We start from the raw sequence: 144,179 nt of genomic DNA, 5'->3' as shown, positions 1-144,179 counted from the left end.
GTTACGCAGCACACGTTCATAGTTTCCCTGAGCGTCTGAATTACCGTCTCCTTTCCCCACCCATGGCAGGCCATCTCCCCCATCGGCGGCCCAGTTCAGGGCTAACGATTGCGGTTTGCATGTGATCCCTTCTCTCCGAACTGGAGTCCTTCCCTTTACGACCTCTACTTGTGGTCCATTCATGTACGCCTCCATGGTGTACACCTCAGCTGCAGCTTCGTCTGAACCTTTTGCATGGCCTTAATGACTCTGTTAACCCCACCGCCCTCCGCTGTCACTTCCTCTTGATTCTTGACATGTTCCGGGGCTGTGAAGTGGTTTACACCAACGGCTCAACGGCTGATGGTCATGTAGGCTTCGCATATGTTCATGGAGGACGTATTGAGCAGCACTCCTTGCCAGTTGGGTGCAGTGTTTTCACTGCCGAGCTGGTGGCCATATCTCGTGTTCTTGAATACATCCGCTCATGCCCTGGCGAGTCATTTCTCCTGTATACTGACTCATTGAGCAGCCTACAAGGTTTTGACCAGTGCTACCCTCGCCACCCTCTGGTAGCGTCCATTCAGGAGTCCATCTATGCTCTGTAACAGTCCCGCCGTTCCGTGGTGTTTGTGTGGACCCCGGAAACAAACTTGCCAACAGGCTGGCCAAACACGCTACACGGAAACCGCTTCTGGAGATAGGCATCTCTGAAGCTGACCTGCGTTCTGTCTGATACCGCAGGGTTTCCCGACTTTGGGAGATGGAATGACATAACAGCATGCACAACAAACTGCATGTCACTAAGGAGACTATGAATGTTTGGAAGTCTTCCATGCAGGCCTCTCACAGGCAATCAGTTGTCCTTTGCCAGCTCTGCATTGGCTATATGTGGCTAATGCATGGTTACCTACTCTGCCGTGAGGACCCATCTCAGTGTTGCTGGGGCTCCCAAATGACAGTCATCCAATCTTCGGCAGACTTTTAACTTTCCCAGCACCCTGCCTTCAGTGTTGGGCGACAATGCCTGCACAGCAGCTTTAGTTTTATACTTCTACGTAGTTTTTAGCGCACGTCCTTTGTCCCTCTGTGTCCCCCACCCTAGTGCTTTTAGGGTGGAGGTGTTAATGTGTTGCAGAGTGGCTGGCTTTCCGTTTTTATTCCTGTGGTTGGCCAGCCACTGTAGTCTGCTTTCATGTTTTACTCTCTTCTGTTTCTAGCGTCTTTCTGTTGTTTTCTTGTCCCCTTTTGTTCCTTTTAGTGTTCGTTTCCTTCCCTTCGTTCTTGTGGCTTTTCTTTTCTTTCCATTTTGTGTTATATGTTCCGTCCGTTTTATTCTCAACATTTGTGGCATTGTTTTATTAGGAACAAGGGACCGATGACCTCATAGTTTGGTCCCTTCTCCCGCCTTTAAACCAACCTACCAACCAACTACATCAAAGCCTTCCCTGTGAAGGCGCGGCGCAGTCGGGGGCGTGAGGCCGACACCAGATGCTGCGTGGGATGCTGAGCTGTCGAGACCGCCAACCACGTCCTCCAGGCTTGCTACCAGATGCACAGGTGAAGCGTTATGACGCATTCGTCAAGTATGTCGCCCGTGGACTTGTGCAGAGGGCTTCACCATCACTGTGGAGCCCCACCTCCACACACCTGATGGACTGCGCAAGCCTGACATGGTGGTGGGAAAGACGGCATCGCTCACATGGTCGACGCCCAGGTAGTCGGCGACCATCTCTGGCTTGACTGGTGTCACACCCAGAAGGTGACCTACTACAACACGCTGTCCATCCATCATGCTGTCTCCAACCTGCAATGAGATGTCCTCGAGGTGATGATGTCCACAGCCACAGTTAACTGACAGGGAGCCTGGTCTCCCGCATCGGCACGGGACCTCCTTGACTTGGCGTTCTGACCTTGAGAGCTGGCGATCTTGAGTGCCAAAGTCCTGTTGAGCTGCTGTTCTATGTACAAGATATTCAAACACATGATAGTGAGATGGCCGATGCAAAGATTCGCTGTCGGGTGACGTGTGCTGGACTTGCTTTCCCCTGATTCCTGGGGATGCCGCAAAAAGGAGCAGGACATTTATTGGTCATGTTTGTTTCTAAAGTGCAGCACCTGTTTGGCCATATGTAGTAGAGTCTTTGATTAAACTCTGTAATTATTTATGATCAATAAAATTGTTTACATACACACACTGCGTGTATGGTGGAATGGAATCGGTAGCATAGGTGATTGGTAGTCTAGTGCAGTTTATTGATTGCTGGTTCATGTCCCCCCTTTCTCTCTCTCTCTCTCTGTCTCTCTCTCTCGCTCTCTGTCTCTCTCTCTCTCTCTCTCTCTCTCTCTCCATTCAATTTGAAATTCGTACATCTCGTAATTACAAAATTCATCATCATTTTTTATGAATAATGCACAGTTTGTTGTTTGTAATTACATATTGCACGGGAAATTCTGTTTCCATTTCAAATATAAATTCTTAATTATCTATATTTTATGAAAGATTGTTGATGATAGTTGCTAAAATAAAGAAAACATAACAATTTGATTTTTAGGACAAAAATGAAAAACCAAATACTCTTTATTTGGACTATGTTCATTGTTTTAGACAGCAGATGTGGTCTCACATGAACCAGAGTGATAAGTGTCGTAGAAACATGAAAAACATTCATTTTCGCAGCATTGAGCAAACCATACAAATAATGCATTTCTACATTTTCCGCTGTACCACTACAATATGAACCCAACAGAAACATATCTGGACTCAAGTTAGGGGATTTGTCACGAGAAATAACAAGACTGTTACGCTGCCGGGTGGACTGGAACTAACACAGCCAGCTTTTTCACATGGCACTACCGAACGCTGGTGGGATGTGGAACGCCATGTCCTAAAAGAAGAGGAGAAAATGCAGCGCCTGGTGGCTTTGTGGTACTGTTTTTGATCGACTCGTTATCATCCTAGCAGATGAGAGTTACAGAACTGAGCAGATGACAATTCCAGAACTGAAATATATTTCTCGAATTTTGGTAAGAAGGAGCTGAGAGTTTACCAGACAGCTGACTGAAATTAATACCTCCAGTGGTTTCAGTATGTGACAATACGGTTAAATCCCTGCAGTATGCTATTGCATCACACATAAGTTTGCTCAGCAAAATTACCCATGTTTAAGTTAAGAATTTTCATAACTCTTGTTTGTAATTAGAAAACTATGTTAGATGAGAACGAGAGCATTTTAAGCTTCCCTTCTGGTCACGTAATCATGCAGTAGTGCTGGAGATTTGCCGAATATTATTTAATTCTATTTAAAAATTAGAAGACATTCGGAGCTACATTGTTTCTCTACTCGTTCCTTTTTACTTCTGAACTGCAACTGCTCACATCATTGCAGGTTAGGCAGTGCTGATAGCTGGCCACTGCTATCCGAGTTAAATGTGCTGGTAAAGCTGTTGTCCCACATAGTCAGTCTAAGTGCGTGTAACACAGCAAAGGGTGAGAATTATTTAGCTATGTGAAAAAAACGTAAATTAGTTAAAAACTTCGGCAAGTACACACGTTATTCAACATGTAAATATCACTATAGATATTCGGATTTAGGTTATAACATGTTCTACATACCTGCCATCATTGGCGATGATGCGGCGCAGACAAATAGCGAAATTCTGCATGACCCACTGAAGTGTCGGAACATCCATGCTGTCTCTGACCTCCTGAATGGCTGTTTTCAATTCAGCAGTGGTTTTGGGGCTATTGCTGTACACTTTGTCTTTAATATGGTCACACAAAAAGAAGTTGCGTTTGTTCAGGTCTGGAGAATTTGGCGGCCAATCAAGGCCTAGGCCAGTGGCCTCTGGGTACCCCAGACCCAAAATGCGGTCCCCAAAGTGCCCCTCCAGAACATCAAACATTCTCCTGCTTCGATGGAGTCGAGCTCCGTTTTGCCTGAACAACATCTTGTCAAAATCAAGATAACTTTGGACAATCGGAATAAAATCATCTTCCAAAACCTTCATGTACCGTTCAGTAGTCACCATGCCATCAAGGAATATCGCACCGATTATTCCGTGACTGGTCACTGCACAGCACACAGTCACCCGTTGAAGGTTAAGAGGCTTCTCGATTGTGAAATGCGGATTCTCATTTCCCCAAATGCGCCAGTTTTGCCTATTGATGAACCCATCCAAATGAAAGTGGGCTTCGTTGCTAAAGCAAATCATATTCGCATCAACGTCTTGTTTGTCAATTCTGTGTACAATCGAGTTGACGAAACACAATTGCTGGTCCACGACCCTGCGGTGTAATGGCTCAGGGGTTTCAATTTTGTATGGGAAGAGATGCAGATCTTCAACAACAATTTGTCACAGTGTCTCCCAGTTGATTCCCACCTGTTGAGCAGCTCATCTGATCGATTTCCTGTGGCTGGTTTGAAACACAGCACGTGTCTTCTCGATGTTTCAGGGATTTTCACCTTTTTTGGACGACCAACATTGCCAACACTGTCTTCACGAATACTACCCGTTCTTTCAAACTTCCGAATCAAATTGTTAGCACACTTGGAACTGTTGTCTTCAGCTTGCACTCTGTCGCAAACTTACTTTGAGCCGAAGTTGGGCTGTTATTATTCACATAGTAGGCCTTCACAAGCACTATACACCCAGGCACACTGTACTGTGACATTTTTCATGTGCAAATGGCCAACAACAGCTGCTGCCAACCATCCAGTTTGAATGTCCTTTCGTAAACCAGTCAGAAGTTAGTACGATTCTATTTCACATGGTTCAGTAATTATCATTCTCTACTTGATTGTGCTGGACACAGCTTGGTTTCCACTCCATGCGAAGCAGAACAGAATCCAATGAGATTCAAGCAAATGGGGAAGAATGCATGGTGTAATTTTATAATGTGTGTCCTTTGTCCCTCTGTGTCCCCCACCCTAGTGCTTTTAGGGTGGAGGTGTTAATGTGTTGCAGAGTGGCTGGCTTTCCGTTTTTATTCCTGTGGTTGGCCAGCCACTGTAGTCTGCTTTCATGTTTTACTCTCTTCTGTTTCTAGCGTCTTTCTGTTGTTTTCTTGTCCCCTTTTGTTCCTTTTAGTGTTCGTTTCCTTCCCTTCGTTCTTGTGGCTTTTCTTTTCTTTCCATTTTGTGTTATATGTTCCGTCCGTTTTATTCTCAACATTTGTGGCATTGTTTTATTAGGAACAAGGGACCGATGACCTCATAGTTTGGTCCCTTCTCCCGCCTTTAAACCAACCTACCAACCAACTACATCAAAGCCTTCCCTGTGAAGGCGCGGCGCAGTCGGGGGCGTGAGGCCGACACCAGATGCTGCGTGGGATGCTGAGCTGTCGAGACCGCCAACCACGTCCTCCAGGCTTGCTACCAGATGCACAGGTGAAGCGTTATGACGCATTCGTCAAGTATGTCGCCCGTGGACTTGTGCAGAGGGCTTCACCATCACTGTGGAGCCCCACCTCCACACACCTGATGGACTGCGCAAGCCTGACATGGTGGTGGGAAAGACGGCATCGCTCACATGGTCGACGCCCAGGTAGTCGGCGACCATCTCTGGCTTGACTGGTGTCACACCCAGAAGGTGACCTACTACAACACGCTGTCCATCCATCATGCTGTCTCCAACCTGCAATGAGATGTCCTCGAGGTGATGATGTCCACAGCCACAGTTAACTGACAGGGAGCCTGGTCTCCCGCATCGGCACGGGACCTCCTTGACTTGGCGTTCTGACCTTGAGAGCTGGCGATCTTGAGTGCCAAAGTCCTGTTGAGCTGCTGTTCTATGTACAAGATATTCAAACACATGATAGTGAGATGGCCGATGCAAAGATTCGCTGTCGGGTGACGTGTGCTGGACTTGCTTTCCCCTGATTCCTGGGGATGCCGCAAAAAGGAGCAGGACATTTATTGGTCATGTTTGTTTCTAAAGTGCAGCACCTGTTTGGCCATATGTAGTAGAGTCTTTGATTAAACTCTGTAATTATTTATGATCAATAAAATTGTTTACATACACACACTGCGTGTATGGTGGAATGGAATCGGTAGCATAGGTGATTGGTAGTCTAGTGCAGTTTATTGATTGCTGGTTCATGTCCCCCCTTTCTCTCTCTCTCTCTCTGTCTCTCTCTCTCGCTCTCTGTCTCTCTCTCTCTCTCTCTCTCTCTCTCTCCATTCAATTTGAAATTCGTACATCTCGTAATTACAAAATTCATCATCATTTTTTATGAATAATGCACAGTTTGTTGTTTGTAATTACATATTGCACGGGAAATTCTGTTTCCATTTCAAATATAAATTCTTAATTATCTATATTTTATGAAAGATTGTTGATGATAGTTGCTAAAATAAAGAAAACATAACAATTTGATTTTTAGGACAAAAATGAAAAACCAAATACTCTTTATTTGGACTATGTTCATTGTTTTAGACAGCAGATGTGGTCTCACATGAACCAGAGTGATAAGTGTCGTAGAAACATGAAAAACATTCATTTTCGCAGCATTGAGCAAACCATACAAATAATGCATTTCTACATTTTCCGCTGTACCACTACAATATGAACCCAACAGAAACATATCTGGACTCAAGTTAGGGGATTTGTCACGAGAAATAACAAGACTGTTACGCTGCCGGGTGGACTGGAACTAACACAGCCAGCTTTTTCACATGGCACTACCGAACGCTGGTGGGATGTGGAACGCCATGTCCTAAAAGAAGAGGAGAAAATGCAGCGCCTGGTGGCTTTGTGGTACTGTTTTTGATCGACTCGTTATCATCCTAGCAGATGAGAGTTACAGAACTGAGCAGATGACAATTCCAGAACTGAAATATATTTCTCGAATTTTGGTAAGAAGGAGCTGAGAGTTTACCAGACAGCTGACTGAAATTAATACCTCCAGTGGTTTCAGTATGTGACAATACGGTTAAATCCCTGCAGTATGCTATTGCATCACACATAAGTTTGCTCAGCAAAATTACCCATGTTTAAGTTAAGAATTTTCATAACTCTTGTTTGTAATTAGAAAACTATGTTAGATGAGAACGAGAGCATTTTAAGCTTCCCTTCTGGTCACGTAATCATGCAGTAGTGCTGGAGATTTGCCGAATATTATTTAATTCTATTTAAAAATTAGAAGACATTCGGAGCTACATTGTTTCTCTACTCGTTCCTTTTTACTTCTGAACTGCAACTGCTCACATCATTGCAGGTTAGGCAGTGCTGATAGCTGGCCACTGCTATCCGAGTTAAATGTGCTGGTAAAGCTGTTGTCCCACATAGTCAGTCTAAGTGCGTGTAACACAGCAAAGGTTGAGAATTATTTAGCTATGTGAAAAAAACGTAAATTAGTTAAAAACTTCGGCAAGTACACACGTTATTCAACATGTAAATATCACTATAGATATTCGGATTTAGGTTATAACATGTTCTACATACCTGCCATCATTGGCGATGATGCGGCGCAGACAAATAGCGAAATTCTGCATGACCCACTGAAGTGTCGGAACATCCATGCTGTCTCTGACCTCCTGAATGGCTGTTTTCAATTCAGCAGTGGTTTTGGGGCTATTGCTGTACACTTTGTCTTTAATATGGTCACACAAAAAGAAGTTGCGTTTGTTCAGGTCTGGAGAATTTGGCGGCCAATCAAGGCCTAGGCCAGTGGCCTCTGGGTACCCCAGACCCAAAATGCGGTCCCCAAAGTGCCCCTCCAGAACATCAAACATTCTCCTGCTTCGATGGAGTCGAGCTCCGTTTTGCCTGAACAACATCTTGTCAAAATCAAGATAACTTTGGACAATCGGAATAAAATCATCTTCCAAAACCTTCATGTACCGTTCAGTAGTCACCATGCCATCAAGGAATATCGCACCGATTATTCCGTGACTGGTCACTGCACAGCACACAGTCACCCGTTGAAGGTTAAGAGGCTTCTCGATTGTGAAATGCGGATTCTCATTTCCCCAAATGCGCCAGTTTTGCCTATTGATGAACCCATCCAAATGAAAGTGGGCTTCGTTGCTAAAGCAAATCATATTCGCATCAACGTCTTGTTTGTCAATTCTGTGTACAATCGAGTTGACGAAACACAATTGCTGGTCCACGACCCTGCGGTGTAATGGCTCAGGGGTTTCAATTTTGTATGGGAAGAGATGCAGATCTTCAACAACAATTTGTCACAGTGTCTCCCAGTTGATTCCCACCTGTTGAGCAGCTCATCTGATCGATTTCCTGTGGCTGGTTTGAAACACAGCACGTGTCTTCTCGATGTTTCAGGGATTTTCACCTTTTTTGGACGACCAACATTGCCAACACTGTCTTCACGAATACTACCCGTTCTTTCAAACTTCCGAATCAAATTGTTAGCACACTTGGAACTGTTGTCTTCAGCTTGCACTCTGTCGCAAACTTACTTTGAGCCGAAGTTGGGCTGTTATTATTCACATAGTAGGCCTTCACAAGCACTATACACCCAGGCACACTGTACTGTGACATTTTTCATGTGCAAATGGCCAACAACAGCTGCTGCCAACCATCCAGTTTGAATGTCCTTTCGTAAACCAGTCAGAAGTTAGTACGATTCTATTTCACATGGTTCAGTAATTATCATTCTCTACTTGATTGTGCTGGACACAGCTTGGTTTCCACTCCATGCGAAGCAGAACAGAATCCAATGAGATTCAAGCAAATGGGGAAGAATGCATGGTGTAATTTTATAATGTTTACATCAGGTTTATTCTTACGGTGAACTCTGTATAAAAGTATCAGCATTGTTAGGTGCCATTTTTAGGCAAAACTCATCTAGGCTTAGTGTGCAGTACTATAAGTAAACTATCTAATAAGACAAATGTGTCATTTAAACATTTTTCATTTTCAGATAAAAATCATTCTTCTCAGAGAATGGGTTTTTCTGTTAACATATACGAGTTTGCTTGTTATTGTTAAAGGATATTTCGACAAAAAAAGCAGCACTGTAAAGAAGTTCAAAAATAATCTACCTGGTGAAGATTGGGTCATTTCATTTCTGATGAGGTGCAAAGAGCAGCTTAGCTCAAGAGTGATCCAAAATATTAAAAGGGCCACAGTGGCATGTCTGCGCAAACAATAAATGATTATTTTGACACGTCTGAAGAAGCACTTAGTGCTGTAGAGCCTTGTAGTATTGTAAACTACTATGAAACAGAATGAGATTTTCACTCTGCATCGGAGTGTGCGAAGATATGAAACTTCCTGGCAGATTAAAACTGTGTACCGGACCGAGACTCGAACTTGGGACCTTTGCCTTTTGCAGGCAAGTGCTCTACCGACTGAGCTACCCAAGCACGACTCACACCTCGACCTCACAACTTCAATTCTGCCAGTACCTTGTCTCCTACCTTCCAACCTTTACAGGAGTGCTAGTTCTGCAGGTTCACAGAAGAGCTTCTGTAAAGTTTGGAAGGTAGGAGACGAGGTACTGTCAGAATTGAAGCTGTGAGGACAGGGTGTGAGTCGTGCTTGGGTAGCTCAGTTGGTAGAGCGCTTGCCCGCGAAAAGTAAAGGTCCCGAGTTCGAGTCTCGGCCCGGCACACAGTATTAATCTGCCAGGAAGTTACTATGAAACAAATTTTGACAGACAATCCTGCAAATAAGAAAAAAATTTTGTGAAAGTATCAAAAACAGCGTGAAAAATAAATTACTTTGTGAAATGAGTAACGAACTTGATGTTTGCTGACAGTGGTATGGAAAATTGTTACTGATTTATGTTTCATACAAAGCTGAAAATTTGTATTACCCATAGCAAAGCGGAGGGCCTAAAGGCACACCTTATGGGTGTATAAAGAGACTTGTTGGACCAAAAACATTTGGAGGACTGTTATTTTACAACAGCTTCACCGTACCTGCAGAAACAGCAGCAACCAACAGTTCCCAGCGATGAAAAAAGTCATTAAAGAACTGATTGAAAGCTGTACAGTCAACGTTGGGAGTATGTGATCTGAGGCTATCCTGGCGAATGTGCTGTATCCCAGGTTCTCAGGTATCCAGCTGGACACCCGAGAACCTTGGATACAACATTGGGAGTGGTTTCAGAAAAACAGACATTGTTCTGTTAGGTTCCTAAGATCTACACTCCTGGAAATTGAAATAAGAACACTGTGAATTCATTGTACCAGGAAGGGGAAACTTTATTGACACATTCCTGGGGTCAGATACATCACATGATCAAACTGACAGAACCACAGGCACATAGACACAGGCAACAGAGCATGCACAATGTCGGCACTAGTACAGTATATATCCACCTTTCGCAGCAATGCAGGCTGCTATTCTCCCATGGAGACGATCGTAGAGATGCTGGATGTAGTCCTGTGGAACGGCTTGCCATGCCATTTCCACCTGGCGCCTCAGTAGGACCAGCGTTCGTGCTGGACGTGCAGACCGCGTGAGACGACGCTTCATCCAGTCCCAAACATGCTCAATGGGGGACAGATCCGGAGATCTTGCTGGCCAGGGTAGTTGACTTTCACCTTCTAGAGCACGTTGGGTGGCACGGGATACATGCGGACGAGCATTGTCCTGTTGGAACAGCAAGTTCCCTTGCCGGTCTAGGAATGGTAGAACGATGGGTTCGATGACGGTTTGGATGTACCGTGCACTATTCAGTGTCCCCTCGACGATCACCAGTGGTGTACGGCCAGTGTAGGAGATCGCTCCCCACACCATGATGCCGGGTGTTGGCCCTGTGTGCCTCGGTCGTATGCAGTCCTGATTGTGGCGCTCACCTGCACGGCGCCAAACACGCATACGACCATCATTGGCACCAAGGCAGAAGCGACTCTCATCGCTGAAGACGACACGTCTCCATTCGTCTCTCCATTCACGCCTGTCGCGACACCACTGGAGGCGGGCTGCACGATGTTGGGGCGTGAGCGGAAGACGGCCTAACGGTGTGCGGGACCGTAGCCCAGCTTCATGGAGACGGTTGCGAATGGTCCTCGCCGATACCCCAGGAGCAACAGTGTCCCTAATTTGCTGGGAAGTGGCGGTGCGGTCCCCTACGGCACTGCGTAGGATCCTACGGTCTTGGCGTGCATCCGTGCGTCTCTGCGGTCCGGTCCCAGGTCGACGGGCACGTGCACCTTCCGCCGACCACTGGCGACAACATCGATGTACTGTGGAGACCTCACGCCCCACGTGTTGAGCAATTCGGCGGTACGTCCACCCGGCCTCCCGCATGCCCACTATACGCCCTCGCTCAAAGTCCGTCAACTGCACATATGGTTCACGTCCACGCTGTCGCGGCATGCTACCAGTGTTAAAGACTGCGATGGAGCTCCGTATGCCACGGCAAACTGGCTGACACGGACGGCGGCGGTGCACAAATGCTGCGCAGCTAGCGCCATTCGACGGCCAACACCGCGGTTCCTGGTGTGTCCGCTGTGCCGTGCGTGTGATCATTGCTTGTACAGCCCTCTCGCAGTGTCCGGAGCAAGTATGGTGGGTCTGACACACCGGTGTCAATGTGTTCTATTTTCCATTTCCAGGAGTGTACTAAATCTGCTACCCAACAAAAGAGTTGATGTAAATTTTGTTGGATTCGAAGAAAACACATATGAATCTTTAAAAGATCCCCCAAAAGCAGAGGCAAAGAACCATGTGGAAGGACAAACTCCAAAATCAGAAGTAACTTGGGAAATGTCCCATGACAGCAATGAAGAAAGTGGAGAATACTGTATGAATGACCCAGAACAAAGTGAGAAAGAAACTGATATAACTGAGCCAACCTCAGAGTTGATTGCATGATAACGTAGGAAACTTTTTAGTTGTAAACGTAAAGGATCAAATAACAAAAGGGCAAGTTGTATTGTTCGCATGTCTCACGTGCGTTGGAAATCAGCAGTGTGCGTAATAAGATCATAGCAGTAAGTTCTCTAAAACAGTGCCTTATTTCCCTGACGTTTAATGCCTCTCTCCACGAGAAAAACATCCGGTTCTGAGCTTTTCTGCATCTCCTCAGTGTAGAAGGAGCGTGCATTTTCTTCACCTTTACTATCCTTCAATATATAAGTTTTAGGATTCGTTCGTTGCACTTTTGAAACTTTAAATATCTCAGTTGGCCAGTTCGATAGGTATGATTTCTCAAATGCCATTTTGTGTTTTGAGATACGCACCATATCACCTACATTAAGTTTCTGTTTACGTGGGACAAGCATCTTAATGCGATAGTACACCGTATCCATGAGTCCATTATCACGAACATCGATTGGTCTCATTTTTATTGTGCTATGTTTGGTTCTATTATGCTGAGCAATTATTTATGGGAGGATATCTGTCCATTTGTATGAGCCGCGAAGGTTAAAACGCATCCACATTCGACCTTTTATTGTTCTGTTCAGGCGCTCCACGATACTTGCCTTCAGGTGAGTGAATGTCGAGTAGTGATGTATCCCGTACCGCTGCATCACTGTCTCGAAATATCTATTGTAGAACTCCCCACCGTGATCGGTTTGGAGGTTGTCTGGGCGTTGATTCGTTCCTGTCTACAGCAAACACTCAAAAACATCAGCGACATTTCGACCACTTTTTGTTTTGACCGGTAGTGCCCAGGCAAATTTGGAGTATGTATCAATAACCATTAAAATTTATTTGAACCCGTTATTCTCATGTAAATATTGCCTCATATCTACAAGATCAGCTTGCCACAAGTCATCCAACCCTTTAATCATAAAATGCCTGTGAGAGTCTGTTTTGTGTGCTGGCTTGTGCAGTTCTCGAACTACCGTCTCCATACTTAATCGATGATACCTCTCTCTCTAAGCTCTAAGATTATCGAAACAACCTCATTCGAATAAGCTGTATTACCTGCAGCAGCTGATGACATGAGCAACTGTAGTCGATCTATTAGTTCGTTGGGATCGTCATAATATATATACTGAGGGATTCGATTGTTCACTGCTTTATGGTCAATGTCAATACAATCACCACTGCTGCCGCCGTTGTTGTTTTCACTTTCAGTATTGGTATTATAATGGTTTTATATTTCTTGTTGCTCAGGCTTTTCGTGATCTTGTGTACACCAGGCATGTGCAGTATTTCACGGTACGTTTCCCTGTCATTAACTGAATAATTTATGGTTTTTTTGGTAGGTCTTAGGAAAATAAGATTCATTAAGCCGGGTGTTCAGTCGAACCGTCTATCACCAATGTGTATTGTGTCTTCAGTTACAGTTATAGGATGCACACCCAACATGTACGGTCTTCCCCTGCTAATGCAGAATGTTCTATCTGCCTTGGCATGTGACGAATAATGAATTCATCAATGACAACATCCTCGTTATCATTTGTTTTTGTTTTTGCTGAGAGCTGTCGGAGAGATTCAGTAACTGGCTTAAAGGTCTCTCTTAGTGTTTGCTGTCGATCCATATGCCCTAACGAGCAGCCGTAATTTCTTACGAACTGCTTTACGCACCTGAATCACTTTCTGCTTCATCGACATCTCCATGGCGTCAGGCTTTATATATCTGGTCATCTTCTTCCTCCTCTTACTATGATCCTGATCACCCTTCTCAATAACAAGGAAGTCTACATCTACACTCCTGGAAATGGAAAAAAGAACACATTGACACCGGTGTGTCAGATCCACCATACTTGCTCCGGACACTGCGAGAGGGCTGTACAAGCAATGATCACACGCACGGCACAGCGGACACACCAGGAACCGCGGTATTGGCCGTCGAATGGCGCTAGCTGCGCAGCATTTGTGCACCGCCGCCGTCAGTGTCAGCCAGTTTGCCGTGGCATACGGAGCTCTATCGCAGTCTTTAACACTGGTAGCATGCCGCGACAGCGTGGACGTGAACCGTATGTGCAGTTGACGGACTTTGAGCGAGGGCGTATAGTGGGCATGCGGGAGGCCGGGTGGACGTACCGCCGAATTGCTCAACACGTGGGGCGTGAGGTCTCCACAGTACATCGATGTTGTCGCCAGTGGTCGGCGGAAGGTGCACGTGCCCGTCGACCTGGGACCGGACCGCAGCGACGCACGGATGCACGCCAAGACCGTAGGATCCTACGCAGTGCCGTAGGGGACCGCACCGCCACTTCCCAGCAAATTAGGGACATTGTTGCTCCTGGGGTATCGGCGAGGACCATTCGCAACCGTCTCCATGAAGCTGGGCTACGGTCCCGCACACCGTTAGGCCGTCTTCCGCTCACGCCCCAACATCGTGCAGCCCGCCTCCAGTGGTGTCGCGACAGGCGTCAATAGAGGGACGAATGGAGACGTGTCGTCTTCAGCGATGAGAGTCGCTTCTGCCTTGGTGCCAATGATGGTCGTATGCGTGTTTGGCGCCGTGCAGGTGAGCGCCACAATCAGGACTGCATACGACCGAGGCACACAGGGCCAACACCCGGCATCATGGTGTGGGGAGCGATCTCCTACACTGGCCGTACACCACTGGTGATCGTCGAGGGGATACTGAATAGTGCACGGTACATCCAAACCGTCATCGAACCCATCGTTCTACCATTCCTAGACCGGCAAGGGAACTTGCTGTTCCAACAGGACAATGCACGTCCGCATGTATCCCGTGCCACCCAACGTGCTCTAGAAGGTGTAAGTCAACTACCCTGGCCAGCAAGATCTCCGAATCTGTCCCCCATTGAGCATGTTTGGGACTGGATGAAGCGTCGTCTCACGCGATCTGCACGTCCAGCACGAACGCTGGTCCAACTGAGGCGCCAGGTGGAAATGGCATGGCAAGCCGTTCCACAGGACTACATCCAGCATCTCTACGATCGTCTCCATGGGAGAATAGCAGCCTGCATTGCTGCGAAAGGTGGATATACACTGTACTAGTGCCGACATTGTGCATGCTCTGTTGCCTGTGTCTATGTGCCTGTGGTTCTGTCAGTGTGATCATGTGATGTATCTGACCCCAGGAATGTGTCAATAAAGTTTCCCCTTCCTGGGACAATGAATTCACAGTGTTCTTATTTCAATTTCCAGGAGTGTATTTTCCCCTGAATAGCATCGACCTTTTCCGTTAATTCGGTTATTTTCTTACTGACTTGATTAACTAGCTCATTTAACGCATTCACCATTCTCAGAGGAGTCTGGCGATATGTCTCTAGTTACGTGCGCATACCTGCAACTTTATGCGCCACAGCCTGAATTTTCGCATCCAAGTACAGGCAAATGTTCTGTCTGTGTACACCCATCCTCTTGGGTTGAGATGTGGACATACGGTGTAGCGTAGACTGATGTACTAAACCCCCTTACTGTGCTATATATGCAAAAACTGCACCTACTATCACTTAGTTTTCTTTGCAAAGTACCCACTATTGCTTCAGTTTTACACTGTGCGCAACGGATTTATTTGCAGGACCTTTGCATAAATGCCCTAACTTGAAAGCTATGTCAATTCTGCTTGGTCCAATGATTGACATTCATACATTTAGTAAGATTATTAAATGAAATTTTTTTTTTACTGATGATAAAACAAAATAATGAAAGGTTTGTCTATTCTTACAGAAAGAATGTTCCGACTCAAATTTGGATTTAGAACGAATTGGTTTATTGATTAAGCATTTCAGATTATTATAAGTACAAAAAACTCACTTCTTTAAACAAATATTAAGGGACTGATCTTTACACAGTATGAAATTTGCACCAGATTCCACGATGTAATTGACATGGATCTGACTTTCATATTAACAGTGTAAAATTTAACGCATCTGACTTTGTATCTTTATTTATCGTTAACGCATCTGACTTTTTACTAAAACTATGGTCTCCTTCAGACTGCTATCTCTTATTACCACAAGTGCCCTCTTTTGGATCGGAAGGATATTCCGTAACTGTATCCATTAATCCACATGCACCCACAATTACTGCATCAACATATGCACAGGAGAAATGTAAGGATCGAGCCGTTAGCAGTTCCGATATTCACCGTACAGTAACTATCTCTACTAAAAATTGTTCTACCAAAATCCCAAATTATTACATATAAATTCCGCTCCTACTTGATCATACACTTTAATAGCCACTATTGTACTGCTGTCTACTCCTGACACAAATTCACCCACTGAAATATGAAAACCCTTCCAAAATTACATATACAGAATACATACACTCAAGATGAACTACTTACTTTGTTGCAACCTAAATTCATGGCTACGTTATCAGTTTTATAATCTCTTTCTCTGCTTTGCAATTTTAATTATTCAGAAATTCTCCCCACGTGACTCTACATTCCAATAAACATGAACAAGCAATCATTATCTTCACTTGATTTGCTAAAATTCGACACACGCTTTCACATAGGATACCACGTGTCCTTAACAAAGGATCCACCTTACTAAATCTTTCAAGATTGCACAGATACGTAAGAAAATTGAAAATTTATAACAGTACTTAATTTCACACACATATTTCATGTAATAGCACACTTCCTACTTACATGCTATAGGTCCCTAGCACTTGTGCATCCACTAGTTATAAAATTCTTGATCAGCCCCATGTGGTGAGTGCCAGGCGTAAAACTAAATAAATTGCCGCACGAACTTAAATATTTCATTTTCTAATGAACTTGCTTGCTCAAACATATCAGATTAAATTATTCACCTCGAAATTGTTATTAAACCTCAAAGTTGCAAATTAATATCACAAAGGAAAGTAACAATTTTACATCACCTACTACTGCACATTACCTACCTAAGTCAATTTCGTTCACCCAAAATATTAATATTACTTTACGTTTAGCTGCAAAAAATGGTTGTTTACCTAATGTGAGACTATTAATCATAAATATAGCACATTTCCCACACTTAAATCGAGCATGGCTCGATCCATCCAAAAAACCATCCTTTCTTGTCCAAGTCTTCAGCAGCAGTCCACGACTCAGACCCACGCTACCGTTCTGCTCGCATGACCGCTCATGGTGGGGGTGGCTCCCAACCAATCATCAGCTTAGAATTTCCACAGTTTAAATATGCCGGTCAAACCTCCCTTCTACACAGTGAGAAAGATCCCGCGCTTTTCCTATCAAAGACTGAAATGTAAGTTTTGCAGACTATCCAACCTTCCTACACCTCGCTACAGCCAAAGGCTGAAGTTTCAGAGCGTCTATAATCGCTGCTTATCGACTAGTTGTTCCCTATCATACACCTACAATCGCTAAATATCGTTCGATCCTTATTCTCTCCCCAAACATTCTTCCTTCAATTATTTTCATACATTCATTTCTTTCTCCCTCCTGCTGTGAACTCAATAGGATAAGGAAATTTAGGAAACACTGAGCATTCTTAACTTATTCAATCAATAAAAACAGTTTCATTCCTCTGGTCATTCTTTTATAACTTGGTGTTGGTTTGCAGACACCAACAGTTAGTCTGTGCTAAGTAAATTAAATGATATTATTACAATCAGAAAATGATATTATTACGATCAAACTCGTGTTCTCAGAAGAATATGATGATCAATTTCATTAATATTGTTACATTATGAGAAATATAAGTGAGAGTTGGCATTGCCAAAGACAATGGCCAGCTCTCATCTTGTTTTATCAATAACGAGAAACACATACTGTGAATGATTGCAGCAATCTGCACCTATCTTTCCAAAGTCATTGAACGACATGTCTGTTCCGACATGTGCCTGGTAAATGTGTTTTAAATTTAGGGTTTCTTGTTTGAAGGCTATAATGAGGTTTTCGTTATCCATAACCAACTGTTTGAAGATTCTGGTATATGTTTGACTTAGATAAAATACATCAGCACCTATATGACGACCGAAACAGAAATATTTTCGAATTTGGTACTGGTTTTCCATGGCAACATCGTCAAATATGAAGCCTGTGTTTGGCTTTGCTTTTTCAGGTGGAGGTATATCACCTCTTTCACTGAATGTCGTGTATGTAACACCCTCTACACTGCGCAGTATCTCTTGCAATAGCTGATACTTGGGTTGAAATAGTGTTTTTGAGAATACACAAACATGTTCAAATCGGACCCCATCTATATGTGTTTGCAGAGTCATGAGCATGTTAGTCTTCTCACAATTGGATGGGTCTACAATAATTACTCGTATATTATCAGGAAGGAGAATTCTGTTCTTCTTGTTTTTCTTCTTCAGGTCTTCATTTGCGTCTTCACAGGACCAGTCGCCAACAACAAAGTTCTTATGGCGAGCGTGCTTCACCCAGTCCACTATGATACTAAATGCGCCGGGTACAAACATTTAGTTGACTTATATATATATATATATATATATATATATATATATACACACACACACACTTGAAAGGATAATAATAGTACGTGTAGGCACTATAGTTCGATCACTTAACCAACTGCGCTATATTGACTACATAGAGAAAACAGCTATATGTTTTACCCATGAAGAGTAACATGATAATCTCAGTTAACTCGTATACCATTGAAAAAAATAACTGTAATACTTTGATTATAATGCGAGAATGAGAGAGAGAGAGGCATGAAATAAAACACAAACACTGTTTGAGATTACACATAAATTATTTATTTAACAATCATACATGGGGTGTAGTATTTCAGGGCTATCATTACAATCTGCATGTATATTCTTCTTCTTTGTACCTGTACAGTATTTACCAAATAAAGCTTTTTGGCAAGCAGTAAATTCAGCATGTATCTTACTTAAGCCAACAGATGACTCACAGTACTAAGGTTTTTTCACACATTCATTTCATCTGTTTGTCTTTAGGTTTGGGCTCCATATGTGAACAAAGGTGTTGCTTAAGATCATCAACATGTATACTATGCACACATAGGGAGTTTATAACATCATTCTATGCAGAGTCTATGCTAGCCAACCAACGATTCAGTCTGTCCACTGCAAGACGTATGGCAGAGTCCAGATCATATAACTTCATAACTGAGGGATGTCTTAGATAAACACAGTTGTCACCCAATTTCACACATAATGCATAGTCATTATACACTGTTGTAATAGAAAGTGTCACACCAATAAGGCAAATATCTCGGAGAGAATGAGATGGATAACATTCCGTAGTCATCTGCTGATTGATGAAGCGCTCTGTACCACATATTTCATCCGAGTCGACCTCGGAAATTGGCACTTTAACACATTTGGATACATTTTCAATCTCCATTCTAACATGCAACCCCCAGACATGGTGTGCTTCTATAGCAATGTTCACACTTTCAATCCACTGGGAATTAAATTGTATGTGGAGGTGAAATGCGTCGGTGCACTCAACGCCTTCTTCTTATCTACAGTATCTGTACTCTGTGGGTGCGCTATGGCAGGGATCTTCTGCTGGGATGGGTCATATGTTGGCACCCAGTACTGACCTCTATCTTGTTGTTGTTTAACACCACCAGCGACAGCATTCGATGTGTCATGTGCAGGTCATGTGTTCAAAATGGTTCAAATGGCTCTGAGCACTATGGGACTTAACATTTATGGTCATCAGTCCCCTAGAACTTAGAACTAGTTAAACCTAACTAACCTAAGGACATCACACAACACGCAGTCATCACGAGGCAGAGAAAATCCCTGACCCCGCCGGGAATCTACCCCGGGAACCCGGGCGTGGGAAGCGAGAACGCTACTGCACGACTACGAGCTGTGGAGAGGTCATGTGTACTCGTCACATAAATTGATGAGTGGGATGGAGAGCAGCAAATCCTTGTCCTGATCTAGCAAGTGGGCTATGTGCGCTACAGGATCCCATGTGGCCGCTAATGGTTCAGACACACTGGAGGCTGTTGTTGTAGGCCTCGACGAGATAACAGGAGAGGTTGCTGCAGGTCCGGACATGTCAGCAGAGCTAGGTATGTTGGCGCTCGCCCCTGTTGAACAAATATGTGGATGCATTAGATATGGACCAATATGTGAAAACTTTGAATAATAATAATAGTAATAACGCTAACCAGAGAGAATAATGTGATATGGGATACTTACTTTTCCATGCTGGCGAGCGACTGCTGTTGATGCTTCATGGTTCTTCTTCTTCTTCCTGTGCTGACTGACTGAACAAGACTGAGGCTCCAGAGTTGCTGAGCTACACCTATATCTCCTACAATGATGTCACTAGATACCTCCATCCTACTGGCTGAAGTCGAACACATGACTGGATTATGGGCTCCTATTGGTACCCACCATTTGCCCCACCCCAGAACGTCATCACATGACGTCATGGTAGCGCCCTTTGGTGGCGGCGATATGAACTAGACCACGTGGCGAACAAAATGTATGCACCCATCTTGAATAACGGTACTTGCATCATCACCTGACGTCACGGTAGCGCCCTCTGTCGGCGACGAAATGTACTAAGTCAGTTGGGCTCTGGCCCTCGTGGTGACCACACTGGGTGCCGCCATCTCGGATTACGTTACAGATGAGAGCACCCTCTTGTGGTATCGATGTGCACTATGCCAGTTGGGCTGTGGACCTTGCGGAGAACACTTCTGCATGAAATTGTTTAAATAATAAAGACTTATCTCCAAGTCCTTTTTCCCATGAATCCTTAGGAGGAGGTGGCGGTTGGGCGACTGAGGTTAGTACAAGGGTCCTTTCTTTCGCGCCATTTTCTTAGATTAGCAGCAAAACCCCAAGTGAACTTTGTTTACCACCAAAATTCAAACTTGGCGCCAGTTCATAGGAGGAAGTGGCAGTCAGGTGACTTACATTAGTGGAGGTAGCCCAAGTGACCTGTCTTCCCACTATTTTCTTTGCTTTGTAAAGATAACCGGGGTGTGATGCATTATCCTATTGGAATTTTCACTCCTCTCATTTTTTCTGAGGGAGGGGAGTGTGGCACTTTCCCACGAAAATTCAAACTTCCCGCTAAAATTCACCATCTTGAATGAAGACATAACCGCCATCTTGGATGGCGTCATGCGATGTTGCCAAGTCTACATGACGCCATCTTGGATGATGTCATCACTGCCGTCTTGGATACATCTGGCAACAATGCAGAGGGGGCTCATATCACTCTTGTCCCAATACTTGTGTAAGTGCTAGATGTTAGTATTCATGGTGGTCAAGTGATTAGTGTTCAAGCTTCAAAAAGATTCGACTCCCGCTTAAATATTTTTTTTATCACTTCTTATATTTTTTAATTTATACAACATTTGAGAGGTAATATAATGCAAAACACGTATATGTGCATGAACTTTCAATTTATGTTTTCCATTTCTGTGTGACAAATAACATCCTGCAACATGTGATGTCGAGCACATATCCGACAAGTAATGGTACATTATTCTTGTGATCTGGCACACTGTGACTTACTATATTACTGATTGTGAGTAACGTAATTCGCATCAGGATTTGTTGGGATTTGACATGGGCTTTCCAAGCCTGTCCCTCGTCCTTGAAAATTTATTTGCGAATAATAAATCGCCAAATAACATGAAATTCTCTACAACTTCATGAAAATGGGCGTGGTTTTTCAGATTACCTCTCAAATGTCATATAAATTAATATAACCAGTGATGAAAAAATATAGATTAAAAAATAAATGTTGGTGGGATTCGAACCATCGCCTCATCCACACTCTTCCAACACTAACGCAAATCACCTGAGCACAGCGACATCTTAGAGACAGCACTTTCACATGGATTTGTCACGTACATAACAGATGCGTAAATTTCTCTTGCGATTTTCGCGGAATTGCCAGAGTAGTGCACCTTACTACTTTCACATTACGTTGTTTTAATGGCCCTAAAGGTGTACAAAGTTTGAAGTAGATCGTGATCCCAATGTCGTGACCTCTGCTTGTGAGATTATAACAGCAAAGAGTTACAGAGATAAGAAAATACAATAAAAACATTTATAATCATCGTCATCATCATTTATTGCATTTACAGGTCTTTAAGACTTACAGCAGAATAAAAAGGTTACAAACTACAATATAAAAGGACTACAACAACAAACTGCACATTAATGCAAAGGTGTACATTGCAAAAAAAAAAAAAAAAACAGCAGTCAGTCCCAATCTCACTGCAGGAAACATCTATCGCAGATTGTGGTCAATCGCTGTTGGTCCGCATCTTCATCTTCTACCGCTGTCGGATCCACTTGTTTAAGTATGACCAGTACCTGATGCTTCCATCGCGTCCTCGGTCGTCCCTTTGGGCGTATCTCAGCAAGTTGGGAATGAAGAACACAGTTAGGGAGTGATCCACCAGTGCAAAAACGGTTCAAATGGCTTTAAGCACTATGGGACTTAACATCTGAGGTCATCAGTCCCCTAGACTTAGAACTGCTTAAGCCTAACTAACCTAAGGACATTACACACATCCATGCCCGAGGCAGGATTCGAACCTGCGGCCGTAGCAGCCGCGTAGTTCCGGACTGAAGCGCCTAGAACCACTTGACCACAGCGGCGGGATCCACCGGCTCGGAACATGTGGCCAAACCACTGTAGCCTCTTTTGCCCCAATATCCAGCAGATGTGTGACTTTCCATATTGATGGTAAAGGGCTTCTTTTGTTCTTCGTTCCCATTTACCTTCCACGGTATTGAAGATGGGTCCATATATCTTTCAAACTACCTTCCTCTTGAACGCACAAATTGCCTCTTCAGTTGTTGCTGAAGTTGCCCATGTATGACAACCATATAAAAGTAGCGGCCATACTAAGTCATTTGCAGCCAAAAATTGTTTTTTAAATTGTTTAGGCTGAAGAAAACGCGATTAGTGTTTGTCATTCGTTACTGCACCTCTTTCGTCACTTCACTTTTGTTGGTCAGTATGGATCCCAGGTATCTGAATTCTCTTAGTGGTTTGAAGGCGTGTCCGTCAACAATAATGGAGGGGAGATGAGCTTGAGGTCGCGAGACAACGAGATATTTGGGTTTACTCTCATTCACTACCAGCCATATTTGTTTCGCGTTGCGGAGGAATCGTGAAGTGTCAGCACTTACTTGCTCCTTGGTGTTGCCAAGGATCACAACATCGTCAGTCCACCCCCAGTAGCTGAGTGGTCAGCGTGGTGGAATGTCAATCCTAAGGGCCCGGGTTCGATTCCCGGCTGGGTCGGAGACTTTCTCCGCTCAGAGACTGGGTGTTGTGTTGTCCTAATCATCATTATCTCATCCCCATCGACGCGCAAGTCGCCGAAGTGTCATGAAATCGAAAGACTTGCACGAGGCGATCGGTCTACCCGGCGGGAGGCCCTCGTCACACGTCATTTCTTTATTTTTACAACATCGTCAGAAAATGCCACGATTGTGTCTGTTCCCACCATCTCCATTTCTCTGTTTAGACCAGTGTCGCGACTTACTTTTTCCAAGGCCAAGTTGAGTAGTATTGGTGCCAATGGATCTCCTTGTCGCAATCAATTTTGAATACAGAATGTTGATGATAGTTGGCTGCCAAACCTTACTTGGCAAGTTGATTGGGAGTAGCAAGCTGCTATTAGTCGGATGTATTTAGGTGGAAAGGCTAGTTCTTCTAATTTTCCATATTATGGAGCAGTCAATGCTGTCGTACACTTGCCTAAAATCAATGAAGATGAGGTGTAGTTCCTGACCAAACCCGTAGAATTTTTCTGTTATCTGCCCCAAGTTAAATAGTTGATCAAGAGTCGCCTGTCTAGAGATGAAGCCACATTTATAAGGGCCCATACTTTCTTCAGCCAATGGCTTCAATTGGTTTAGGAGCAGCACTGTAAATACTTTGTACCCAATCTCAAGTAGTGAAATCCCGCGGTAGTTGGATACTTGGGTGGCATCTCCCTTCTTCAAGATGGTGAGAGGCACCCACATGCCTTGCTCATACTGTGGCATCAAGCAGTCTGGCCTGCAAGATGAGTGGTCTGCCAAGCGAGTGGATTTATTCCTATTTCTAGCAAAAACATCAATGACTGATTATGAGCTCTAGTACCCACAGTGAAGCTACAAATTATTCTCCTGTTCGAATAATACGCAACGGAAACGGATAACGCACATCTGACTATTAGTAATTTACACAACTCTGATTGTTCACTACGCACTGGCAATACCACATTTTCTTTCTTACCCAACGGCTTTGATCAACAATTGGCCATCGCACTGAATATGAATGGCGCACACATTATAAATTCTGGATATCATGACTACACACTATTCGAAGAACAAGGCCATCAATTTTTTTCTTTTCACTATCTTTTTTATTCTGATAAATTCGTTTATGATTCAAAGATAACCTAAACACACCATTAAATTTTATACAACAATTACAAATGAGAAACTCCGCCCAGTGGGCATGTCTTTACATTGGTGATTCTCTATCTTATGGTCTCGTAATTATCTAACGCTACAGTGCATTTTCTGGATAGGATGGTGGATCTTTTGCTATATCTCACACTTCGACTCTCACACCCATCATCACGAAAATTTCCTCCAGACCGAGCAGTACAAAAAGGAACATGCATAACCCACTGCTTCTGTATCTATCTTGCTACTCTCCCATGCAAACCACACATACTTAAATTACATGAAATACATCACACTGGCAACATAGAATACGTCACAAAGAATAGTCACAACGTTAGAATCACTTCACTTTCAGCTTTCCCACTTCAATTAGTATTCATCCCAGTTTCACACGACACTGCCCCGCTTCGTAACTTTTCTTTCCTACTACGAACTCTCGAGGATATACGCACGTCTTCCTGTGCAATGCAAGCCAAGTGGCGTTGCTGGATAGATGGCTGACTCACCTTGCTCCTCTCTCAGAGTATTAGAGTTTGAATCTAGTGTCACACGGAAACGTAACACGCAAAGTAATATTAAGATCATATTCGTCACACACGCGAGTCCTCAACTGATACCTTGGACGAGTACTTCTCTTTATCCTTTGTTTCATACACAGGTTGAGACTCACGCAGTACTCACCACGTGGAAGTGCTCGTCTCTAATTTCAAGTCCTGCCCACGCCATTTCTTAAATATTTCCAACTTATAGTACACACGCCAGTAATTCAGCTTAACTTTAGCACTCGGAAGTATTTCAACTTAGTACTAGCACTTGCAAGTATTTCAACTTATTGCTACACATGGTTTCATTGCGACCGTTGGTCACTTCTGAAGAGTACTACAATCCCCTTAATATTACCTGCTTGTCATTTAATTCTCCCCCCAAAAGTTCCTGAAATAGAGAAATAATTATTCCAAACTACTCTTAAGTATTCGGCATGCACACCATTCTCTCCACTCTTTTGTCTTTACGGAGCACACCTAAGACAAGTCTTACCAACACAAGATCCAGCGCCAGAGTGTTGAAACATGGCCGTTCTTCAGGTCATCTCGCACCTCCGCTGAGGTGGGGGAGCACCATGCTACCGTATTGGTCAGCCACATTTCAGGCACTCAAAGCTCAGGTAAATTTCATCTCTTTGGTTCCACCAAAGATGACCAAAGGACCATCTCAAAGATGATCATAAATTGCACATTCACTATCTGCGGTTAGCAGACGACCATACATTCATTCATTTCACAGATCTCACCAAATTGGATGCAGGGATTTATTTTGTGGGAGTGCACATGTGATCAATTAAATAAATAAATTGTCCTTCTTTCCTACACTGGTAACCGGCTTCGGTGTGTTAAGTGAAATTGAGGTATTATTACAAAAAATATGTTGTTCTGACAAGAATAATGAAGAACGTTGTACCTATTTTCAATGTCGGGCGGTACTGTACCCTTTCAATGGGACGTATGATTGTGCCCTTCTATTCTTCAGGAATTTTTTCCTCTGTGCAGATGGTAAATATTAACCGTTTCATCGTCTCTATCAATACTTCACCCCCAGGCGTAGCATCTCAGCTGTGATACCACTACCACCTGGAGCCTTGTTGTTTTTGAGGGCCTTTAGTGTAACACGGATTTCTTTCTCTGATGGTTCAGGGATTTCCTCTCTATCAAATTGGACCTGTACCTGATTTGTCAACACTGTTAGGCTGTCATGGTTCAATAAACTCTCAAAATGTTTTTTAAATAGGTTTGCTGCTCTAGTGGTGGTACCACTTCACCAGTATCACTCGTTAAAACCAATGTATCTTGCCGGTAGACACCTCTGGCAAACCTTGAGGCCAGGAAAAAGGAACATGATGACTTTGACTCTTCGACGGTTATCAACAGATTCTTTTGTTGTTCCCATTTCTTCCTCCTTATGAGCCGGCCGGTATGGACGAGCAGTTCTAGGCGCTTCAGTATGGAACCGCACTACCGCTACAGTCGCAGGTTCGAATCCTGCCTCGAGCATGGATGTGTGTGTTGTCCTTAGGTTAGTTAGGCTTAAGTAGTTCTAAGTTCTAGGGGACTGATGACCTCAGATGTGAAGTCCCATAGTGCTCAGAGCCATTTGAACCATTTTTGAACCTCCTTATGAGCTGGTCTGTGTTTCTCCTCGCCTCACAGTAAGAGATTCTTGTATCATCTGAAGGTCGCTCTTTGTTTCTTCAGTCTCCTGCCTGATCTGCTCTCTATGGATTTCTGACATTCTTTATCAGACCAAGGTTTACTTTTCGTTTTGGAAGGCAAACAAGCTCTTTATTTGCGCTCAATAGCACTGCATTCCGTAGTGCCAGCCATACACCTTCTATGTTGTTAGGATTTTCCGATGGTGTGAGATATTCTGAAATTTTTTCGTGGTAGGGCTGTCTCACTGCTACATCTTTCAGTTTTTCCTTGTCAAAGTGGACCATCCTTTCTGCAATATTTCGCCATTTAGAGGACAGTTTCAAACCTAGTTTGGCTATAACCAAAAAGCAGTCGGAGCTCGTATCTGCCCTGCGGAATGATCGTAGATGTTCGACAGTTCCATGATAACCTCGGTCAACTAGAACATGATCGATCTGGTTCTTCGTACTTCTATCTGGAGACAACCAGATTGTCTTATATACTTCTTTACGTGGGAAGTATGTGCTTCCATGGTCATTCTCATTGTTTCAGCAAAGTTGAAAGCCTGACACTGTTCTCATTGTTTGTTTCTTGGCTACTATCAGGGCCAATTGTTGGACAATACTCCTTTTCTCTTCCCACTTTGGCACTGAAATCTGCTATTACCAATTGGACTGAATGCCTAGGTAGTGCATCTACTACATTTTCTTGCTCGAGATAGAAATTATTCTTTGTTTCTTGGTCGGCATCCTCTGACGGGGCATGACAGTTAACTAAGCAGATCTTATATGGTTTAGCATTTAATATCATTTAGCAGATGCGGTCATTTACTGAAGACCATTTATTGACAGCTGATATCATTTTATTATGGACAGCAAATTCAACTCCTGAAGTCCTGGCTTGACTTATCTCACTGCTGTTGAGAAGCGTGTGTGTACCTCCAATCTTCATGACTCCCTGAGACAGTCTTGTTTCTTGAATTGCTGTCAATAGGCATTGATATTTACCGAGTTTTTCTCCAAGTCGTTTCATTCCCCAGGTCATGACTGACTTTACATTCCATGTTCCAATTCAAGTCCAGAGAATCCATTCACATATCCAGTTTTGTCAACGTTTTGATCCATCCGGTTGTTCCTTCTGTCTTTTTCTTTAACCAGGTCCTTTTTTTACAGGTGTGGGGGGGTTGATCCATCTTCTAACCCTCCTCCTTTCTCATCTGGGCTTGGGACCGGCATTGGCGGAGTTATACAATAAAAACATTATGAGACAAATTTACCTTTACATTATATGCCAATTTTGACATACAGTGAAGTTTATGTGTGGATGTTCGATTGCATATTGCCACTTTTATGTGTTCTGTGGCGAGTAACTTACATGCATGTGTGGTTGTCATACAAGACTTACCTATATGCATGATCTGATAACAGGCAAGCCATCCGAACTAGTTATATCAGTAAATAAATAAAACAATTTGTGAAGCTTAAATGGATTCCTACAACAGTTATTGTACTGTTTGAGGTTTTCACGGCGCTGCATCTGCTTGATAGGTTCCTGGGAATTACGCCGGATAATATTGTAAAAACCGCACAATATTTCAGTGAGACAACTGCCCGCCATCTTCAGGTGCTACTGTCGCATCGCTGAGAAGCCCCCCAATTTTGAGGCTTTCCCAGCACTGCATCTGCTTGATAGGTTCCTGGGAATTACGCTGGATAATATTGTAAAAACCGCACAATATTTCATCGAGACAACTGCAGTTGTTTCGCTGAAATATTGTGTGGCTTTTATAATATTATCCGGTGTAATTCCTGGGAACCTATCAAGCATATTTTACTTTACTTGGAACAGAGGTACTATGAATGTATTACATTTATAATTTCTGAGGGAATATACAGATCTGTATGGAACTATGAGGCAAACATACAAAAAAGTAACATGATAAAAAATTAAATAAATTCCATTATTACAACATGTATAACAATACAAGAAGTCCACATGAATGTGAAAAATTAATATTTCTTCTAACCTCCTTGGCTGTACATGTACATTTTTTTTGCTTTGGTGCCAGAGCATTTTCCCTTACAAATACTAAAAATGTGACTCTAGTTACGCAAATGTTTCTAATGATATTACCCAGTACTACAAACAGTACATTTTAGCAGAAGTCAATGAAAATTTCGGTGGCCTTTATCAAATGTCTGAGTGCAACAAAACCGATAGTAACAAAAATAAAGTAGGGTATAAGCAATAGAGCTAGTGTGCATCAAACAGTGCAGTTTGCACACGATTTGTAAGCAGTAAAAAATAGACATGAGTGCACTGAAGACCATTTGTTGACAGCTGATATCATTTTATTATGGACAGCAAATTCAACTCCTGAAGTCCAGGCTTGACTTATCTCATTGCTGTTGAGAAGTGTGTGTATATCTCCAATCTTAATGACTCCCTGAGGCAGTATTGTTTCTTGAATTGCTGTCAATAGGCATTGATATTTACTGAGTTTTTCTCCAAGTCGTTTCATTCCCCAGGTCATGACTGACTTTACATTCCATGTTCCAATTCAAGTTCAGAGAATCCATTCACATATCCAGTTTAGTCAACGTTTTGAATCGTCCTGTTGCTCCTTCTGTCTTTTTCTTTAACTAGGTCCTTTTTTACAGAAGTTGGGGGTTGACCCATCTTCTAACCATCCTCCTTTCTCATCTGGGCTTGGGACCGACAATGGTGGCGTAATACAATAAAAACATTATGAGACAAATTTACCTTTACATTATATGTCACTTTTGACATACAGTGAAGTTTATGTATGGATGTTGGATTGTATATTGCCACTTTTATGTGTTCTGTGGCGAGTAACTTACATGCATGTGTGGTTGACATGCATGACTTACCTATATGCATGATCTGATAATAGGCAATCCATCCAAACTAGTTGTGTTAGTAAATAAATAAAACCATTTATGAAGCTTAAATGGATTCCTACAACAGTTATTGTAGTGAGCATATTTTACATTGTGCTGTTTGAGGCTTTCCCGGCGCTGCATCTGCTTGATAGGTTCCTGGGAATTATGCTGCATAATATTGTAAAAACCGCACAATATTTCAGTGAGACAACTGCCCACCATCTTCAGGGGCTACTGTCGTGTCGCTGAGAAACTCGCCAATTTTGAGGCTTTCCCAGTGCTGCATCTGCTTGATAGGTTCCCGGGAATTACGCCGGATAATATTGTGCGATTTTTACAATATTATCCAGCGTAATTCCCATGAACTTATCAAGCATATTTTACATTACTTGGAACAGAGGTACTACAAATGTATTACATTTATAATTTCTGAGGGAATAAACAGACCTGTATGGAACTATGAGGCAAATATAAAAAAAAGTAAGATGATAAAAAATTAAATAAAATTCCATTATTACAACATGTATAACGATACAAGAAGTCCATATGACTGAAAAAATATTATTTCTCCTAACCTCCTTGGCTGTACATGTAGATTTTTTGCTTTGGTGCGAGAGCATTATCCCTTACAAATACTAAAAATGATATACTAGTTACACAAATGTTTTCAAGTGATGTTATCAGGTACTACAAACAGTACATTTTAGCAGAAGTCAATGAAAATTTCGGTGGCCTTCATCAAATGTTTGAGTGCAAATAATCGATAGTAACAAAAATAAACTAGGGTATAAGCAATAGAGTTAGTGTGCATCAAACAGTGCATTTCGCACACGATTTGTAAGCAGTAAAAAATAGATATGAGTCCACAGAATACCATGTGAAGAAACCAGTTCCTATTTCATACGAAACAAAAATAAATATGGAATCATTTGTCCCACTCAATATTATGGATGAGAGCAAAAATTAAGCAGAAGACAAGCAACATATTTACAATGCTATTCGCAATACGCACAAAACGATCATAATAAGGCAAATAATTTCCATTTGATAACAGCTACACAGTCTAAATCGCAATTTTGTGTTTTACAAATAAATACTCTTCAGCACCAGATTATCGGACCGACATACAAGGTGCATTCAAGTTCTAAGGCCTCCGATTTTTTCCTCCAGACTGGAAAGAGATAGAAACATGCGCATTGTTTTAAAATGAGGCCGCGTCCATTGTCAATACGTCCCAGAGATGGCAGCACCGTACAGCAGATGGAATTTTACCGCCAGCGGCGAGAATGAGAACTGTTTTAAATACTTAAAATGGCGTAGTTTTCCTTACTTGAACAGCATGCAATCATTCGTTTTCTGAATTTGCGTGGTGTGAAACCAATTGAAATTCATCGAGAGTTGAAGGAGACAAGTGGTGATGGAGTTATGGATGTGTCGAAAGTGCGTTTGTGGGTGCGACAGTTTAATGAAGGCACAACATCGTGTGACAACAAACCAAAACAACATCGGGCTCGCACAAGCCGGTCTGACGACATGATCGAGAAAGTGGAGAGAGTTGTTTTGGGGGATCACCGAAAGACTGTTGAACACATCGCCTCCAGAGTTGGCATTTCTGTGGGTTCTGCGCACACAATCCTGCATGAGGACCTGAAAATGCGAAAGGTGTCATCCAGGTGGGTGCCACGAATGCTGACAGACGACCACATGGCTGCCCGTGTGGCATGTTGCCAAGCTATGTTGACGCGCAACGACAGCATGAATGGGACTTTCTTTTCATCGGTTGTGACAATGGATGAGACGTGGACGCCATTTTTCAATCCAGAAACAAAGCACCAGTCAGCTCAATGGAAGCACACAGATTCACCGCCACCAAAAAATTTCGGGTAACCGCAAGTGCTGAAAAAATGATGGTGTCCATGTTCTGGGGCAGCGAGGGCGTAATCCTTACCCATTGCGTTCCAAAGGGCACTATGGTAACAGGTTCATCCTACGAAAATGTTTTGAAGAGCAAATTCCTTCCTGCACTGCAACAAAAATGACCGGGAAGGGCTGCGCGTGTGCTATTTCATCAAGACAACGCACCCGCACATCAAGCTAACGTTACGCAACAGTTTCTTCGTGATAACAACTTTGAAGTGATTCCTCATGCTCCCTACTCACCTGACCTGGCTCCTAGTGACTTTTGGCTTTTTCCGACAATGAAAGACAATCGCCGCGGCCGCACATTCACCAGCTGTGCTGCTATTGTCTCAGCGATTTTCCAGTGGTCAAAACAGACTCCTAAAGAAGCCGTCGCCGCTGCCATGGAATCATGGCGTCAGCGTTGTGAAAAATGTGTACGTCTGCTGGGCGATTACGTCGAGAAGTAACGCCAGTTTCATCGATTTCGGGTGAGTAGTTAATTAGAAAAAGAATCGGAGCCTTAGAACTTGAATGCACCTCGTATAAAGTATAAACGAAAAATTTTATCATCTAGAAAATTTCGAAAAGCAGTAACACGGATTTCCGCGCCATGTTTCTCGTATTAAAAGTTCTCAGCCATGCAACTTGTAGCACTCCTGTCGTTCTCTGTCTCCATATCGTAACAAGGGCCTTGCACTTTTTATACACTCCTGGAAATTGAAATAAGAACACCGTGAATTCATTGTCCCAGGAAGGGGAAACTTTATTGACACATTCCTGGGGTCAGATACATCACATGATCACACTGACAGAACCACAGGCACATAGACACAGGCAACAGAGCATGCACAATGTCGGCACTAGTACAGTGTATAGCCACCTTTCGCGGCAATGCAGGCTGCTATTCTCCCATGGAGACGATCGTAGAGATGCTGGATGTAGTCCTGTGGAACGGCTTGCCATGCCATTTCCACCTGGCACCTCAGTTGGACCAGCGTTCGTGCTGGACGTGCAGACCGCGTGAGACGACGCTTCATCCAGTCCCAAACATGCTCAATGGGGGACAGATTCGGAGATCTTGCTGGCCAGGGTAGTTGACTTACACCTTCTAGAGCACGTTGGGTGGCACGGGATACATGCGGACGTGCATTGTCCTGTTGGAACAGCAAGTTCCCTTGCCGGTCTAGGAATGGTAGAACGATGGGTTCGATGACGGTTTGGATGTACCGTGCACTATTCAGTGTCCCCTCGACGATCACCAGTGGTGTACAGCCAGTGTAGGAGATCGCTCCCCACACCATGATGCCGGGTGTTGGCCCTGTGTGCCTCGGTCGTATGCAGTCCTGATTGTGGCGCTCACCTGCACGGCGCCAAACACGCATACGACCATCATTGGCACCAAGGCAGAAGCGACTCTCATCGCTGAAGACGACACGTCTCCATTCGTCCCTCTATTGACGCCTGTCGCGACACCACTGGAGGCGGGCTGCACGATGTTGGGGCGTGAGCGGAAGACGGCCTAACGGTGTGCGGGACCGTAGCCCAGCTTCATGGAGACGGTTGCGATTGGTCCTCGCCGATACCTCAGGAGCAACAGTGTCCCTAATTTGCTGGGAAGTGGCGGTGCGGTCCCCTACGGCACTGCGTAGGATCCTACGGTCTTGGCGTGCATCCGTGCGTCGCTGCGGTCCGGTCCCAGGTCGACGGGCACGTGCACCTCCCGCCGACCACTGGCGACAACATCGATGTACTGTGGAGACCTCACGCCCCACGTGTTGAGCAATGCGGCGGTACGTCCACCCGGCCTCCCACATGCCCACTATACGCCCTCGCTCAAAGTCCGTCAACTGCACATACGGTTCACGTCCACGCTGTCGCGGCATGCTACCAGTGTTAAAGACTGCGATGGAGCTCCGTATGCCACGGCAAACTGGCTGACACTGACGGCGGCGGTGCACAAATGCTGCGCAGCTAGCGCCATTCGACGGCCAACACCGCGGTTCCTGGTGTGTCCGCTGTGCCATGCGTGTGATCATTGCTTGTACAGCCCTCTCGCAGTGTCCGGAGCAAGTATGGTGGGTCTGACACACCGGTGTCAATGTGTTCTTTTTTCCATTTCCAGGAGTGTATTTCCGTGTTCGATGCACAATCACTCTCATCATGTATGTATAATTAAAGGCTCTTCATCATGAGGGTATCTGTGAAGACAAAGATCTATCGACTGTGCCGAGTGTGAAGTTACAAATTTCAGAGTATGCTGCACACTACTTATGCACAGAAACAGGGGAGTGTGGCAGAGTCTGCTAACATCGGAGTTAATGTATTCTGGCTGAGCTCACTTTTATTATAGAGATGAATTTTATGTTTAGTGTCTCCTTAATCTTTATTGTGATGTTTGCTTTATTTTTTTGACACACTGAAAATGTCGCATGAGGTCCTGGTATTTTTCCTGTTAGTGTCCTCATGAAAGAGAGATGCAACATTTACATTTACAGAGAAAGAGCCCACACTATGCATAAATAAGAACGCAAATAGAGAAATATGTTTTAATGAAAACTATTTTAACAGTGAAAAAGTCAGAATTATTTCACGATATAGCAAGGAAAAATACCATGTTTATTGCATTCTACACACTGTTTGATGTGTCTGCAAGTACATATTTTCTCGAGCAAACAAATGTATGTGTTCTGAAATGTTTGGACGACACTTTTTCTACTCTTTCAGAAGTCAGGAGAGTGACAGTTTACCAAACACACCTTGACAAAACATCCACTATACTCTTTGCTTTGGTCATTAAGAAAATCTATTATCATTGGTTACCCCTACATTGTGGTACCATATTTCGATTGTTCCATGAAAGTATAGTCCCTCACAACCTCAATTACACCGTTCAGGTGCCATACTGCATAACGAACATAATTTTCGTGCAAACACATAAACGAAAATGACCACGCGAAACAAACGACACTAAGTTCCTCAATAAAGCACCAGGAGCGATTCTGTACACTCCGTTGGCTCTATTAAGGCCAGTTCGTACCGAATTTCATGTCACACCACGCCATGTCCTGTAAAAACGTTTCACATCTCATTTCAAACGATGGCATCTGTACTGGCCATCACATCACATTACAGCACTGGGAAGATGTCTCGGGAAGAAAGTTTGATGGATGAAGTCATCATCTGCTGTTGCTCACATCATTCCCAAGCTACTTTCCTCCAGATACACAACCGTCCGATCATCCTCCGTACTTCCCATTATTGTGTTTTTTGTGGTTGATATCAGCTGTTGTTCTAGCTATTTGTTATTTCTTATTTTTGTTATTTGTTGTAAATTGTTACATTTTGTTGTCTTCTGTTAAAATTTACAATTTAAAAGTAAATAATGGAAGATTAATTGAAGCAGTGAAGCAGCAGTCTCAATTGTGCGACATGAGTAGTAGGAATTACTGAAACTGTGTTAGGTAAGAAACATGGTGGAACAAATAAAGAATGTGTGAGGTCAGATTAATAACATCAGAAATGTTCCCGCATCTGTGCTGTAATTCTCATGTACCACAAATGGATTTTCAATAGCATGTATACATTAAGTCCCCTTTAGTACATTTACAAACTGGATTTTTATTTATACTGGTATTTAATATTTTGCAACGAAATGAATTGCAATACGCCTGCAACTTTGAATGCAAAACGTTTTGTCAGTAGAATCAGATTGCTTGGTAAGTGGCATTTATTTATTTATTGTCAGCATTTGTTATGTTTGATAAAGAAATGAACAGAAACCTTCAGACACTGCAACAGCGGGGAAATGCTTTTCTTAGGAAGTATCCATCAAGTAACATATTAGAGCTGTTTTTTAAAATACAGTATGTGTTTGTGGCAGGCCTATATATTGTTAAGTAGCTCTGTAGAGTATGTGAAACGGTTTTGCAAGCATTAGCAGTCAAGATGTATATTGTTGCACTAGCTAACCCAGTACAAGTAAGGTACTTGAACTGTTAAAAGCTAAACACAATACATAAAGAAAAACCTATAAGTCTTGAAGAGAAAGTTATTGGATATATGGCTTCTGCATCAAAATTTGCGCTAGATGAGCAACTAAACTTAGCTTTAAACAAACTGATGTTTAGCAGATTGTGATGATACTATGTAACATTGTGTTCCTTGTTGTATCTACAGGTGCAATTCACATAGCAAATGACAAAAAACTGGCGCTTTGATGTTCTAAAATATTTATAAAGTGCAGATTTCTCTCCCTCAAACTCCTTGTAGTGTGTGTGAAATTCCTCTTCTCTACCATGTAACAACAGCATTTTTTGGACCCCCACTCTTTTCTTGTGTTGCTTTGAACCTCTTTTTTCCTCCTCTAATATATGAGTACAACCTATCCCTGCAATCAGCAAGCCATATGTGTCTGACATATATCATTTTCGTACAAATGTAGACTCCAGTATCCACCTTGTGTAGTTCGCAATTTCTGCGAGAAAACAGTTGACAGACATGAAAGTTCAGATCATGTAACCTGAATTGACATGACATGACAGACAGTATGATTGCACCCTGATGTAAGGGTGATGTGACGTGACAGCGCTGTAACAGCCAGTGTGAATTGGCGTTTGCTCAGCTGATTGGCAGATATGAAAGCATGTTGGTAAAAGGGTATTAAAGCTGTAGATACTAAGATGATGAATACGACAGTATTCTCTTCAGTAGAAGAAGAATTCACATCTCTAAAAAGGGAAATCACAGAACTTGAACAGACACACGAAGATACCAGAAATGTGATGTGAATAAACAATGAGCAACAGAAAAAATAATTTATCGATGAAAGAAGTAAGTGCAAATACGTTCAGGAAAAGACTGGAATAGGCCTACAGCAATGTAAGTAACTTTGAATTGAAATAAATAGAAATTGCAGGGATACCAAGATGAAATGGTTGCAGAAAACTTTGAAGAAAACGAAAATGGTCATGAAAGGATCTATTTAGCATATGCCAGAGAAGACAAAATAAGCTTCATTGAACTTAAATGCAAGTGTGTCAACATGAAGAGTGCAATAGGAATTTCACTGGTAAATGCAGAGGACAGAGGTAATTGGGTGGAAGGAGGACAATGAAGGCCGGTACAGTGTGAATGGGGGTGGGGCAGATGGAGGGAGGGTGGAAGGAACTGAAAGGTGGAAGAAGAAGAAATAAGAGTCGTCATGGAAGACAGAGGGGTCCAGTATTAGAGTCAGAGTTTAACAGAGCTTGGAAGACGTGTGAGCCAAATATAGCAGAGGGGATAGATAACATTGCTTTAGAATGTCTAAAATCATTGGGGGAAGTGGCAACGAAACTACTATTCGAGTTGGTGTGTCGCATCTATGAGACTGGACACACATGATAAACTTTTGAAAAATATCATCCACACAATGCCAAAGATATCAAAGGGAGATAACTGTCACTCATTCACCTTAACGTTCATGCATTCAAGTTAGTGACTAGAACAATGTATGTTGAGGTGACAAAAGTCATGTGATAGCGATAGGAACATATGTAGATGATGCATACACAAGGTATAAAACGGCAGTTCACTGGCAGAACTGATATTTGTACTAAGGTGATTCATAGAGAAACTTTCCAACTTGATTATGGCCATGTGACTGGAATTAACACAGCTTGAGTGCGTAATGGTAGCTGGCGCTACACATATGGTACATTCCATTTCGGAAATCATTCAATATCCTGGGATCCACAGTCTCTACATCTACAGTTACATCTATACTCTGCAGACCACCGTGAGATGCATGGCAGAGGGTAAATCCCTTTGTACCAGTTACCAGGATTTCTTCCCGTTCCATTCACATATGGATTGCAGGAAGAATGAGTCCTTGAATGCCTCTGTGCGTGCAATAATTATTCTAATATCCTCAGGATCCCTATGTGAACGATGGATAGAGGATTGTTGTGTATTCCTAGGGTAATCATTTAAAGCTGGTTCTTGAAACTTTGTTAATAGAATTTCACGGGATAGTATACATCTGTATTCAGGAGTCCTCCAGTTCATTTTCTTCCATATCTCTGTGAACCCCACACATCAAACAAACTAGTGACCATTTGTGCTGCCCTTCTCTGTTTATGTTCAATATCCCCTGCTAGCCTATTTGGTATGGGTTCCACACACTTCCGTTATTCGCTAGAACTGGTCACACTAGTTATTTTTAGAGTGATTGCACTTTCCCAGTATTCTGCCAATAAAACGAAGTTTACCACCTTTTTTGCCTACAAGTGAGCCTATGTATGCCGAGAATACCACATTTTAGGCGTTACCTCTCACCATGGAAAATGAAGTGGCCAATGGACTTCACTTAATGACAGAGAGCAGCAGCGTTTGCGTATAGTCGTGAGTGATAAGACACAAGCAATGTCGTGTGAAATAACCACAGAAAACACTGTGGGACGTGCGATGAACGTATCTGTTAGGACTGTGCGGTGAAATTTGGTGCTAATGGGCTGTGGTACCAGATGACCGACATAACTTCATTTGCTAAAAGCAAAGCATTGCCTGTAGCCCCCCTATTGGTCTCGTGACCATACCGGTTGGACCCTAGATGGTTGAAAAACTGTGGTGTGGTCAGATGAGTCCTGATTTCTTTCATAAGAACCAATGATACATTCGAGTGTGGTCAGACACCACGTAGCCATGGACCCAAGTTGTCGACAATGCACTGTGCGAACTGATAGTGACTCCGTAATGGTGTGGGCTGTGTTTACATGGAATGGACTGTGTTCACAGGTCCAAATGAACCAATAATTGGCTGTAAATGGTTACGTTCGGCTACTTAGAGCCCATTTGCATCCGTTCAACGATGTAATTTATATGTATCACAATGTGCCATGTTACTGGCCCACAACAGTCCCTGAGTAGTTTCAAGAACGTTCTGGGAATCGAAATAATGGTTTGGCCACCCGGATGGCCAGACATCAATTCGAGTGAACGTTTATGGGACATGATCGAAAGATCAGTTATCTGGCAAAATCGTGCGTCAGGAACATTTCGCTGTTATGGACAGCTATAGACACAGCATGGCTCAATATTTCTGCAGGAGACTTCCAATGACTTGTTGATGTCCATGCCACTTTGTGCTGCTGCACTACACTGGGAAAAAGAAGGTCCAACACGATATTAGCAGGTATCCCATGACTATTTTCACCTCAGTGTGTAGAGGAATGAAAAAGAAATCGTGGAATCAGAAAAATCAAGACACCTTCATAGCATCTATCGATCTATAAAAAGTTACCAACAGTGTAAAATGATGCAAGATGTTGAAATTGTCAGGCAAAAGGGTGTAAGCTATAGAGAAAGATAGGTAATATACAACGTGAACAAGAATGAATAGCATGCAATAAAAATAGTAGAGTATAAGACTGGGTTAAGTCTTTTGATCCTATTGCTCAGTCTACATATTCAAGAAGCAATGATGGAAGTAGAAGGAAGGTTCCAGGGTGGGATTAAAATTCAAGGTAAAAGGATATCAATGATAAAATTCTCTAATGACATTGCTATCTTCTGTCAAAGTGAAGAAGGATTACAGGACCTATTAAATGGTATGAACACTCTAAGAAGTACAGAATATGGACTGAGAGTAAACTGAAGAAAAGTAATGAAGAATAGCAGAAATGAGATTATGGTAAATTCAAAATCAAAACTGGTGAGTACAAAGTAGACAAAGTTAGGAAACCTGCTAGCTTGGAAGCAAAATAACAAAAGACTGGCGAGGCAAAAAAGGAAATAAAAACAGATTATCAGAGGCAAACAGGGCATTCCTGTACAAAAATGTCTATTGTTATTAAACATAGGATTTAATTTTCGGAATAAATGCCTGAAAATGCCAGATTATAGTTTGATATAACCTTATAATTAATTTCCTGAGCATACCTTGCTAAATGCACAATACATACAAAAGATGTAAATTAATTTTAGCACTCAGTGGCAAACAGCAATGTCGTAAATTAAGTCAAGCAAGTGACAACAGCAATGATGCAGACTGCACAAGTGGTCTACCATTAGCTGAAGTCTAAACAGCTATCCATCAGTGTAAGTACCAAGATTTGAAAATTGCCATAATTGCTAAATTTTTTATATAGATTTGGTGCATGTTTTAGTAACAGAATGGAAATTGTAAACTTGCACGATTATTCCCATAGTTGGTCACATTTCATTTATTTTCCAAATATGCTCCATTCATTCTTTCATATCTCTTCAGTTTAAATTTGTTCAGATGCTTTTTTTTTTGTCTCATGCAAATGTTTTGGGGAATTATCATCACAGGACGTGCGAACATTTAACGACATTGTGGAATGAAAGGACAAGAACGCCATTGACAGCTGGGATACTATCCAGGCTTCATGCATGGACAATATTATACTTTTTGTAATTCCGGTAGGTAATACTTCAAATAGAAATTAAATCAGCCACTACTGATGATATGTTAGTGAACTGAGATGTATGTTAGGAAAAACAGATAGCTACCTGTATTCATGCACATGAGGCTCATAGCTGAGGTGTCATCCACAATGTTGCCAAAAGTTCACTTACAGACAAAAGTTACGCTAACATACAATCTGCTGCATTCTTTTGTTGGCTCCAAATGACTTTCCAATTAGATGGTGGGGGATAATGTTGAGAGGTGGCGTGAGCCCCCTCTCATATTTCTATCTTACTCCGAGTAATTAGATTTTCCTCTCTAATTGCATGCAGTGAAAAGTTGCTATTCCTTCACACACGGACTTCCCACGCAGCATCTCTCGCCACCCGGGTGGTCCGGTGACAGGTGAGCTCTGCTGAGCTTGAAAGGGCTAAGCCTACGGGTGTGAGGGAGTCGAGTGGATGCTTTCCAGACGCCGACATTGTCATAAGAGCGGGAGCGACACGCCCAGATGGGCCAGAAGGGGCGGCTGGGCTAGAGATTCCGTTATTTCGCAGAAACTTAGTGAAAAACGTTTCTGGCGGGCTACCAGCGAGGCGTGGGAATGACTTGTGTTCCCAGGCAGTCTTGGCGGGCAAATTCCCGCGTTTTCTGCAAAATCGTAACTGTGATTGGCTTGCTCATGGCATAGCTCCGTGACGTAGCAAAATCGGCGCAGAAATTGGCGCCAAGAATCTCCATTGGTGGGATGGTAGTGCTTCGGCAATAGAGTGGAATTTTGCGACGGTTTTCCAGTTGCTGATTGGAACGTTTAACCACGGCCACTGTCGTGGGGGCAGGAATGTTCTGTGTTCGGTTTGTATGGGTGCTCTTGAGAGAGTCGGCTCTCGCCTTTCGGTCGAAGTAGGTTACAAGACTGAACTCTCGCTGCTCTGGACAGCCTGCCTTCCATTGGCTGTCTAATATACGTTTATTTGATTGTAACTGTTTGACGAAGTTGCTGAAGTTTCGACTTCAACGTAACTTTCCGAGTACAGTTGGCAATTAAGCGTTTTGCGTACAAGCGGCCTATGTTGTCTGTCTTGTGCAGTTTTGGCTAAAGTTGACTGTATCGGAGTTACAGTGTGACTTTGCTTGTTAAAATCAATCACTGATTGTATGGCGTCTCCCTCAGAGGCGTTTTTGTGTTGCTAGGAAGTCTTCAGTCTGGAACAACCAGACCAGGAGAATTTTTTTCGGGCTATACTCACGACATTATCATCACCACCACGGGATGTCGAAGCAACCACCCATCGCCTCCAGTATGCCAGATCGTGTCCTTGCAGTTAAGAAGACAGCTTGGTAATGTACTTCCGTAGCACCGGCAAAGCAGGCAATTTTGCTACGTTATAATCAGAGCTCAGCAGAGCGCGCCTGTTCGTCTTTTCTAACTTTGTTCTGTCTTGGGTGTTCATTGTCTGAGTTATCACTACTGTAGCAGCAATTAATGGTGGGTTGGCTGGGTGTTTCTCTTAAGATTTGAGTTGCAAGGAATTGGCTCCACATACCACTTGGTCATAAATGTCACACTCTAGTTTATGGACAACTTCATCTTCACAGCCTTTATTTGAGTATCCAATTTGATGTATTGTAAATGTTTCATTCTGTTAATCAGTAGAGCAACCCTTTCATTTCTCACTACGTTAATGAAACTTTCCTTAATTTCTATCCAATTAAATTATTGCAGGTGCCAAACTCTTTTCTACTCCACTTTCAGGGTCGATTACAGTCAGTTCGCGTTTCTTCTTAATCCAGTGCAACAGCAAAAATAGGAGTTAGAAAAGGGGGGGCTTAGAGCATCATTTCCATATGAAGATTAGAGAAGAATTTAGTGTTAAATACACTGCTAGCCCTGGCACCTCGCACTGTAACTCATGTTAATGATCTTCAAACATGCTAGTTTACCAACATAGTTAACTTTATGTTCCATGTTGCAAGTTAAAATTCAATTTTGTTGAATGAGTCATTTTACAGTCCTATTGAAAATTACTTTGTAAATACAGATACATACTGAACATTTAAAAGTTTTTTTTTAATGTGCAGATGTGAATTAACAATTTCTACTCACCACTCTTTGCAAAGTACAATAATAGAAATTCTTCTAATGATTGGATGGAATTGTTAAAGGAAAATATTTTCAGTTTGTTTTCAGAATGTACTTTTCTGTGTGTCAGGTATTTGATGTCACTGGGTAGGTTATCAAAAATTTTAGTTTCAATATTGTGCACCCCCTTTGTACTAAACACAAGTTTAATGTGGAGTAATGAAAGTCATTTTCCTACTTGGTATTGTAGTTACGTTCATTATTGTTCTTTTTGACCTGCAGTGGACTATTGACAACAAACTTAATGAGGAAATAAATGTACTGAGAAGCAGTAGTCAGAATGCCCAACTCATTAAACAGATGTCTATAAGACGATCATGGATGAGCACCACATATTATTCACACAGCACGATTTTGAGCAGTGAAAACTTTCTTTCTTAACAGTGAGTACCCACAGAACTTATTCCATACGACATCATTGACTGAAAATATGCAAAATATGGCAGCTTACTGACTTGTCTCTGCCCAAGATTTTCAATGATTATGCAAATGTGGCTCAACTAAGTTGTTTCAGGAGTTCTAAAATATACCTTTTCCAGTTTATATTCTCATCAATATGGAACCTAAAATTTTGAAGTTTACATTCTCTTTATTATCTCCTCACCATGTGTTACCCTAAGTGTTGGTGTAGTACACTAGATGTGTAGAGCTGAATACGTTGCGTTTTTTTTTTTTAAATTGAGGGTGAGACTATTTGTGGAAAACAAGTGAATGATATCTTTAAGAACTCTGTTTACTATTTCTGCTGTTTCTGTATGTGTGCTTGGACTGATTACAATACTTGTGTCATCTGCAAAAAGAACTAATTCTGTTTGTTGTATACTAGACAGAACATTGTTTATATATATGAGGAACAATAGTGGACTAAAGATTGAAACTAAGGAACCAAATGGTTCAAATGGTTCAAATGGCTCTGAGCACTATGGGACTTAACATCTATGGTCATCAGTCCCCTAGAACTTAGAACTACTTAAACCTAACGACAGCAACACCCAGTCATCACAAGGCAGAGAAAATCCCTGACCCTGCCGGGAATCGACCCCGGGAACCCGGGCGTGGGAAGCGAGAACGCTACCACACTACCACGAGCTGCGGACTAAACTAAGGAACCCCTATACGTGATATCTCCCCAGTCATAATAACGTTTCTGGGTATATGTTATATCTCCCTAGTCATAATAACGTCTCTGGGTACATTGCTTGAATTACTAAGTACAACTTCCTGTATTCTTTTGGTTAGATTTGACATTATCCATTGGTTTGCTAGACCATCAGCTACATAAAACTTCTGTTTATCCAGTAGAATACTATGATTCATACATTCATACGCCTTAGGTAAGTCACCCCGGGCGTGGGAAGCGAGAACGCTACCGCACTACCACGAGCTGCAGACTAAACTAAGGAACCGCTATACGTGATATCTCCCCAGTCATAATAACGTTTCTGGGTATATGTGATATCTCCCTAGTCATAATAACGTCTCTGGGTACATTGCTTGAATTACTAAGTACAACTTCCTGTATTCTTTTGGTTAGATTTGACATTATCCATTGGTTTGCTAGACCATCAGCTACATAAAACTTCTGTTTATCCAGGAGAATACTATGATTCATACATTCAAACGCCTTAGGTAAGCCAGAGCAAATACTAAATGGCAGTATTTTATTATTTAATGTCTCCAAAATCCGGTGAGTGAACATTAAATGGCATTTTCAGTAGAGCAACTTTTTCGAAATCCAACATGTGATCTGTTGAGGAACGATACTGTTCTAGAATACATCAACTTCTCAAAAATTTTGGAAAATGATGTCTCTTTATTAAACAGAGGTTTGATAACAGCATAATTCAGCCTGTCTGGAAAAATGTTTAAAACTGGTGATGCATTACATGTTTCAGATAACACAGAACTTACCATGTTATATGGGAACAAATCCTTAGTACTCTATTGGGAACACCATCAAAACCAGATGAGCTTTTATTTTTGAAACAACATCTCATTTTTTTAATTTCAGAAGGATAAGAGGTGATACATTCATATGATTGAATTTTATGAGTTGCTTTTTCCATGAATCGCTGTGATTTTTCTATTGAACTCTTTGTCCCTATTCTTTCTTCTATATTTAAGAAATGTTTATTAAATTTACTTGATACCTTTGACCCTTTATGTACAGCCCATCAATTCAGTTCAGTAGTCATGTTAGCCTTTTCTTGTCGCTGGTTGTACTGTCCCTTGTTTCATTTCATTCCACCTACTCTTAAGTCTGTTGTTGGAATTGCTGATTTGTGACATTATGTCCATTTTCCTTCCTTTTTTATGACTTTTCATAGCAATTTTGAGTAGTTTTTGTAGCATATGACTACTGCAGGATCTCTACTCGTTCTTGCCTTTTCCTTTCACAAGGTACTTTAATCCCTCTAGTGGTACACTGTTTTTCACATGTCTGTTTAATGTTCTTTCTGATTAGTTTATGTGTAAATTAGTGTATGCTGAAAGCTACTCAAGAATAGAGTACATTTTCTGTTGGGATTTGGGTCATTACAAGTACATAGTGAGCTTATGAGACATGAAAAAAGTAATTGTGAAAAATGCGAATATGTAAAACGCCATCTCAAAAGCGGAAACAGATCTGTAAACAAACGTTACAGAGAAAACTCGCACATAGACTACACCCAGTTGATGGAATCTTCTAGCTGCGCTATATGTGTAGAAGATGAAAGTGAAACCTCCTCCCAATGCAGAAACAGTGTGGTAAGCAAACTTAATGGTGTAAACTTGCAAAGTAATGATATCCAGTATACTGAATCAATAAGTGCCACGGTTTGTGATGGTCTTACTGAAACTGTAAAATCTTCTATCAAAAGCAGGAAAGGTGTTGTAAGCAATCTTAACAGTGAAAACTCGCGAAGTAACGATACTCATTTTTCTGAACCTTTAATATCCACTGTTCGTGAAGAAGTGCAAAGTAAAAACACATATTCAAGAAACAAATATAACTAGAATAACAACACATAGAGAAAGAAACCAATTAGTCGTCACAGTACTGAAAAGGAAAATCAGGAAGACTTTCTCATTATAGGTGACTCACTACTAAAAAATGTTGATGTGACAAAATCGAGACTCGACTTTCGCCCTGGTATCAGGATCCATCAATTAAATAATCACTTAATCAATATTCAAAATCCGAGAGCTTCACGTGAAGCCACAAGAATTTACAAAGGTGTTTACATTCATGTAGGAACAAATTCACTACGCATCACCACCCAGGGAGAAATTGTCAGTGAAACTAGAAACTTAATCCGATCAGCTAGAAACTTATACAGGTCTTCAAGAATTGTAGTCAGCGGAATAATCTACAGAAGGTCTGTGAGTGATACTTATATAGAGAGGATAAATTGCAATATTCGTGAGATCTATAATAATCTAGGAGTAGTATTTATCGATCAAAATAAGTTTTTAAGCAACAAATGTCTGGGGAAAGATGGTACTCACTTAAACAGGTTAGGCTCCAAGATCTTCACTAAGATAATTACTGATATTTGCACCATTATAAAAAATAAGGGAAACTAAAAATCAGAAGAGGGGATGATCATGCACAAAATGTGCCTGAAGAAAGCAATATTTCTTTCCTTCGTTATAATGTAGAGGGATTAGGCAGTAAGATTGATGTTTTCGACCACTATCTTCCAGATATTACACCCCACTTACTAGTTGTCAGTGAACACCAAAAATCTGCAGATAACATACACCTGTTTAAAATCCAAAATTATTCATTAACTGATTTTTACTGTCATTCTAACCGTAAAGGTGGAGGAGTGGCTATTTACCTGAGAACAAATAACCTAGTAGAATCTTACGAAAATATCGCTTGGGTAAAAGAGTATTCCACAGATTTGCACTGTGAAATTGTAGCAATTAAGTTAAAATTTTTGCCTGTTGTATACTTTATCTTCGCGTTGTATAGATCACCGAATGGAAATTTTGAATTATTTCTTAATTCCCTTGATACAGTATTATGTAAATTAATTTCCAAGCAAGAGCATATAAATGTTATATTATTAGGTTATATTAATGTCAACATGTTACAAGATTCCCAAGAAAGCAAGCACTTCAAAGACTGTATCTATTCTTATGGCGCAAAAGATCTGTTGGGAGACATACCCACTAGAATCACTCCTACTAGTATAACCTCTATAGACCATGTTATTACTAACTGTGAAAATATTGCCACAGCTGCTGTTGTAAATGGTCACATCTCTGACCATCTAGGCCAGCTATTAGTGCTAAAGGGTGATCCTTGTATAAAATCAAAGAAAATTTATGAATACAAAAGGAATCTCTCTGTTATCAACATTGCCAAACTGAGAGAGAGCCTTGGTCATGAATCTTGGCATCTAGTATTTCAAGCCAAAGGAGTGAATAATAAATGGGATGCCTTTCTAGATACATTATCTTATCATCTAAATAATACTATTCCCATCAGAAAGATAAATATTAATAAGAATAACACAAGACAGTCAAGGCCTGTGGAATTTTATAATACTACCAAAGAACTGAAAGAACAAATGGAAGAAATGTATATGATACAAAGAAAGACCAAAAACAATGAGCACAGGGATAAATACAAACAATACAAGTACCAGTTTCGCAAGCAAGTCAAAAGATTGAAAAGATTAACTCGAAAATACAAAATTCAGATTGTATCTCCAAGACCTGCTGGTCAATAGTTAATGCAATAAGAGACAGTAAAACAAAACTAATAGGTAATATCAACATACAGATATCTAATAACAATATTGATGTCACCAATCCTCAAGAGATCAATAACATTTTTAATGGCTATTTCATAGATATAGAATCTGACTTTTGTACCACAGATAAAGTACCTGTTGGAAATCTTGCTGAGGACAATTCTGAAGCTAATCAATTCCATGAACTTGAAATCAAGGATATTTTGCAGCTCATCAGAGAATGTAAAAACAAAAAATCTGATGGATGGGATGAAATTTCTCCATTTTTACTTAAACAGTGAGAAAACAATGTAGCGTATCCCTTGGTGCATATAATAAATAGTGTCTTAAAAGAAGGAGTGTTCCCTGACATACTAAAATTAGCCATTGTTAAGCCTCTCTACAAACAAGGTGATAACCAACTAGTAGAAAATTACAGACCACATGCGTTAACTTCCATTTTCAGCAAGTTAATTGAAAAAATAATTCTGAAATATGTGTTAGAGCATTATAATAAGCACAACATCCTGGGAGATTTTCAGCACTGTTTCAGAAGTGGTTGTAGTACCATGACTGCAACACTTCAATTTATACTGAAAGCTCTTGACAAAATTGATGAAGGCATACAAGTAGCTGGAGTTTTCCTAGACCTATCAAAGGATTTTGATAGGGTTGATCATAAGGTACTTCTGTCAAAACTGACCAGAGATGGCGTTAAGTGGAAAATTATTGCACCTCATCACATCATATTTAAAAAACAGAAGACAGTGTACCTCAATCTCACACAATAGTGGAGAAAAATTAAAAAGTTACACATCAAGGGTCAGGAATATTAGATTTGGTGTGCCTCAGGGAACGATAATTGGTCCCTTCCTCTTTATATGTTACGTCAATGACTTCCCAAAGATGGTAAAAAACGATACCTTCATTACAATGCATGCAGATGACACTTCAGGCCTTTGTTGGGGAAATGATATTCTTAATCTCGGCATAGAGGTAAAAAATTTATAAATATTGCAAAGGAAAAGTTTGAAAATGAAAATCTAAAAGTCAACTTACAAAAAACAAATATAATCCCCTTCAATGTTGGTGATTTGCAAACTTGTATTGGTTCTCAAGATAGCAATATCGTAGGGAAAATCTGCAGTGAGTGTAAATTCCTAGGTATATGCATAGATAGCAAACTACTATGGACACAACAAATTGACAATGTATGTGCAAAGCTATCATCTAGCCTGTATGTTTTAAGAAGAATAGCTCCATATGTCAATACCCAAACAATAGAGAAGATGTATTTTGGTTTAATACATCCATTTCCAGCATATGGTCTTGCACTGTGGGGCGGGGCTTCCAAAACTCATGTAGACCGAGTATTTAAACTCCAGAAAAGAGCTTTGAGAATATTAGGCATAAAAGATGCTCGAACATCATGTAACGAATTATTTATAGAATTTAAAATTCTGGCTATCTATTCAATATATATGTTTGAAACAATGGTATTAACTGTAGAAGATAAGAAATATACCTGTCGTAATGCAGAAATTCATTATCACAATACTAGACAAGTACAAAATTCCAGAATGAGATTTTCACTCTGCAGCGAAGTGTGCGCTGATATGAAACTTCCTGGCAGATTATAACTGTGTGCCCGATCGAGACTCGAACTTGGGACCTTTGCCTTTCGTGGGCAAGTGCTCCGCCAGTGAAAGGCAAAGGTCCCGAGTTCGAGTCTCGGTCGGGCACACAGTTTTAATCTGCCAGAAAGTTTCAAGTACAAAATTACCATATGATACACAGAAGACTGAAAAAATGCAAACAGTAGATATATTAATGGAGCAAAACACTTCAATGCACTGCCAAATGAACTGAAGGTAATAACTGGAGAGACATTCAAAAACCATCTAAAACCGTGGCTCATTGAGGAGTGCTTCTATAGCCTACTGTAGAAACTAAAATCTAACGTAATTTTATGTCAAATAATTTGGACTACATTCTTAAGTTCCTATTATAAAGTGTAATTAGATTGTATACTGTTGTATTGTACTACCAATTGCTATGCATGTAATTACATGTTTCACACAAATAAATTACAAATTACAAATTCAATCTGAGGTCATCTCTTGTAAACTATTCTTACAAACATTTATCCTGGAGTCATTAGTTGTTCTAACTGATTTCTGCTGAGGAGTATCCACACTGTGAGGCACTATCTTATTTATGCTAACTAATTGTGCATCATGATCAGAGAAAGCATTTGTTACTGGCCAAGCAGTTATTTTCTTGCTTTAAGCTTCACTAAAGAAAACATGAACAGTTAGTGTCCTTCTGCATGTATCCAGGCATTTTGGAAAGTTAGTTACTGATATCAAACTGTAGGTTCCAAATGGGGTTTCAACGTTCATTTTCCTCATAAAATCTCCACTGAAGCCACCAATAATTATTAACTGCTTGCTGCTGTCTGTCAGATAGCATAGTAAGGAATACAGATTCCTCAAAAACAGTTCACATTGCATCCCATCACCTGATTACGCAATGTATTTCAAATAGTGGCATACACATTGGCCATCCCATCCCATCATGTCACATCATGGCATTGTCCATGTTTCTCATAAAGAAAATTTTGACATTTATATCGGTTGTAATGTAATTAGTGTAAGAGATATAGTTAATGTTCTTGAAACAACTAACATGCAGCGATAATTTAAGAGTGGTATCTTTATTTACTGTCTATGAAAATAAAAAAAGGATCGAAAGAGACACGATTGTACGGCCGAGGAGGAAGGAAGTATTTTATGGAACATACGCTGTTTTGTTTTGCAATACGGAAGGCAGCCATTGAGCGGCTACACATATTTTATGCAAGTTATTCATATTTCTGATACAATAAACTTGTTATTGTTATCACAAATTGAATTTCTTTGTAATAGTTGTCACCTCAAATGCTCGCAGTGGCTAATTACTTTTAATAAGCATTTTCTCAGTAATTTGTGCTGCGAGAAGCTCATCTTCCGATGCAGCCTCTGGTCGGCCATTACGTGCTGTAATGACACATTCCTATGCAGAGACATACAATATCTTAAAAGCTGCGCCAAAGATAAATTGAGAGGCATGTATATTATAATCTTTGTAAAGTTCATATTGGATTCTCTTTTGTTTCATACTCCAAGGAGCTAAGGGACACTTTCGATTGTTGCCTCGTGGAGGATGGACGTGATTTTTGGACTGTGAGAAAGGCAGCCATGTAGTTAGTAATTATGGTTTGTGCGACGAGCAGAGCAAGTCTTATTGTCTTGTGAATAAAAAATAGTGAGAAGTATCGAAGTGTTACGAAAATTATTTAAAGCAACGTAGCATTGTATTCCCTGGTTTCCACCGTCTTCGTGAAGTGAACCGATGCCGACTTAGGAAGATACACATGGTCAACAAAGAGAAGAACTTCGATGGCGACTGATGAATTAATATTGTGGCAGAAGGACTAATTCTACGTCTAAGGTGAGAACTCTGATTAAATCAACAATGACGTAGAATTCAAAATGTAATTAATCGAAATGGTAAATTATATTACAGGCATATTTCACGCAGCACTGTATTTGTCCGCATTCAAGCCAGTCAATACGATCTGTCAAAAAGCCTTTCAAAAATTATAAAGTTAAAAAACACAATTAAATCAAATGTTTTTTTATTTATTTCGCCACACTGGCGACCGCTGACAGGGACAGTGCTGGTGGAACAAAGAGTAAGTACTTGATTGTTGTGCTACAAATGTACTTGTACTAATTACTGTTTCTCTGTTACATGACGCACATGGAAAATGATGAATAAGGTGAAACAATGTTAACTGTATAAACAGATGGCACAATAACCGGAAGGAACAAGGACAAGGATTTACAAAACTAACGTAATCGTGAGTGACGCAGCTCAGCCGGAATTAAGGTAGGAAAGCGCAAACGCATGCAGTGGCTGCACCTTGGCTTAGCTCCACTTAAAGCAGAACCTTTTCCTTTTCGTATTAAAATCCTGGTAGTGTTTGTGGAAACACACAATTACACTTTGATAATTACTTTTTTATGTTCAACAATCGCAGAATTAGAAGACGTAGTGCGCCATCTTGTAAATTTCCGACGCGCAACAAATAACAATCGCGAGATATTTCTATTAATTCAACTGCGAGAGAATTTAAAGATTTAGATTAACAGTAAAGTACAGATAAAAATAATATCTCCACAATGGAATCAGAGAACTTTAATTTGACAAATGTTCATGGACACGTCACCGATTCTGACAATAGTGACGCAAATGATGACGCAATTAGTTTTTCAGCACAACATAATGTAGAAGTAAATACGATTCAATTGCACTCCACAGGGATTAACAATAATGAACCACTTGCAAATGAAACCTTGTGCACAGTCGATGAAGCATCGATTACCAGATCAGATGAAAATATTTCGCGTGAAATCAGTGAACCTAGCCCGGTTTCGATTCAATCAGATCGTGGTAGAGAAACAATGGCTACAAATAATGGCATAAATACAAACACACAAGCTTCGTCAGTTACGCTTGAGGCATTATATAGTCTGATGTCAAACGTGAGCGAGCAATTATCTGATTTAAAGATCAGCCACAACACAACGAACACAAAACTGGCGAATCTAGAAGTCAGCCACAACACAACCAACACAAAACTGTCGAATCTAGAAATCAGCCACAACATGACAAACACAAAATTGTCAAACATGGAAATTGGGTTCCAACAGCAGTTTTCAAGTGTAAACACGCAATTTGAAAACATGCACAGACATTTCGATCAACGCTTAAATAAACTCACCAATGAAATCGATCAAAAGATAGAAGACAAAGTCATCAAAACCGTCAATAGTGTATACAATGTATTAGCAAATGACTTAGAAAAGAAATTGTCAGATCTTACAAACAAACAGGAACAGGAACTGTCAGAAATAGTAGAAACACACAATCAAACACAAACCGTACAAAAAGAAATACATGAAAACGTACAGGCTATTCAATTAAATTTAACAAGAGTACAGTCCGCATGTGAAGAAATACCTGACCAAGTTAATAAAGTTAACGAAGAAGTCGGTTTTCTGAAACAGGAGACTCGACGTGTCAACGCGGACATTATCAAAATAAATGAAACTTTAGAAAACGGTAATGTAAATGAATCAATAACTGACCGGGAAACAAAACTTTTTGAAAAATTAGGTAATGAAATCAAAGTAGCCGAGGATAGAATACGTAAGGAAATTGCTGGTAGACTGAATGTTTCAAATGATTTGCCTACGTCAAGCAACAAGCAGCCTGACACTTATTCACCCGTGCCAGATTACGATGTCAATAACGCAGAACATCACGCGCCCAGTTCGGCGTATGTGCACGCACCGGCGCAGGCAAACAATGGCTATTCGCCAAACGCGGTGCTGCAACAGGCAGTAGGCGGGTCGCCTTGCATCTCGACGATTCTAGTCGATGAGAGCCTGTTGAAACATAGACAGTTTCCAGTTTTCTCCACAGAATCCAGAAAAACTCATCCAGTCGTATTTGTAAGAGCATTTAAAAATGTCTTACCAAGAAACTGGACTGAGGCACAGAAGATTAGATATGTAGTAGGCTTCACACAAACCGACGCAATTTTGTGGGCCACAGACATGGCTGAACAGTGCGTCACCTACGAACAATTTGAATGGGCTTTCTTGGAGAAATATTGGTCTGCTGGGGTCCAAGAAAGACTGCGACGTGAGGTATTCAACCCACAACCGTTCAACCTAAAAAACGGCGGGTTGAGAAAGTATTTCGAAAAGTACTTGAATAAGACGCGCTATTGGAATAATCCAATACCGCACGTAGACGTTCTCAAAATTCTGAAAAACAGACTACCCGCGAACTTACGCGAAAAATTGGTAACCATACCGGAGAACGACCTTGAATACTTTCTTTCCGTGCTTGACTCAATTGATCTAATATACGAAGAAGAGCCGAGCACAAGTAATCGGAATGAACACTCCGTAACCAATCAAAACAACGGTAACGGGAATCATTTTAATGGCAATGGACAAAACCAACACAGTTGGCATCCGTATCCGACAAGGCCAAGTAATGGAACCTGGAATTACGGAAATCGGAAGAATTCGGCGCCACAGAGACGTGAAGACCGAAGGTATCGTGCAGATTACGGTCCACGCCGGTATGGAAATGATAGAAATCACGTGAATGATTGGTCAGGCCCGCGTGATGAAAGGCGGCACACAAATGAAAATTACAATAGTTACAGTAATAGGAATGACAGACCAAGGAGGAATAGCGACGGCCGGTCGCAAGAAAATGTTGCACGCAGCGGTCTGGAACCTAATTGGCGACAGAATAACCACTCAGTACACTTTGTAGAGGTAACGGACAGTACTGAAGCAACGCCGTTGTCTCCCCCGGTAAACAACAATCGGTCGTAATGAGCCCCCACCGGCCGACCGATTTGACGACAGGGGGCACAAACAAGCACACATTACATCTTAGACAATTATTTTTAAGATATGATCAAGATGCGACCGTAGAAGATGATCTATGTGAAGAAGAGAAGAAAGCACCGGACAAGGTAAGTGACCTCGTGCAGGCTGTAATAACAGCAAAGATAGGAACTATAATTACCAACGTAATTTTAGATACAGGCGCATCTACGAATATTATTTCTAACAGTTTATTTAAAGAAGTTTCGACAGCATTACAAGTACCAGTGTTGCCAACGGAAAATTGTAAAATCTTGACAGCTGTAGGTAACAAGTCAAAAAGTATTAAGTGGCAGACGCAAATACCTGTTACCATTAGCGATGTCACGATAAACTGTACATTCTTAATCGTTGACAAGTTAATCGTCAATTGTATTTTAGGTATGGAAGTTTTCCGGCAGCATAAAGTAAACATCGACATAGGCAGTGGAGTTTGCTATTTCCGAGTGGGTAGTCGTAGTGTGAAGGTTAATCTTGTAAAGTCAACAATAGATCGTAATGGCCAATTACAGAAACAAGCTGAAGTAAAATTAGTTTACCCACAAGTTTTATTGATAGATATTCCTTTCCCCGAACAATTAGACACGGAAATAATTAACGAACAGGCCGCCCACGAGAAGGTAGGAAAATCCACTTGTCTTTCAGAAACTCAACAAAATGAACTGGCAGATCTTATTTATGAATACCGAGACATTTTTAGAAAACAGCCGACAATAATCAAAAAGTATGAATACAAAATGGAAGTCTACCCACATAAAACGTACTGCCATAAATCATATGCGATACCATGGGTAAAGAAGGAAGCGGTTCGCAAAGAAATAGATAGGATGGTTCTATGGAAGGTGATAGAACCTTCGCATTCACCGTACTGCAGTCCCATCCTAGCTGTCAGCAAACCTGACGGGTCAGTCAGATTAGTACTTGATGCGCGGGAAATTAATAAGATCATCGTACCAATACGCACTAGGCCGGAGAACTTAGATGAGCAATTGCTTAAATTTCATGGAGTGAAGTATTTAACATCCGTTAACATGAAGGCTTCGTATTGGCAAATAGCCCTACATAGTGATAGCAGAAAATATACTGCGTTCATTCATGCTGGCAGAAGCTATCAATTCCAAGTACTGCCATTTGGACTCAACGTGAGTGTTGGGGTGTTTATAGAGGCTTTAGACAGAGTATTGGGTCCGGAACTGATTAGCAAAGTGACGTTGTAGGTAGACGATCTCTTGATAGCCACGGACACCTGGCAAGAGCATGTAGAATTGGTACACAAGGTGTTCCAAAAGTTCCGAGAATATGACGTCACAGCAAATTTTAAGAAGTCCGAATTCGGAAGGGATCGAATAAAATTTTTAGGCCACATTATTTCACCAGGCGGAATTTTACCAGATCCAAAAAAGCTTGATGCCATAAAATATTTCCCCTCACCACAAACACGGAAACAATTGAAAGCTTTTCTGGGGCTCGCGTCATTTTTTCGAAAATTCGTGCCCAAACAGTTACTGAATAGTGATTCCCTACTCAACCTTTTAAGGAAAAACCACACATGGTTGTGGACAGAGAAATGTGGGGAAGATTTCGTAAAAATCAAACAGGCACTCATAAACGCACCCATTCTGAAGCATCCTAACATGAACTACAACTTTTGTTTGAGCACGGACGCCTCATGTCAGGGATTAGGCTCGTGTCTGTTCCAATTAGTAGATGATAATGGAAAACAAAAAGTAAACATAATTAGTTTTGCCAGTAGAACGTTAACGGAATGTGAAAGAGCCTATTCGGCAACTGAACTTGAAGCGTTAGCTGTAGTGTGGGCTTTCCGCAAGTTCCAGTACTATCTCTGGGGAAGGCATACACGAGTGTTTTGTGACCATCAAGCATTATCGTTTTTACTCACATGCAAATTGTTGCACAAACGGATTGCACGTTGGTGTTTATTCCTCCAGGAATTTGATTTCGAGATAGTTTATATCAAGGGTGAACAGAATGTAATTGCCGACGCATTATCGCGCTTGCCACAAGGTTTGAGCGAGTTCAATGAATTGATCGAACAGACTTCTGATTTTAGAGTTTTTCTGATGCATGATGGCACATTTCAACCATATTACAGAAAGATGTGTAAGGACATGAGCAAACTACAAAAGGAAGACAATAGATGGAGACAAGTTATACAAAAACTGCAGGCAGATGACAATAGTACACTGAAACAATATTACACAATGTCAAACGATGTTCTTTTCTACAGGCGCAATCCACAATCCAACACCTGGTGTGTCTGCATCCCGGAAGAATACATTGACAATTTAATAAGACACACACATAGAGTATGGGGACACTATGGGGTATCAAAATGTACAGCGAAAATATCAACGTATTGTTACTTCCCGAACCTCAGACGCAGGATTGAACAAATAATAAAAAAGTGTACAATATGTCAGAAGGTTAAACATCTTAATAGATCTTGTTTGGACGTATTACACCCTATCATTCCAACTAGACCAAGAGAACTAGTTTCGGTGGACGCAGCAGGACCATATCCACGAGCTAGGGGAGGAGTTAGATATGTGATCGCATTTTATGATGTCTTCACAAAGTATTTAAAAATGTATGCTATAAAAGCAGTACTGTCGGGATCAATAATCAAACGCATGATAGAAGACTACATACCACTAGTGGGAAAACCGAAAATTATATTAACTGATAATGCAACAAACTTCACTAGTAATAAATGGAAAACATTTCTCGAATCTCAAAACATAAAACATATATTGGTATCTAAATTTCACCCAGAATCGAGCCCAATTGAGAGAAATTTTAAAGAATTTAATCGCTTTATAAGAACTTATGTACCAAATAAACAGACAAAATGGGTAGAATACATAGCTCCATTTCAGCATATTGTAAATAATTTAATTCATACTTCAACAGGCTTTACACCTGCAGAGTTAATGTTTCAAGGCACAGAACTTGACGAATGGGCTAAACCTTTACCTAAATTAGCCACAAAGGAAATAACACTAGACGAAAAGGTACGTCAAGCATTACTACAGATGGAAGAACAAGCAGAAATAAGGAAAAAACAATTCAACAAAAAGATAAGAAAGGTTACAGAATTTAACATTGGACAGGAGGTACTATTACGTACCCACCCAAAATCCTCTAAAATTAAGGCATTAAACAAAAAGTGGCAGTTGTTGTATGATGGCCCTTTCATTATAATAGACAAACCCCACCCAGGATGTTATCTGTTAGGTAACACACGAACGGGCAAGGTGAAAGGGTTATACCCCCACAAGGATATCAAGGAATTTTTTCATTAAAGGTTATATATTATTTTAGCAAAATTGAAATTATACAACCTTGGATCATATAGTAAAATTGCTGTCATTAACCTAAGAAACTTACGAACACGAAAACAAAGGACTGTCAGTTTGTGGAAAACATGCATTAAACTAGAAAACATAACTGAAATTTCAGTTAAACATCGAAACTAGTAACCAACTGGGGGCATATGCCAGCTAAAAAACGCATAGTCAACTACACCTAATGAAACATGTGTTACTGTGAGTCTTAACGCTATAAATAAACCATACGGTACTTTTGTAGTCTAACTCAGTTATTTAAGAGAGAGGAACGAAGACAAATTAACGCGAAGGCCAGGGTTTGTTCGCTTGAGACGAGCAACAAGCCACGCGTCGAAGTTGCAATTCAACGCTCAGCTGATGTGCACGCGATAGCTGCATGTCAAGACAAGGTCATTGGCCGCGCTGTAGGCAGCGAGCCGGCGAGAAATCTTCCCCCTTCCCTGTCCGATCAGCTGAGTGTATACAAAGCGCGAAGGCGCATGCGCGGTCGAGTCCAGACGACACGTGACTCATATTACACGATGGCGGCTATCACGAATAATGTTCACCAACAATGCAGAGTTTTCTCCGCGCCTGCAGTCCAGTCATGGTACACAAGCGTGCATGCGCGGAACGTTTAAAAGTTTTGAGACCACGCTTACTATGAGACACAGTGACGAGAGCCATTCAAAAACAAGAAAGAAAAGGATAATCAAGTCTTGTAAATAGTAGCTTAGAAAATTTAATTATAAGCTGGTATTACGTAATAAAAGTGAACATACAAGGACATACTGGTCATGGACGGTATTGTAATATTATATTATATTGAGTAAAATCTTAGCTTGTACGGAAGGAGAAAGAAAAAAAAAAAATAATGCAGATAGATAACCGGATGAAAGGTTATGTACACGAGAACAACACACAATTACATATTGGGAAAAAGCAGCAAAGAGGAAAGCAAAGAGATAACGCATACATTTAATTACACAGTAGCTAGCGATTTTTAGAATGAACAACAAGGTAAACGTGTGAATTTTTGTGACTAAGGAAAAGAATGACACAAGCGTTAAAATAGGAAAATAATAAACAGATCTATGCAGCGTGAGTAATGAACTGAATCGCTCTCAAAGCAAATACCTAGGATTTGAAACACATTAACGTTAGGAAACACCTAAAGCACTCAGCAAACAACTTTGTAGAATATATAAGCTATACACGAGGTTATATGTACGAAGGCTAAAGTGTAAAGGAGGAAAATATGGAATGATTGCACATTAATGGACCGTAAGGCAGTTATGTATGTAGGAAGAAATATTTAGTTGTAAGTATTATTAGTATGAAGGGACGATGCTCAGCACACCCTGAACTATTTTGGAATATTGAAGGAATGGTGCAAGGTACCGAAAAAGGGCCTCACCAGCAATGTGTAGATTAAGTGGTAGATATTTTTTGTGTGTAGAAACGTATATATGAATGTGTGAAAGGCGAAAGAAGCTCTGTACATGTACGGAACTTAAACAACGTAGAAGTGTATAAGGAAAATTAAACTCTAAGACAACTTCGTATAAACAGGTATACCTAACGTCAAGAACCAACTTAATTAAAACCGTAAGACTCTACGAGTTTACGAGAAAATGCGAAAAACCTGATACAAAGTGCAACATTAGCGATTCTTCACTCATGTATGCAGAAGGAAGGTATGGATTACTTTACACACTTGAAACATGAAATGATAAATCACGTTAAAATTATATCTTACATACATATCACGATTTACAGTCACAAAGAATGAAAATGATATTGCCGCTGTACGAGAAACAGGTAAGTAGTGTGATCGACGACCTGTAAGCAAAGGAATCGTCTATAAAATAAACTGTGAAAAAAAAAAGAACGTCATACAGAATTTCATGCTGCACTGAAGCTATGCAAGTCTGATTATTCGTGTACATAGATTTTCATGACAACCGATGCATTAAAATGTCTGTATTTTTTTCTCCCATGATAACACAAGACGCCTATAAGCGTACTTAAATTGAAAATGATACACGCACACAAGGGCGTGCTGCTATTATGAAACACTGTACATATTAATAGTTGCTACACCCTGAACTTCAAGATTGTATGTTTATATGTCTATGTTAATGTAGGAAATTTTATTAGAGGTAACGATTTACAAGCACACCAGAACGTGCTTAAGCACAAAACACTGTACATATTAGGGTTACGCTGCATATAAATGATTATTTCGTGCATTTTCATATTTTATAGGTAAAAACCGTAGCATACACGTAGTCGTTGCCATTACCCTAAGTAGAAGGTAGAAAATTCCCTTCCCAAGGTGCAGTGGAGCGGCTACAGGTGTATTCTCTGCATGCTGATGCATGTCGTTGCGTATGAAGAATACGTAACGAAGGTAAACCTTAACTTACACTCGAGTTCAAGAAAGAAAACAAAGGACTTGTTCCTTCTAACTGATTAATGGAAAAAGGTGTGTGTGTGTCAGTAAAATCCAAGACGAAGAAGCCACTATGAGTGGTCAAAAATTTTTTTTCAATTCTCGTCGATAGTTTTTTCCTGTAATTAATGTAACCAATGTATTGTATGTGTTTTATGTTATTCCATTGTATGTGATGTACTTTGTATTTCATACCAAGTCCCGTGACTTACAAATTTGTGAATATTTATGTACATTGACCAGAAATATTGAGGGGAATGAATCTCGGTACAATAGGTAAAAGGGGTTAATACGAAGAAAAAAGTGTAGTGAAAAGAAAGTTTCGATCGCAATACTCGCGGTTAAAGTGGTGTGTGGAGAAATTGAAATTGTGCAAAGTAGTGCTACGTTGCAAGTGTCAGCGAGCCTAAACAAGGGACATCGAAAAATTGAAGCTAGTATCGTCAAACGACCCATGGCGTCACAATAGGAAAGGACAATGCCAAACAAGTTTGACATGGTACGCTTCTTACCTGGAGCGGCATCGACGGGATCGTCCTCCACCTCGCACATAGTGTGGTGTGTTCTTCGGGGCACATATTCCAATGTACCTCGTCGTATCCAGTCTAAGTACTGGAAGGAACTACAAAAAGCACACGCATACTGAGGTTCGGAAGTCTTGACGGTACCCTCACGTCGGTGTATATTCAGTGCACTGACGCGCGCATTCAACCAACGTCGCCCGCTAACGGACGACCAAACAATCAGGCGCGCGTATCACCCGCCCATATTCAACACGGGCTAGCGAACAAAGCTCGTCGCCCCAGAATAAATACAGAAAGCAATACAAGGACTTAATTTTCACCTCTGATGAGGAAGGAAACATTTGTAAATAACGTTGTATTCATTGTATATTTTATTGTACAAACTTTACCACATGATGTTTTCTCAATGTTAACCAGAATTTGTATATTAGGATTAAGGTTTGTAAATATTAGCATAAGTATACCAAAAACTGACACACACTCAGTAATACCAAAGAATTCACAGTGCCATGAAAATGAGACAATAGAAATGAAGTTTGTAAATAAAAGACCCCCAAACCTATCAATTGCAAGGTCGACTACTGTATCCTGTCAATCAAATAAAATTTTCTAGTGACAGTATACAGTAGGGGGGCAGTTGTAATGACACATTCCTATGCAGAGACATACAATATCTTAAAAGCTGCGCCAAAGATAAATTGAGAGGCATGTATATTATAATCTTTGTAAAGTTCACATTGGATTCTCTTTTGTTTCATACTCCAAGGAGCTAAGGGACACTTTCGATTGTTGCCTCGTGGAGGATGGACGTGATTTTTGGACTGTGAGAAAGGCAGCCATGTAGTTAGTAATTATGGTTTGTGCGACGAGCAGAGCAAGTCTTATTGTCTTGTGAATAAAAAATAGTGAGAAGTATCGAAGTGTTACGAAAATTATTTAAAGCAACGTAGCATTGTATTCCCTGGTTTCCACCGTCTTCGTGAAGTGAACCGATGCCGACTTAGGAAGATACACACGGTCAACAAAGAGAAGAACTTCGATGGCGACTGATGAATTAATATTGTGGCAGAAGGACTAATTCTACGTATAAGGTGAGAACTCTGATTAAATCAACAATGACGTAGAATTCAAAATGTAATTAATCGAAATGGTAAATTATATTACAGGCATATTTCACGCAGCACTGTATTTGTCCGCATTCAAGCCAGTCAATACGATCCGTCAAAAAGCCTTTCAAAAATTATAAAGTTAAAAAACACAATTAAATCAAATGTTTTTTTATTTATTTCGCCACAGTGCCGAAGTATTAATTTATTTTTCAGTGTTAACAGTAACTGTAAATGCGAGAGATTTCGTTGTAAGAATCTTTATAAATTGCTACAGATAATTAATTTACGTTATAGTTCATTTTTTAAATTATACAGATTCTAAGAGGTCAGTAAGTTTTATCTTGGCCACTCCACGGCAACAATCGAAATTCTCTCAAGCTTTTCTTTGCAATCAATAAATAGAAATTACCAAAATTACATTCAATTCAGTTAACGGCAACTATATTTTAGTCATCACGTTCAAAATGTAAAGTTGGTACATGAATAACAGTGGCTCTTCAAGAACCTGTTTCATATTTAGTTATGCACGTAAGTAAAACTGATAACAAAAGATAATATCCCTGAGAGAAAGAATCATGCACTAACAAAAGAAAAATTCATCCTGATAAATTAAAAATAAAAATATATATAATATATATATGTAATTTTTTGTGTATGACGTAACAAATGGAACCGACGTCACAAATGGCGCCCAACAACTTGAGGGCCCGAAATTTTATGTACCAATATTAAGTACACAGAAATTGACTGAGATATTGTTGTCCATCTAGAACACTATATTTAAAAGAAATTTTTTTTGTATGTAATTATATGTATGTGAAATTAATGTCATATATGTAATCTATTTCCATGTACCACAAAATACAAACCTTGTACGAGATCCAACTAGTGAAGATATATGGACATGAAGCTGACTAGATGCATACCATTGTCTCGACTGAGATAAAAACAACACCAAGCAACAATAACTAATAAAGGTAAGGCTGTATATGCATGCGCTTCTGGGCTGGAAACTAAAGGAAGAAAGGATCCGGGGCCCATGCACTGTGTTTATCTTCTTGAGTTAAAATTTGCCAGAAGTGTTTAATCAATTTGTTTTAACATCAGCATAGTGAAACAGATTCATTTACTACTACTGAGCAAAAATCAGTGTTAGAGTTCTGAGACAGTGATTAGTGTTCTGGATTTGATGTCACACAATCAGCTGTGTGAATCAAATAAATGTTAATGCAGTTGAAACTTCCTGGTAGATTCAAACTGTGTGCCGGACCGAGACTTGAACTCAGGACCTTTGCCTTTCGCGGGCAGGTGCTCTACCGACTGAGCTACCCAAGCACGACTCACGCCTCGTCTTCACAGCTTCACTTCTGCCAGTACCTCGTCTACTACCTTCCAAACTTTACAGAAGCTCGAAAGGCAAAGGTCCTGAGTTCGAGTCTCGGTCCGGCACACAGTTTTAATCTGTCAGGAAGTTTCATATCAGCGCACACTCCGTTGCAGAGTGAAAATCTCATTCTGACTAGTGCAGTTGATTGCCAAAGTAATGTTTTAGCAGATGTAAAATTTTTCACAGTGCAACGGAAATATTACGAGCGCCAAAGTGTAACTGTAAGTTTCAGTAGTAATAGTAGTAGGTAGCTTCTTTGGTTTACTTGATTTCAGTGTTTTGTATGTGCTTTGTCTAGTAAGTATATTTTGGGTGCGTGTCATTTTTAGGGGAAAATTGATTTTGTGTGTACTCGTATCTTACCATTCAGGAGTAATACTAGTCGAAATGGTGAAGACACGCAAGGACAAACGATTAGAGGGGGAAGATCTGTCAGGCTATGACACAAACAAAAATATACAAGAGTTTCCAGTGAATAACCCACCCACAATGACAGGTTCTCAACTTGCAAAACCGGAAACTGAGCAACCTGAAACAGACAAAATATTAAGCACTGATCAGGATCAAGCTCAATTGAGCAAAGAAATCCACTCGATTACTGGCACAGGGAAGGAGGATGCTGCTGCATTGACAGCAAATGTTGTAGAAGTACCTGTACCAACGACAGATTTTTTAAATTAATTAAGGATATTTTAGCGGAAGAACATCTCGAACGTGAGAAAAAGGAAAGGCAGGAACGCTTTGAACGAGAACGCAAGGAACAGCAGCGTGACGCTCAGTTCCTGGCAAAAATGAATGAAATGTTTGAACAACGTGACAAGGCGCTAGTGTCATATTTGTCATAGGAGATCGATGTAGTAAAACAGCAAGTGGCTGAGGTCGTAGCTACGGTCGCAGGTTCGAATCCTGCCTCGGGCATGGATGTGTGTGATGTCCTTAGGTTAGTTAGGTTTAAGTAGTTCTAAGTTCTAGGTAGACTTGGCCACTGTTTCTATGTTTCGATACAGTGTATCGATACGTGGAACTGTTTCAGTGTTTCGGAACGGCTGTGGTTCACTGTTTCGAAACAATGGTGTTTCATTCCGTCCCTGTCTCGGATATCCGGACCAGATTCGATCTCGAGCCAGACACAGAAACTGTATCGTTGTTTCAAAATAAGGCTTTTTCAGTCCACCTGTGCTTGAAACGGACTGATTGTATCGAAACAGTGATGTTTCATTCCGCTCTGTGTCGGACGAGATTCGGGCTCGGCACAGGTACTGAAACACAACATACCACTTCGTGAAACACTTTCAAGAGTGTCGAAATCGTTTTGACAAGCAATAGCATGAAGCTTAAGATATCCGAAAATAAAGCTTCGTTTCTAGATGACTGTCCTATTCCGAAATGGCGTAACATTTGTTTTATAAACATTAACCAAACAATAAAACAACGCATACTATTCACATTCAAAATAATAAATATGTGAAAATCATTCAGTTAAATTACACTTTTTTTTAATAACATACGTTTCTCTGTTCAAGTACAGTAATCATATTAAGAAACGCAAGTAAGCGTAGAACATTTTGAATAAAAAAAAAAGGCGTAGAGTGACAGTTATTATACATATACATAAATTTAATGTAAGTATAATTGCAAGCAATCTGTTTGACATATGCCGGCCGAAGTGGCCGTGCGGTTAAAGGCGCTGCAGTCTGGAACCGCAAGACCGCTACGGTCGCAGGTTCGAATCCTGCCTCGGGCATGGATGTGTGTGATGTCCTTAGGTTAGTTAGGTTTCACTAGTTCTAAGTTCTAGGGGACTAATGACCTCAGCAGTTGAGTCCCATAGTGCTCAGAGCCATTTGAACCATTTTGTTTGACATATCACTGATAGTGTAATGGTGAACGGGAAGGGCTGGGAAGCATGGTGAATTTATAGTAACGGTTCGAAACACCTTGAAAGACAACATTTTTTTCTGTTATATTTTGTTATTTATTCGAATTATTTGGCGTTATTTGTGAGTCTATAGTCACTGTGCCTATTATCCACAATTATTCCCCTTGTGTGCATGGAAATTAACAGGATGGGTATATTACCCATACTAACGGAATGTGGGAATCCCAGTACCATATCCGTTGTTTCTGCAGTTCGCTCCCACCTCCAGTTCCGTTCGTGGTGGTTCTTCTGTCTTCAGCTATGGCTGTCCTCAGCCAATTGAAAAGTATGAAAATCACACGACACGAAAGCAGCGCATTTTCTGCATGAAATACGAAACTGCCAAGACGCCCAAGTGATACTTTCTGCGATATGATTAGCGCTCTCGCACCTCATTTGTGTTTATATGGACATACCTATACAGTAGACATTCAAGATGATAATATGTCTAAGTTTAATAGATTACAAAACACAAACTGTTTCACTGTTTCGAAACAGCGTATCGAAACATTACATTGTACTGTTTCATTTGTTTCGAAACAGTTACGTGTTTCAGTTTGCCCATCTCTAGTTCTAGGGGACTGATGACCACAGCTGTTAAGTTCCATAGTGCTCAGAGCCTTTGAACCATTTTTTTTGGCTGAGGTCGTAGATCAGAACAAAGACATTCCACAAAAGGTCACGAATTAGACGAACGCGTAGATCAATTACACAAAGCTCAGTGTGTGTTGGAAAAACAAGTGAAAGATATTGTTAGAATTATTGACAAAATTTCCAACTCACTCGAGCAGCGAGTAGAGTTGTGGCGATTCGTGAATGAGTCGTTCATTTGAACGACTCTAAATAAAGAATCGTAAGAATCGAATCGTGATACTGACGTATCGTCGTTCAAAAGAATCGTAAGAACGATTGTGTGTTTCCGAGTCGTGACGATTCCAAGTTCCAACGGTTCATCGATTCTTGGTACGCTATGCTTCTAAGGTAACTTCCGAATCATGCCGAGTCGTGCCGAATGATTACGGCCGCCAGATGGCAGTCAAGTAGAAGACGCGTGTCAACGAAGGAAGCTCGAAACGAACAAACGAAGTTCGTGGGCCGTAATATTACGCGTGAAAACCAAGCTGACACTTGGCAGTGTCGTCTTCTCATGTAAATAGTTGTGCCAGTGACAAGTTCTCAGACAAATTAAAAGCAAAATACCTATGCTTCGTATTTAGAGGAAATGAAAGTTAAGCTAAATTTGCTTGTGGAAGGGCTGTCAGCTGCGTTATGAATTGCAAGAGTGATGTGGACTTGGAAAGACATCTTAGCACAGAAAAAACATAGGATGATATGAGCCAAATCACGTCTGCCTCACTGCTAGATTTTGTTGCTATAAAACAGACGTCCGTAGTTAGATACGTTCAAGCCACACAACCAAACTAGCATACCACCTAATTTTGCACCACCTTTCGCACAAATCGACTCCTCTGAAATCAAATCAAACGTGACGTATAAATCGAGAATCACACTTGTAACGTAATTTGCATGTTTACTCATAAATAAACTATTTATGGCATATATTATCATGACACAGTTCGATTCTAACCCCATTGACAATTTCAGACATGTACTGCCATCTGTGAGTAAGATGTAGAACTTTTTGCATTCCGTAAGAATCGTGCCATGGTAGACTAGAATGAATCGTGAACGAATCGTAGGAATCGATTCGCAACGTGAGATTGAATCGTAGGAATCGAATCGGGAAAAAGAATCGTGTTGTCCAACTCTAGCAGCGAGTCGACGACTGCGTAACACACAAGACACCGTACGGAAATGTGCCGATAAATGTATGTCATGTAGAAAAAGCTGACTGCGAGAAAGTGCAACCGTACTCGCCAGTCAATTGTTCAGGCGTTGTCGCCGCGAACGGGGAGGTAGTGTTACCAAGTGTAGCGCAAGTAAAGCACGAGGAATCACTAATAAACCACAGGACGTTCCAGACGTTTAATGATGATAAAAATAATGTCCATCCGGTAATCTTTATAAAAAGTGTCCGGAATATACTCCCGGCATCATGGACTGAACACCAAAATGTTCAGTTTGTGATCTCTTTCATCACAGGCGAGGCGGCACTGTGGGCGATGGAAATCGCGGAGCAGTGTCCGTCGTTGTCTGAATTCGAAAGTAAATTTCTTGCCAGATACTGGTCCAGGTCTATTCAGGAGAGCCTCCAGAAACAAGTGTATAACCCGGAACCATTCAATTCCCATTCAAGTAACTTGAGAAAATATTTTGAAATATACCTGAACAAAACAAGATGCTGGACGAAGCCATGCCTGCCAGGGACGTTCTAAGAATTTTGAAGGGTAAACTGCCTATAACGATAAGAGAGAAACTCGTACACGTCCCTGAAACCGACTGGGAGATGTTTATGGCAACCATAGACTCCCTCGATTTAATACACGATGATGCCAGGCAGGGAGATCAGGGGAGTACAAACAACAAACAAGCGAACGGTAAAGGAAAAAACCAATTCAATAATAGCTCTTGTAAGAACAGGTGTGACGAATATTCGCAATGAGAAAACTTCTCTAAAAAAGGAAACACTATGAATAGTGTGCCCACTGTGGATGGTCACTGGCACAGCGCTGGATACAATACGTACCAGCATGGGCAGTCAAACCTGTCTTCACCAAAAAGAGGTGGAGAAAACTACAATCGAAAGAGACGAGGCGAAGGGGGAGGAAACTCCAACTTCGGCAATAAAAATATGAGAACTAACAATGAGCAGTGGCAACGGACAGGGCCAGCAGCAAACTGGCAGTCATATCAAACCATGCCATCAGGTCAAGTGCCTGTTAATCACATCAATGTCATTCCGATGCCACAGCCTCCACCTCAGCCTCTGAACAATCAGTCACACGTGTACGCACCGCAGTGCACGTCACCAGTTGTGAATGATAATGTTCGAATAACCGATGTGTCTGATCACGTGTCGGCAGGGTGCGACAGGCCGTCAAACTCTGGCCAATCTCTGTAAGCCTTTCCCAGACGGTCGGCAAGATGAAAGAGGGGAGCAGACAGAATGTAGGGGCGAATTTGCTCCGCTGCAATGACGGATGCGAGATGAAAGATGAACTGACAGTTGATCCGCGACCTGCGGACCAACAAGAAATAGAACATGTGCAGGATGTCTTTGTGGCAAAGATAAATGAGGTCGAAGTAATAATCATATTGAATACATGGGCGAGTGCTTCTTGTATTGATGAGCTGTTATTCAAGTGCGTGGATCGAGTGAGAAAGTTACCGAGCCTGCCAGTAGAAAATTGTAGGATAGTAGGTGCCCTACAGGGCAGGGTGCAGCTAATAAAGAATCAGGTGCAGGCAGAGATTGCTCTGGAAAACAAAGCCATGCTGTGCTCATTCCTGGTGGTCAAAAATCTCACAGTACCTTGCATCCTGAGCCTTGACGTGCTTAAGGAATTGAAGGCAAAAATTGACCTCCCCCGAGCCAGATGCGCCTTAACCATCTAAACCGCCAAATTGATCTGGCATTAATGAGGACTTTGGACGAATATGTAAACTACTGCCAAAACGTCTGGGTAACTTTACAGGCTCCTGACGCGTTGAATCACAACAAATGTGTTGTTAAATCAAGACAGCAGCGAACCGGAACCCGATTGGGAACGGGAAAATGCTATTATTAAGCACCATGTTGCATCAAAAGTAGCCGAATCCTCGTACGTGAGCCTGTCACAGCAATCTGATTTGAGCCTAGTGCTGAACCAATTTGTACAAGTGTTTTCAGAAAAACCAGGGATAATAAAAGAGTATGAGTTCGACATGCAAGTAAAACCTCATCAAACATTCTGCCGTGCCTCCTGTTCAATACCGTGGTCGAAAAGACAAACCGTGGGGAGAGAAATTCAGAGATTGCTGCGGTGGCAAATAATAAAGCCGTTTGTATCCAGCGATACTTAAGGGTTTAAGTCTAAAATGTGTAGTGTGTAAAGGTAGATGTAAGTTGTATGCCTAGTAAGTAAGATTTATTTAATGTTTATTTGATTTTATACTTGTGCTTGTTAGATATAGAGTAGTTGCTAAGTGTATGTATGAGTGAGTTGTGACAGAAGGAGAATACTGCACTGAAACAAGTGCCATGACAGAAAAGAGATTAGCAAATGAATCTGCATAAGGACACTCTGCACAGGATAAACCTCGAAAAGGGAAGAAGCATTGTGCATGGTCGTTGGACGCGCAAATTAACAGTGAATCGCTATACAAACGCGAGAATTCGCGTAATAAAAAAATTTCAAACAGAATAATACGCTTAACTTCCACAGTGATTCCACCTTGAAGGCGCTTGCAGGTACACCTGCGCGCAAGCAAGGCAGCTGCAAACGCAACAATGACAAAAGTTTCTGAATCAGTGTCGAATGCATAAATAATACACCTGTCATAAAACCTATTGAACTCATGGGTCCAGTACGACCAACTGGTCAACACTTTAAATAAGAGATGAAAACTAGGTCAATCACTAAATACTAAGTGGTAAACGGACCTAGAAGGAACTCTAATTGTACCATATATACACTCCTGGAAATTGAAATAAGAACACTGTGAATTCATTGTCCCAGGAGGGGGAAACTTTATTGACACATTCCTGGGGTCAGATACATCACATGATCACACTGACAGAACCACAGGCACATAGACACAGGCAACAGAGCATGCACAATGTCGGCACTAGTACAGTGTATATCCACCTTTCGCAGCAATGCAGGCTGCTATTCTCCCATGGAGACGATCGTAGAGATGCTGGATGTAGTCCTGTGGAACGGCTTTCCATGCCATTTCCACCTGGCGCCTCAGTTGGACCAGCGTTCGTGCTGGACGTGCAGACCGCGTGAGACGACGCTTCATCCAGTCCCAAACATGCTCAATGGGGGACAGATCAGGAGATCTTGCTGGCCAGGGTAGTTGACTTACACCTTCTAGAGCACGTTGGGTGGCACGGGATACATGCGGACGTGCATTGTCCTGTTGGAACAGCAAGTTCCCTTGCCGGTCTAGGAATGGTAGAACGATGGGTTCGATGACGGTTTGGATGTACCGTGCACTATTCAGTGTCCCCTCGACGATCACCAGTGGTGTACGGCCAGTGTAGGAGATCCCTCCCCACACCATGATGCCGGGTGTTGGCCCTGTGTGCCTCGGTCGTATGCAGTCCTGATTGTGACGCTCACCTGCACGGCGCCAAACACGCATACGACCATCATTGGCACCAAGGCAGAAGCGACTCTCATCGCTGAAGACGACACGTCTCCATTCGTCCCTCCATTCACGCCTGTCGCGACACCACTGGAGGCGGGCTGCACGATGTTGGGGCGTGAGCGGAAGACGGCCTAACGGTGTGCGGGACCGTAGCCCAGCTTCATGGAGACGGTTGCGATTGGTCCTCGCCAATACCTCAGGAGCAACAGTGTCCCTAATTTGCTGGGAAGTGGCGGTGCGGTCCCCTACGGCACTGCGTAGGATCCTACGGTCTTGGCGTGCATCCGTGCGTCGCTGCGGTCCGGTCCCAGGTCGACGGGCACGTGCACCTTCCGCCGACCACTGGCGACAACATCAATGTACTGTGGAGACCTCACGCCCCACGTGTTGAGCAATTCGGCAGTACGTCCACCCGGCCTCCCGTATGCCCACTATACGCCCTCGCTCAAAGTCCGTCAACTGCACATACGGTTCACGTCCACGCTGTCGCGGCATGCTACCAGTATTAAAGACTGCGATGGAGCTCCGTATGCCACGGCAAACTGGCTGACACTGACGGCGGCGGTGCACAAATGCTGCACAGCTAGCACCATTCGACGGCCAACACCGCGGTTCCTGGTGTGTCCGCTGTGCCGTGCGTGTGATCATTGCTTGTACAGCCCTCTCGCAGTGTCCGGAGCAAGTATGGTGAGTCTGACACACCGGTGTCAATGTGTTCTTTTTTCCATTTCCAGGAGTGTGTATATATATATATATATATATATATATATATATATATATATATATATATATATAATGTAATTCTAGTAAAATGCAATAAACCATGTTCCAATTTAAATGTGACTATCCAAACGCTTAAATAGTGAAAGGAGGGATGAACTGAACTACGAATTGGAACGACATGAAAGTGTGAACAGTTAACTGTGCAAGAACACAACATGTGTGACTGTGTTTAACAGTGGAAGACTGTTCTGAAAGTATAGCGAACAAAAGAGTAAAAATTAATAGCTAAAATGGTGTGCCTTTCGCAGAAAACAATTTAGATGCAAAACATTATAGATATTCACAGTGTGGATAAATATTTCGGCAAAGAAGTGAGACTTCAGGTAAATGGAGCCATAGCAGTGGACTGTGAAAATACGCTATAGGTAGCGCACAGCGAACTGTGGTTTCCGGACCGGCAGATGCACGCTAGAAGTGACGCAGGCCAAGTGGTATGAAGCGAAAAGTGTCACCACGCCATACTCAACTGAACACTCACCATAGTGACAGTGCATATTGCGATAAAGTGAGCACTTAGCTTAAAACTACAGTTATGTTAAACTAGTGTAAAATGTGTGAGTTCGTACCAGAACTTATTTAAAGACCTGGAACTCGTTCGTTCGTACATTCTTATAATGCATTCCGTAAACAGTGAACAAGAGTGACTGTGGAGTATTTGGGAAACTAATGAATTTTCTTCCAACACTTGTAGCAGATATATTTACTTTATTATGCTGATGAACTGATACTCGGTGAAATGTTTACATGTTGCGCGAGCGATCGGAGGTTGTCCTTTCCGTGCAGTGGCCGCGGCGCCCCGCCCACCGACCGGCAGCTGTTCGCTCCTACATCACCGCTTGGGCCAACGAACCGGCGCTGGCTGCTACAAGCGATCACATACGCTACTGTCTACGCCAGCAGCGACACACCGCCAGACCAACAACAAACCGCCGTCGGCAACGTTTACTTCGATCAGATCCAAAAATGTTGTAGTCGATGATGAACTGATACACCACGTAAAATTGTAACAAACTGATACACAAAAAACATAAAAATTAAAGCAACTATCTGTACAAAAGAAAAAAGACTGTTGTATGTTATGTAATTTCATGTTTTAATGATGAATTTATGTAACGTAAATGTATATGTATATATTTGTCTGCTAATTTGGGTGCAGGTGCTACACATTCAATGTAAAAGCAAAACCAACAATCCAAAGGCTCCGGGCGGGTTTTTTTTGCCTGTTTTTTTACCTTATTCCTGTAACCAGAATGAGGGAGCGTAAGTCAAAGTGCCTCGGGTCTGTAAGATACCAGATTGTTCCTATTAATAATAAAACAGAAAGAGAGATGGGACTGATAGACGTACTCACCTGAAATTGTGAATTATGCATGACACCCATAATTGTGTAATGAACAGAGTATTCAACAGTGAACTGAAATAGGTGGGCCAAACATAAACTTTTGGCCATCCACTAAACTGAACTAAACATAAAATCGTAGTGAACCTGTACATAAACAGTGAACTTTATTACGTACACCCTCACTAGGGGGCCCATGTGACTGTACGTCACATAAATATTGACGTTTTTATCGGTTGTAAACTGCAGTTAAAGTATTTTATGAATATAATTAGTGTAAAAGATATAGTTAATGTTCTTGAAACAACTGATATGCAGGGATAATTTAAGAGTAGCATCTTTATTTAATGTCTATGAAAATAAAAAAGGATGGAAAGAGGCGCGATTGTACGGCCGAGCTTGAAGGACGTATTTTATGGGGCACACGCTGTTTGGTTTCACTATACGGAAGGCAGCCATTGAGTGGCTACACATATTTTATGCAAGTTATTCGTATTTCTGATACAATAAACTTGTTATTGTTATCACAAATTGAATTTCTTTGTAGTAGCTGTCACCTCAAATGCTCACAGTGGCTAATTACTTTTAATAAGCATTTTTTCAGTAATTTGCGCTGCGTGAAGCTCATCTTCTGATGCAGCCTCTGGTCGGCCATTACATTTTTCAGTGTTAACAGTAACTGTAAATGCGAGAGATTTCATTATAAGAACCTTTTTAAATTGCAACAGATACTTAATTTACGTTAAAGTTCATTTTTTAAATTATACAGATTCCATGAGTTCAGTATGTTTTATCTTGGCCGCTCCACGGCAACAATCGAAAATCTCTCGAACTTTGCTTTGCAATCAATAAATAGAAATTAGCAAAATTACATTCAATTCAGTTACGGTAACTATATTTTAGTCATCACATTCAAAATCTAAAGTTCTTACATGAATAACAGCGGCCGTTCAAGAACCCGTTTCATATTTACTTATGCACATAAGTAAAAGTGATAAGAAAAGATGATATCCCTCAGAGAAAGAACCATGCACTATAGAAAGAAAAATTCATCCTGATAAATTAAAAATAAAAATATATTATATTATATATATATATATGTAATTTTTTTGTATACGACGTAACAAATGGCACCGACGCCACAACTGGACATCCCATCCCATCACATCATGTCATGTAACTATCATGGTTTCTCAGGAAGGAAGTTTTGGTGATTGACATCATCGATCCATTGTTGATCATGTGACCCATGCACTCATTTCCTCCCAATACATGGGAGGAAATCTTACGTTCTGTTGTGGTTCTTGTGGTTGATATCAGTTGTTTGTTGTTCTTGTTTGTTATTTCTTTTGTTGAAATTTATGTTAAATCATGAAATATTAATTGAAGCAGTAAGGTAGCAGTATGAATAGTACGACATGAGCATACTAAATTACTTGCCCTCCACTGCATTTATAAAATAGATTTTTATACATACCGCTACCATGAAACTTCCTGGCAGATTAAAGTGTGTGCCAGGCCGAGACTCGAACTTGGGACCTTTGCCTTTCGCGGGCAAGTGCTCTACCAACTGAGCTACCCAAGCACGACTCACGCCCCGTCCCCACAGCTTTACTTCTGCCAGTACCTCGTCTCCTACCTTCCAAACTTTTGCATAAGCTCTCCTGCGAACCTTGCAGAACTAGCACTCCTGAAAGAAAGGATATTGCGGAGACATGGCTTAGCCGCAGCCCGGGGGATGTTTCCAGAATGAGATTTTCACTCTGCAGCGGAGTGTGCGCTGATATGAAACTTCCTAGAGATTAAAACTGTGTGCCAGGACGAGACTCGAACTCGGGACCTTTGCCTTTCATGGGCAAGTGCTCAATTAGATTCTTCCTTGAGGAGGGTCTGTTGTACACTTTCTTCCTACTAACCGGTTATGTTTTACTTCGGTAACGATAGCCTTACTCACTGTAAAATTTCCTTAGACATATGTGATCATGGTAAATTATATTCCAGTCTAGTAGACTGATTTGGAAGGGGGAGGTTACAAGCTGACACCTACACTGTATATAAATAAAAACATAAGTTCCAGAATGATATTTTCACTCTGCAGCGGAGTGTGCGCTGATATGAAACTTCCTGGCAGATTAAAACTGTGTGCCCGACCGAGACTCGAACTCGGGACCTTTGCCTTTCGCGGGCACACAGTTTTAATCTGCCAGGAAGTTTCATATCAGCGCACACTCCGCTGCAGAGTGAAAATATCATTCTGGAAACATCCCCCAGGCTGTGGCTAAGCCATGTCTCCGCAATATCCTTTCTTTCAGGAGTGCTAGTTCTGCAAGTTTCGCAGGAGAGCTTCTGTAAAGTTTGGAAGGTAGGAGACGAGATACTGGCAGAAGTAAAGCTGTGAGTACCGGGCGTGAGTCGTGCTTCGGTAGCTCAGATGGTAGAGCTCTTGCCCGCGAAAGGGAAAGGTCCCGAGTTCGAGTCTCGGTCGGGCACACAGTTTTAATCTGCCAGGAAGTTTCAAAAACATAAGTTGACGAAGCAAATTTAATTAAATAACAAAAATGGTTCAAATGGCTGTGAGCACTATGGGACTTAACTTCTGAGGTCATCAATCTCCTAGAACTTAGAACTACTTAAACCTAACTAACCTAAGGACATCACACACATCCATGCCCGAGGCAGGATTCGAACCTGCGACTGTAGCACCTAGAACCGCTCGGCCACTCCGGCCGGCAATTAAATAACTTTTTGTGACAAAGTCAGCTGTAATGAAGAAGAAAAGAAGCTCTTTATGATGCTATTAGTTACAGTAAGAACAAAAAGGCACACTGGATAAGATAAACAAGCTCTGTTTATTCATGTTTGATATGTTTTTGTGTGTGTGCCTATACACACTCTGACTTTTTGTATAATGGATGGTAACTCATAAACTCAGTTTCACCATTCAGTTCTGGGCTATGTAATGTAATGTGACACCTTCACATGATGGTGTTGTAACATGATATGATGTGATGGCATATCATGTCTAAATGTTTCAGAAAATTAACTATTTCATACATAATTTTGGTTTGTGTGATCATCTCTAGCAGCAATATACAGTTTTACAGTCCAGGGTAGTATCTGTGACAGACACTAAAAATTCGTCCAGTAGCTCCTGGAAGCCGAACTGCCTATATCAGTGACCAGTAGACTGCCAGCTAGGGTGAAATGCTGAGCAAGTTGTGGAAAGTTCGGAAGCTGTCACCAGCATGGGGAAATGACCAAGCACCCAATCTGCAAGTGAAGCATAATGACAGCATTGAACCTGAGAGACACTATCATACTAGTGACAAAGCAGATTGTTGTAAGGAAGGCTATGTACAATGCAACAATATGTATTCAGGTACTGCACCATCATGAAAAAGCCTCTGAAAGATGAAGTAGCAGAAGTCCGTAGTCAGTAGGAGAGCTGACCGTGAGGGAAAACCAGGATGCATGATGACATTGCCATTCCCATCACCGAAGAGCGTTCGAGAAGTGCCGACAAAAATACCCCACCCTTCTTAACAAATGTCTCATTGCTGAGTGCTGATTGTCGACTGCCCAGTGCACCTTGCAGGTCTGTTGGAGACTTGACCTGTGTGAGCAGGGCGCTGTCCTTCATCCTCCTTCAAGAAGGGGAGAAGAGGCACTGCAACTATTCATCATGTTGCTATGTTGCTGCGACAGACATTGATGCTGCCAGCTCCTGTTTCCTAAACAGGGGCTGAGAGCTAACCCCTAAGAGCCAGTGAGTACTTCAGGTGGACATGGGGCAAGACTCCTGAGTGCAAATCTTTGACTTCAATGAGAGCACTTTCGAGATCAATACATAGAGCTGCAGACCACCAGAGTCCATGGGTCGACGACCCCCCATGATGCAACAGCCATCAATTGATGCATTGCTGTGCTGGCGGTATTGCCAGTCGAGCCCATGCCAGCCTTCTGCTGCTGATGAGGCTCTGCTCTTCTAGCCCATCTGAGGCATGGCATTTTGGAAGACAATCTTGTATTACTGCCTAGTAAATGTGTTATTGTCAATACTGTTTTCTTGGAACTTTTAAGTGTAGCTAGTTCTTACTATTGCATCCTGCCCGGCTCTCGCCTGATGATTGTAGGAGTCTGGGTCTGGACTCCTATAATACTCTAGAGAGAGGGGGAAGTAACTATAGATGTGACACCTTCACTATATTATTGGTCGTTTTATAGAATCATCTCAATTTAAAACTGTTAATTCTTCTTTCATAATAAAAACACCTATTCTCAAATATGACAGAATTAGCAGAATTGTAGTTAGTTGCATGGCAAGAACCAGTGAAGGCAGGGAGAACTGTATTAGTTACAAAAAAAGCATGAAGCTCAAATCTGGGACCAGAAAAGAAAAATTATAACAAATGATTCCCGAATAAAAGTATATTAATCTATATACATTTGTTTGTTTTATTTTTGTTTAATTGCAACAGAGAACTGAAATAATTAACAAAATTGTCTCTTGTGCATGTTGCCCATTGTCGTAAAAACTCTTTTGATAATTCTGATGGCTGTCCCCTTGTCAGAAGCAGTGCAGTTTCCAATGGACAGAAGGAAATTACCAGAGGCAGAATGAGTGTCAGTAGTAGCTGGTTTATTATTGGAACTGAGTTAGTTCTGAAAAAATGAAACGATTACATGAGTCAAGTTGAGTGACAGTACAAGACAAATTTAAAAACCTTGTATACCATCCACTCCTTCCACATCTTATGATTATGCGGATTCAATAACTAAAATTGCTGTTAATTGAATGTAAGTACCAATGCTCAAATAACATACAGTTAACTATTATTTTGTGATAAATATGACTGTGCTTATGTGGATAATACTAATAAATGAGAAGCACAACAGCTATATTCTATAGCTGAATAAGCATCATCTTTTTCCTTTTATTTTTTTTAAAGAAAAAGTGCTGACTTCATTAATTAAAATAATAACCAGTCTCAAACACGAAGATTCATTAAAAATTAATAATTACATGTTCAGATGGTAACAGGTTTCGAATTTAACTACAATCATCTTCAGACCATGTCTGAACAGAGATGATTGCTCACACATTGGTAAGCATCGGAGGTCACTACTGGTAACTACAATGGGGACCTGAGAATGAAGGTTGCAAGGCTGGTAGTATTGTACCAGCGCGTAAATCGCAAACTCACAGTCTTTTAGATACTTGTGGAGCAATACCTTAGGTGCAGAGTTTGGGAGAAGGGAAGGTACGTGGAGGTGGTTACTTGGCGCTTTACTCGTGAAACCAGGTTGGACAGGTTAGAAGGCAAGTTGACAGCTGTTGGAAAAAAAGTTAGTAGGGAAGAAGAACTCTTCACCATACAAAATTTCAGTGAGCGAAGCTCCAAGGCTGCATTTGCGGTCTGTACACACTCCCAGGGGTACCAATGTTAGTGCCTCTGTCCAGAGTCCACAGTAGCACACGAGGTGCAATACCACTGCTCGACGAGCCTGTTGCTCTGTGGATTATGTGCTGTCGTTTGATGGGTGCCACCTACGTTGCATAACTCGAGGGAAAGGGCTGATTCTAACAGCCGACCTTGGTTGGTCGTTATGAATGTGGGACAAGTGAAGCTCGAAATCCTCATATCTGTAATGGCTTCGACAGTGAATTTGGCCATAAAGTCCTTAAGAGGTATAGCTTCCACCCATTCAGTGATGCGGTTGGCTGATGACATTATGTACCGACAGCCATTAAAAGTGGGTAGTGCACATTCTGAAAACGTCCTTTTGGGACTTCAGAGCGACTTAGGGATGGTTGAGCGTGGCGCGATACTATGCTCATTTTGCACAGAACACACACACAAGTCCAGAGCTTACAATCCATCTTAACATTAGGCAATAAGAAATGGTCCATCACCAGGCGCGTAATCGGACATATGCTTGAGTGTGCTAACTTATGGAAATGGTGAAGGATGAGAGAGCGAAAAGGTTGAAGTACAAGGGTGAGTGTCCGTTTTTGAGAAATGTCTACATTTGCATTTAAATCTACAGCGATACACCGCAATCCACATTTTGGCGCGTGGCGAAGGGTATCCCATACCATTACTAGTCCTTTCCTACCCTATTCCACACGCAAACAAAACGAGGGAAAAACGACTGTCTATGTGCCTCCATATGAGCCTTAATTTTTAACATTTTTATGCAGCGTCAGCAACTGATATTGTTTATATAAGAATATACAGCCTACAGCCTTGATTTCTCATATGTCATCTTCGTGGCTCTTATACAGAACGTATGTTGGAGGCAACAGGATCGTTCTGTAGTTAGCTTCAAGTGCCGGTTCTCTAAATTTTCTCGGTAGTGTTCCATGAAAAGAAAGTTGCCTTCACTCCAGGAATTCCCATTTGAGTTCCTGAACCATCTCCATGACACTTGCATGTCTTTCAGACCTACCAGTAACAAATCTAGCAGACCACCTCTAAATGTGTTTCGATTTCTTCCTTTAATCTAACCTCATGCATATACCAAACACTTCAGTAGTATTCAAGAATACGTCACACTAGTGTCCCATATGCAGTCTCCTTTACAGATGAACCACACTTTCCTAAAAATCTCTCAATAAACCGAAGTCGACTATTCGTCTTTCCTACTAAAATCCTCTCATGCTCATCTGATTTCATATCGCTTTGTAGTGTCACGCCCAGTTATTTAAACGACGTTACTGTGTCAAGCAGGACACTACTAGTGTTGTATCTGAACATTACAGGTTTGTTTTTCGTACTAATACTCATTAACTTACACTTTTCTACATTTAGAGATAGCTGCAATTCATCACACCAACTACAAATTTGTCTAAGTCATCTTGTATCCTCCTACAGTCACTCAATGACAAAACTTTACTGTACGCCACAGCATCTGCAGCAAGATAGCTGCCCACCCTGTCTGTCTGCCAAATCATTTTTGTATATAGAGAATAACAGCGATCCTAGAATGAAATTTTCACTCTACAGCGGAGTGTGCGCAGATATGAAACTTCCTGGCAGATTCCTCATTCTTCTTTATTTTTATAATAAAGATAGGTTAAGCCAAAGGTTATGGCCGGCACAAGCTCAATGTCCATCATGCTTGCTTCTCCAGAACAGAACAAACAAGCGCACTCGCGAGCGTGTGGATAGTTCCCCCAAACGTAGCCAAGCGTTTGTAGAGGCTTGGAGTTTGCGGCAAGCGCCAAACGGGTGGACGCAGCATAATAGGTTGTAACTGTTTGTTGCATAGGGACTTTACGCTGTTTGAAAACTTGTTCGACACACACTTCCAACCAGTCAGTTTTTTCCTAGAATCCCCTGCAGTGTGAATGATACATACCATAACGAAATGTATAAAACGTTTATTCTGTTGTCACTAAGAATACCTTCAATGGGTGACACTATTTCTGCCAATTAAGTACAAAAGGTGTTAAAAGCACTATGTATAATGAAAGTCTTGAAAAACCACAACTGTCACAATTAGATTTTGCTGGCTGTTAATTTTAGTCGTTGGATTTTAGGAAAATACCCGTCATTGGAGAGGCATTGTGAAGCGGACTGGTGTATGTGCTTGCATTTATTGGCGATTAGCAACTACTGATAAACGCCACTTTCGCCCATGACTAGTCATGGCATAAAAGATGCTTTCAATGTGATTGTAAATGACTAGAGTTTCAGTAATCGTTTGATTCAAAATGATCTCTTAGTTTACCGTGACCTTAAATAGATAAATTTATTTAACCGCGTATAATTATGTCGGTATGAGATTTTATGGGAATTAAACATTTCATAACTTAAGCAGTCAATAAAGAAGGCTGGTAAGTTTACACATATTTTGAGGTTATGTGTCAGTACGAAATAATTCCTTAACGCAGCGTGTTATTGTTCTGTACTGAATATTGAAATAATAATTATTTAGGTTTTCATATCTGCTCTCATAACATGATGGCTGTGAATTCTCTTGCGGGGCAACCATCCGTATATGCGAAAATCTTGGGGATGTTTCCACAGAACCTGTCGTTCGCATTTGCTTATGGTTCAGGCGTTATGAAGCAAAGTGGAGCCAGTCACAAGTCAAAAAATATGATTGATCTTATTTTTGCTGTGGATAGTTCATCCCTTTGGCATGCAGAAAATATACGAAGAAACCCGAAACATTATTCTCATTTAAAGTGGTTCGGACACAATTTTGTCGCGAATTTCCAAGAACACTGGGGAGCTAGGGTGTATTTCAATACTTTAGTGCCAGTAGAAGGTGAAGATGTAGTGATAAAGTATGGTATTATATCTCGTCAAGCAATGGAAGCTGACTTGTTGGACTGGTGTGATTTATATGTTGCAGGACGCCTCCATAAGCCAGTTGTAATATTAAAACAAGCTACAAACTCCCATTTACGCTCAGCATTGCATCAAAATCTGTACAGTGCTGTCCACGCTGCTTTACTCATTCTTCCAGAAACGTTTACGGAAACTGATTTTTATCGGTGTATTGCTGGATTGTCGTATTCTGGTGACTTTCGTATGACATTTGGGGAAGACAAGAATAAAGTTGTCAACATCGTTGCCCCGCAAGTGGAAGCTTTCAGGAGCCTTTATGCACCTGTTGTAAAATCCCTTCAAGATTACATGCATATGCCAGTTCTAGTGGGTGAAGGTGAATGCTGTTGCCAGGATATTAGCCCAAGTGCCCGAATGTATCATCTTAATCAGCTTCCCAGAACGCCCCAAAGAGCAGTAGTGAGATTTTGGAATACTAGGGGTCCACGCCGCCTTCGTCAGGATACCGAAGATACTTTAAGAGCCATTTCTCATGACCCTGAATGTGGGAACGTAGTAGAAACATGCATACGGAACATTGTATGGAATTCCAGTGTAAAACAAAGTGTAAAGGGCATTGCCACAGCAGGTCTAATAAAATCCATCGTTTACAGTTGGAAAAAAATTAAAAAAATGTTGAAGGCAAGTTTTGGAAGTCTAAGGATTAAAGATTAACGATTGTCAAATATGTCGTACTTTGTTAACAAGGGCTGTAGGTAGTATAATTGTTATGTGCAAGTTAAAGTGCTTGTAATATTTTCAAATTGTATTACGAATTCAAGCCTAAACATTATGCTACAAGATTACATCTATGAAGTTCTTGCCAGTCATTGTCAGGTATGCTTCATCTAAAGATAATTACAATTTTCTCTGAGCACACCATCATTCAATTTTTGTTACATTGTTTAGAAAATTTACTGTAAGTATGTTGCTTTAAGTTAATGGAGTTTGCAGATAGCATGTTAATCCATCTATTAATAATTTCTGTAACAGTAATGTGTAAAAGGTGGTGGGTAGAAATTAGTAACTCATATCTGTATATCTTTTTCATTTTGTAAAATATATAAAACCTTAGAAATGTTCAGAATGTAACCACATATACAAATTAATTTGCAATGTGAGTGTAAAAGACTTGTGCCACATCATTACATCTATCGTGCAAAATGACGCATGGAACATGTGACTAAGTAACTAGAGCCGAAACCACCCCGACGCAGATGATATGTGAGTAGTTGTGGGTTTACAACTAACTCCCAACAAACAGTTTACTCTCATAGAGATTCATATTACACAATTTCAGAAAAGCAAAAATTATCTGCAGGAATCAGAACCAGACCTTAATGGTCATAAACCAGTCAAAGCACTGTCTGTTTGGCATGTTTCCCTTTTATTAAGTACCTCATTATTCTGATTTGTAGTAAAGTTGTTAGTGTATTTTGTTTTCCTTCATTCCCTTGTATATGGAACTATCTTCTGTGGCAATAAAGCAGAAGTGTTTATTCAGGAAAACTGCGTAGGAAGAATATTGGGTGAAGAAGATAAGAATACATACAATAAATGCTTTCAAATAATTTGGAATTTGTGCACTCCACTTTGTTGAGATTGCTTATAATAATATGAAAATTGTTATTAAATGCTAGTTTTAGGAAAACAAAGTTCACAGGTGGTAGTAATAATATGAGTACAAATGTATACTGCTTTTGTTTAAATTAAAGGTAACAGGTTACATTGTATTTAATAAATAGTACCACCCGCAACCAGCACTAACATCAGTAATTCAGGTATACATGCCGATGTGACAAGCAGAGGATGAATGGAGAAAGTAAATATATGAGGGTAGTGAATTGGTAATTTGATACATAAATGGAGATGAAAATCTAATTATCATGGGGGATTGAAGTGCGGTTGTAGGGGAGGGATTAGACAAAAGGGTAATGGAAGAATATGGGCCTGGTAGTACGAATGGGAGATTAGAAAGACAGTTCTGCAATAAATATTAGTGAGTAATAGCAAATATTCTGTTCAAGAATCACAAGGAGGAGGATGTGTTCACAAAAATGCCGGGAGATTTTGGAAGATTCCAGTTGCATTATATCATGGTCAGGCAGAGATTCTGAAATCAGATATTGGATTATAAGGCTTACTCAGGAGCAGATATGGACTCAGATTACACTTTAGTAATGATGACGAATAGGCTCATGTTTAAGAGAACAGTTAGGAAGGATCAGTGTGCAAAAAAGAGGGATATAGAAGTACTAAGGAATGAAGAGGTATGCTTGAAATTCTCTGAGGCTATAGATACTGTGATAATGAATAGCTCTATAAGTAATTCAGTTGAAGAATGGGCATTTCTAAAAGGGGCAATCATGGAAGTTGGAAAGAAAAACGTATGTAGAAAGGAGGTAACTATGAAGAAACCACAGTTAACAGAAGAAATACTTCAGTTGTTTGACTAATGAAGGAAGTACAAAAACTTTCAGGGAAATTAAAGAAATTGTTGTCTGAAGGACGGACTCAGCACATAGAAAAGTCAAAGCAACCTTTGGTGGAATGAAAAGCAAGGTTGGTAACATTAAGACTGCAATGGGAAATCCACTGGTAAATGCAGAGGAGAGAGTAGATAGGTGGAAAGAGTAAACTGAAGGCCTCTATGAGGGTTAGTACTTATCTAGTGATTTGATAGAAGAAGAAATAGGGGGCAGTCAACAGGGAAGAGATAGGGAATCTATTATTAGAACCAGAATTTAAAAGAGCTTTGGATGACTTATGATCTAATAAGATAGAAGGGATGTAGACTATAACATTCCATCAAAATTTCTAAAATCATTAGGGGGAAGTGGGAACAGAACGAGTATTCATATCGGTGTGTAGAATATGTGAGACTGGTAACAGCCTGGCCAATAACAATACAGTGCCAAGAGAGACCCGTACAAGCTAGGTGCAGCAGCCTCCTGCACAAATGTGAGTTTTGCTGGTTTTCTAATGTGGCATGATCAACTGTGGATAAACAGACACATCGGGTGAGTCAACAAGGAATGGACCCAATTTCTGCTGAGAGAGGAGAATAATAATAATAATAATAATAATAAGACGACGATGGCTTATATCTTAACAGGAAGGGGAAAGATGCTTAGCTGAAAATAAGGAGGTTGGGGAATGCCATGACCAAAGGTAGAATTCCTTTGATTACAGGTGTGAGAGGTAAGCCTTTTTTATATTGAATACCGTATTCAGACAAACTGCTGTAAAAGAGATCCAGATAAATGTAGTGTCACACACAAAAGAAACTTAAGTAAACTTACCATTATGCATTAGAGTATTAGAGGACTAAACAGAAATGTTAACAAACCTCTTATTTCATTACATTGTCTAGTTTGTCAAAAAGAAGTTGATGTATTTGTTCAAACACCATGTAAATACAAGAATCCATATGTTAAACAGAGAGGACTACAAATTAGCAGACCACTTCTGTAGCCTTGAAAAAAATTAGAGAAAATAGTGATTGTTTTACAGTATGTAAGAAAAAAAATAAATGTCAAATCTGTTGATACCAGTCGTTTCTCCTTAGATCAACAATTGGAAACCTGCTTTTGGATTGCTGCTACTAGAGAAGTCATTTATAATTGTTACAGTATATAGATCCTCACTGGAAAACTCTCAAATAGTCGTACAAGAAATTAAAGTCATTATCATGTCACCTAGTGGTGAAAGTAAAGTAAATGACAGTCTGGGCTTTTGAGATATTATGAAAACTGTTTGATGATAGAAACAGTATCTGTTTTGCATTTTAAACTGTCAACATGTGAGTGGCTTGCCTCACATATTTTGGCTGCTTTCAAACTGACCATTTTTTCATCTGCGCTATTCAGTTTGGTTTGAAAGGAATCCTGTACACTACAACAGGTTCAAGAATTAGTAACAGCAGAGCTCTAGGTGTGGTTGGTACCATGCTGTCTGCAAGTTTTGAGGATTTTATCTGTGAAATGGAGATTCCAGCACTCTCTCATCAGAAATTAGGGAAAGAATGGAACAGTGAATGTTAGAGGCTGCAGAAGGGTGAATAAGTTACTCACATATATGCAAAATGCAGAAGTACGGTGTTCAAAATCACATTGAAAGTAAACAGAAAACATCCACTATCAGAAATAGATCTACTAGTGGCTCAAGTACTCTAGTAGAGAAACTGTAAAATGAAATAAATTAAAAAAGTAGGCCATTGTATGGAAGGAGCAAAGATAAGGTAACCAACCTTTTAAATGAGGCATTGAGTGGTTGTTGGGTTTGTGAATAAAACTGAAATTTTTCTTAGCTTTAGATCAGAGTCCTCCTCCCAAACTAACTAATAAAACAAACGTGTCATATTACTGCCACATAAATGATGGATGAGAGACTCATGATATGAATGTTGGAAGATAGAAGTATATCAGCTCACTAGACCAGTGTTAAGTTAAAAGAAAGATAATCCAGTATGTGCATATTGGGACTGGAGAAACAGAGAAAGTGAGAAAATGAAATTTATGCTGTATGTGTTGAGTGGAAAGTTGCACAAGATACTAAACCAAGAAAGAGAGGTTAAAATGGGACCTGACATATTATGTTGCTCTTTATATGTGAGGAAAGCACATTTGTTCCAAAAAGTTAATATTCATTCACCATTCCATGTACTTTGCTGGTAAATTATTTACACTGTACATTGCAGTTACTTAGCGGATACAAATAAATGTTATGTTCTGCAGTAAGAATTTGTTGTCACAGGCCGAGCACCTGTCCTCATCAGTAACAAGCAAAAGCATGATTACATGGTGGTGCTGTAGGGTTTTCAAGGGCGCATATTAAGAAAGTGATTGCAGTGTAGCTGTTTTCACTGGTTAGCTTTTGGCCCTTGTTAATACCTTCAGTTTCTTAAGTAACTGAAGCCATTGATTTATTCTTCAGTACATTCATTTTGCTCTGTTTAACTGGGAATATGCAAATAAATAGGTTTTTACAAAATTGGTACTTCTGTATTTTGTTCATGCTGTGTAGCACGATGTGTAAGATTTTAGTTTGGTTTTTCGTTTCATTTAATTTTTAATTACTATTTTCAAGTTCAGTTGAGTGTGGTAACAGTTGAATTGTTTGAATTCTGCAGGACACTGAGACAAAGAAACATGTCCAACTTCATTGGACCAGCACTGCCACCACATCTGAAGATTTCAAGGAAAAATTCAGATGACAAAAATGAGTGTAATGATGATGATGTCGTAACAGGTGATGTTTCTGATGAGGAGTACCGTGAGGATGCTCCAAGTGAGCAACCTGTAGTCTCGGAAGACATGTATGGTCCAGCATTACCACCTGGCTTCAAGCCTCGGGTGGTAGGTCCAGCTGCAACGGTTACCATTTCTATGGCAGAGCAGTCATCTACACCGCCTGATTCCATAAATAAGAGCTCAGATGATGAGGATGGTGATGTGGTAGGGCCAATGCCTGCCAGTGATATATCAGCTCAAGTTACACAGCAGTTACAACAGCAGCTAGAGAGCCGGGCTCACAGAATGAAGGAAAAACTTTCTGGCAAGGTTAGTGATAACACTTTATTTTTGGTCTCGATTTTTGTTTACAGAACAGACAAAAATACTGGTTGCTCCATGAAAATAACTGCCCAAAAACATTAGGCCATTGTGATACAATGCCTACTAGAACCATTTAATATGAATAATATGTTACGTATTGCAAGTGAGTTTCTTAAGAACATCTCAGAACAGATATGGTATAAATAAGACTCTTATAAAACACCATATTGTCTAGTATGAGTTCTATGATGGTTTCAGATCTTAAAGAATAGAATTTCGTAAAATAAACAGTGCTTTTGAAAAACTGTAATTATGTGCCACTAATCAATCACAGCTATTTGACTTTTTAAAAATTGTGTAGAAAATATGAACTAGGAAATGTATTCAGAGTTAGCATTTTTTGATGTGGAAATATGACTTATTAGTGTGTGCTTTCATAAAGTGCAGAAAAGCAGTAATCAGAGTTAGATTGGTTCAAATACCACGTTGTTTATAAATCACAGTGCTGATGACTGCTTCTCCGTAACCTGAAAACCCGACCAATCTTTCAGTTATAGAAAGACAGTTTATTGTGATATCTGGATGATGTTGCAGATTGAGAAATAATTTAGGTCGAATGGATGAAGATACAGCTACAGTAGTTTGGTTCGAGTCGTAAGCTTAACAGTTAAGCTTTACCAAGTAGCCATTGCTATGTGTTAGGCACTCTGTCTGTATTTATACCAGTAACCTTCCTTTTTCATGTGCTTTGTCTGGTTTGAATCGATTTCTTATTTTGCTTTGATCTGATAAATGCCGTTCTCTTTGTTATTGGTGTTTGTCACTCTAAGCTGAGAATGCATTATTGTACTGTGTCATGCATTGTTTGTCGCATTCTGATAATGAGTGTTTATGACCTGTCGCCGCTCGCGGCATGACTTGCTTTTGTGCAGGCTACCATGGCTTACAATTAAAAAAAAAAAGAGAGGAATTGTCTGATAAGCGAAACAATGGTAAGAGACTGCTATTTGTTGTTACTTACACTGCTGCTTTCTTTGATAATGATCAACAAGAACCAAATAATAGACTGCGTATGATAGAAGATGTTCTGAACGAGAGTTTAGTGAAAATTTTTCTCCGTTTGAAAATCTTTGCAGACACCTCTTTAGCACATTACATTCTCCTCTTTAGTACATTACATTCTGCATAGAAATTAGAGTCATCTTAGATTTAAAAATCTAGTTAGTTGCCTTACTTCATTTCTGACTGTATCACTATTCAGTATAAGAATAATACAAATATAGACATGACATGATATGTATATTCTTCCGCATTTGCTGTTGTCTCACTCTAGTTTCCTAGTTTATTAGGCAGACAGGATTTAAATGAGATAGCAGCAAACACAAAAGAATACATTGTATAATGTTTACATTATTCTACCTTTTCTTTTAATTTATTTACTGACGCAGAGGTTTTGGCGCCAGTATTTATCTTTGTGACTGCAAGCATGCCTGTGTAGTGCTACATATATTCGACGACAGAAGTTAGTTGTGGCGGCACCTACCATTTTCCAGAACTTCCGCTTGCTTTGCTCTCGATTTTAAGGCGCAGGCGGTTTTTTGGATTACAAAAACCAGAACAGAAGTATGGCTTAGATTCGAGTAAATACGGTAAGATGCTGTTGTGGGCCTAAGACACAACTTCAAAACCTGCCCTATCATCCTGGTTTAACTTCTACAGTTTGGCCAAATCACACCAAGCCATTGTCAGGATGGTTTATTCATCAGAGAAGAAGCTGATCCATCCTTGTAGTCATTCTCCATACGAGGCAGTCTAAAGAAATCCAGTCTGTGCTGTTAGGAGGCCACAAGTCTATGGATCAAACCAGTTACACATTATCTCAAAACAACATTTGAGACAAAAGCATCTGTGCTAGAGTGTAATTATGCTGAGGAAGTGTAACTTTTTAACTGGCCATTGTTTCTGTTCAGCGCTGTCCTACCGTCATAATTGGTAGGTAAATTAATCTTTCCCGATAATCCTTCCCATCCCCCACCCTCCATTTTTAAATTAGTAGATGACATGTTAAATGTTGTAGGAAAGTTTTTGGAGAAGTTAAATAATTTAGGATTAAAGGATACCACTCACCAAAAGTACGAATATCACTCCAAAAGAAATGCACACTATTTTTTTTTAAACCCATCTTTTATTCTACATGTTTGAAAGTTTTACAGTGTGTAGATACATCCTTTAGGAACACTATTTTCATTTCTCCACATAATTTCCATCCCTCTCAACTGCCTTATGCCATCTTGGAACCAGCGCCTGTATACCCGCATGGTAAAATTCTGGACCAACCTGTTCGAGCCACTGTTTGACAGCATGCACAAGGGAGTCATCATCTTCAAATCTTGCTCCACGAAGAGTGTCTTTCAGTTCCCCAAAGAGATGATAGTCACATGGAGCCGAGTCAGGACTGTATGGCGAGTGTTTCAGTGTTGTCTATCCGAGTTCTGTGATAGCTTCCATGGTTTTTTACTGACATGTGGCCGTGCTTTGTTGTGCAACAGCAAAACATTCTGCTTTTGCCGATGTGGATGAACATGACTCAGTTGAGCTTGAAGTTTCTTCAGTGTCGTCACATATGCATCAGAATTTATGGTGGTTCCAATTGGCATGGGTGTCCATAAGCAAAAGTCCTTCGGAATCGAAAAACACCGTAGCTATGACTTTTCCAGCAGAAGGTGTGGTTTTGAATTTTTTTTTCTTGGGTGAATTTGCATGATGCCACTCCATTGATTGCCTCTTCATCTCTGGTGAAAAATGATGGAGCCATGTTTCATCACCTGTCACAGTTCTTCTCAGATATTCATCTCCACCATTCTCGTACTGTTCCAAAAGTTCACTGCATACTGTTTTTCTTGTTTCTTTGTGAGCCACTGTCAACATCCTGGGAACCCACCTGGCATAAACCTTTTTTAATGCCAACACTTTCAGTATTCTGCAAACACTTCCTTCCCCTACCCCAATGTATCGTGGCAATTCGTTCAACAGTGATGCGCCTGTCAGCAGTCACCAGTTCGTTAATGCTCTGCACATTGTCTAGAGTGTGTGCAGTACAAGGCCTGCCGCTGCGAGGACAATCCTCAATATTGCCGTGCCCGCTTTCATCACGTAACCTGCTTGCCCACCGACTGTACTGTACTGTGACCGACAGCAGCATCTGTATACACCTTTTTCAACCTCTTGTGGATGTTTCCCACTGTCTCGTTTTCACAGCACAGGAATTCTATGACAGAACATTGATTCTGACGAATGTCAAGTGTAGCAGCCATCTTGAAGACATGCTGTGACGGCGCCACTCACGGGAACAGGTTGAACTAAGTTTGAAAACAAGCGGGAAGGATGTATCTACACACTGTAAAACTTTCACACATGCAGAATGAAAACTGTATGTTTACAAAAATAGTGATCCTCGTAGAAGCATTGAGTTTTCCATAGGCACATATGGAAGAAAGAAAATTTCCTAGCTTTCAAAGCTATCTTATGATGGGATAGAGTGAAATACACACACACACACACACACACACACACACACACACACACACACACACACACAAAGCACAAACCTATGCCCCTACTTGGTGATAGCTAGAGTTTATCTAGCAGCATGTAGGAGCTTAGGTGTTTAGGATGTATGTTGCCACTTTTATTAGACTTTATCAGTAGCACCTATACCCTCAAAAAAATCTTGTATTCACCTGTATTTGTATGTTTAGTGTGAGTCTTCTTCTTGGTACAGGTATCCTTATTAGTTATACTGCTATAATAAAACCTAAATTTTACATATTTTAACGCTATAAGCTTAAAACCACAGTGACCTCTCACATTGTTAGCTACTTCAGACTAGTGCAGAATCTCAAAAAGCTCCTGGACATACAAGTATCAAAAACAAAGTGTGGATTATGGGTTGATGAAATGTATTAAGTGATCCTGCATGTTAATAGATGGCACACTAGCAAGTAGTGCAAACATGCAATGAACACAAAGAAAGGGACAAACTGGTTTCCTAATAATGTGACTTGTAGGTTTAAAATAAATTATTAACTTGGATGTCTGGGTTGAGTATTCAATTAAAAGTAGTTGGTCATCGTCTCAAAAGGTGGTTTGAACTCCCAAGTTTTTTGCTACGTATGGTTTTGGTTGCAAAACGTTGCCCCACAGCATATTAGACAAGCTTTTACATGATTTTGTCAAATTCCTATACTGTCTTAGGTAGAAGTTAATATTGAATGCAAAAGGAAATTCTAAGGTTGAAGAAGTATCAAGGCCCAGTATATTGATCTGCTTATCAGAACTCAACTATGACTTGAAGCCGTGTGTGGTTCTGAGAGCAAAGAGTAATGGAATTTTGAGAATTTATAAAAATCATCAACAATATGTTTGCTGTGAAGCACGGAATATGTTATAAAATGAAGATGCTAACTATTTCTACAGAGAGAATTTTGGTGATCGTATTTTTTACAGTATATCTCCTGTTTCTCATAAAAGTTGTATTTTGTACACTGTGGAGTATATACTTTTATCACATCATTTCTTCCCCTCTCTTTTACATTACTTTATTTTAGTTTGAGTGAAATCAGCATGATGTCGCATCTAGAGTGTGGTTTCTGCAAGGGTTACGTGGCAGGTGTTATTGCTGCAGGGAATTCAGTTGATTGAGGGAAGTGAGAGGGAGGCTGAGATCATCTGACTAAAATTCCCTAGCATGGATACATATGATCAAAGGATGATGAGGATAACAAGCACATCAGAAGATATTATTAACTTCTAAGTTTATTATGAATCTCAAGTTACGAAATGACTTTCTAGCTGAGGTGCTTCCACACTACAGTCAAATCTTTACGCACAGACAGTGAGTGTTTATCATCATTATGTCTGCTTACTGAAACTCTCATACAAATTCTAAGATCAGGAGAGCCCTCACAGCTATCAAACTTCTTCCCAGCAATTTCACTCTAACACACTGGCTGCCTCCATCTGAGACTGCTTCTCATCTCTAACTCGTACTGTATACTGACTTTTCTATCTTGCAACTCCAGTGACTGGCTGAATGTCTGTAACTTCCTCCTGGACCCTGCATCCTCTAGTTTCATTTGCCTTCCCCATCACTCTCACAAGATCCTGACATGAAATAATGCTTTGCATTGCCTTATTGGCTGCCCTTGTGCTTTATCCTTCAGCTATCTTTCAGAGGCTGAACGGAGGGGATGAGAAACCATTCCCTATAAGGTAAAGAACTGTCATAAGTCTTTCGTTGGCTTCTTATGACATAGCATCTGTCCCAACACAAGCTCTCTGTCTCTCTCTCCAGTAGCTTCTGCTCTCTCTCTCTCTCTCTCTCTCTCTCTCTCTCTCTCTCTCTCAGTTCTACCCATTTGTCTCTAAGGTCCTGCACTCTGTTGCATTACTTATTTCCTATTGTATAAGGATTGCCTTCATTAATGCTGTTCCCTTATTTACTCTGTTATTGTATAAGGATTGCCTTCATTAATGCTGTCATATAACTTATTATATTATCATCTAGCCCTTGCTTCATTAACTATGTCTCCTAACTTACTTCACAGGATTCTCTCATCTTCGCCCTCTGACCTCCACCAACAGGTTTCTCATCCTGTGTGTGTCTGCTTCTGCTGTGTCCCAGCTCTGTCTTTACTTTCAATATTATTTTTCTAGTTAATTTCAGTATTGTTACTGGAACTTCTCTTTATCACTGAGGACACAACAGTGAGATGGACTATTGTAGGCCTACAGTTAGCACTTTTACTTCTATATGTAGATCAGTGTTTCCCAAATTGTGTTCTGCCAAACACTGGTGTTCTGCAGGAAGTTAATAAGTGCTCCGTGAAAAACAATTAATAACATGGTGACTTTTTTTGACATTTTGATGATACTAATTGTGGTTTTAAGATCTTATGATTTCTGTAAGGAAAAAATCGAAATGAGCGTTTGGCGTCATTGGCCGGGAGGCCCCTTATGGGGCAGGTCTGGCCGCCTTGGTGCAGGTCTTATTACATTCGACGCCACATTGGGCGACCTGCGCACCAGATGGGGATGAAATGATGATGAAGACAACACAACACCCATGTCCCTGAGTGGAGAAAATCCCTGACCCAGCTGGGAATCGAACCTGGGCCCCTCAGGACAGCAGTCCATTAGGCTGAACTTTTTTTTTTTATTCAACACAAACAGTAACAAAAATGGCTAGCTTACAATGAAATGACATAAATAAGGTGACAGATAATTGCAGTCATAAATTACAGCATTCAAAGAAAGAGGAATGATATGCAGTCTTTAACAGTAGCACACATTTAGCACCTCCACTGTCACCTTCAACTGGTGGCAGTTCATCATGCACATTTTCTTCTTCTGCAGCCTGAGGTTTCTCATCATCATTTCCCAGACCCAAATTAATCAGTCAGTAAATCCTTGATGTGTGTTCCTTCCAGGGTAAATAACGTGGACAGAAGAGCAGTCCCGAACAGCGACATCGCAAAGTCCTTCACTTCCTTGTTATTTTTGTCAGTTCCAGCTTTCTAAATGCATCCTTAGGGAGTTCAAGATCTTCCTTTATAACAGACCCCAGACGTTTGCCATCATATTCTTGTATTCTGCTGTACTACTGATTTATTTTTCATGTGTGACTTGTAGGTGATGTTAGGGTCAGGAACGTGACACAACCCATCCACTCTCCACGAGGAATCCAGTTCCTAACCTATACCCATTCTGTTGAAGACAATTCGGAGCATGTTACCATATTTCTTATTATGATTCTGATACTTAAGTGTTTTATTGAATTCATTTTCCATATACATCTTGTATTCAATATGTTCATCGCTCCCAATATTGTTAAATATGTAACTTGTATATTTGCCCATTAACCAAATCACTGCGTTATTTTTCGCCTGAGGGTAGTAACTTTCTTCTGGTCTGAAGAAAATGTTAGTCTGTACATTGTTTGCTGAAGTTCTTGTTATTTGAACAATTTTCTCCCTGGTCCACCTCCAGTTGATAATCCTATCTCCACATGTGTAACGATGAGGCATACTATCAACGAGGTTGCATTTGCTGCAGATGTTAGTGTCACTTAAATCGATGGCAAAGAGGAACTCTTAGTGCTGATGATGTTACTGACTACCTTGTACCACACTGTTCTCATGTCAGAGGAAAGAACATCACTACTTTTGTTTTTCCAGACCACATTCCATGCTATTCCAGCATATTTAGTTTCTATGTTATTTTTCCTTTCATGTTTCTGTCTTTCAGCTAAAATTGCCTTCGCTGTAACATTTTTGAGTTTAAAAGCTTTTTGCTGAGATAGCTTAGTTCAAGATAATAATCCATAATATGTTTTAGTTTAAAACTTATTTTTTGTATATTTATTGGCGGCTCTACACTTTCTGGCCTCACAATGTCGTATAGTTTTGCTGTAATGCACCGTGGATCGTTACACATTATGCTCCATGTTCGTTTGACATACAATGCCATCGCTTTAGACTTGATGTTGATTAGTCCCATTCCTCCATTGCCTGGATCCAAAACTGCTGTCTTCCCCGGCACTCTAAACAATTCCCCTTTCCACAAAAACTTTGCTAAGGTGGACATGATATTCTTCGCCACCATTGATGGAATGGGGAGAACCTGTGCTATGTAGTAGGCCTTGGATAAAATATATATATTGATAAACAGTTTTCTCTGGAACTGGTCTATGCTACGTTGACAGTTTTCAATCAAAGCTCCCTTGATTTTTCTTGCCACCTCCCACCAATTCATTGCTATCATTTTTAGAAGGGAAGTTGTCAATGCTATTCCAAGAGCTTTGTGTTCAATAACATGGTTCATCCACTCAATGTGCAAGTTAGCAAGCCGCTTTATATTTGGAAATTTACTTTTGTTTTCATTTTCCCTTGTGTCACATCTGTGTGGTCTCTGATGATTACGCCTACATCGTCCGCATAAGCACCTACCACAGTCTTGCACCTACCATGGTCTTTGTTCCTTGAATGGTAATGCCTGTCAGCCTGTGCTGTAGCTGTCTCAGGAAAGGTTCCAGCGATATAATGAACAGGAGTATGGGTAAGGGGCTTCCTTATGTAGCACCCCTTTCTACTTCAATTTGTTTTGTCAATTGACAGTTAACGGAGATTTGTGCAGTAACACCCATTGCCATGTTTTTGATGATGTCGATGGTTTTTGGCAGGAAGTCTATTCGGTGCATTCTCTCTATCAGGTATGTGTGATTAATTTGATCAAATACCTTATGGAAGTCTATGAAAAGCAGTCCACATTTTATGTTACTTGCCTGCGTTAGCCCAATGACATCACGATACAAAGCTGCAGTTGTAAAATCGTCCTTCTAAAAGCACAAGTCTGCTGTTGGCCTATGTTATCAGCAGTGCATGGAGTAAAGTGCTTGTTAATTACTTGAGCTCGCTTGTTAATTACTCGAGCTATAATTTTATAATCCGAATTTAAAACCGAAATTGGCCATAGGTTGTTTATTTTTTTGCAGCCTCTGTTCTTTGGGATCAACACGATTTTGCATTGTTTGAACTCTGCAGGCACTGGCTTTCCCTGTAAGACTTCATTGACAATTTTGGAGAACTTTTCTCCTATTAGGGTCCAAAATTGTTTATAGAATTCAATGGGTAGTCCGTCAGGTCCCGGAGATTTCCTAGCGGGGAAGCTGCACACGATTTCTAATACATCTGCCTTGGTGATGTCTGAAGAAATGTTCTCATCATCATCTCGCAATATTTGTGGAAGATATGTACCAAAGAGCTCATCGTATTCTTCTTCGTTTGTTTCCCCTGACACATACATACATTCATAGTACGCTGAGATCTCTTTAATTATTTCCTTCTGGTTGGTGATTATGGTACCATCATCAATTTGAAGTTCATCCATGAAACTACTTCTTCTATTCTTGGCATGTCTGACAAGGTGGTACAATGGAGCAGTCTCATCTTCAGTGACTGACTTTGCTTTGGATTTTATTTTAAGTCCCTCCAGTTCCTTACATTTCAGACTTATTAAATTTGGTAGGTTGTGGTGTTAAATTTACATAGGTCAACAACGCACTGTGATCGGAAAAACTAACGGGAACAGTTTCTGTTTTCAGTACTTTATCTGCTAAATTTTCCAATACATAAATTCTGTCAATTCTACTACAGGAATTCACAACAATATGAGTGAAGTTCACCATTGTTGGGTATTTTATTTCCCATGCAATTAATTTTAAAACGACGACAACAAGACGTCTCGGGTCAGTTGAGTAATTGAAGTTGGGGATTTGATCCTTTCGACTCAATACACAATTAAAATCTCCCCCTATTATAAGTTGGAGGGGTTTTTTTCCTCAGTAAATAAATTATGCTTTCATTAAAGAATGTGGCCCTTGCAGCTCTATTACTGCTGCCAGAAGGCGCATATAAATTGATAATAGTAACTCCAGCTACATTTATTCCAACACCTTGCCCCAATTCTAATTTATCAATGTTATGTATGGGGATGCCTTCTCTAACTAAAATGGCCGTGCCAACACTCGTTTCAGTGGAAATATTGTAAAAATCAACGTAATTGGGAAAAATTTAATTGTAGGAATACTGCTTCCTGTAGGAGAGCAATGTCCGTCGGTAACTCATACAGAAACTGTTTCAGAGCAGCTATTTTAACATCTGACTGTATCCTGTTAATGTTTAGCGTGGTAATTGTATATGACTGTAACATAGGGGAGTGATCTTTTTTTCCGCTAGTCTATCATTTCAGACCATTCTGTGCCGGATACTTCCTAAGACTCTGACGGGAGACCACCATCCTGGTTTGCATTAGAACCTTTCTTTTTACTTTTCTTGCAGTTTGCATTGACGCTGGCCTTCACCGAATGTCTGCTCCGCCTACCCCCTGAGTAGTTTTCCACCGAGGGTGGCGTCGGTGAATCTGAGGGGCAGTCGTGTGCCACCATCTCTTCTGCCAAAGGTGGTGCGGACGCAGTTTGCAAACGTTCTTCCAATGCCCGGTTACTTCTATGATCACTTTTGTCTTGGGATTTGGGCTGTAACATCACCTGTTATTGACAATCACTCACTACTTCGTCATGTTTGCTTTCAGTTGCATCCGCGAGTGAATCTGTCTGCATTGATTGACGTTCCAGTACTGCAACGTAGGGTTGTGGCATCACCAAGACCAGCGCATTGCCATCTACTGGTGCGTCCAGCGCTACAGAATGGGACTGTGATGTCACTTTGACCTGTTCAGTTGATGGTGGCGTACTCAATTTGTCTACTGATATACTTGACTAAGAGTTTGAATCTATGCTGACAATATTGTCTGGAACAGTAGTTTCCAGTACTGTTTTCTGAATGTCACCTACAGCTTTCAGCGATGGGTCGATATCTTCGTATGTACTACTGCCGTCACAAGTTTGTCGTCTCTTGTTAGTGGCTATACTACTTTTTCCATCCAGATTGTCTTCACTGTCTTTTATGAGTAAAGGTGGAAATGCTTCAAGAGTATTTCGTGGCCTGTCATCCACATTACCCGTAATGCTAGAAACTTCATCACCCGTCATCTGATTTTTGGTCACAAGATCAGCCAGTGTTAATCTTTTATGCTGTTGTAAATTATTCTCCAATACAAACACCTTTTTTGGACAGTTTTGCTGGAGATGCCCACTTTCATTACGTATGTGACAAGTCAAAGTCTGTCCATTGCAAATAACATGCATTTTGTAGCCACAAACCAAAATATGAGATGGAATGTTTTGTTTGACATGCATATTGACAGAACAAACACCACTGCATTGCAATCTATGTTGGCTTAACCATCGTTCATCACGAATTTGCTTGATGTCTCCATATTTAGATAATATGTCTTTTAAGTAGTAGTTTTCTGCCTCAGGGGGCAAATTAAATACTCTGACTTGTTTATAATCAACATCAGCATTTGAAATGGTAACTGTACTCAGCAAATTATCGCAATGGCGGATTTCAGCTTTTCCATCAAATTTTTGCAAAATCCGTTCCAGCACCAATGGGGAAAGCAGGTTCACAAAAAAACAGTATTACTCCAAGTCATAATAAGCAGTGTACATCTGATCCAAAGTAAAGCCAATAACATCAACAATCCAGTAATGAATTTCCAGTGAACTTGGCTGAACATTACAGGTTGCTTTGTCAAATCCAGATCTTAGGGTAAGCTTCCTGAGAAACATGGTTGCCATGTCAGCAGTTAACAGCTTGCGAAAACAAGGAAACTAAAATGCTGCATCACCACAATCACAATTTTACACAACACTGTAATGCAGAGACTGAATATAAAGTCGTAAAATCCAAACAGAAGCGCCACAGTGTGTCCGCTTAGGATGGCCACAAAAACCGCTATTCTGGTCCCAGACAATTGAAACTTTTGTGTAATTGCTTGTCGAAAGGCTATGAACAATAATGGACAATGCTCAAAGTACAACTGTCTGTAATACAACTATATTTTTAAATTATTTTGCAATGCGAACCAAACTGAGTTCTCTGTTTGACCATTCAGCTATCGGGGTGGACATAATTTCTGTATTATTAGCCATTATTTAAAATTGAACTAATCACTGCATAAAACAAATTTTCTCAGTTTTTGAAATTTTATTAACTGTCAGAATAAACAAGCTTTTCCATCAATGCAACCAGAATTCTCAAAGTGTAGTGTCAGAGGAAAAGGTTGGGACCCTAGCTGCCATTCCCATTAGTTGTAAAATTTTTTTCAGTAGAATTATATCCATTAAGTTTGTTTATTTGAAGATGATTACAACTCCAAGTGGCTGACATGGTGACAAAAATTGTAGGAACAGATACTTCACTCTGATTTGTTAGCTTTGCTTACGTTTGTACATTTTTAGCAATAGTATTACCAGGCTTTGTTTCTTCATGAATGTAATAAAGTTTTGGTTGCAGGAAGAGGACCAAAAACTGAAACGTGAAACCTGGATGCTTGAACTTCCTCCTGAGAAAGCTAATCAGTTTGGCCTGGGACCACGGCAGTTTCGGGCACGAGCTGCGCCAAATACAGGAGATCGCTCAGTGTGGACAGACACACCAGAGGACAGAGAAAGAAAGGCATCACATCAGGTATTGTTGCTTCAAATGAAATTCTTGTCATCTTTACAATGGATGAAATAAATTTTGTATATGGCTGTTACCTGTTCCATGTCAGGCACCCTGAAGACATGGTCGGATGACATTGTAACTTTGTACATGTACACACAATCAGCGAGTATGTGAATGATTGTAGTTGCAATTGTCTGTGACTGGTAGAACAGCCACTAGAGGTTGTTCACGTGTAGTGTTGTTACCAGGCCTAGTAGGGTATAACAGGGGCAGGAGGTAGGATACATCAGGGGCATGAACAGCATCATGTGTTGAATTATCGCTGTGAAGGACTCTGAGATGTCATGCACGCATGTGAGATGGCATAATCAGCACCTGATACAGTTTTGTCATTGTGGATCTCCATTTGGCCAGCTGGTCAAATTGTGCGATATCCAGATTTGAGGGGCATTCGACTGTGACAGTGGCATGATGTTGGACTGCATGGGAACAAGAGGACAGGCATACTCGCCATCAAGATGCTGGTTGACCTCGTCTGACTACCACATGTGCTATTGCCATTTGTGAACAAGTAGTGGACTCCCTGAAGTATTCTGTGTCATCCCACACCATAGGTCAGGTACTGTCAGCAATCAGACTAGGGAATTACTGTCAAAAGTGTAGGCTGCCATTAAATCACAGCACAAATGGCTGCATTTGTAGTGGTGCCATGATTGGAAAGCATGGACTACTGGTGAATGGCTTGCATTTTGTTCAGCGATGAATCGCAGTTCTGCACTACCCTGGATGACCATTGTAGGCGAGTGTGGCAGTGATGTGGGAGAGGCCCCATTCTTCCAATGTTTTGGAGGGGCACAGCGATGGAACTTCTGGCATCATGGTGTTGGGAGCCATCAGGTATGACAGCTGGTTATGTAGTGCTTCGAGAATTTCGGAGTAAATTCTAGTACCACTAGGCCTTCCACCGTTTTGAACACCTGATATTTTAGAGGTGTGCGGGAGAAACAGATACGCCCTACTGCGCATCGCCTATTTGTATGTGCATGTCTAAAAACTGTTACGAGAAAGAGATGGATTGGTGACTGAACGGCGGCAGACAAGTACCTGCTGTACAGTCCACAGAGTTTCTGTGTACGGGTCGAGAAGAACAAGGAAAGTTGATGTAGTATTCTGTACTCTTTAGTGTCTGTGTTTTTTTTGTAAAAAGACTAATGAACAATTGAATATAAATTTCTATGTTCATTCATGTATTGGACTTGCTTGAAACTGGAGACTTTTAACTTACTTCATGTCTTGGCTGTGAGCATAGCAAGACACATGTATGACATTCATAAATTATTTGGTTATCAAACCAATGATATTTGAATGTGTGTAAATGAGTCTGTTTAAGGACTAAGTTAGCTTGCAGAAGTTGTTGTCTGTGGACGTTGAAAATATAAAGTGATTGAACTGAATCATGATGATTAAACCATACAGAAGAACTTCATGTCTACAGAAAATGTAACAGTTGTATTGTTTTCAGCCATTTGAAGTATCAACATAGCATGACATATTGGTTAATGTTGCAAAGCCAGATCAATCAATCATTGAGGCCATCGCTCCTGTAGTTATTGAAAAGGCTGCTGCCCCTCTTCAGGAACCACATGTTCGTCAGACCACTCTACAGATACTCCCCCAAATTATTTCAAGGATAGAGAAGTAGTTTAGTAAATTCCCTTAACCAGCTATAGCCTTCAGAGAAGAAGCTTTTGGGAGATCGAGGTAGCGGGTTACCCAGAGAAGTTAATTGACTTGAGAGAGATGTGAGCCTTGCAACCCAAGACCACTCTGTCTCTTGTCATCTGAAAAACGTTAGTCACAGCTGGAAGTGGTTGTAGTAACTCGTGACAGCACAGGGCTACTTCACGAACATCCTGTGCCCTCGCGTGTTTCCTCATGTATGATGCTATCGTGTTGTCATTTTTCGACAGGACAATGCTCATACACACATTTTACGTACCTCTATGAACTGTCTGTGATGTTGAGATACTCCTATGGTCAATAAGATCCCCAGATCTCCCTGATGAAATGTGTGGACCAGTTTGGACATCAACGCTGCCCCAGTGCCATTATGCAGGATATCAAGGGCCAGTTACAGCAGCTTTGACACCCTTCTCAAGTGAATCAGTCCATGTTGCCAGGCCAGAAGAGGTGCAGTGATAAGTGGGCTAATACTGCCAAACTCTTTTTAAATATGACTTGATTTTGTAATCACTGCAATAACATCACATACCCTCTCAACCAGTTAAGTTTCATTTCAGATGCTTCACTTTTTTGTCTGACACACACACACACACACACACACACACACACACACACACACACAGAGAGAGAGAGAGAGAGAGAGAGAGAGAGAGAGAGAGAGAGAGAGAGAGAGCGCTAGCTAGCTAGCTTCAGTGAGTGTGTAGCGTGTCCTTTCAGCGTGGGGACTGAGTGAGCTGCTCTTCCTTTTTAACCTTCCTCAACCTCAACCTACCTTACAAAATCTAAGATAGTGTATGTACATTTATGGGTGTTTATTGCCAGGGCTGAAATTCACCTCATGAATAAAAGTATGTAAAATATGTTTAATATGTATTTATTTTAGTGTTCCAAAGTTGACAACCATGGACCTTGCCACTGTGGGACAGCTTGTGTGCCTTAACAATACACATGGTTGTACCATCAGCAGAGCCGCATTGCGGGAGTATCTGTAGAGAGGTCTGGCGAACGTGTGGTTCCTGAAGAGGGGCAGCAGCCTTTTCAATAACTACGGGAGCGATGGCCTCAATGATTGATTGGTCTGGCTTTGCAACATTAGCCAATATGTCGTGCTATGTTGATACTTCAAATAGCTGAAAACAATATAACTGTTACATTTTCTGTAGACATCAACTTCTTCTGTATGGTTTAATCATGATGATGGCACCCTCCTGATTAAAAGTAGTTCCCCATTCTGATTTACAGGTAGGAAATATGTATGAGGATGTTGTCACAAAAAAAGAAAAAAACAGTTCTGGTATTCTAATGGTTGGAGTGTGGAATGTTAGGTCCCTTAATTGGGTTGATGGGTTAGAGAATTTGAAAAGAGAAATAGATAACTTAAAGTTAGATATAGTGAGAACTGGTGAAGTGTACAGGCAGAAAGGACAGGACTTCTGGTCAGTTGAGTACATGTTCATCGACATAAAATCAAGTAGCAGTAATACAGAAGTGGGTCTAATAATGAAAAAGAACACAAGGAAACAGATAAGCTACTATAAACAGCATTGTGAACATATTACTGTAGTCAAGATAGATACAAACACAACATTCACTATTTATTACAAGTTTATGTGCGGACTGACTCCACAGATCACAGAGAGGTTGAAAGAATGTGTGAGGGGATAAAAGAAATTCTTCAGATGGTTAATGAAGGTGAACATTCAATTGACTGTAATGTGGTAGCAGGAAAAGGAAGAGAAAGAAAAGTTGTAGGATACCATGGATTGGAGGAAAGGAATGAATGGGGAAGCCACCTTGTAGAATTATGCATAGAGTACAGTTTAGTCATGCAAACATTTAGTCCAAGAATTGTGGAAGATGCCTAGAGGCAGACGCATCACAAACAGTAAAACATACCCAGTATGGACTGACCTAATTTATTGGTTATGAACTGCAGATATGTATTGAAGAAATTGTGGAGTGCTAGAAAATGCATACCTGATAGGGAAAGGAGGATGTCACATATGGGAAAATTAAATAAACTTTTGGAGACAGAGAATCTGTATGAATATAAACAGTTCAAGTGGAAATAAAGTGTTACGCACAGAAGGGGAGGCTGTAAGGTGGATAGGATGGCTATATAAAGGAAAGAAACATTAAGATAGTGTTATAGAAAATGAAGCCGAAGTAGATAAAGTTGAGAAGGGGGATGTGATAATGTGAGGAGAATTTGACAAGGCTCAGAAAGACCTTAGTGGACACATGGCATCTGGAGTAGATGCCATTTCATCTGAATTATTAAGGTCTTTGATAATATCAATTTCAAAGAAGGCACGTGATAACAGGGGTGGTGCTGCACCATCAATTTAACAAGTCATACTAACAGGAATTGTTTACAATAGAATGGAAACAGTGGTTGAAACCAACTAGGGGGAAGGTCAATTTGGGTTCCAGAGAAATGTAATAACACAACAGACAATATTGCCCCTATGATTTGCTTAAAAAGAGGCAAATCTACATTTATAGTAGTTGTAGATTTAGTGAAAGCTTTAGACATTGTTGACTGGAGTATGCTCTTCCAAGTTTGGAAAGTAGCAGGAATAAAATACAGGAAGGGAAAGGTTATCTATGACTTGTTCAGTAACCAGACTGCAGTTGTAAGAGTTTAGAAACTTGAAAGGGAGACTCAAAAGTGGGAAGGGAGTTAGTTGGGGCTGTACCTTCTCCCCCTCCTGCTACCCCACTTTCATTGTTACTCAGTCTGCAAATTGAGGAATCAGTAAAACCGACCCAAGTAGGAATTTAAAAGGGCTTTAAACTTTAAAATTCAGGAGAATAAATAGAAAATTTGAGGTTTACCGCTGAAAATACACACATCAAAAAGTTTTGCATCACCTCGGTTCCAAGAGTTCTCTGTACAGAAAATTGGGCTAGAGATCAACATAAACATCATTTCTGCCCTTTTTATTCCTCACGAAAATCACACATTGCATGTTGTACCACCATACAGCAGCGAGACCTTCAGAGGTGGTGGTTTAGATTGCTATACACACCGGTACCTCTAATACCCAGTAGCATGTCGTCTTGCATTGATGCATGCCTGTATTTGTCATGGGATACTATTCACAAGTTCATCAAGGCACTGTTGGTCCAGATTGTCCCACTCCTCAACTGTGATTCTGTGTCGATCCCTCAGAGTGGTTGGTGGGTCATGTCCTCCATGAAAAGCCCTTTTCAATCTATCCCAGGCATGCTCGATAGGTTTCATGTCTGGAGAAAATGCTGGCCACCGATAGGGTTCATGTCAGTAGAAATTGCTGGCCACACTAGTCAAGCGATATCATTGTCATGAAGGAAGTCATTCACAAGATGTGCACAATGGGGGCACAAATTGCCGTCCATGAAGACGAATGCCTCGCCAGTATGCTACTGATATGGTTGCACTATAGGTCAGAGGATGGCATGCACATATCATACAGCTGTTACGGCGCCTTCCATGACCACCAGTGGCGTACGTTGGCCCCATATAATGCCACTCCAAAACAGCAGGGAACCCCCACCTTGCTGCACTCGCTGGACTGTGTGTCTAAGGCATTCAGGCTGACTGGGTTGCCTCCAAACACGTGTCCGGCGATTGTCTGGTTGAAGGCATATGTGACACTCATCGGTGAAGAGAACGTGATGCCAGTCCTGAGCAGTCCATTCACCATGTTGTTAGGCCCATCTGTACCACGCTGCAGGTGTCGTGGTTGCAAAGTGAACCTCGCCATGGACGTCAGGAGCAAAGTTGCATATCATGCAGCCTATTGCGCACAGTTTGAGTCGTAACATGAAAAGCATTATTCAACATGGTGGCATTGCTGTCAGGGTTGCTCTGAGCCATAACCCATAGTTAGCGTCACCTGCTGCAGTAGTAGCCCTTGGGCGGCCTGAGCGAGGCATGTCATCAACAGTTTCTGTCTCTCTGTATCTCCTCCATGACTGAACAACATCTGTTTGGTTCACTCAGAGATGGCTGGACACTTCCCTTGTTGAGAGCCCTTCCTGTCACAAAGTAACAGTGCAGACCCAATCAAACCACAGTATTGACCATCTATGTTTGGTTGAACTGCAGACAACACGAGCCGTGTACCACTTTCTGGTGGAATGACTGGAATTGATCAGCTGTCGGACCTGCTCCGTCTAATAGGCGCTGCTCATGCGGGGTTTTTCACATCTTTGGGGGGGGGGGGGGGAGGGGGCGTTAATGACATCTCTGAACAGTCAAAGGGACTGTGTCTGTCATACATTATCCATACAGGAGTCCTGGGAATCAGGGTGATGCAAAACTTTTGTTGATGTGTGTTTAATTAGCAGATCCAAAGAAGGACTTCAAATGTCAGTTGAACAGAGTGGATAATGTCTTGAAAAGAAGTAAAACAAGAGTTTAGAGCTAGTTGATTTATCAAAACCAGTTAATACCTTTAAAAATAATTACTTTTTTAAATTATTAGAAATATCTGCTACACATTAACTGTTGTTTTGGACTCACTCATTCTCTTTAATAGAAACAGTTTTATCTTGAAAGGTTCTTTTTCTTTCTTTCTTTTAAAGGTATTCAACATTGACTTTGTTTTATTGACTGACAAGATATGAATTCTTCTGTAGCTCTTTTTAGTATGTTATCATACTTTTAATAATATGAAGTAATATTGGATTCCTTCTTTTTATAGCTAATTTAAATATGTCTCTTTTTGGTTCTGAAGATACTCTGATGTGTGTAATAATCTGAAGTTTCTTTGACTTCTTCCTAATATTAGTAATTATCATTTTTCCATAGTTAAGAAAAGAGTTGGAAATGGAAATGCCGTGTGGCTAGGGCCTCCCGTCTGGTAGACCGTTTGCCTGGTGCAAGTCTTTCGAGTTGACGCCACTTTGGCGACTTGCGTGTCGATGAGGATGAAATGATGATGATAAGGACAACACAACACCCAGTCCCTGAGCAGAGAAAATCTCTGACCCAGCCGGGAATCGAACCTGGGCTGTTAGGTATGACATTCCGTCATGCTGACCACTCAGCTACCAGGGGCGTGGAATAGAGTTTTCAAAAATGGATATAAATACTGTATGTTGATTTCAGAGTTTGTATTAGGGTAGCCTTTCCATATTTTTTTGATCTAACCGAGGACATATTTTTGAAAAAACTTCAAAGTCTTATGTTTCATGAAACAGTAGCATTAATAGCACTCCTATTTTCAGCTGTTTTCACATGACCTGTAATATTACCCCTTTTTTTTACGTGCAACAGAAAATTCTCCAGTTCATAGTACTATGTGAAATAAACACTTTCCTAGTTATTGTCTTTGAACAGTTTCAAAAAGTTGCTCGTTGCTGAACAATGAGACAAAAAATGAATACAGATAAAATGATGAAAAGCATTTTAACAAGTTACTTTACACAGGAAAACAAAATAAACACATTGCCCCTGTTGTGTTGCCAAATGACTAAGTGAAAAGTTGTGGGGGAACTGGTAGCCACACCTTCCCATTGATGTCAGCACCTGTTCAAGGGTCAGCTGAGAGGCGTGGCTGCAAAATAATGTTTAAAAAAGCAATATTGAATATATAGTTCTAAAATTAAATAAAAAAATCCATGTCAGTCATAAGATGCTCAAACCCTGAACATTTTTGCAACCTTAGACTAAAAAATCAGACCTGTACTAATCTCGAACATATGGTAAGCGTAAATTGGATAATTGCAAACTTCACTCAAATAAAAATTTTTAATCATTCTCTTAAAATACATCATTATTTTCTTTGAGTATTTGCAACCAGTACACGTAGCTATGCTACGTAATGTGATTAACTCATGGCTGCCAGCCTTGAGATGAGGCTGTCAGTAATCACATGTCAAATATGGATAGGAGCCGGGCCCCTCCTCCCCCCAAACGAAAAATTTTAAAAATTAGGATTCTGATTTAGGCCTTTAAACACTATATTTAAGATATTTTGTGAAAAATATATTTAATTGATCATATATTTATTTTTATTTTCATATTAAAATTAATCCACATTAGTGTTTTGAGTTTTCTTCAGCTTAAATACCACAAATACCAGTCACACTTTCAATGAATGTGACAGGGGAATCTGCAGTTGATCTCCCTACCACATCCACATTATTGCCAAACACTGCCTCCACATGCATCGATTGCTGTCTCATAGAACATGTCGTAAACTGTTTTTGTTGACACCCTGCTTTCATACGGCAGCAGCTCATCTAACTTGCCGATGACAAATTTTTCCAGTCAGATAATAAATCCTGTTGTCAACAGGGTTGATTCTGCACTATTGAAAAATGAAAGACTTCATTTATTAAAATCTAAATCCACTGCTGCCAGTGCCAAGCAACACAGCACATTTTTGTTGGGAGTTGTGTTTCTGTTCAATATTTTTATAACTATGGTTTCAGACATTCCAGAGGCACTCTTCTGCCTGATAGTGTGAGACAAGTTCGTAAATTGTGCTTCTTGTCCATTCCACTTCATGAAGGAACACATGTAGAGACAACACACAACACTACAGCACTCAGTGGTACCAGACCAGGAGCAATGTTGCTTTCATCTGTACGTACACAGCCATGGAACACTGGTTTTCTGTTACCAAGATGCTGACATGATGTGAACGTTAATAGTCTAGTACAAGCCACAAAAGTGTTGCAGAATGTGCTTCTAACTTAGTGTAAACACACATTTAATAAGCCGTGGTGACGAAATCATTCTTAGATAGATTTACTTCATACCCAGGAAGGAAATTGTTACAATCTATGGAACAATGATTAGCAAAATGTAAATTGTACCTATTTTTTATTACATTAAATTGTGAGGTGTCTATTTCAGTAATTTTTAGTAACTCCTCGTAACTCTGTAATTACAGTGGTAACTCCAGAACTGTTTTGGACAGTCCGTAGTAGTTAGCAGCCATACTAACTGTGCGTCATGAACAGACAGTTGATTTACTACAGGATATGCATGCATAACTTCGACGTGTTGTATTAATACATTATTGCTGTCTTGAGCTACTGTGATAGAGAAATTTATGACTGATGTTCACTTGTAAGTGAATTATAGAATCTTGATCACTTTTCCCATCAGATCCGTTTAAGAAATTTAAATTAAAATAATCACTTATCAATAACCATTTCTTTCTCTCTGACAACAGCACAGTAAGGCTTCAAAATTTTTCATGGAAATTTTCCAGTAACCCAGTGAGGACTTTACACTGTAAAAGTAACAAGTATTAACTCCTGCCATGGTTCAACAACTGTGTAAGGAAACCACTCCGATCGTAAAAATAGCCACACATCAGATTTAAACGTAGCCATAATCTCTCAGAGAAATGAAAACTGAATGAAAGCAAAATCATAGTATGTGGGAATCTGCCCACTTGTCTCTTATAGGGTGCCTAGGAAGCTGTTTCCTTGGACAGCTGGACAACATACAAGCAAATCATATTGATGGAATTTATTACAGTAATTGAATTGGGAGTACTTAACTTTCGTTTCTACATGGTAGGTTGCAAGCAATAATCAGTGTCCTTTGATATATACAATTTCCATGCAAGCTAATCACACAAGTTCGTAAGTCACTGCTATCGTTAATATTGCTATGGCTCTTCTAGTGCAGCTCTTCTAGTGCACTGAGGCTAGGTGGTGCACCACTTTTATTCTCTTCGTGTAGATGTTGCACCTGTTATGGTGACGTCCCAGTCATCTTGTTATTTGCTGATGTCAACTCACAGCCCCCTCTGCTGTATTGTTCTTGATCTTCATGCTGGCACTTGTCCTTACGCCAGAACATCGGATGGTGACGTTCCAGTCATCTTGTTATTTGCTGATTTCAACTCACAGCCCCCTCTGCTGTATTGTTCTTGATCTTCATGCTGGAACTTGTCCTTACGCCGGAACATCGGAACATTCCTACCCCCTCCCCCCATCCCCCCCACTGCCAAAGTGACGGTTCGTCATTGTGTAGGAAGCACGACAATGGCAAGGGAGGCAGGAGTGTTGGCGCACCGGAAGCTGTTTTTGCAGGGGACGTCAAGCCTCCGGTCGTACCCCGCCATCCGCCCTCGCTCTGGTGGAAACAGCCCCCAGAAAAGACCAGGAGGGTATGGGTCCACCCCCTGATGCCATGAACCAGATGGAGAAGGTCGCGACTGCTGCGGCATGGGCGGGTCCAGCTCCATCGTTAGGACAGTAGGAGGCAGAAGAGGCTATAGCGCTGTCTCCATGGGGTCGTTCCAAAGTGTCATGAAGACACCCTCTAGCAGCTGCTTGGTCGCTCTGTCCTCGGGATCTGTGAATCTGGGGAAAGGGACAGCAAAAGATCATCATGCAAATGACAGAGGCGAAGTCGATTTTGATGTCGGCTCTGCAAGCTATCTGGACGTGAAATACGATAAATGCAAGTGTCAAGTCGACAGACGATCTCGCCTCTCGCCCACCATCTGCTGCCACTAAAAACCATATAAAAGACAATATCATGCAGCTCGAAGTGATATATGCGGCCTTCCTTCGGATCCGGATGCTGAGGAGGGTGGAGCAGTGTCTGATGGCGGTGGCTCTGAAACATTTCCGCTGGCAGTAGTCCGTTCCATAGGTGCGAATGATAGGAGGCAGGAAACAGTTGCAATGCTTATCCCTGGTGTGTGCGGAGTGAAGTTTGGCCATCTGCTGCTTGAAGGTTCTGACAAAACGTTCTGTTTTACCGTTTGACTGTGAATGGAATGATGTACTAGTTAGTTACTGTATGCCATTGCATTCACAGAATGTTTCAGATTCATTTGATATGAACTGAGGGCCATTGTCTGACTCTATGACTTCAGGTAAACCTTCGAGGCAAAAAATAGAGGACAACACCTGGACTTTGCTATGTGACATTGTCGAGTTCATTGGCACAGCAAAAGGAAACTTGCTATACGAGTCAACCACAATCAACCAACAAGTGTTCCATAAAGGTCCTGCAAAGTCTATGTGCACACATTGCCATGGTGCCTGTGGCTTAGCCCAAGCAGAGAATTTTTGTGGTGGAGCAGACTGATTTTCCGCACATGCATGATGTGACTTCATCTGTTCTGTTTGGGTATCCATACCGTACCAAGTACAGTGTCGATGTGCTAACTGTTTTGTATGAACAGATCCCCAGTGTACTTGGTGAAGTAACTGCAACACTTCTTTTTGCAAAGCTTTAGGGATTGACACATGTGGCTGGCCACTGTCATTTTGAACAAGAATCACACCTTTCTGTACAGCAAGTCTGTGCCAGCATGCAAAGTATTGGCGCACTACAGAGTTCTTTATGCTACGCAAGGAACGAGGCCAAGATGTGTGAATGTATGTGAGCAAAATGTTCAAATCTGAATCAGCTTCTGTGGCCTGTGCAGTTTTCCTATAGTACAGCAGAAAAGATTGAAGCAATTCAGAATCCTAAGAATTGATGTGACAACAAGATGCAGTAGAAGCGTCAAAGTCTGGATCAGGGCCAATCGGAAGACGTGAAAGTGCATCCACATCACCATGTTGAGCTGTCAAGACGATACACAATCTCATTATGGTATTGCGACAACAACAAAGCCCATATTTCCAATTTTTGGGCAGTTAGTACAGGAACTGGTTTGGTCAGATGAAACAAGGACTGCAAAGACTTGTGATCCATTACTAAGTAGAATTTTCTGCCATACTAATTGTGGTGGAATTTGGCGACACCATACACAATACCTGAAGCCTGTTTCTCAATTTGTGAATAGTTGCACTGAACTTTGGACAACACTTTTGATGTGAAAGTAATAGGCCTGTCTTCATCACCAATTCTGAGCAACAGCACTGCACCGATTCCATAAGAGGAAGCGTCAAGTTGCAAAACAACTTGTTTCTCAGGATCAAAGTGAACTAAGCATCGATCACTGAGCAATGCATCTTTAAGTTTTTGAAAAGCTACTTGGCACTCATCAGTCCAAACAAAAGGGACATTCTTTTGACGCAAGCAATGCAATGGAGCCGCAGTGTGCGCAGCATTCGGTGTGAAACGAATATAATAGTTCATTTTCTTTAAAACTGATAGAAGTTCTGTGACATTGCGAGGAACTGTCAAATCTCATATGGCTAACAAATGCAATTGAAGAGGATGTATACCTAGACTGTTTATGACATGACCAAGATACTGCAACTCTGGTTTTAAAAAAATCACATTTGTCCAGTCTACACTTTAATCCTGCATCAGATAACACATGAAATAAAGCACACAAGTTTGCAATATGTTCTTCAAGTGTACGACCTGCTACTACAATATCGTCCTGATAGTTTGAACAGTTCGGCACTTGTGCACTCAGCTGCTCCAAATACCATTGGAAAATGGTGGGTGCGGGAGCACTGACAAAAGACATATGAAAATATTTAAACAAACCCAAATGAGTATTTATGACACAGACTTTTTGAGATTCTTCATTGAGCGGTATTTGAAGACCTGTGTCGCGCAAATCAATTTTTGAAAAGTACCGTCCAGCACCTAATCTGTCCATGAGATCCTCTGGTCTGGCAATGGATAAATATCAATCACCGTTTGTGGGTTGACTGTAGACTTAAAGTCAACACAGAGGGGAATGTGTCATGAAGGTTTGGGAAGCAAAACCAGTGGGCTTCCCCACTGACTAGCTTGTATGGGCACAATAACTCCGCTACCTTGCAATTCTTTAAGTTCAGCAGTGACTTTGTCGCATTATGCAATGGGAACGGTTCCGGACAGACCAAATTTTGGCTCAGCATTGTCTTTCATAGTAATATGTGCAACAAAATTGTTAGCCTTGCCTAAACCTTCAGAAAAGAACTCCGGTAATTCTTTTAGCAAGTGTATACTGTCTTGTGCATGGAATACAGACACTAACAACACATTGTCCTGAATGTTAAAGCAGAAAAATCAAATGAATCGAGACCAAATATGTTCTCTCAGTCATGTGATTGTAGCACTGTAAAAGTTTCTGTTTGTGTATGCAGGCAATGTACATTTTCCGAGAATGGGAATGTCTTGTCCATTATAAGCTGTCAGTTGCGTGCTAGTTTCAGACAGGTGTGGGGATCCTAATAGTTCATATACAGGGTGTTTCAAAATTGACCGGTATATTTGAAACGGCAATAAAAACTAAACGAGCAGCGATAGAAATACGCCGTTTGTTGCAATATGCTTGGGACAACAGTACATTTTCAGGCGGACAAACTTTCGAAATTACAGTAGTTACAATTTTCAACAACAGATGGCGCTGCAAGTGATGTGAAAGATATAGAAGACAATGCAGTCTGTGGGTGCGCAATTCTGTACGTCGTCTTTCTGCTGTAAGCGTGTGCTGTTCACAACGTGCAAGTGTGCTGTAGGCAACATGGTTTATTCCTTAGAACAGAGGATTTTTCTGGTGTTGGAATTCCACCGCCTAGAACGCAGTGTTGTTGCAACAAGACGAAGTTTTCAACGGAGGTTTAATGTAACCAAAGGACCGAAAAGCGATACAATAAAGGATCTGTTTGAAAAATTTCAACGGACTGGGAACGGGACGGATGAACGTGCTGGAAAGGTAGGGCGACCGCGTACGGCAACCACAGAGGGCAACATGCAGCTAGTGCAGCAGGTGATCCAACAGCGGCCTCGGGTTTCCGTTCGCCGTGTTGCAGCTGCGGTCCAAATGACACCAACGTCCACGTATCGTCTCATGCGCCAGAGTTTACACCTCTATCCATACAAAATTCAAACGCGGCAACCCCTCAGCTCCGCTACCATTGCTGCACGAGAGACATTCGCTAACGATATAGTGCACAGGATTGATGACGGCGATATGCATGTGGGCAGCATTTGGTTTACTGACGAAGCTTATTTTTACCTGGACGGCTTCGTCAATAAACAGAACTGGCGCATATGGGGAACCGAAAAGCCCCATGTTGCAGTCCCATCATCCCTGCATCCTCAAAAAGTACTGGTCTGGGCCGCCATTTCTTCCAAAGGAATCATTGGCCCATTTTTCAGATCCGAAACGATTACTGCATCACGCTATCTGGACATTCTTCGTGAATTTGTGGCGGTACAAACTGCCTTAGACGACACTGCGAACACCTCGTGGTTTATGCAAGATGGTGCCCGGCCACATCGCACGGCCGACGTCTTTAATTTCCTGAATGAATATTTCGATGATCGTGTGATTGCTTTGGGCTATCCGAAACATACAGGAGGCGGCGTGGATTGGCCTCCCTATTCGCCAGACATGAACCCCTGTGACTTCTTTCTGTGGGGACACTTGAAAGACCAGGTGTACCGCCAGAATCCAGAAACAATTGAACAGCTGAAGCAGTACATCTCATCTGCATGTGAAGCCATTCCGCCAGACACGTTGTCAAAGGTTTCGGGTAATTTCATTCAGAGACTACACCATATTATTGCTACGCATGGTGGATATGTGGAAAATATCGTACTATAGAGTTTCCCAGACCGCAGTGCCATCTGTTGTTGAAAATTGTAACTACTGTAATTTCGAAAGTTTGTCTGCCTGAAAATGTACTGTTGTCCCAAGCATATTGCAACAAACGGTGTATTTCTATCGCTGCTCGTTTAGTTTTTATTGCCGTTTCAAATATACCGGTCATTTTTGAAACACCCTGTATGTGATGTTTCAACAATGTAACAGAGGCACCCATGTCCAACTGAAAATTCACACTTACTCCACTAATATGCAAATGAACAAAAGTTTGCTTGCTAGTTTTGCTAATGGCTGCAGCAGGCTTTGAATACAGTGCATTGATTATGTGGGCCTTGTGATTAGATTTTTTTGAATGGGCAGAATTCGTTTGTGCTGGAGAGATAATTCCCACCTGTGTAGTTCAGAGAAACTAGTGCTGAGAGTGAGTATTCAGATGGATCGCTTAGTGAAGCGTTTGTTGAAGTCATTTGTTTTGTGGTGCACAGCATGTTCGGCAACTGGATGGTCACATTTGCAGTTTGCCACAGTTTGTCGTTGACCATTCATGTGAATACAGTTGGTTACTTGTCATGTCCACATAGAATACTGTACAGTAAGTGAAATGTAGGTAATCTATAACATGGCTAATTTCATACATGGTCCTGCCTTTGTAGGGTGGGAAATGCCTCTGACTGGACTGTGCTAAGAGGTGGGTGTTTAGAAAGGTCTTGTACCCGAGTCTATCACAACGGAATAACCCATGGGGTGGAGGATTGGAAGCTAGATTTGAACAGGGATGGGCAAGGATATTCTGTAGGTTGGGTGGCCAGAGGAACACAACTTTGGATGACGTGGATAGGATTTTGGGTAGCATATCCCTCATCTCAGAGCATAGTGAGAGGTAGTTTGAAGCCCTAGTGAAGGATGTGGTTGGACTTTTCAAGGCAATAGTGATACTGGGTAATCAGAGGAGTGCTGGTCAGTGGCAAATTAACAGATTTACTAGTGTCAGAGGAGGAGATTGGATGGGATATCTGTATATGGTTGAGCTGGATAAGATATTGTCTGTCAATAAAAGCTCTGATAAGGTTAACCCTATATTTCAACAGCTGCTTTCCACTGCAGATTTGGCATCCATGGGTGCCAAGGCTGTAAGTAAGAGATTTTTTGACACAGAATGGGTGACAGTTTTCGAAGTGGAGTGTCTGTGTGGTGTTTGTGTGGATGTGTGAGTTTCTACTAGAGAAAAAGCAAGAATGGGAAAACTAGTATAAATAATTTTGCGTGGTCCCCCCCCCCCCCCCCCCCCCCCCTATGTGCCACATGTCAGACAGATATAGGTGAATAGGTGATTGGTTGCTTTTCCTGTATATTACGTATTGTTTGTAACACTCACTCACTCTCTCTCTCTCTCTCTCTCTCTCTCTCTCTCTCTCTCTCTCTGTCTCTCTCTACTGTCCCGGTGCTGTATCCTGACTCGGATGAGAGACTGTGTGGGACGGAATGGGCTGAGAAGAACAGAGGGAAGGGACTGGTAAAGGGAAGGGAGAGTGCCTGTTAGCAAGGGAGAGGCAACAGGGAAACAGTAAAGGAATGTGGTGCTGACAAATTTACCTTGGTGCAGACAGAGGAAGTTATGTGTGAAATGCAGTTGAAGTGAAGGTGTGGGGTGGCAAGGAGTGAGAGTGGGCAGGTGTAAAACAGGGGAAATGGAGACCACAGAGAGAACAAAGTGGTGTAGGAAGTGCTGGAGGTGGATGTGGAATATTAAGATTGCAGAGACTGAGGAGTTCAGAATGAAAGGATGTGTTTTAAGGACAGTTTCTATCTACTCAATTAAAACAAATGCTACTGTTCTGTGAGAACCGGAACGTGTTGACATTGCATAGAAGTCAAAGTGTTAAGCAGCATGCTCTGGTACAGGATGGTGAACTTTATTCTTGACTACAGTTTGGTTGTGGCCGCCTTCCATTCAGGTTGACAGCTGGTTGTTGGAGGTCATGTTGGCATGAAGGATGTGCAGGAGTTACGGCAAAGTCGATATATGATTTGTCCGCTTTCACGGGTCGTGCCGCATCTGATGGCATAGGATGTGCCGGTGACAAGACTTAGGTCAGAAACACGCAAGATGATTATTGTGGTTCATATCTGTGTGAAAAATCTATGTGGAAAGGGGTTGTTGGTAGGTTGGGTAGAATAATAGTTTGGTGTGTGCTGTGTTGAAAATAGAGACTTTTTCTTATCAAACTTATTTTGGTTCATGTGTAAAACAAGCTTTTTAATTTCAAATAATTTACTCTCATCTTTGTTGCCAGAGTTTTTTTACTTTTACTCTTGACACATTTTACGGCACAATAAATGTCATAAGAATGGATAAAAACAGATTTTATACAATAACAGGATGTAGCATAAGTCTTGGTGAAGTGTTATGTTGAATTACATACTTTAATGGATACACAGTATCCAGTCACCATTCTTACCTAACATCAGTGGCCAAACTGGTTCATATGACATGGGCAGCCCTGAATGTCCTCCCTTAACATCAATGGCCACACTGGTTTGTATGGCATGGCATAGTTTTTCATTTTATTTAGGGAAGTCACAGCATTTCACCATCGTATAGTATCTTAAACTTGAAGTTTTCTGTAAGCTTCATATTATTGTACTGTTGAATCAATCTATGTCTTATACATTAATATTTCATTAAGGACTTAGAAAAATTATAGGACTTTATAATAAATGCTGAAATGATTATTGTTAATTTATTCATCTTTCAAAGATATGTCAGCATGAACGTCTGTAAGAATGTGAATGTGAATGTGCTTTTACCAAATATAGAGCTTTTTTATGGGTGCAACTTGAAATACTGTGCCTTATTACTCTGTTTATTTTCAAGTATGTTGACTGATTGTAATGGTGGTCTGTTATTAGCTTACACTTTTTAAACACTGTGTTTTCTCAGTGTGTAAAATTGGTAGGCACACTTTCTGTTATACTAAAACAAATAATTCTTCCTTTTGACCTGTGCCTTACTTACAACTTCACATTCAGGGTATTAATAAATGTGTTACTTATGATGTTTCCAGCCAGTTGCATCAACAGACAGTCTAAAGCAGGAGGCTTTGAAACAACGTGACCAGGAAATAGAAAAACTGACTGAAGGATATTCAAAGAAAAGACAAAAGGAATCGTTATTGGAGTCTCATCAAAAGAAGCTGAAAAGTGAAAAGGTCAGTTAGGAAAAACTCCTTACTTAATTTCACTGTATCAAATTATGTTATTTTCATATGTTTTTATATGTTCATATTATTGTTTTACTAATTATATGTTTTACGGTTAAGGCATCCTACTGCTGGTGATTATTTTCATGTTGATTACCTTGCCTTAAGCATCCTCAAACTACATCTGCTCCTTCTGGAAGGTATTCCAACCCTGATATACAAGAATCCATCCTTCAGTTTCCTCACCACCTCAAGACACTATTGAATCCAATGATTCCCTACTCTGCCCTTGGAATACAACAACCCAATGAAACTACTGTATCCCTCAGCAAATTTTTCTGCTCCCCATTCATAATCTCCAGATTCTGTTTTGCTCACCTGTTCCATGTGCCATCAACCTAAAAGCTGCTGCTGTCACCCAATCCCGCCCCCTCCCAGATATAAAGAGCACAAAACTCAAAGAGGCGATGTAGTTTTTAAACTATCTATTAAAAACTTATATTGCACAGGAGTTTCAGTCCTATCAGAGGCTTCATGGTCCTACATCCAGTTTCAATGATACTACATTACTCAGTGGGTATCTACTTGCATTCACCTTCTTCAAAAGTGGAAATGCTTCTTTGACATCCATCTTGCTGATTATAACTAAGTGAGTGTGTGCATAGGTCCAAACTTCACAATACCTATTCCAACCTAGTCATTCATAGTGGTGTGGTGCAGCCATCTACATCCTTCATAACTAGGAACCTGGTAAAATTTGCATCAGTTTTTTCCCAAATAAGCAACACTCAATGCAAAACATTCAGGGACAGCTACTGTGCAATTGCTTGTTGAGCTTAGCAGAGTATTTTTAATGACATAGTTCAGCCCCGACCTGTAGCAGTATTCGATGCAACCACAGTTCAAAACATCCGCACCTAATTTGCCATAATGCCACGTCCCAAGGCCGAGTACTACGTTGGTTGCATTGTGTGGTTTGTATCTTAAACAGACCTTTCAACTACCCACAGTAGGCATGGCACCAGATCATTGAGTGCTTCGATACATTGTTGCATTCATACACTTTTTATTTGCAGTTTCCTACATACATTATCTTTTCAAACTGGGCTTTGCCATATGGTGTACAGTACCAGTAACTGATAATTGGTTACAGTTTTGATATTTGTATGCAGGAAATAAATCTATTTCAAACTATCTCCGATAAAGTAGTTCAACTGGATGCAAATCACTAAGAAATAGCATCTATTAAGTAATTTCTCATTTTTGCATTATGAAGCATAATTTGCACATATTTTGCATTTATCACAAAATGCGAATTTTCCGGTCCATACTCGTAACAGAAAATTACCCAACTATCCTTCCTGCAGACATAGGTTTCAACACTGCTGAACGACAGTGATTACTCTAAAGTCTCTGGTACTTATAAGGCTTGCTGCAGGAATGCCATTCCACAAGTTCGGCATGATCTATAATATCTATTTAAATTCTTATAGCAGCTAAGAATATTTCACCTAAATCCATTTACTTTCTCACCACCATCAGTTTCCATACCTCTTTTTCTATGTGCTTTCCAAAATACAAGGAGTTACTGCTACATTAGTCATCCCGATGCTGCTTATTACTGTAATTTTTGTCTTAGTTGACAGAGATCTTGAGCGAGCACAATTGTTGCATCCTGCCTTCCCATAGTCAAAATTCCTACTACCTCTCCATTGCCTCTTCAGTTACTGTTAATGCCATTCCTAATGCACCAACATACTTCATGCTCATGCTTTTGCTGCTACTGTTCATTAGTATCTTTCCTTCCAACAGTTGGTGATTGTCTTTTCTCATACCCACCTTCGTATTCCATGCAGAATTTTCACCAACCAAACACATTGTGAATGATGTTTGCAAACACTTAAAATACTTGAACTTTCTAGTTATGTTGAATGTAAAAATTAATGTATGTTTACTTTTATAAGAAATTTGGTAATAAGCTCAGCTAAGCATCTGGGCAGCCATAATAACAGGAAGTTGTCTGACTGTTTCTATGTGAAGAAAGATAAAGAGCACAAGGAAAGTGAGCAGTTGTTTCAATATTCCCAATATAAAATCTGAGCAATGGAAAATTCAGAATGGAATGACCACAATATCATGAAATGAGTGGATTGCTACTCACCCTATAGAGGAGACTTTGAGGCCAGACTCATTGGTCAGAGACAGTGGTCTCGTGTGTGTGTGTGTGTGTGTGTGTGTGTGTGTGTGTGTGTGTGTGTCTTCTACTTTAGAAGAAGACCTTTTGGCTAAGAGATCAAATGTATAGCAGTGTTTTTGTTGTGCCTGTCAGCGACTCATGTCTTACCTGTATGATGAGTGGCAATCTATCCTTTTCTTTGTCAGTGTAAAATCTGAATTTTCTTTATTTTGTTTAGCTACAATGCATCTAATTTGCAGGACTCTCAACTTGCCCGTGTTAAAAAAAAAAAAATTATCACTTGAGCTTATATTTGTTCAATATTTTATGCTACTTCGATAAGACTCCAGACATGTATTTTTTTGACTAGGAAATATCCATCAGTTGTTTTCCAGAGAAATCAGTCAAATAAATGTGGTGATCTATTTGAAAGTGACATGCCTTTATTGTGTATCTCTGGAAATGACAGTGTAATTGGTTTGACAGTTTGTATTTAACATATCAGTCTCCGCTAATTTCAAGTTGCCGCCACTCATACCTCACCTGTCATTCAACAACAACTTTGCCTCTGCACTTTCGCCTCGACTGACATCTCTGCCCAAATTCTTTGCCTTTTAATATGTCTGCTTGTGTCTGTATATGTGTGGATGGATATGTGTGTGTGTGCGCGAGTGTATACCCGTCCTTTTTTCCCCCTAAGGTAAGTCTTTCCGCTCCCGGGATTGGAATGACTCCTTACCCTCTCCCTTAAAACCCACATCCTTTCGTCTTTCCCTCTCCTTCCCACTTTCCTGACGAAGCAGCCGTTGGTTGCGAAAGCTAGAATTTTGTGTGTATGTTTGTGTTTGTTTGTGTGTCTATCGACCTGCCAGCCCTTTTGTTTGGTAAGTCTCATCATCTTTGTTTTTAGATATATTTTTCCTACGTGGAATGTTTCCCTCTATTATATTCATATCATTAATTTGAACCCAACAATTACGTTTGTTATTGTCACTGTTGCATTTCGAAATGTTTTCTGTCATCTTATTTTCTCCTTCTGTTTTTGCCAGTAGTCTCACTTTGTATTCACCTTCTCCTTTTTTCCGTAATCTACTATACAATTTTATCCCGCCGATATATACCCAATAATACGTAACCCACTTCCAAACCATAACCAAAAAAATTTTTTGCCTCTTTCAACACTACCGCTGCTATAAAATCTAGTTCACAAACAGTTCCTTTCACCTATTAAACAACCATTTCGGCTAGTTCTAACAACTTTTGCTTTATTTCCATTTCCGTTTTCCTCACATCACTGATCATTTTTAGCTGCTTCCCACAGGTTTTAACGTCATTCTTTCTTCGTCAGACAATTGTTAGCCTCATTTTCATAATCTGCCACCACAAAACCACTCTATTTAATATATTTACACGTAGTTTTTTCGAAATTTTCCCGAATTTCTCCACCTTTTAACGTGTTTTAGCGGCAACACAACCACCTAACCTTTATGCACATCGTTGTCTACCTACACAAGTTCACCACAGGATCAACATAGCCCAGCTCTAACCAACACTTTTTCTCCTTTTTTCACACCAGATCTCCAGTTGCTTTCTAGTTCACCTTTATCTCTCCCCATATATTTTTATTTTCATTTTCATTTCAGCCTCATGTCACACTTTCCACTGTCTAATACCATGTCACCCTCACAACACCTCCACAACGACCCCATTAAGTTTTATGTACATTCCCTCCGCAAACATGCCTTCGCCCTAGCCAGATTACGCTCCCATATTTTATTTTCTCAGGCTTGTCTGACATTTGGCATTACCCCCAAAGGCCTCACACTTAAAGTTCCCATATCTGGTTGCAACCCTTCTTTCCATCAGTCCCTATACCAGTTCCAAACTGAACAATCCATTGCCCTCACCCACCTAATCCTTCACCTACACATCAACTCAGCCAATGAACACACCCGTCAACTCCTATCCTTAATAAAAGTCCTCAATCTTTCCTCTCCCACATCCACACCGGCTGTTCAGAGCATCCTCCTACAGGCCAACCACAAATTAGAACAGCATGCCACCCTCCACCTCAAAAAACTATCAAATCTCCTGGTTTCCCACCTTCGGAAAGGCAACTCACTCACCCTTCACAACCTTTCCAGCTAACCTCAACCTCCTCTCATTGCACACAAACCCAGTCTCTCCCATCTACTCAATCTCCCACTTCCAGCTCCACTCCCTCCAAAACCTCAAAATTCCAATCAACACAATCTGGAACCACAACACCCTAATTCAGTAGTTAACCTTTCCTCCAAATCTCTCTCCCAATCCGAAACCTCAGTCCTATCCAAAGCCCTCTCCTTCAGCCCCACTCCCAAATTCAACCAAACAGCCCTTGTCAAAGATTTACTGCCCTACACTCGTACTCTCTGCTGGAAATATCACTTTGCCACGAAGAAAAATGATCCTAATCCTACTCCTAATGATCCAACTTCCCAAGGCACTATCCAAATTGAACCCTGCCTGGAACAGTTCCGTCCTCCATCACAGCGGGACCCACCTCCACTTCCTCAAAATCACCCTCTCCAAACCTTCCAGGAATTTCTGACTTCCAGCCTTGCCTCTCAATCCTTCTTAAAAAAACCTTAATCCTACTCCCAACATCACCACTGCTGAAGCCCAGGCTATCCGTGATCTAATGGCTGACTGATCCATCGTCATTCTTCCGGCGGACAAGGGTTCCACGACCGTGGTACTTGATCATCGGGAGTATGTGGCTGAGGGACTGCGTCAGCTTTCAGACAACACCACATACAAAGTTTGCCAAGGTAATCCCATTCCTGATGTCCAGGCGGAGCTTCAAGGAATCCTCAGAACCTTAGGCCCCCTACAAAACCTTTCACCTGACTCCATCAACCTCCTGACCCCACTGACACCCCGCACCCCTACCTTCTACCTTCTTCCTAAAATTTACAAACCCAATCATCCCGGCCGCCCCATTGTAGCTGGTTACCAAGCCCCCACAGAACGTATCTCTGCCTACGTAGATCAACACCTTCAAACCATTACATGCATCCTTCATCAAAGACACCAACCACTTTCTCGAACGCCTGGAATCCTTACCCAGTCTGTTACCCCCGGAAACCATCCTTGTAACCATTTATGCCACTTTCTTATACACAAATATTCTGCACGTCCAGGGCCTCGCTGTGATGGAGCACTTCCTTTCACGCCGACCACCCGCCACCCTACCTAAAACCTCTTTCCTCATTACCTTAGCCAGCTTCATCCTGACTCACAACTTCTTCACTTTTGAAGGCCAGACGTACCAACAATTAAAGGGAACAGCCATGGATACCGTACCAGGATGGCCCCCTCGTACGCCAACCTATTCATGGGTTGCTTAGAGGAAGCCTTCTTGGTTACCCAGGCCTGCCAACCCAAAGTTTGGTACAGATTTATTGATGACATCTTCATGATCTGGACTCACAGAGAAGAAGAACTCCAGAATTTCCTCTCCAACCTCAACTCCTTTGGTTCCATCAGATTCACCTGGTCCTACTCCAAATCCCATCCCACTTTCCTTGACGTTGACCTCCATCTGTCCAATGGCCAGCTTCACACATCCGTCCACATCAAACCCACCAACAAGCAACAGTACCTCCATTATGATAGCTGCCACCCATTCCACATCAAACGGTCCCTTCCCTACAGCCAGGTCTTCGTGGCAAACAAATCTGCTCCAGTCCGGAATCCCTGAACCATTACACCAACAACCTGATAACAGCTTTCGCATCCCTCAACTACCCTCCCGACCTGGTACAGAAGCAAATAACCAGAGCCACTTCCTCACCCCCTCAAAACCAGAACCTTCCACAGAAGAACCACAAAAGTGCCCCACTTGTGACAGTGAAATATGGCATCTCGGCTACAGTCCCCTGTTGAAATACTGTTATCCCGGCTGAGACACAGTTGAAATATTGTTTCCCGGCTATGACACAAGTTGAAAATATGCTCCTCTCCCAGATCTATTACAACAGGATACTTTCCGGGACTGGATCAGACTCTGAATGTGGCTCTCCAGCAGGGATACGACTTCCTCAAATCCTGCCCTGAAATGAGATCCATCCTTCATGAAATCCTCCCCACTCCACCAAGAGTGTCTTTCCACCGTCCACCTAACCTTCGTAACCTCTTAGTTCATCCCTATGAAATCCCCAAACCACCTTCCCTACCCTCTGGCTCCTACCCTTGTAACCGCCCCCGGTGTAAAACCTGTCCCATGCACCCTCCCACCACCACTTACTCCAGTCCTGTAACCCGGAAGGTGTACACGATCAAAGGCAGAGCCACGTGTGAAAGCACCCACGTGATTTACCAACTGACCTGCCTACACTGTGACGCATTCTATGTGGGAATGACCAGCAACAAACTGTCCATTCGCATGAATGGACACAGGCAGACGGTGTTTGTTGGTAATGAGGATCACCCTGTGGCTAAACATGCCTTGGTGCATGGCCAGCACATCTTGGCACAGTGTTACGCCGTCCGGGTTATCTGGATATTCCTACTAACACCAACCTATCCGAGCTCCGGAGATGGGAACTTGCCCTTCAATATATCCTCTCTTCCCGTTATCCACCAGGCCTCAATCTCCGCTAATTCAAGTTGCCGCCACTCATACCTCACCTGTCATTCAACAACATCTTTGCCTCTGCACTTCCGCCTCGACTGACATCTCTGCCCAAATTCTTTGCCTTTTAATATGGCTGCTTGTGTCTGTATATGTGTGGATGGATATGCGTGTGTGTGCGCGAGTGTATACCCGTCCTTTTTTCCCCCTAAGGTAAGTCTTTCCGCTCCCGGGATTGGAATGACTCCTTACCCTCTCCCTTAAAACCCACATCCTTTCGTCTTTCCCTCTCCTTCCCACTTTCCTGACGAAGCAGCCGTTGGTTGCGAAAGCTAGAATTTTGTGTGTATGTTTGTGTTTGTTTGTGTGTCTATCGACCTGCCAGCGCTTTTGTTTGGTAAGTCTCATCATCTTTGCTTTTAGATATACCCTATGTAAGGGTATATTAAAGAAGCAGTAAAAGCTTTGTAATTAATACGTCCTTTGGATTATGAGAATTGTTGACTTTGGATTTTCTGTTTCATTCTGGTGGGTAATATACGATGACTGTTCATAAAGTAACCTTTTTTTAAAACGTGAGTGAAGTTATGGAGTTTGTTTCACAATTCTATGAACGTACACACTCTGATTTATTTTTCCAGCCACATTGAGTCATTTGTCGTAGTGATTGAAGAGGGTAGAAGTTCTGCAATTATCGAGTTCTGCTGCTTTCAACTGAACTCAACTATAACACTGTTCACCATTGCCAAAGTGCTCTGAACCAAGCAACTTCTTCATTTGCATGACGAAATGATAACTGCTAGATGCCAAATGATGGCTACAGGAAGGATGATCCAATACTTGCCATTTTAACACTCGCAGATTTTTTTTTTGTGGTACTGTCTGCACAAACTAAGTTGACACACATTGTGGAGTCTGATGGGAACAGCCATACATTGGGAAATACCTTTACACTCCCATCAGCCACACTGCCAAGTGTCAACTTAGTTGGCGTAGATAGTACTTTGTGCTGTATGCAGGCAGGCATTGTCATGCAGGAAAATCATGCCAGAGTTCAACATGCCACGACATATGTTTTGAATGGTCCTTTGTCAGTGTGTTGCAGTAATTTTCGGCATTAATTGTGGTATATCTATCTAGGAACTCCACTAGCAAAATTCGTAATCTGCCCCAGAAGACAGTACCATGAGTTTCCTGTTGGGAAGTGTTTGACGATGCTTTGTAGGTTCCAGTAACCTAATATGGCCCCACTGCATTGACTGAAGTTTTTGTTTTTGTATTCACACACTGCAGTCATGTCTCATTGCCTGCCACAATCTGGTCAAGAGAAGTTTCACTTTCTTTTTCATAACATATAAGAAAGGACTGTGCTGCTACCATACACTGAGCGTTCTTCATGGAGGAGTTTATGTCACCTATCTGGCATTAAATTTGCAGTAGCCCAAATTTTCAGTAATCACTTTGTACAGAAAAGTGAAACTAATCTGTTTCTCTAACCCTTTGTTCAACCAATCAAATCAGATCTGCATTCGTGATACTCTGTCAACAAACTTTTCTCTTCATTATGGACACTGGAACATACGGCATCATTCGAAGAAATTTTGGGTTTGCAATTGGTTGTTGTCAGCTACACTCCATGATATTTCAACTGTACACATGTCAGTCATCCTCAGATGAGACATTGAAATTTGATGCAGACTTGCTCTGTTTTATATAGCATTGTGTGAGTATTGCACACATGCATCAAAATCATGTGGACCTATGGAACTGCCACCTGGTGACAGTAGGCTCGCTTGTGGAACTGCAGAATGCAGCTGTCCTCAGAGTTCCACTTGCTGCAGCTGTTGGTGTACTCGTGTCATCTTCAATTTGAGAAAACCATGGAGATGATAGGATTCCATGTGGTATCCAGCTGGCAGCCGGTGTCATGGTTCATCAGATTTTCCGCCATGCATATTTCCATGGATTCTTTAATAATGAAATCCCAAAACAGTGTTGCTGTAGCCAAAGTTATTGTTTTATTGAGCTCCATTGAGTGTCTGGTGAAGAAGCAGTGTTCGGGGATAGCAGACTTGTGTGATTGCAAAAGGCAAGTCCAGCATTGGTGTTTGGTGCAGTGTTCTTCCACAGTATGCATGGTTAGACCTTTGTAAGCCATGCCACACTAGAAATGTATTTTGTAAATTCCAGCCTTCCACAATAAAAAATTGTCATGCCAGCAGGTCGACAACCTTTTATGGTGGTTGAAAAGCAACTTTCACCCGAAATTTACAGTGGAGTCTTGCTATTTTAAACAAAATATTGCCAGCAAAGGAAAGAAAAGCTAGAGATTTTGCCAGTGTGCTCTCCTCTCCATCCATTTCCTGGCTCTTGGTAGTAACTGATAGTGCCCTGTTAATCTGCCCAGTAGGATATCCATTTTCCCCTGAACACTGCCTTTAGATGGATAAGCTCTTAAGCAAAATATCTGCATTTGAGTCTGTGAGCTCTGTGTACACGTATTTTAAGTACAGTAATAGTTAGCAATGGGTGATGATAACTATATGTGTGCTTACAATGAACTGAATACCTCTGAGAGCCATCATTCTTCCCTGCAACCAAAATGCCCAGGAAAGGCAGACAGCCATCTTTCTCCAATTCCATAGTGAATCGTATGTTCTTATGCGTGAAGATGAGGTTATGTAAAAACTCTTTTAATTTATCTTCTCCATGAGGCCACACTACCAAAAAAATCATCCACATATCTCCAAGGGCTACTGATTCAAGTACTCTCTCCTCAAAGTACTCCATACAAAGCTTGGCTGAAAAGGAGACAGAGGGCTAACTGTGGTGGTACTGTCAGTCTGCTCAAAATATTCATGGTTGAACAAGAAAAAGACTGAGGGAAGAGTATGCTGGAAGAAAGCAGTAGTGTCTACCTGAAACTTATTACCAATTAGTGACAAAGAATCTGTGAGAGGGACCTTAGTAAAAAGAGATACTACATCAAAGCTGATCAAACAGTCTGAACTTCATAGATGTGGAGCCCATGTCTGTTGATAAAATCAGATGTTTCATATATGATGTGGACATTTGCCCACCAGTTGCCTTAGCAAGGAAGTAAGATGTTTGGCTGACTTGTATTTGGGGGCACCTATATTTCTTACTATTGGCCATATAGGTAGACCTTTATGAATTTTAAGAAGGCCGTACAGTCATGGTGGTGCACAGCCATGTGGTCTTCATATCCTGATGGCCCTTAGAAGTAATGCAGAAGAATTCAGGAGTGCAGAAGTCTTCCATTGCACAAGACCTGTAGGATCGTAATCAATTTCCTATGTGTAGAATTGCTTAGTGGACCATATATCTTATCAACATACACACTATAAAGTAACAACACTGTTGAATTACCTTTATCAGCCTTCAGTAACACTATGTCAGAATCCTCTTGTAGATTTTGCAGTACAGCCCTTTTTGCAGAGGTTAAATTACTGCATTGAGGAGGAGCTTTCAAAAGAGCATGACAAATTTCCCTAATTATTTCTTCAACAGCTTGCAGCAAACCCGAAATCTCTTCACTCAATTCACTGGGAAATTTCTAAAATTCTCATACAGCACCATTATACTACACCACCTTCACTCATTACATTTGGCCCATAAACTTCACAAAGTTAGCGATGCATCTCACTAGCTTTACAGTTTTTTGCCACAAGAAATCTTACAGAATGTACATAACATCTGGCGGGATGTGTGATTACAGCACACATTTTGAAAACACGTGGCTCGGAGAGGAACAAAGACAAAACCTTTATTCTCCACTGCTCTTAGCATATTGGTTCAAGGTGCATTCCACTGCAAGAATGGTGTACTGTATAAGGGCAGGGAAGGGGGGAGAATGTTGTTACATATGTCTCATGATGTCAGTGTGCAGGAGGTCGAGCGGTCAGGACTGGAGAGTGGGAATCCAGGGCTGCCGTTAAACAACAGAACAGGAAATTATGTACAATAAAGAGAATATATTTCAGTGTATGGCATACAAGGGGCGCACCTAGGGTTGGAAGTTCCCAGGTTCAGGCCAGTCTAGAAGGTAGAACAATTAATTCAAATGGGCAACGGAAGGGGAAGTGGTTCATGTTAACTTATGTTTGTGGCCGTACATGAGAAGCAGAGCCAGAGGCTCTGCCTTCCAAAAAGATGTCTGTCTGCCTGCTCCAGGGCAACAATAGTATGGGTCACCAACAAAGAGGCCATATTTTGATTAAATGGGGTACCGAGACTATGGGCTAGCCCTTTATTTAGAAAACACATTTCCTCGTGATTAAAAACAATGCTCGTTTGGTTCTCAACCATATGGTAAAAATTAAAATTACATTTAGGAGCTACTTCTAAAGCAGAGTCAAACCTCAAACCTAATCTTTCCAGCTTCATGACATGAGAACTAGTAATATTATCCTTCAGACAATCAATGAGATGCGTAATATACGCATATGCGTCGTCAAAAATAAAATGGGTCAGTTCCTCAGAAAATTTGAGGTGCGTTACATAGGTTTTCTTATTTAAGAAATAATTTTTATTATATGCTTTGACTTGCTGTAAGTCTCTCTGTAATTTTTTAAAAAGTAAAGTTACTTTACAGTTAGAAAATTTTGATACTAACAGAGGTACAAAAGTGGGTGGTAGGTGAAACATGTTGACTACCTCTGTGCTAGGAAATCATCTACATCTACATGATACTCTGCAATTCATACGTGAGTGCCTGGCAGAGGGTTCATTGAACCATATTCATGTTATATCTCTACCGTTCCATTCTCAAACAGCGTGCAGGAAAAGTGAACATTTAAATTTTTCCGTGTGAGCTCTGATTTTTCTTATTGTATTACAATTTTTGTTTCTCCCTCTGTAGGTGGGAGTCAACAAAATATTTTTGCGTTCAGAGGAGAGTGTTGGTGTAGCAACCTGTATAAGATTCCACACTTAGGATCTGGGCATGCAGCTGTACAAGAGATAACCCCCCCCCCCCCCCACACCAAAAAAAAAAAATAATAATAATAATTTAAAAGCTGTATATTTTCAAATGGTGTACAAAACAATCTTATCCCCTTAAAAATACTCTCCATTACAAGTAACATGTTTGTCCCACCGGTGCTTTCACTGTTCAAAACATTTTTTGTTGGTATCTTTAGAAACACCCGATAGCTCCCCCCTCGTTTTTCCTTGTCTTCTTCAGTGCTGTCAAATCAGTGTCCTTTCATGTCCCTTTTCATGCATGGAAATAAGAAAGTCACACAGAGCCGGGTCTGGTGAGTAAGGTACGTGGGGCAGTGGAACCATGCCATTTTTAGCCAAAAACTAACAGAGATGGATGTGTGTGCAGGTGCGTTGTCGTGCTGCGAGAACCAGTCTCCTGTCTGCCACAAATCGGGTCTTTTTTGATGAACACTGTTGCACAATTTTCTTAAAACTTCCAATTAAAACATCTGATTGATGATCTGACCTGGGGGAACAAACTCTGAATTTACTATGCCCTTGGCATCAAAAAAGAAATCAGCATTGTTTTGATGTTTGAATTGACTTGATGACTTTTTTTGGACGGGGTGATGATGCTATCTTCCATTGGTTTGACTGTTGCTTCATTTCTGGGTCATAATGATAACAACATGACTCATCACCAGTAATGACCTTACACAGAAAATCTGTATCCGTTTTAAGCTGTTGTTTCAAAGCACGACGTGTTTCAACTCGACGTTCCTTTTGATTGTCAGTCAGAACCCGAGGAACAATTGTGGCAGCAACCCTTTTCATTCCCAATCTTCCCTTAAGATTTGCTAAACCGAGCTCCTAGATGACCCACTAAGCTCTGATAGTTGACCAATTGTCTGTCGATGGTCTGTGAGCACAAGCTCTCAAATTTTTTTAATATTTTTGTCAATTCAGGCAGTTGATGGACATCCAGAATGAGATTTGTCATCAATCAACATTTCACCATTTTTAATTGCGTAAACTACTCGTATACTTGAGTTTTTCCCATAGCGTCATTTTAGTAAGTTGTTTTCAACATTAAAAGAGTTTCAGCTGCATTTTTACCGAGTAGAAAACAAAATGTCACCGATGCATGTTGTTCACTTAAACTTGCCTTCATAAAAACTAAACAACAATAAAACAGCAAAAACAATAAAAGCAGATGAACAGAACAGCCAGATTGACAACACAGTTGGCACTGAACTGGCAGTGAGTTGCGCTGTACACGCCTAGCGGCAGAAATGTGTACTACACAAGTTCCATCCATGGCAATGTTATAATGTGCTACAGAAGATGCAAGATGGCAGCACCGGCAGAGGCCCCCACTCTTGGATGCGCGCGTAGCCCCTCTGTATCACACTCTACTGGCTGGCCGACATCTTATAGAGTCGGGTTCAGCCAGCCTCTCTCTCATTCCTATATTTACTTCAGTCAGTGTGTCTTGAACTAGTAAGCAGCAACTCCGTGGCATGTGTTTATCTGTACCTATATACTTGATGTAGTAAACGACATATTAATGAGAAGTAGAGTCGTTTTTCATATGTACCATTGTGCCATTTGCTTTTTGCATTGGGGAAGCTCTGCTTCAAATTTTGGTGCAACAGCAAATGGAACTTCTTATAAGTTTTTGCAGTGCCTGTGTTATTCTGATAACAATGCACTGCAGTGACCACAGCTATTAAGAAACACATCAGATGAATTCGCTATTGTGAATAATGACTACCATCAGCTGTAGAATGGAATGATGACAATGAAAATTTATGCCAGACCAGGACTCGAACCCTGATTTTCCACTTACCAAGAGCGGAACTTCTTATGGTCTTGGAACAGGCTGTGCCGGTGTTGCCCTCTCTCCACCTTCATCTCTGGCTATGTTTTCTCTTCTGTTCCCACTGTTTTGTGAGGTGGCAGGAGGTTGGGTTGTGTAAGAACACCTCCTCAGGCAACAGTTCCACACCTTTCGTGTGACAGAAGCGGAGATATGTTGCCCACTGGTTTTGACATGGATTTCTCCCACCTTGTATCGGGTACTGCGGCAGTTGGTCCTGTTGCAGGAACCTTCTTCATTGTCTTTCGACAGTTTATTCTTGTTGTTGTCTTCCTGTCATTGCTGACGCATGCACATTGTGACCACTGGGGTTGAAATCTACCAGTGCAAGAAATGGTCTCATCAGTCATGTCATGCCTGGACTGCAACCCTCCATGGCCGTAGTCGCAAATGCCATTTTGTCACATCCTATTCGAAAGAATCGTATGTGGACGACATGGATCGCAATGTTACAATCCGCTCTGCCCCAGATAAGTCCAGCAACAGGTCTTCCAATTAGAAAATCCTTCCCTTGATGAGGCATTGTTAATTGCCCAGTTGTATGAGGTCCCACTTGCCACTAGTTGGCAACTGGAAGCATGGCGTGATGTCGTGACAGTGCAGGGTGGCCCAGCTGCATCCGCATGTAAACAGTGTTCCAGCTGCCGCTCCCTGTTGCCATTGTGTGCGTCCAATTACTCCCATCATGATTGACCAGTGTGTCACCAGTGTTGCGCCGTCTGTCGTAAGTGATATAAAAAAGCACAGAATGCTGTATCAATACCAGTGGTTAATGTTTGGCACATGACAAATGCCACCGCAATTTTTCAGTGCTATCTGGAACAGGTCATGTTCACTATACTGCAATTTTTCAACTACCTGAATGATATTAGTGTTACCAGATGTGCTACGAGTCACTATCTGCACAGCCTCTAGGCTCATTTTGAAAAACTATGGACCATGGGTCTCCATTGCAATCTGCAGAAATCTAAATTTTTCCAACTATCTCTAAAATATCTGGGCCACACCATATTATGGCAGGGTGGCCCATGCTCCTTGGTCACTGTGGAGGTTACTATTCAGGCTCTTTGAAAAAATTTTTTTCTGTGAAAGGTCTCCCAGTTACCCTCATTACTAACAACAGACCTCAGTTCCTGTCCCAGGCATTTAGTGATTTCTGTGCGTTGTCAGGCAGTTGCTATGTTCGGTCCCCTTTCTTTCACTCACAATATAGTGGGAAGGCCAAGTGCATGGTTCGCACCTTTAAGGCTCAGTTGAAAAAATATCTGCAGAACTATCCCACTAAGGAGGTGTTACCGGTTTCTTTTCTTGTGGCCTACTAGACGAATCCTATTGGTTCCCATAGGCCTGCTGAGCTTCTTCATGGTCGCCAGTTGCGTACGCTACTCCACCTCCTCCATCCAGTTTCTTGCCCACCATCATGTTTCAGTGTACCGCGTTTTCCACCGGGGATGGCATTCTGGGCAAATGGTTTTGGTCAGTGCCCCTGCTGGTTGCTGGCAACCATCATGTGTCAGAATGGCTGGCATGTCTACACTCTCTGGACAGGAGAACTGGAGGTCTTAAGGCATCAAAATCAGCTCCGAGCGCAGGTGGGCATTCATCCACTTTTCCTGGCCACGCAAACGCCCTAGCCGGTGCCCCAGTTGGTGTGTGCCACCTAGCCAGTGGAGTTCCAGTCTCAGTTTCCACATGTATCAGTGCCTTGCCACCCGATCAGCTGCTCCAGTGCCCCTCCAGTTGGTGGACATACCCTTTGCCTGTTCAGTGTCTCCTGTGTGACCTCTACCTGTGGCAGTCATCTCCACATTCCCCAGTGCCACCAGACATCGCTGTGGATCCTGGCTTGGAATGCCGATCGGCAGTCCTGTCATCTCATGCTCCCGCAGGGGCCATCAGGGCGCTCATTGTATTGGCCACTTCGGTCCATTTGCCAAGGTCTCTGCTAACCGGAAGTTTAGCTCTCCTTTCTCCCCTCTCCCCTCTGAGGCCTCCACGGATGTGGGCACCATGTCCACATCGCATCCATTCAGTTCTGGCCCTGTGAATCGGTGATGATGTGCCCGCATATGGGGAAGGTATAGTGACATGTGTAACATTCTACACCTGCAATCTGGATGTGCAGCTGTAAGGCATGCCACAGAAATTGCAAGACGCCAGCTGCAGCAGAGGCTCCCACTCTAAGATGCATGCACAGCCTTTACATAGTGCACTCTACTGGCCAGCTGACAACTGATAGAATTGGGTCTGGTCAGCGTAGCCCTCAGACCTATTGTTACTTCAGCCAGTGTGTCTTGAACTAATAGGGCAGTCCTTGCCAAGTACTTTTCTATATCCATATTCTTGATGTAATAAAGTGTTGTGTTCATTGTTATTTGTGTATTATTGTACACAGAACAGTTGGAGATTGAACTTTGGTGAAAAGACCTCGCCACAATGAAAAATGCTTTTGTTTTAATGGGTTGTCATCCCATCTCCCCCCTATTTCACTGTAATACAAAACAAAATGCCCTTCTTTGAACTTTTCTGATGTTCTTAGTCAATCCAGTAGGGTAAGGATCCTATACTGCACAGCAGTACTCTTGATAGAGGAAGGACAAGCGTAGTGCAGGCGATCTCTTTAGTAGACCTGTTGCATCTTGTAAGTGTTCTGTCAGTAAAAAAGTTTTTGGTTCATCTTTCTCACAAGATTATCTGTGTGATTGTTCCAATTTAGGTTGTTCGTAATTATAATTCCAAGGTATATAATTGAATTGACTGCCTTTAAATTTGTAACCAAAAATTAATGGATTCCTATTAGTACTCACGTGGAGGACCTCACACTTCTCATTATTTAGGCCCAATTGCCTCTTTTAACACCATATAGGTATCCTGTATTAGTCATTTTGGTATTGATTCTGATCTTCTGATGATTTTAGTAAATTTTAAATGACAGTATCATCTGAAAACGAGCCAAGATGGCTGCTCAGATTGTGTCTTAAATTGTTTATATAGACGAGGATTGCTTCCATTTTACTCGGTGACTTTCCATCAGTTATTATGATTTGTAATCTTTCCAACAAGAAATCATGAATCCAGTCTCACAACTTAGATGATATGCTATAGCCGTATAGTTTGATTAGGAGCCACTTGTGAGGAATGGTGTCAAAAGACCTTGGAAAATCTAGAAATATAGAATCAATTTGAGATACCCTGTTGGTAGCTTTCATTACTTTGAGAGAATAAATAACGAGTTGTGTTTCACAAGAATGATCCGTGCTGAGTGTGTGTCAACTGATTGTTATCCTCTAGGTAATTCATTATGTTCGAACACACTACATATTCCAAAATCCTCCCGCAAATCGACATCAGTGATGTTGTTATTGTGGTCTTCAGTCCAAAGACTGGTCTGATGCAGCTCTCCATGCTACTCTATCCTGTGCAAGCTTCATCATCTCTGAGTAACTACTGCAACCTATATCCTTCTGGAATCTGCTTAGTGTGTTCATCTCAAGGTCTCCCTCCACGATTTTTACCCTCTGTGCTTCCCTCCAATACTAAATTGATGATCCCTTGATGATTCAGAATGTGTCCTACCAACCAATCCCTTCTTCTACTCAAGTTGTGCCACAAATTCCTCTTCTCGTCGATTCTATTTAGTACCACCTCATTAGTTATCCATCTAATTTTCAGCATTCTTGTGTAGCACCCCATTTCAAAACCTTCTATTGTCTTCTTGTCTAAACTGTTTATCTGGTGAGCAAGATGTATGAGACAGGCGAAATACCCTCAGACTTCAAGAAGAATATAATAATTCCAATCCCAAAGAAAGCAGGTGTTGACAGATGTGAAAATTACCGAACTATCAGTTTAATAAGTCACAGCTGCAAAATACTAACACGAATTCTGTACAGACGAATGGTAAAACTGGTAGAAGCCGACCTCGCTGAAGATCAGTTTGGATTCCGTAGAAATATTGGAACACGTGAGGCAATACTGACCTTACGACTTATCTTAGAAGAAAGATTAAGAAAAGGCAAACCTATGTTTCTAGCATTTGTAGACTTAGAGAAAGCTTTTGACAATGTTGACTGGAATACTCTCTTTCAAATTCTGAAGGTGTCAGGGGTAAAATACAGGGAGCGAAAGGCTATTTACAATTTGTACAGAAACCAGATGGCAGTTATAAAGAGTCGAGGGGCATGAAAGGGAAGCAGTGGTTGGGGAGGGAGTGAGACAGGGTTGTAGCCTATCTCCGATATTATTCAATCTGTACATTGAGCAAGCAGTAAAGGAAACAAAAGAAAAATTCGAAGTAGGTATTAAAATCCATGGAGAAGAAATAAAAACTTTGAGGTACGCCGATGACATTGTAATTCTGTCAGAGAGAGCAAGGGACTTGGAAGAGCAGTTGAACGGAATGGACAGTGTCTTGAAAGGAGGGTATAAGATGAACATCAACAAAAGCAAAACGAGGCTAATGGAATGTAGTCTAATTAAGTCGGGTGATGCTGAGGAAATTAGATTAGGAAATGAGACACTTAAAGTAGTAAAGGAGTTTTGCTATTTGGGGAGCAAAATAACTGATGATGGTCGAAGTAGAGAAGATATAAAATGTAGACTGGCAATGGCAAGGAAAGCGTTTCTGAAGAAGAGAAATTTGTTAACATTGAGTATGGATTTAAGTGTCAGGAAGTCATTTCTGAAAGTATTTGTATGGAGTGTAGCCATGTATGGAAGTGAAACATGGACGATAAATAGTTTGGACAGGAAGGGAATAGAAGCTTTCGAAATGTGGTGCTACAGAAGAATGCTGAAGATTAGATGGGTAGATCACATAACTAATGAGGAGGTATTGAATAGAAGTGGGGAGAAGAGGAGTTTGTGGCACAACTTGACGAGAAGAAGAGACCAGTTGGTAGGACATGTTCTGAGGCATCAAGGGATCACAAATTTAGCATTGGAGGGTAAAAATTGTAGAGGGAGATCAAGAGATGAATACACTAAGCAGATTCAGAAGGATGTAGGTTGCAGTAGGTACTGGGAGATGAAGAAACTTGCACAGGATAGGGTAGCATGGAGAACTGCATCAAACCAGTCTCAGGACTGAAGACCACAACAACAACAACAACAACAACAACAACAATCACCTTTGGAGCTAGTTGAATATAATCTTATACTGCTGTGGTGGGTGTGGCCTTCATGTCTATCTTGGCTACAATAATGTGTTCACTATGCTGTTCGTAACAGTTTATCCACATTCCTATTTTTTTAAATTCATTATTAAGCCTACTCCTGCATTACCCCTATTTGATTTTGTATTTATAACCCTGTATTCACCTGACCAGAAGTACTATTCCTCCTGCCACCAAACTTCAGTAACTCCCACTATATGTAACTTTAATCTATCCATTTCCCTTTTTAAATTTTCTAACATACCTGCCCGATTAAGGGATCTGCCATTCCATCCTCCAATCTGTAGAATGCTAGTTTTGTTTCTCTTGGTGACATCCTCCTAAGTAGTCCTCACCCGGAGATCCGAGTGGGGGAATATTTTACCTCTGGAATATTTTATGCAAGAGGATACCATCATCATTTAACCATATTGTAGAGCTGCATGTCCTTGGGAAAAATTACAGCTGTAGTTTCGCCCTTGCTTTCAGCTGTTCGCAGCACCAGCACAGCAAGGCCATATTGGCTGACATTACAAGGCCAGATCAGTCAGTCATCCAGATAGTTGCCCCTGCAACTACTGAAAAAGCTTCTGGCCATCCTCAGAAACCACACATTTGTATGGCCTCTCAGCAGTTACCCCCCCCCCCCCCCACCTCCCCCCAATTGTGGTTGCACCTACAGTATGGCTGTCCAAACCACTAATGTTAGAACAGGATGTATATCTTATATTTTAAGTATCATTTAAGAAGGGATTGTCAAAATTCCATTCCTAAGAGGATGAAAAGCTTTTTGAAGATACGTTGTTTTAAGGCAATTTTCAACCTAGAGCTATGAAAATTGGTGTTTGGTTTCAAAGTCAGAAATTAAAAAAAAAAATGGTTTTTCAGCATTTTTTTCAAATTAAACTTCTAAGATGGAAAAATAGTGAGTGAAAGTTTTTTGAAAATAAATCATTATTAAAGAACTGCTAAAGAGTTTTTAAAGCCACATCTATGAATACTGGTATTTGAGTTCTCACACAGAAATTTAAAAAATGTACGTGTTTGGGTGTTTTTGGAAATTGAACCCCCTAAGGGAGTGAAAAAGGGAATGAAAAACTTTGTGAAAATATTTTGTTATATTAAAAAATTTAAAGCCAAATCTATGAAAATTGGTGTTTCACTTCTTGGTTTGATATAAAGAAATATGTGTTATGGGATGAAAGTTTCTGTGGAAATATCACTACAAGAAAGCAAAGGGCATGATTAACAAAAACCTTTGACTCCAACTACCAGAATCACTGGTCAGAATTACATTCAGAAAAGACAATACATCTCTAGCCTTAATTAGTATGGAAAGTTTAGATGATTTTGCAGTTTGTGAACAACATAAAAAATTCAATTGAAGAAAAGCAGAGAAAATGATTTGCAGAGTATACATTGTACGTGAGTGAAGCAGCATACACTAAGCTAGTAGTAAATAAAAGGGGCAGATTTTCATTAGACAATATTGTTTCTGCGCCTAGAAGGACCATAAGTACTTGTATCTGATTACATATGATGTACTTAAATATAATAGATGCTTCATTATGAAAAATAAGAAAGAAACTACCATGATAAACTTTTATTAATGTGAAAAATGCACACTGTTTTATAACCCAGAATGTGTGATTAAATTTACGGGGTTTGATAAAAATATGGAAACACTACGAGAAATACATGCTTGAAAATAAATGCAGATGTGCAGATGCTAGCCAAGCCTGCAGGTGGTGCTGTCATATTTGACCATGAATGGCTCCCTGCAGTGCCCTTAGTACATTGCAAGTGTCAGTCATGGTCAGAACAGTGTTCTGTGTAGTTGTGAGTGCATTACATGAGAGTTAAGTGAATTCGAACATGGGCAAGTAGTTGATGCCCTTATGGTGGGCACTACTTTCTTAACCAAGGTAGGCAAAGCGTTTGGTGTTTTAGGAGGCACCTTACTGAAGATTTACACCACATGCAGGGAAAGTGGAGAAACATCATCCACCATGTGGCAATGTGGGCAAAAGTGTGTGTTGAGTGATCGTGCCAGACACTCATGGAAGAGAATTGTGTCAAAAATGTGATAACAGCTGTAAAAATCACTACAGCACTGAGTGTCACACTCAAGAACTATCAGCACAAAAACAACACCAAGAGTGCTCCCAAAGCTGCAAATTGCAGGGCATGCTGGTATTCCAAAACCACATGGTGATGCAAATAACCATAACAGGAAAATGAGCTGCCGAAGTTTGAAGCAATTAATGAATTGATGAGTCTTGTTTCACAGTGTTTGCAACTTCTGTCCAAGTTTACATCTGGTGTAGGCTGTCCCATGCCTGTGCTGCTGAAGCTTGCTGTCAAGAGTGAAACATAGCAGAAGTTTGGTGATGATTTGGGGAGCCATCATGGTATTCTGTGGCCCTCATGGCTACTCTGCAAGAGTGCGTTACTGCCAAGTATCATGGACCTTTTTGGCTGATCAGGTCCATCCCAAAATACAATGTTTGTCACCCCTGTGATGACACTGTCTTCCAAGATGACAGGTCCCTTTTTCTCACTGTCCAGAATTGGTTTTCTGGTTTCTGAGCATGAGGATAAATTGTTACATTCTCCTGACCACCACAGTCACCAGATCTCAATATTATTGAGCCTGTATGGTCTATCCACTGTTTTCATCATTACTTGATCTTGACATTGTTTTCGAGGAAGACTGGTACAAGATTCTCTTGAAAACCATACGGGATCTGTATTTATCCATTCCAAGATGAGTGGAAGCTGTTTCGAATGCTAACAGTTTTCCTGCATGGCATTAGGCTTGGTAATGTGGTTTTGGTGTTTCCATATTTTTGACCGCCTCCTGTAAACAGATGAAGCTTTGAAAACCCTGTATCTACATTCCCATCATTGAATGGAACAATGGTAACCAACTCTTGTTGAGTTGGAGCACTGAGTCATTGACAAGAATATAAATAAGACTGAAATCACTGCTGAGAATACTAGTACAATATTAATTTCCATCAGCAGAATATTCAAGCAATTCTTCATTATTTTTAACTAGGTATATTACTTTTTGAAATTTTGCACCATAAGATACTTCTCGTTGTTGAGTGGTCAAGAACTGGCACCATAAATAAATGGAGCAGTGAAAAATTTCAGATTTGTTGGTGGTTATTATCAGAAGAAAAGCAGTTTGCGTACTATATTCTGTATTACCAAGTGCTAAATATCAGTTCTGGCATACTGTACAAATGTCCTTCCAGTACTGCTATTCAGTGATGGTCTAGGTAGAGCATGAAGTGTTCAGTCAGCAGATCAACACCTAATACAACAACAGCAGCACAGACTTCAGTTTAGCTTTCATATGTAAATGGTTGTTATTGCCAATGTTCTTCATAAGTGTAGCACTTTTATTTTCAAAATAATATCAGCTAATACTGCTACACATCGTTTTTCAGTGTTTCATTGCAGTGTGTCATTTATATTACTCTTATAAACATATTCTTTCATTTATATATGGTGTTATGTTTTCATTACAGAAAAAAAACAGTGACAGTAAGCAAGAACGGAGGCCATTTGACAGAAATGTTGACCTGCAGGCAAACAGATTTGATGAGGCACAAAAGAAGGCAATTTTCAAGAAAGCTCAGTTATTAAATGATAGGTTTGCTAGTGGTGAAAGCAAATACCTTTGAGCAATGCTTTTAGAAAGTGTGCCGATTTTTTGAATGACAAAAGTACAAATGTGTAGGAATATTTATGAACTAATTTTAAAATGATTTATTTTTGTCACTAATCTTACCAAGTGGAAAATTTATGAGTGGACAATTGTACTTGAAAAAAATTCTCATAGTAAGTGAAGAATCATATGTAATGTTAAGTGAGAGACTATTTTCTTATTTTATTTTTCCAATGAAAATGAGAGGTCCTAAGTTGTGTTCATTGTAATCTACTGACAGTTTGCCACCTTATTTTGTCAAGTGATGATTATGGTTATGGTACTGTGTGTTCCATTTATATGTTCCAGTAAAACTATTTTTAACTTGTTGAAATAAAATGTTAATAAGTGATATTTTTAAAATTACAGATTACTTTTCAGATATTAATAACATTTTATTTGTTGAGTGATACCATTAATCACACATGTAAAAACTGATCTGTTGTGTTTGGTATTGTAGGGTATATATCTTTGCACATGTACAATTTCATAATTTTAACATGTATGTATTATAATAATACAGCCCTTGTCAAAGTACGTTATATTTATCTTGAGAGAGAGAGAGAGAGAGAGAGAGAGAGAGAGAGAGAGAGAGAGAGAGAGAGAGGGGGGGGGGGGGGAGGGGGGGAGCAGCGCATTGACAATTTACATTGTCAATTTAAATAAAATTTATATGGGAATGGCCAATAATATATGTGAGGAATATGTAAGGTGGCAAAATTCTATAAACATTGTTCTCTGTTTGTATGTTCCTTGTTCACCATTATAAATGCTATTTGCTCTTGTTCCTAGAGGACGTGAAGTATTGCTCTCTATGACACTGGGGAACAATATCCAGGATATAACAAGTTAATTGAAAAAAGATGTTTGCATCGACAGTAAGGAAATAAAGGCCAAGAATACGGTAACAAGAGTAGCGTAGTATGTACAAAATAACTGTGGATCTCAATAAGGTCAGACTGGCTCTAAGTGCGAAGGGAAGTAGTCGGAGAATAAGTTCACAGGAAAAATACTGGCAGGATGCTCTGTGTGGAATTAAACACACCTTGTTGCTGGGAATGAGCACTTGCTGGATGCTTAAGATTATCACTGGCTGGGTGCTATGTTCATGGCCTTTATATATGGGTCCCCAAGGATGGGGATTGTTCTGATTAAGGTTCAGTAAGATAGCACATAAGAGTTTGGAGCTGAAGGCCAAAACGTCCAATTCAGAATAACATCGCAACTGATGAGCACACTGTGCTGCTGCTCTGGGTATCAGCTCACATGAGTGTGTGGAAGAAGAAATGATAATTACTTCTGATAGCAGCATTTGTCCATAATGATAGAAGTCCTGTTTGGTGGAGTGAGTAGCAGCCATTGCTTGGACTAGAAGATGCTCTTGAATCCTGTCTGACTCATGCTGTCCTGTTGCCGGCTTATAGAGCTACCTGCAGCGGAGTAATGTTGGAAATATTATCTGTCACATGGCACACCGATGTGAGTAGGTTCCATGGTGGTGGCACCCTGCACAGGTGCCAACTTAGCCACTTGGTGGCCAGTCTTGATGGCATCATGTCATGCTAATGGTGCCGAGACATGCAGGGGCTGCCTGCCTGATGGAACTGCCAATCTATTGAGAGAGAGCCTCCTTCATGGCTGCATGCAGTGCATAAAGGAAATTAATTGCATGATTAACAGGCAGTGTTTATCTTTGTAAAAAATGAAGGAGTGTTATGCAGATTCAGGTAAGTTGGTTCTTTGACTAGAGGTATGATTCGTGGGTGGGTGGGGGGGGGGGGGGGGAGGTGGGAGGCATTTGTAGTGCTTCAGAGGCTGTTTTAATTTGTAGTTTGGGGAAAATTTATAACTTTAACTGAAGAGAGCAAGTGTTGTCATTCAAATCACAAGTTCGAACCAAAAATCTATGTGGTTATAGTACTGAGAATTATTTAGACATACACTGACTAGCCATTCTGCCTTAGAAGAACACAGTGACCATTTTGTGAACTGAATTCTTTTATTGTATTTTTCACCCCTGGTGATACAAATGGTGTCATTACAGGTTTCGACTCCTTAACAAGTTGTCAGATGATCTGAGTGCATTACGTAGTAACTCATCAAAGTTGTGCTATGACTGGTTTCTATGTTATGTGCCCTAATCATCTGCTAACAACTTGTTAAGAAGTCCAAGCTGGTGGTGATACTCTGCCTGCGGGTCTGGGCGTTAGAATAGGCCCGCAATATTCCTGTCTGTCGTAAGAGGCGACTAAAAGGAGTCTCTCACATTTCATCCTTTATGTGTTGGTCCCCTCTCAGGTTTGACCTCTCATCTTTTCCAAATTTCTGTTGCTACTGTGTGCCATTTGGGGAAGGATGCCTTATGTGGTGTTTTTCTGTTTGTCCATCGTGCACCAAGATCTTGCATGCTACTTATTGTCGTGTAGCAGGCTTTGCACCCAACATCTTATGGGTTGCCTACTTCTCATCTCCTGTGCCGTACCATCCTTCATGCCCATGACAATTCTGGACCATTTCAGCACCCGAAATCCTGCGCCATAGCCAGTCCGTGGTGGTGGGGTTGTCATGCGCCCTCTTGGTGGTAGTCCCCTGACAACACAGGGATCGCACTGCTGATGCCAGAGCTGAGACCTCCCCGCATATGCCAAGGAGTAGGTGCCCATCTTTCTGGGGCACCAGGACTCCCGACAATGGCCATTGGAAATATTATCTGTCACATGGCACACTGGTGTATGGCCCTTGCTGAGGCTGGGTGGCACCCATGGGGGAGCCCCTGGTTGGAGTGGGTGGCATCAAGGCGGATGACCCGCAATGAAATGGGTTAAATCAAATCAAGCTGGTGGTAGCTCGATCCCCAGCAGTCTCCAAGCGCGTATGAAATGAGTTTGATGCTGCGACCTATGATTCCCAATCGTTCCCCTCCCTGGCCAAGCCTTGGGAGGACCATAGGGCGACCCGGTCTCGTGAGCCGTATTCGCCTTAGTACCTAGTTTGCTGCAGGACTGAGGGAGAGACCTTTCAGGTGATGAAGCCCCAGTTTTTCGTAGACCACCTTGAAGATAGGTTTGGGGAAGTGGCAGTGCAGCGGGGTGATTTTGATCCAAGCGGCCTTCTCGGCCCAGTTGTGGGCATTGCTCGCCTGTGACACGTTGGGTGATATCCCCGTCTTGTTTACTTCTCATGAAAGCCTTAACTTGGTCCAGGGTCTTATTTTCCATCACGACCTCCGTTTGCAGTCGGATGAGGAGCTACGCGTCAACTTAGTGACGGGGTGTCCACTTCATCTGGCGCGTGCATAGGGGACTAAAGACAACAGGGTTGCTACCCGTGTCTCCATCTTGGTCTTTGAGGGTGACTCATTGCCTGAAAAGGTCAAGGTGATGGTTTACTGTTGTGACTTGCAACCATACATCCCTCCCCCTATGTGGTGCTTCAAGTGTTGGAAGTTTGCTCACATGTCATTTCATTGTGCTTCCACCGCCACATGCAGGGACTGCTGTCGTCCTCTGCACCTGGGTGCTCTGTGTGTGCCTCCTCCCACTTGTGGCAGCTGTGAGAAGCACCACTCCCCCTGTTTGCCTGACTGCCCTGTTCTCCATAAGGAGTGATGAATCATGGAAAAAAAACCCTGGACAGGCTAACCTATCAGGATGTGAAGAGGAAATATGAATGGCTTCATCCTGTGCAGATGACTACATCGTATGCTGTGACTGCGACTTCGTTGCCCCTGATGGCGACGGCTGTCCCTGCAGTTGTTAAGCCTCCATTGGGCCCTCAGGGCTGCCCTGGCTCTTCCCCCATGTCTGTGATAGGGGACACTGCTTCTTCTGGTACTCCCAAGGTAACTCCTTTTGGGAGACCAACCCCCAAATTGATGGAGATATCTGACTCCCACCCCCCGCCCACCTGCCGGAGGAACACCAGCCTCCTCCGGCTTCTCTCGCACGAAAGGGTCCCTTGGAAGTCTACCTTCTAAGGTGTCCTCCAGTGCGGCAGCTGACATCAGTCAGTGGCTCAAGGAGCCAGCAGCGGCAGATCGCAGAGCTTCCTGCTCTTCTTCTGTCCCTGGCCCTCCTTCTGTGACTCCCTCCCAGGTTGCTCCTAAGGAGCAGCGAGAGGAAGAAGAAGAAGAAGAAGAAGAAGAAGGAGAAGTAGCTGGGTAAGACGGAAGAGGTTCAGCTTGCCTCTGTGCCACCTGTTACTACCAGCTCTGCGTCTGAGGACGATTTGCAGATTTTGGCATCCCCCGACAACCTCAATCTCGCCTCTTCCTCAGATGCAGTGGTCCTTGATTGTGGCTCTCCTTTGGTGGTGGTAGATGATCCAGCGGCATAATATGCCTCCTCAGTCCCTTCACGCCTTTTTTGGCCATGGACAGTGTCATTCTCCAGTGGAACTGCAGCTGTTTTTTCCACCACCTTGCTGAGCTCTGACAACTTGTCAGCCTTCACCCTTTCTTTTTCATTGCTCTCCAGGAAACTTGGTTTCCAGTGTTGATAACCCCTGTCCTCCGTGGCTATTGGAGTTATTATAAGAATCGGGCAGCTTATGAGAGGGTATCTGGTGGCATCTGCGTCTATATCCTTAACTCTCTTTATAGTGCGCATGTGCCTCTTCAAACTCCTTAAGAAGTATCTATCTTCCACCGGATGGTGATGTCTCATAGCATGTACTGACTGCACTGATAGCCCAACTGCCTCCACCTTTTCTATTACTGGGCAACTTCAACGCCCATAACTCTTTGTGGGGTGGATTGGTGTCAACAGGCCGAGGCACTGTCTTTGAGCAAGTTTTGGCACAGCTCGACCTTTCTCTTTTAAATAATGGTGCCTCCACACTATTCATTGCGGCGCATGGCACATACTCAGCCATCGACCTTTTGGTCTGCAGCTCTGGCCATCTACCGTTTGTCCAATGGAGTGTGCCTGGCGACTTGGTCCCCTCGGTGGAGCACTGTGCCTTGGTGGTCACCAGAGATCGCTGAGGCGATTCGTGATCGCAGGCGTGCCCTCCAACGTCATAAGCGGCACCTGTCAGTGGATCACCTCATTGCCTTTAAGCTGCTCCATGCCAGATCCCGACGTCTTATTCGCCTATGGAAGCAGGAGTGCTGGGAAAGGTATGTCTCCACCATTGGCACCTGTACCTCTCCATCGCAGGGTTGGACCAAGATTAGGTGACTATGGCTATCGGACCCCCGTCAGTGTACCTGGGCTTTCCCTGAATGGAGCAGTCTGTACTGACTCTGACACGATTGCACAACTCTTAGCAGAGCATTATGCTCAGAGTCTGCTTCTACAAATTACCCACAGGCTTTCAGTTCTCCGAAAGAGCAGTTGGAACGTCGGAGTCTTTCATTCCATATGCGCCACCCCGAATTGTATAATGCTCCATTCAGTGAGTGGGAGTACCAAAGTGCCACTTGCCCTGATATGGCTCTCAGGCTGGATTGCATTCACTAAAAGATGCTCAAACACCTCTCGGTGAACTGCCAGTGATGCCTCCTAGACCTTTTCAACTGTATCTGGGTTGAGGGTGAGTTCCCATCACAATGGCGGGAAAGCATCGTCATCTCCGTGTTGAAACCGGGCAAGAACTCACTGGAGTTGGACAGCTACTGCCCCATTAGCTTCACCAACGTTCCGTGCAAGTTGCTCCGGTTTGGAGGTTGAGTTGGCTACTTGAGCCTTGTGGCCTTCTGGCTCCGTCCCAAGGAGGTTTCCATAAGGGCCGTTCTGCCACCGATAATCTAGTCTGCCATCCGCACGGCACTTGCCCGCCATCAGCATCTGGTAGCTGTCTTTTTTGACATGTGGAAGGCATACTATACGACATGGTGGCATCACATCCTCACCATGGTTCATGGATGGGGTCTTCGGGAACCGCTCCCGATTGTTTATTCAAAATTTTCTGTTGCTTCGTTCCTTCCGCGTGCAAGTTAGTCCCTCCCATAGTTCCTCCCGAGTCCAGGAGACTGGGGTCCAGAAAGGCTCTGTCTTGAGCTTTTAGTTGCTTCAATGGGCTAGCTGCAGCTGTGGGAACATCTGTATTGGCTTCTTTATATGCTGATGACATTTGCCTGTACTATAGCTCCACTGGCATTGTGGTTGCTGAAAAGCAGCTACAGGGCGCTATCCGCAGGGTGCAGTCTTGGGCTGTCATGCACGGCTTCCAGTTCTCGGCCGCCAAGACCTGTGTCATGCATTTCTGCCAGCATCATACTGTTCACCCTGAGCCACGGCGGTGAACCTCTTGCCATGGTGGAGACGCTTTGGTTTTTGGGCTTGCTTTTTGATGCCCAGTTGACCTGGCTCCCTCATATTCTACAGCTTAAACAAAAATGCTGGTGCCATCTTAACGCTCTTCGTTGCTCGAGTCACACCAGCTCAGGTGCCGATCGGTCTACCCCTTCAAGACTGTATCAGGCATTGATTCAGTCCCATTTCGATTATGGGAGCCTGGCTTATGGTTCGGCATTGCCTACTGTTTTGCGATTGCTTGACCCCGTACTTCACTGTGGGATCCGACTCGCAACTGGAGCTTTCCACACAAGCCCTGTGAACAGCATCCTTGTGGAAGCTGGTGTTCCTCCATTGCGGATCCAGTGCCAACGACTACTGGCCGCTTGTGCTGCACATGTTTGTAGCCTGCCCAGGCATCGAAATTACCGTCTACTCTTCCCCAACTTGGTCGTCCTCTTCCCAAATGGCGGCCCCAGTCAGGGTGTCTGATTGTGGTTCGCGTCCGGTCTCTTCTCTCTGGGCTTGAGTTTTTCCCTCTCCCCCCTCTTTTCTGTGCCCATATACGGATACCCCCATGGTGTCTGAAGATCTTCCCTGTGGGTAAATCCTTGACCAGCAAGTTAACTGGACCCAAAACCTTAACAGTGGAAGACGAGCCAATAAAGTGGGGGGTGAACTTACCAAGTCAATGCCACCATGAGCGCGCCTGGCATCATTTCTAATGCAGATCTTATTCCCTACCTTGCCCAGAAAGGGATGTCTACCCATTTTATAATGCTTTGCCTGTAGACAATTCGATATTGTTCCTAGCCCATTGCCAATGTTCCTTAAGGGTGTCAGGAGTGATAGAAGTGTCAGAAGATCATTAATATTCCACATGTTAGATAGTGGAGAGTTGAGGGGATAAGGCAACATAAGGGGGACAGGAGT

The 144,179-nt window shown here is 41.4% G+C and overlaps 2 protein-coding genes across 3 annotated transcripts; both read left to right on the top strand.

Annotated features, from left to right (window-relative positions):
- Positions 1–78,557: 78,557 nt before the first annotated feature.
- Positions 78,558–137,590, top strand: LOC126161519 (GPALPP motifs-containing protein 1). Of its 2 annotated transcripts, none has more exons than XM_049917427.1 (5): positions 78,558–78,921; positions 84,552–84,981; positions 96,954–97,127; positions 114,385–114,528; positions 136,829–137,590. In XM_049917427.1, exons 2-5 carry the CDS (start codon positions 84,571–84,573, stop codon positions 136,982–136,984), a joined length of 885 nt encoding a protein of 294 aa, XP_049773384.1. In that variant the 5' UTR covers positions 78,558–78,921; positions 84,552–84,570; the 3' UTR covers positions 136,985–137,590. The 2 variants fall into 2 exon arrangements, with proteins under 2 accessions (XP_049773384.1, XP_049773383.1); XM_049917426.1 differs by lacking the exon at positions 78,558–78,921 and adding an exon at positions 80,099–80,257.
- Positions 78,928–80,230, top strand: LOC126161518 (phosphatidate cytidylyltransferase, mitochondrial). Its single transcript, XM_049917425.1, has one exon. The coding sequence runs from the start codon at positions 79,046–79,048 to the stop codon at positions 80,093–80,095; it is 1,050 nt and encodes a 349-aa protein (XP_049773382.1). The 5' UTR covers positions 78,928–79,045; the 3' UTR covers positions 80,096–80,230.
- Positions 137,591–144,179: the final 6,589 nt, after the last annotated feature.

This window comes from Schistocerca cancellata, chromosome 2 (assembly GCF_023864275.1).
Source record: "Schistocerca cancellata isolate TAMUIC-IGC-003103 chromosome 2, iqSchCanc2.1, whole genome shotgun sequence".
Lineage (NCBI taxonomy): Eukaryota > Metazoa > Arthropoda > Insecta > Orthoptera > Acrididae > Schistocerca > Schistocerca cancellata.
The sequence above is the reverse complement of the archived record's forward strand: the minus strand, read 5'-3'. Positions and strand labels throughout refer to the sequence as shown.

Excerpts from the sequence above, each read along its gene's own strand:
- LOC126161518 (XM_049917425.1), top strand. The coding sequence starts at position 79,046 with ATGATGGCTGTGAATTCTCTTGCGGGGCAACCATCCGTATATGCGAAA.
- LOC126161519 (XM_049917426.1), top strand. The coding sequence starts at position 80,232 with ATGAAGTTCTTGCCAGTCATTGTCAG. Across the intron at positions 84,982-96,953 it reads AGGAAAAACTTTCTGGCAAG|GAAGAGGACCAAAAACTGAA; the intron begins GTTAGTGATAAC and ends TTTTGGTTGCAG. Across the intron at positions 97,128-114,384 it reads AAAGAAAGGCATCACATCAG|CCAGTTGCATCAACAGACAG; the intron begins GTATTGTTGCTT and ends TGATGTTTCCAG.